The 144179-nt window shown below is 43.2% G+C and overlaps 2 protein-coding genes across 3 annotated transcripts in view; one reads left to right on the top strand and one right to left on the bottom strand.

Annotated features, from left to right (window-relative positions):
• The window catches only part of LOC307035735 (uncharacterized protein), a 13278-nt gene extending 10512 nt beyond the window's left edge, over window positions 1–2766 (bottom strand). The window contains exon 1 of one of the 2 annotated variants that reach the window (XM_079675395.1): window positions 2341–2766. In XM_079675395.1, the coding sequence (XP_079531521.1) occupies window positions 2341–2477 (137 nt within the window). In that variant the 5' untranslated portion in view covers window positions 2478–2766. The remainder of the gene's footprint in view (window positions 1–2340) is intronic. The other variant, XM_079675396.1, reaches the window with a different exon arrangement.
• Window positions 2767–58250: 55484 nt separating this feature from the next.
• Window positions 58251–135761, top strand: LOC307036677 (ski oncogene-like). The gene is made up of 7 exons (XM_079677205.1): window positions 58251–59626; window positions 124358–124474; window positions 125135–125250; window positions 126301–126605; window positions 127809–128131; window positions 129882–130112; window positions 132225–135761. Exons 1-7 carry the CDS (start codon window positions 58721–58723, stop codon window positions 132402–132404), a joined length of 2178 nt encoding a protein of 725 aa, XP_079533331.1. The 5' UTR covers window positions 58251–58720; the 3' UTR covers window positions 132405–135761.
• The last annotated feature ends 8418 nt before the right edge of the window (window positions 135762–144179 follow it).

The raw sequence follows: 144179 nt of genomic DNA, 5'->3' as shown, positions 1-144179 counted from the left end.
CCTGCGATGTGAATATCGCGCATGTGCATATCGCGATTATCGTCACGACGCGATATATCGTGCAGCCCTAGTATATAACCAACATGTCAATACGTTTCAGTTGTTGTAGTGTATTGGTCTTTTGTAGAGATTTTTCATTTATTCTTTATATTATCCTATTGCTTGGAGGGGGAGGGGGGGCTCCAAATCATAATCTCTCCTAGGGCACCAAAATGTCTAGGGCCGGCCCTGTACACAGGACATCTGTTCACTGTCTGTCCTGGGAGAGGGATGCTGCTCTCCTCGAGGTTTTTAAAATGTTTCCCTGTTAATTTTGGGTTACTTTGAGAGTTCTACCTTTTACACTGCGAGGGTCTTAGGTCAGAGTGTGTTGTATAAAGTACAGATTGTAAATCCCCCTGCGGCCAATTTGATCATTTTAAAATTGGGTCGATAAATACAAATGTAATGGGTTGATGGAATCTGTGTTTTCTCCTTTAGTGCAGATTCTGGGCTCCACATCTGACCTCTCAGTTATTTGAAATCTATATGTGCATTCTAAAAGCTGTCAAGGAATTCCTTCCATCTTGGATCAAGCCTTAAACGAATGTAGGACTTTTAGTTTCACCTTTGCAATATAATAACGAAATAGAACTGCACCTTCTTTGATACGCTTTATGTTCCTTTATTGTTGCCAAAGTCTCATAGAAGAAAATCATGTCTATGACTAGAGCTATTATTGTAATTAATAAATACTATTTCCAGCACAATTTAAGTAACTAACTACATAGTCATTGTATTATTGCAGGGGTGTCAAACTAAAATACACAGTGGGCCAAAATTAAGAAATGGGTACTAGTCGAGGGCCAGACTGGTTCAATGTTTATTGCAAAACTTATTGAAATGAACTTATTGCACATATTAAACCTGGAACTAACAAAGCTTAAATGATTGCCTATAAAAACAACATTAAATAATCAGTTGCATTAATACCTTATGGCTCTATCTGCAGCTTTTCCAGAGTCATTTCTTATGATTACATTTTTCCACAGGCCAACAACAGCTTAAAAAAAACTATTTCCCTCAAAGAAGAAACCAAACATGCCCTGTTGTCGTGAGAGAAAAAGTGCAGAAGGAAACATCCATTGAACTCAGTTTGCTGCTCTGTGATGCTAGTTCAAGCAGATACTTGGCATCTCATCTTGGGTGCAAGCTCATCAATGTTTGGGGCCAGGCGCTGAGCTGAGGAAACCTTCAGGATTGAGTGAAGGTGTGCGTGCAATATACCGGCGGGCCAGATCTAATAGTAATTAGAAATTATCCTGCGGGCCAAAATTAAATCCACCAAGGGCCTGATTTGGCCCCCGGGCCTTGAGTTTGACACATGTGTATTATTGTCTCATGAGGGGCTGATTTGATAAGTGTCCTCCCACCTTTTCCTATGACCATAAATATGGTCTCAGCTTTCCTTGACGTTTTGAGAGGGGAATTAAAGAGTATTTTTAAAACCAAAGTTTGTTGTTGTTTGACGACCAACATGCCACATTATTCAGGCTTGTATGTAGAAGGTCTTCAGTTAGGTCCTGTATGCAGTGGTCTAAACGTAATCAAGTACATGTACTCAAAGACACATTTGAGATACTTATACTTTACTTGAGTATTTACATTTTTGCTCCTTTGTACTTCTACTCTACACTACAATTCAGAGGTAAATGGTGTACTTTTACTCCACCACATGTATGTAATACCTTTAGTTACTTAGATCTGGATTCATTATGTGAAATATAATCAAGTGTTAAATCAGACTTTAGTTCCACCTGGAGTAAATTCACAAGCTACCCTGCAGTATACAAAGTCATTCAAACTAACTGCACCTTTACCAGCTTTGAGAACACTTTAATGATCATCCATTATAAAACATATCATATATGTTATTCTGAAATTGACCAATCTGCACAATGACTACTGTTACTTTTGGTAGGCTACTTTAAATATATTTGATGCTTGTACTTTTCTACATTTAGTTGACATTTTTGATTGCAGGACTTTAATTTACCAGTGTATGAGTAACAGATTGTTCCTACACTGGTACTTTTACTCAAGTACAGTACTTTTACTCAAGTACAAGATCTGAGTACTTCTTTCACCTCTGTCTGTTATCATGTTCTTCCGCTAATAACCAATACAAAATAACAGTTATGTTTGAATGGAGGTTCGTTCTCTAGTTTGGCGTTTCACTTTCCCCGCAGACAAATACGTTATTTAAATCCCTAGACAAAACTGTGGAACATGTATGAAAACAATATATATTCTAAACTTCTGCACTTTTTTAATGTGATGAACATGACGCTAAACACCCACCTTCCCGTCGGCGCAGTGCTGTCTCTGGGGAAGGCAGGACTCCTCCGCGCGGTCCCACTGGGACTTATTTCCGGCTGTAGCTCTTTGACTGACACTTTATTCCGTTTAAGTTTAGATTTGGAATATTTTTCAGCCATTTCTTTGAGTTATCTTTAATAACATGTTCGAACATTCCGCGCGAGTGTGAGGAACCCGGATGCAGATGGAACTTCCTCTTCTTCTCTTCGTCGAGCAGCTTGAATTTGAACACCGCTTTCTGCGAGAACGGTTCAGCGGTTCTGCGGCTGCTGCAGCCGCAGCAATACATGGAGCTTAAACATGTAGGAAGCTGTAGGAATTTGTACTTCCAAATATGGTCAGAAGAGAGTGCGCCCAAAACGTGAGACGCTGACGCAAGGATATTTAAAGAGACATGGGCCCTTTCTCATTTCTCTAACTCCCCTCCTCGACTCCTATCCTCGAGACTTAGTCCCGCCCACAGGAGATGCGAGCGGAGGAGCCGAGGAATATGGCGTTATATTTGTGCCTCTATCCTGAGCACGCAATGAAACATGTTGAGCCTAGAAAATGTGATTGAGCGCACACTTGAACATCCTTGAGCACAGAGAAATATATTTTCTTTCATAAAACTCCTGCTCCGTGCGCAAGCAGACCGCTGCACGCGCTCTCTCTCCCTCGCTCGCTCGACCTCTCCACCCTGTGCGCGCTCAGCTTTGCCTGCCTGCTCGCTCAAGTTTTCACAGCGTTACAAATGTGCCACAAAACCAACCAATCGGAGAACTCGAGAAGGTCAATTCTGATTGGCTGGTCCAGCACCATGTAGAGAGAAGAGTTGCGACAGCGGATGTCCAAAATGCTTGATTGTCACATGGTTCAGAGAGACTCAGAAAGTTCCCGGAAGTTTGTGGCGGGCCATTTGAATCACGATTTGAATGCATTAATAACAGAATAGAAATGCAATTGTTGGTAGTTATTGGTCAATAAAGGTTTTGATTTGCAATATGTATACAACATATCGATATGTGTATGTAGTTACATCAATGTGTTGTGAAAATGTGCTAATATTTGAGGATTAAGACCAAATAAGAAGTACTTTATTGATACCAATTGGGGAAATGTTTACGCTGCAGCAGCAAAAGACAAGGCATTGTACATTAGACAGTTAAAAGACTAGAATTAAACAATCGAAAATGTAAACATCTTAAATAGAAATAACATAGCATTACAAAAAGTAGAAAATATACATGGATAGTGTGAACAGCTATCTTACCTGTTAACATACATGTCAGGCTAACGTTGCCTTGGTTACAGAGCCTGTTGCTGTTGTTTATTGCTTTGAATTCTTTAAAACAAATATTATCTTCTTAAACTTGTACGAGTCAAGAACATCACATCCTTATTGATATATTTAGAGGGAGGAAAGAAGGAAGGTTTCAAAATTCTGATTAGTAATTTCTACAACTTTTTTAAATCAGTGATGCAAACACAGGTATGGTGAAAATAGAGAACTATTCGAAGCAGAAAAAAAACAGCGTAATATACCATCGGACAATGACAGATTTTTCTTTTGGGATATTTTACAAATCACTCCCCTTTCAAACTCTATTCTTGTTATTTTTAACAACTTTTTTTTGTTACTGTCATAGTATTTTATACCTGTTAATAATTGAGTCTCTAATGTCTCATTAATAACTATAATGATCATATCAAGGTGTGCCTTAACCTCACTGAGCTGAGGTTATTTGAGCCTCTCAGGAGAGAGCTCTCTTCCACCTGGTTGTAGAAAAGCTCTTTAAATTCGTTAGCATAGCTAGCTAACCAGATGCTTCTTCTTGTTCTTATCGTGTCCACAAGGCAGTCAGTTACAGGGCTTGGTTAGATGTGGTTCAGCCACAGCTGAACACATTGCTGTCCCTTCTCATTAAACTCTGCCAAGTCCGATGTTGTGCAGGGTTGCTCCAGCAGGGGGCATATCAGGAGGTGTTGCATGGTTTGTGGTTCAATGCCGCAGTCACACACAACGTCCCCGTCATTTAGGTATCCCCATTTGGCGAAAGTGGCTTTTGCACGTCCAACACCAGATCTTATTCTGTTTAGGCATTTCCACACTGCGTAGTTGGTGTCTGCTCCAGAAGGCAGTGCCTCGCTCGCCTTAAGCTCCATTGTTGTTGCTGATGGGAGGTTGTCAAGTCTTTCTTCCCACCGAGTGACTCTTTCACTGCTTGTGCTCAGTGTTCCGAGGGGTGGGACGCTCTTCAGGAAACTTTTCCTGGATTTAAGGCGGCTTTTGGCTGGCACATGGCCAAAGAGAGGATGTCTTTGGTCAGTAGACTGTTGTTGGCGGTCTTTCTTGCTTGCTGCATTTCGTCATATCTCTGGTGGGGCTATGCCTGCCAGGATGTACAGACGGTCTGTAGGTGTTGGTTTCAGGCAGCCTGTGATAATGCGGCAGCTAGCATTGAGGGCGGGATCCAGCTTCTTGGCATGGGCAGCTCGTTCCCATACTGGGCAGGCATACTCGGCAGCTGAGTAGCAGAGGGCTAGTGCGGTTGACTTCAGAGTCTGTGGGTTTGCACCCCAGGTCGTGCCGGTGAGCTTGCGGATGATGTTATTCCTCGCACTCACTTTGCACTTGGTCTTTTCAGTGTGGGTCTTAAAAGAGAGGCATCTGTCCAGATGCTAATAACAACAGATCGCCACTGTGCTTACAACGAAAGACACAGCCTCGCAAACACTGCGGCATGTGTACGGCTCCTTATGGGTACTGCAATATTTGAAGAGCTGGAGCGGCATTCCGATGCTCTCTGTTACTCCTTTCAGACGAGACATAACCACGTGAAGACCTATGGTGAAGACACGTTACGCTCGTGTTGTGTTCAATGAACCTCTCCTTGGCCAGGAAAAACAGGCACTCGCTTGTTTAATTATTTTGCGATCTCGATTTCTACTTCTTTTTTGAAGTGAGAAGTTGTCAGTCCGTCAGTTGGACGGACGGACGGACCCCCCCCCCCCCCCCCAAAACGAAAACTCTTCGGTTCTCCACGAATTACACAAGTCACCCAAATCAGCGTTAAAAAAGCGGGAGGCGCCGAAAAGCGACCAATTTGCATCACTGTTTAATTCATGGTGGTTTCAGTAATCCCCTGGTAATTGAGGACATAAGTAATCTAAATGAGTAATGTAATCTTTATGACTTTCAGAAAGGACAGGAGACCGACAGGTACCTATCAATGATTGTCAACTGACAGCACAATGAGTCAAAGCACAAGCAGCAACAGGATGATGATGTTAAATGTGTTGTTTTAGGAACATCCATGTAAATAAATGGAATTCAATAAACATTGAATAGCATATCATGCAGTTTGTGTGTGCCTTTTCCTCTGTGTTGTCCTGGCATATAGTCTCCCCCATGGTTTGCTGTGCTGCTGGGGGATGCTCCAATCGCTCAGAGAAAGGAGTACACATGTACGGCTTCCCCACTGACACAGAGAGGAGGAAAGAATGGCTGGCTCAAGTCAGCAGGAGCCTTTTAACTATCACAAAAGACAACAACAGCAACAAAATATGTGAGGTAATCATATTTTTCACAAAACGAACACCACACCATTAGGAAGCTTAATGTCTTTTTAATCAAAATAAGGAACATGGAGAGGCTTGCAAAACTCTGGGAGTTGAGACTCAGAAATAAATTACGGGCCAAAAGTTTCATTTACAAGTATTAAAAGTAAGCAGACGAGGACACGAAACCAACTGAGACCTGTCTGTCCGCTGCATATACGCACACACTGTAGGCTACCCACCAGTGTTGGGTGTAACGTGTTACAAAGTAACGTAACTACTTTTTCCGGGTAAAAAGTAGTGTAACGCGCTACTATGGAAAATTTGGTAACGTAACGTAGTTTCTTCTTCAATTCGCCGGAACGTTACTTTTCCCAGGGACGAGTGACAGTGTGAGACACTGCCTACTCAGCTGCGTGCTTACGCAGGCACGAGCTCTCATTCCACACTGTACGTGATAGAGGCTGGCCGCTGGTGGTGGCATGAAGACTGAAGAGCAGTGATGGCAAGCGAGAAACAGGCACAGCCAACGCTAACATTCGAGGGATGGAGGTATTCCCATTACTTCGAACTTGTTGAGACTAAGGGGGAAAATGTGAGTGTAAGGTGTACGTTGTGCCCTGGCCAGAAACTTTTGTCCACTGCCGTTAACTCAACTGCCAACCTCACCAAGCATTTGAAAGGAAAACATGCTAGCATGAAGCTAGTAGCTCAAGATCCCCGGGGAAATTATGATATTATCATACCGTGAAGAAGGGCCAGCATATTCAGTGAACATAGCCTTTTAATTTGGAGGCCAGTCCTGCTTTAAGTTGTTCTTGATTTTATTTTGGCTAAAATTTCTTTGCTTCCAAGCTGTATTATGCCATTTTATTTTATTTACAAAAGCCATTGATATCAAGACATTTTGAAGTTATTATTTTTCTGTTGGATTTACATGAGGCATGTTTTATTTTGAGACACATGAGCCATTTTGAGGTTTTCATCATGTTGTTCCTAAGGAGCCTATTGATATGATTTGCACTAGCTTTGCACCTATTTTGGGGCTAGCCTGTTTAATGATTATGATTTTATATTGATATTGTTTGATATTATTGTTTAGTGGTGGTGTTGACGCTTATAGCCCAATGTTTTGTTAAGTGCTCTGTGGCATTTTTTTTATAATAAAGAGCAAAAAAGAAATATCTGTTATGTCCTCCATAGTAGAACTTTATGTAAGCCTAAACATTTAGGAACAGAGATGGGGTTCTGCCCAAAGTCGAGCAACATAAAAGTAGCGTAGTTACTTTCCTTGGAGGGTAACTAAGTAAAGTAAGGGATTACTTTTTTAAAGAAGTAACGAGTAACGAGCAAACACTACCTTTTAAAAGTAACTTCCCCAACACTGGCTACCACACACACCTACACACTATACCACACACACGCACCTACAACTAACAGCCTACAGCCGTTGTGTATTTTATTATGTGAAGCACTAAATGGTTTTAGAAAAATATTGACTCTTTGTTTGTAGATATCTACTAAACTAAAGCAAATAAAGAGAGTAGGCCTGTTATACTGAGTGATATATATTATACACACTGCTCTGCTTTCTGCACAGACCTCACAGCTGTTCTCACTGTAAACATTGCCTCGCAATGAAAGCAGAATAAAATAATATCCAGGGGATGCATGCAGAGCTGTCATTGGCTGAGATAAGTCCGGCCGTGCGTCACGACTCTTTGAAACATCTCTGTTCGCGGAAATGCATCCACGAAGGAGCCGTGGAGGACCGTGGAGGACCCATCAGTGTATCCTCGGTTATAGCTCCTCCAGAGAGCCTCCTCGACGCTCGATCCTCGGTCCTCGAAGTGCATTTAAATGAGATGTCCTTCAACATGGTGCGCTGAAATTCATTTCCGGGTCACTACCAGAGGACCGAGGAGTCGAGGAGTCGAGGAGGGGGATTTACAGAGAACAGACAATATGGCGTACCGAGTACAGGTAATTAATGTCTTAGATATATTTACATACTATTTAGGTTCTCGGCTGTTTGTCGATTTGGCTGTTTAGCGCAGTGTAATTGTGTTTATTTAGCTAATTTGTATTTTAAATATGCAATGTAAAGGAATGGAATACACACACATATATATATGTGTATGCTAACTGAGCATGTTCAGTTAGAATATACGGTGGCCCTGAAGTGCAAGTCAAAACAACATTTCAGAAAACGCTACAGAATTTCAGAAAAAAGCCACAGCATTTCAGAAAGCACCACAGCATTTCAGAAAACACCACAGCATTTCAGAAAACACTACAGCATTTCAGAAAACGCTTCAACATTTCAGAAAACCCTACAGCATTTCACAAAATACTACAGCATTTCAGAAAACACTTCAACATTTCAGAAAACACTTCACCATTTCACAAAACACTACAGCATTTCACAAAACACCACAGTATTTCACAAAACACTTCAACATTTCAACTTTTACGGAAAGGGTATAGAGAGGCGAAGTCCCACCCTTCTACTTCCGCCCCATGGGACCTTATTTCGGAAAAAGTATACATGTATTGAAGTCAATGGAGAGAGAAAACGTATCTTTTGATCCCGTTTCATGGAGACTACAGTCGCAGCTTTATTTCTGTCGTTGTTGTGAGTGTGGACAGAGCAGCTACAGGTTAGTTGAGCCTGATCGATCCGATCTCCATTCAAAAAACACGCATTTTAAAAGGTTTTTCGCCTGCCGTCTTGTCTGCACACTTGTCAAAGCATTAATTCATGTTTTTTACTAACCGGTATCAGTATTTTTTTACTTCGGCATCGTTTTGAAACGTGTACTTCAGAGAGAAGTAAGTCTGTCCATCCAAACACAGACGGAAGTCGATCAGAGCGAGCGGAGCGCATTTTCTCATCCGCCTCACGGAGCGTGGAAAGTGAGGGGCAGGGCTGCCTCTCTTCTGTTGGCGTGGAGAGGAGGTTTACTGCTGTGGGGAGGTTTTTTTGCTGTCCTGGCAAGATTTTGCCCCGGAGACGGGGACGTAACAGAGAGACCGGAACAGCTTCGCGTTCGGGCTGCGGCCTGCTTTACACCTGCTGTAGCGGAGGCCTGTATCCACCTGCTCCACCTGCTCCACCTGTCGTGCTCTACGGTGCCGAGGAGGTCTTACCACGGGGATATCGCGGAGAGACCGGAGTGCCTCTACGCCTCGAGCTGGGCCTGCTTCGCCTATCCTGCTGTGAGGTTCTGCAGCGGGGATATTGCGGAGAGACTGGAGCGCCTCCACGTTTCGGGCCTGCTTGCGCGCCTATCCGGATGCTGTGCTGGTCTGGGAAAAAGGCCCCTATCGTGATTCTGCTATGCCTGTTAGCTATTTTGGACAATGAGAAGTTCTCTCGTCATCCTGAGAAGTCGAGTGAATTCAGGTCTGTTCTACCGCCCGCAGTGGACATCCCCTGTAAAGGTTCGGATGTGTTACACAAACAACTACTGGTTGCCTTGTCACAGACATTCAGTTCACTTGCCTGCTATGATGGTTCTTCAGGACTGCTTCTTGAGCTCTAATCTCACTTTCGCAGAGTTTACTGGTGACTTTAAAGCAGATGACAATATATGTGTGTCGGTTAAGAGGAAAAGGTGCTTGTTTTTTTTGCTATTATTACTATCAGGGAATGTACAACTAAGCCCTGGACCGCCCAGTAGCAGTAGTAGTCAGATAGCTACTCCTGCTGATTTTAATTCTAGATCTGGGTTGGGATTCATTCACTTAAATGTGCGCAGTCTATTACCTAAGTTAGATTTTGTCCGCATTTGGACGAGCTCGACTGATGCTGATGTCATTGTCTTATCAGAAACGTGGCTAGATAAATCTATTTTGGCCTCTGACATCTACTTAAATGGTTATAGTGGACTTCCGGTTATGGCGCAGTGCTGGTGAGACGCATCTCCATGAGGCTCCGAAGCTAATATATTGAATTAATTATTCAAAAGACCACAACTCGCTTTAAATACACATTATCTTAAACAATAGATTACCTGTCAACATTATGCCAGGAAGACCTCAGAAAACAGGTCCACAGACCGCTGCAGCATCGAAAACTTCAACGTTGCAAGCTAACGCTAGCCAAAACACAGAGGCAATGGCCGAGAAGGTGGAAATCCTCGGCGCCATACATGCTATGCAAAGCGACTTTTCAAAGAAACTTGACGATGTGCTTGAGGGAATAGGCGGACTCAAAGGTGAGCTGCAACACCAAGCTAACAGGATCACAGAAGCAGAGGAAAGAATTGGAAAAACAGAGGACGGCTTAAATTCCATGCACAGCGCTATCAAAAAGCAACAGGATAAATGCGCCACATTGGAAATGAAGGTGGAAGACCATGAAAATAGGGACCGCCGCAACAACCTGAGGCTCATCGGCTTGCCTGAAAAAGCTGAGGGTCAAGACGTGTGTGCGTTTTTGGAGCAATGGTTACCTAGAGCCCTGGGCACCGACACTTTTTCCACACCGCCCGTTATTGAGAGAGCACACCGAATAGGACGTCTAATCGCTGCTGGCCAGGACCCGAAACCAAGAGCGGTAATTTTGAGGTTCCTTAACTACAGAGACAAGGAAAACGCTATGCGAGCAGCCCGGAGACAAGGAACAGTGCGTTTTGAAAATCACAATGTCAGATTATATCCAGACCACTCAGCGGAGACTCACCGGCAACAGAAACTCTTCGAGGCAGTGAAAAAGCAGCTACAATCCATGGGGTTCCGCTACGGGATGTTCTACCCGGCTATCTTGATAGTAACACACAACGGACAGCGACACTCCTTCAACACGGTCCCCGACGCAGAGAAGTTTGTCCAAAAGCTACAGAAGGACGCCAGGCCCACGCCAGTGACAAACTAGAGCGTTTAGCTAAACAGAGGCTTTGACACCATGGACTTGCTACAACAAGGTTTGTCTGTTTGTGACGGGATCATAGTTGTTCGGTTAATTCTCTAACTACAGATGATCTTGTGTATGGATGTATATGTATATATATATATATATATATATATATATATATATATATATATATATATATATATATATATACGTGTATATGTGGATATATATGTATATATACTATTATTATTAATTACAACAAAAAAAAAAATGAAAGTTCATGGTTCTATCCAATAAGAGGCTATTTTATTTGTGTTCCTCTGCTCTCTTGTTCTGAAAGATTGGTAAGTGGTCTAAATGTTTAAGCTGGAGCCTACGGAAGTATGGGAGTCTCCACGTCTCTGCGCTACGCTGCTCCTCGCTATGAGGATCAAGCATGTAGAGTAACCAAAGTCTTTAGTTACCTAGGGGGTTTTAGGGAAGTTCAGAGGGGATTTTCATGGTGTCTTGCTTATTGTATATATGGTATAATTATTCTACTGTTGTTGGTATTACTTTCTTTTCCTTTTTGTTTCTCCATTTTGATAAAAGAGCAGTAGCTAATAGAGATATCCCTGTGGTGTTACACTATACAATTCACTCCACACTAAATGGCAGGTAAAACAGACATAAAGATCACATCCTGGAATGTGAGAGGATTGAATAAGCTTGTTAAGCTAAAACAGGTATTAGGCAGAATTAGACTTCTAAAATCACAGATCATTTTTTATTCAAGAGTCCCATTTAACTGATATTACTAAAGTTAAAAAAAGATGGCCTGGACAAGTCTTTGCAGCCCCATTTAACTCACAGGCCAGAGGGGTTATTATTTTGGTCCACAAATCAATCCCGTTCAGACTTAGCCATGAAATAATTGACCCGGCAGGAAGATACGTTATTTTGCAAGGAAAAATATTAGAGACTCAAATTACACTGGTCAATGTTTACGGACCTAACGAGGATAATCATGCATTTTGTAGGAATTTATTTCTTACTGTATCCTCTACTCCTGGACAATATATAATAGGCGGAGACTATAACTGTGTGCTGGACCCAGAGAAGGATCGCTCCTCAGGTATTGATGTTTCTCATCCGCAAGCTAGAAAGGTGCTGCTTCAATCCATAAACGATCTTAATTTAATTGAAGTCTGGAGAAAGCTACATCCTACAAAAAAACATTTCTCATGTTATTCAGGTACTTATAAGAAGTCATCACGTATTGACTACTTTCTGATCTCCATGGCCTTATTATCACATGTGAATGAATGCAGTTATGACAGCATAGTATTGTCCGATCATGCACCCATCTCATTAACCCTCCATATACCAAGGCTTGTTTGGTGTCCTTCTAGGTGGCGCCTCCAAACCAAATGGTTACAAGACCCAACATTTGTTGAATTTCTTGGTAATAATATTGATAATTATTTTTGTATGAACACAGATCAGACTAGTGCAGGCATAAGACGGGAAGCATTTAAAGCCTTCATTAGGGGCGTGATGATTAGCTATACAAGCTTTAAATCAAAAGCTCACTATAAAGAGTTAACCAACCTTGAGGCTCAAATTAAAACTCTGGAACTTGACCTATACCAAATTGATATACCAGAGAAACATAAAGAGCTTCTTCTGTTGAGAGCTAAGTATAAAGAGCTATCTGCTAGTAAAATTGCAGCAAACCTCCTTTGGTTAAAGCAATCTTACTATGACCAAGGTGACAAAGCTGGCAAGCTTCTTGCATGGAGAATAAAGAAAATGCAATCGGATAGAGCTATAAACTCAATCAAATTAGATAACGGAAACAATACAGTAGATCCAGCTGAAATAAACTCCTCCTTTAGAATATTCTACGAATCCCTTTATAGTTCAGAATACCCAGATAATACTCAGTTACAATCTGAATTCCTAGATCAGTTAGAAATCCCAACTATGACAGGGCAAGATAAGACTGAATTGGATACATATTTAACTGTTAAGGAAATGTCGGAAGCCTTGCGGAATAGGAGAAGCGGGAAGACACCAGGACCAGATGGGATCCCTATAGAGATTTATAAATTGTTTCCAGACAAACTACTCCCCCTTCTATTAGATATGTTTGAAGAGGCATATGAGTTGGGTACTCTGCCACCATCTCTACGGTCTGCAATTATCACCTTGGTCCCAAAGCCTGGTAAACCACCAACAGAAAGGGGGTCCTATCGTCCCATATCCTTAATGTGTTGTGACACAAAAATTCTGTGTAAAACTTTGGCAAGAAGGCTAGAATCATATGTACCATCCTTAATCTCCAATGACCAGAATGGCTTTGTTCAAGGGCGTCAAGCTTTTCATAATATTCGCAGAGTGCTTAATATACTTCATGAAAGGAGTGATGCTAAAGACACCGCAATCCTGTCGTTGGGTGCTGAAAAAGCCTTTGACAGGATTGAATGGAAATACCTGATGGAAGTCTTGAGGAGATTTGGGATGGGTGGAAAATATCTCAAATGGTTGAGACTTCTGTATTCAGATCCAACAGCTGAGGTACTAACAAATAATATGATATCCAAACCGTTTAGTCTACACAGAGGCACAAGACAAGGATGCCCCCTATCCCCTCTTTTTATTTCTGTTTGCTATTGAACCACTAGCTTTGGCTATCCGGCAACATCAGAGCATTTCGGGTGTGAGGATAGGTGAATCTGAGCATATGATTTCCTTATTTGCGGATGATATTATTATTTTTCTGTCCAAGTTGAGAACATCTATCCCAACACTTGTTAGCCTAATCAATTCATTTGGGGAATTCTCTGGATATAAGGTCAATAATTCTAAATCCACTATATTGTTTTTAAATAAAAAAGAGAGACAAAACTCAGGGATACCCACCCCCTTTTCAGCTACTCGGGAGGGTTTTATATACCTAGGAATAAAAATCGTCCCGGAAATTGAGAATATTGTCCCCTCCAATTATGACCCCATAATACAATCAGTAACAGAATCTCTGAATAGATGGATGCCAATGCCCGTCTCCATGTTAGGCCGTATTAATATTCTTAAAATGTCTATTCTTCCAAAATGTATTTACCTGTTTCAGTCTATTCCTCTCCCTCTTTCACAATCATTTTTTTGTAAGCTCAGGCAGCTCTTCTCAAAATTCATATGGAACAACAGGCGTGCAAGACTAAGGCTCTCCCTTTTACATCTGCCTTATGATAGAGGGGGACTTCAAGTACCTAATCTACAATTGTATTATTGGGCAGCGCAGCTGCGCACAGCCATCTTTTACTTCTCCTCCTCTGACCCTCCAGCATGGCTAGACATTGAACGCATTACAGCACCGGGCCTATCCCTCCAGTCATATATCTATTCTGCTCATGCTAAAAAACTAAAACAACAGACAAAAAACCCATTTGTTAAAAATACTGTTTCTGTTTGGCATGAAGCACATGTCTATATAGGAGATGCTCCCAAACTATCCCAGTTCTCCCCAATATGGGGTAATGACAACTTTGTCCCCGGAAGAGCGGATGGGGGATTCAAACAATGGGCTGCCAAGGGTCTGAGTAGAATAAAAGACTTGTATACAGAAGGAAAACTTATGTCCTTTGATCAGTTGGTTCATAGATATGCCATCCCTAGAAGTCACTTCTTTAAATTCCTGCAGTTAAGGAGCTTCATATCAGCGCAGACTAAATGCTTAGATGAGCCACCCTTGTCAGTTGTGGAGAGAGCCAATCTAAATTATATGGATGCTCGAGGCCAACTATCAGTCATTTATGTTCTGCTGCGGTCCAAATCAAAGGACAACTCACACTCAAGACTCAATGCTTGGAGAGATGATTTGAAAGTAGACATTACAGAGACTGAGTGGGAAAATGCTTGTTTAAAGGCACAAACCCAGACTATAAACACTGCAATGAAACTGATACAATATAAATGGCTGTTCGGAACCTATGTTACACCTGTTAAACTGAATCTGTATAATCCTAACATTCCTGATAACTGTTCCAAATATGACGATAATGTTGGTACTCTGCTGCACTGTATGTGGGAATGCCAAAAAATCCAATCATTCTGGAAAGATATAGTTAACCTGATTGTACGTGTAACTGCTATACCGATTCCTCTCAACATAAAGCTCTGTATATTAGGTATATATCCTGACCAATTTGTACCAAGCCGTAAAGCAGTGCCCTTGATTAATATTTGCCTACTTCAGGCTAGGAAAGTAATTGCACTGAGGTGGAAAAATACGGATGGTCCTACACCTGCATTGTGGCTGCGGGAAATGGCTTCCTGCCTCGCTTTGGAAAAATTAACCTATGTGATCAAAAAGAAAGTAAATAAGTTTAAGGAAATATGGGACACATTCATGCACTTCCTTGAAAGTGATCAAACTGAAATTGATGAGTGAAATTGATGGATATCGCTATCAAACACTGATAGATAATAAGGAATAATAACAATGCTGCTTATAATAATAACGATAATAATTATATCTAAATATAGAAACTAATTATTCTTTCATATACATGTTTTGTATTATTGTTTCACATCCTTTACTTATATCTGATTGTATTTACTCCTGTTTTATTTCAATCTGTGAGGTTTCCCTGAATGTCCAATGTTGAGGGTGGGGGAAGGGAAGGGTTATTTTTCCATGTGTCAATGTATGTATGTATGACTGTATGTTCTTCCTATGTTGAAAAACCCAATAAATATAATAAATAAAAAACCATAAAAAACCATTATTTTTTTTTTGTTATAGTGTATATCGTACCGACCGTCCTAAAAAAGGTGGTGGCGTTGCCATTTATGTGAAAAATAAGTTTTGTGTAACCAAGATGGTTTCCAAATCTATTAGTAAACAACTAGAATTTTTTGCCTTAAATATCGAAGTAGCAAAGGGTCAACAGGTCATGGTGGTGTGCTGCTACAGACCCCCCTCGGCTGTCAAGGACTCTTTATCTTCTTTGGCAAAACTTTTATCTGAACTTGACTACAAGGAAATAGTGCTGCTTGGTGATTTTAATTGGGACTGGTTAACTTCTGTGTCAGAGGATTTTAAAAACCTTTGTATCTCTCTGAATGTTACTCAGATTATAGACACTACTAGCCCTAACATTAAATCCTTGACATTAAGTCCCCAAATAAATCCTCCCTAATTGATCTCATTTTAACTAATGTTCCCCATAAATACTCATCTGTGGGAGTATTTGCAAATGATCTGAGTGATCACTGTGTTGTAGCCACAATTAGGGACACAAAAGTCCTAAAGGGTAAACCTCGCATTATCAGCAAGAGAGACAAAAGACATTTTGTGGAGCAGGGTTTTGTACATGATCTGTTTGATTTTGATTGAGGTAAAATCGATCTGTGTGCTGATGTAGAAACTGCATGGTCTTATTTTTATCTTGGTTTTATGGAAATTATAGATATACATGCACCCCTGCGTACATTTAGAGTGAAGGGACGAGAAAATCCTTGGTTTTCTGTTGAATTATCTAGTCTCCTGCATGAGAGAAACAAGGCCTGGGCAAAGGCTATGAAATCAGGCTCCGATGTAGAATGGCTGCGTTTTAGGCCGCTAAGAAATAGCTTCACATCACAAATAAAGTGCTAAGTCTAAGCAGTGGCGAACCGTCAGGGCCTTGGAGATATTCAGAGAATACCCTGGAAAACTCAGATAAAACAAACAAAAAATCGATTTAATTATATAAATAACATGTAATAAAATGAATAAATGAGAATCGTATCTGTGTTGTCGATCTGTAATATTACAGTAACGTTGATTTGTTTGTCCTTCTCGGACCATGCACTACGCATTTCAGTGGTTTTGTGTTTGAGCAACCAATTAGATATTTTTCTGGGTCTCTAGGTAGAATATCCTTCAACCAAGGTATTCTACATCCTTGATCGAATGCCCTGGCCGTTGCACTGAATGAGAGCGTACGTTTGGACTGACAGTTTGATCAACCAATCATATATTGATTTGTAGCCAATGGGCGTATTCTTTCAAAGTTTCCCTCGGTTCCAGGGTACTCTAGTCTAGAAGGCCCGCGAGTTAACTGTCTCGAGACAGAGGATCTAGATCAGTGCTTCTCAAATGGGGGTACGCGGACCCCTAGGGGTACGTTGGAGTACTGCAGGGGGTACGTGACATTTATTTTATGTTAATGAAAAAAACAAACATAATTAATGCATTGACACAAACTACTAATAGTAGATTAACTACTTTATTCAAAAGTTTACAGTCATTCTGGAAAATAAAGTGGGAAAAGTAAACGGGGTGCTCTCTTTTCCTCTCCCTCTCCTGACAGCCCATCAGTCTCGTGCAGCTCGCTGAACCTGTAATAAGTGACCCGACAGTAAAGAATAAATATATTTATAACTAGTTTAGCTAGTTCCAGAGTAGATACACTAGCTACGTGTGTTAGGTCTAACTCTTAGTGTATTTTGCTCGGCTCAACGATCCGTCACAGCGGCGGAGCTGTGATAATGCAGAGCTGCGTGTTCTCCATCAGCAGCAGCAGCTGATCTGATCTCTGATCTCTCTCTCGCGTCCGGTTATACTTCACTCGCGTCTATGTCCAAATCTATCAGATCTAGCTAGTTCGAGTTAATTATATAACTGCCTGCTTTTCAAAAGGACCTAAACAATAAGCGTTGCTTGACAACAGCGTGTGACCACAAAGTATAGCGCAGCATGTTTATATGAGGGGTCAAAATCCCATACTCATAAAATGCTCATATATTTTTTTCTTTTCATTCCCATAGCCCCAAAATAAATAAATATACAAATATACCAATTTTAGGAAAAGTAAGGAAGTTTGAGCAGTGTGGGTTTTATATTAACAGAGTTACACATATTTCAAAACGCGAAGTGTAATAACAGCAGTTTGCCTCCCTGTCAGAATGACAAAGATCCTCAGTGAAGCTCAAGCCCATGTTTCTCACTAAATTGTAAGTACAACTTATTAAAAAGATCATTCAATGCAACTAATGTCGTCTTAGTGTTATTGCATGATGTTAAAATTGGTTTGCCATGATTTTAGTGATGGATTGTAAACATTTGAAATGTAGCATTTAAGTGTTCCTCAGTTACAAGGTTGTTGTTTTAATAAATCAGACACTGATGGTGCAGCGCTGTATTGTACCTCTTTGGCATTTTTTCCTTAACAAATAGTATTTGCGCTGATCAGGGGGTAGTTGGCTGAATTTCTTTTCCAAAGGGGGTACATGATTGAAAAAAGTTTGAGAACCACTGATCTAGATGAATGCGACGAAGCAATTCATGCCGTTTTATTGTTTTTAACGTTGAAATGACAAGTGTAACAGGTGAAGATGAAGTTGTTGCGGAATGGTTGTGAGTACCCTTTTCCAGACGACAATTCAGTGAAAAGACGGACATTATAATGCCGCGGAGAGGGGGGGGTGTGTGTCTACAGAAGGTCCAGTTGTGATAGACACAGTTCGCCACTGAGTCTAAGTATTATCTGTCAGTTACCAAAAGGACCTGAATAATCCTGGAAAATGTTGGAAAGCCATAAAATGGATATCTACCAGTGATATCCGTAATGAGCTACCCCCGTGCATTACCACAGTATCTGGCACTATATAGGACAGGGCCACCATACTAAATTGTTTTAATGAGCATTTTGTGTCCTGTGGCTCTCTGTTTGATTCTGTCACTAACTCTACTTCTGTGAACACCACAGTCTGTGACTCTGAACAATGTGGTCTGGAAAACCCTTTCAGTTTTACTCCTTTTACTATTGATGTTGTTCGTGAAGCTTTAACTAAGTTAGATCCTAAGAAACCGGCTGGCCCGGACAACGTAGAACCATTCTTTTTAAAGACAGCTGCAGATTTTATTGCTCCACCTCTCACTACTCTTTTTAACCTCTCCCTCAGCACAAACACAATTCCAAAAGTATGGAAGTCAGCGTATGTCCTGCCTCTACTAAAAGGTGGGGAGGCCACTTTATTAAATAATTATAGGCCCATCTCTAAATGATCAGTTCTGGCTAAGGTTCTTGAACGCCTAGTGAGTGAACAGGTAAGGGTTTTTTATGTACAAATGACATCCTGTGTAAACATCAGTCAGGCTTCAGAAAGCAACATAGCACCATCACTGCCACAATGAAAGTGGTGAATGATGTGGCGAGTATTTTAGATAATAAGCAGAGTTGTGCAGCTCTGTTTATTGACCTGTAAAAAGCGTTTGATACCGTCGATCATCGCATCTTAAAGCCGAGGCTACTCAATATTGGCTTATCCAGCCATGCAGTGGGGTGGTTTGGGAACAACCTCTCTGAAAGGTCCCAATGTGTTCACTTTGATGGGCTCTCTTCTGAGTGGTTAAACATTACTAATGGTGTTCCTTAAGGTTCTGTTTTAGGTCCACTTTTATTCTCCATCTACATCAATAGTTTAGGTGAAAATGTCGATGGAGCAACCTTACATTTTTATGCGGACGATATACCGTGATGTATTGTGCAGGTCCCACCATTAAGGAGGCTGTTGTTGAATTGCAAGCTGTTTTTAACATTATCCAGACTCAGCCCTCTGAACTAAAGCTTATTTTAAATGTTGATACAACCAAGGTAATGCTCTTTTCAAAAGCTAAAAAGACACCAGAGCCTGTTGTAGATATTACTATTCAAGGAATAAAACTTGAAGTGATTACCTGTTACAAATACATCTGGTTTGATGTTTGTCTCACTTTTAAACGTCATGTCAATAACCTGCTTAAAAAGCTGAGGGTTAGGCTAGGTTTCTTCTACAGGAACAAGTCCTGTTTCTCGCTTGAGGCCAGGAAAAGGCTAGTCACTGTGACCTTTTTACCTGTGCTGGACTATGGTGATTTGATTTATATGAATGCACCTGCCAATTGCCTGGTCAAGATAGATGCTGTGTATCACAGCACACTGAGATTTGTGACAAACTGTAAAGCATTAACCCATCACTGTACCCTGTATGCAAGGGCTGGTTTGCCTTCGCTAACTGTACGGAGGCTCAGTCACTGGTACATTTTTATATACAAAGCCATGTTAGGGAAACTTCCATCCTACATCTGCTCCCTGATCTCACGGCGAATTGTAAGTGGCTACTGCCTGAGATCGCATGCTGTGTTTTTATTAAAAGTGCCAACTGCTAGGACTGTCTTAGGGAAGATGGCATTTAGATGCGCAGCTCCACTGTCTTGGCATAGTATGCAATTGAATTGGAAACTGAGCAATCTGGTGCCACTCAATGTTTTTAAAGCTCGGTTGGATGCTACTCAATCGGAAGCTGTTGGTACCTGTTCATGTGGATAGTTACAGTATGTAAATTGTAATCCCTGTAATGATGCTGTATGATGTCCTTTTTGTTGCTCTGTTTATATTTTTATGTTTCATGTGGAACCTACTTGAGCAGGTCTCCCTTGAAAAAGAGACCAATGATCTCAATGGGATACACCTGGATAAATAAAGGTTTGAAATGAAATGTAAGTATTACAATTAAATCACGGTAAAATATGTTCATTTTGTTGTAGTCTACCATAGTATTTACATGGAGATAAGCCCCGAATATTTGCATCGCTCTAATCGTTCGAGTTTCACCGCGGCTTTCAGCTGTGTTTACTCCTGTCATTCAAAAAAGACACGCTGGAGAGGGGGTGGGGCTTATATCCATGCAAATACTATGATAGATACCAACTACAAAAAAATGAACATATTTTACCGTGATTTAATTGTAATACACGTTTCAAAATGATGCCCAAGTAACTAAACCATGAATTAATGCTTTTGCAAATGTGCAGACAAGACGGCAGGCGAAAAAACTTTTAAAATGCGTGTTTTCTGAATGGAGATCTGATCGATCAGGCTAAACTACCCTGTAGCTGCTCCAACCAAACTCACAACAACGTCATACAGACAGAAATAAAGCAGCGACTGTATTCACCATGACACAGACAGTCTGTGTTTTGTTCATGTTTAACTTTTGTCCAGTTTCTGAACAGATATGAGGAGCTGTGAGCTCTGTGTGCGAACAGCTAACGGCAGATGTTTTTGTGAAAGGCGCCTTATAAAATAAATGCATTATTATTATTATTATTATTCTGACTTTTCTACATCCAACTCACCATTACTTTGAGAAAAAAGATTATTAATGTAACCCTTTTTAGAAGGAAAGATATGGTCATTTGTTCTGGGAATGTCATTTTCCGGTAGTGTACGCTGGCGCGACTAGCTGCCGCTGCTCTCCGGTTGCCTTTTTTATTGTTTTTACGATTCTCTGTATAGCTTGCAGCAGATCACCTATCTGTGGCGAACGGGATACTGGTGGTCTCTACTCTGGGCTACTGTCAAAACGATCTAGACTGTTCAAATTTAGCGTGTTGGCGTTCTACTCACCTGAGTTACCTGGCCACTGCTACTGCTGTTCGGTGAACGTACATCTGCCCGTGCATCATGTGGATCTACAAACTCGCTGTGAGCTCTGTGCTCCTGTGGACTATCCTGTCCATAGTGATTTATCCAGCGTCATCTCTGATCCAATATATGAGCACGGAGCTCCTCCAGTTTCGATTCCTCCGGCTTGATCCCCCGCCTGTACTGCACTACTTCCCGGACATCGCCCGCCGTCCTCATCGGAGGTACACCCATCGCGGAGCCGGACGAAGTGTCCATATCGATGACTCCACTGCTATCAACTCCATCTGGTCTTCCACCCGCCGTCGCCCTCGGAGAACCATCCGTAGGAAGGTGGATCACAGCTCGTTAACTCGCCTGGCTAGGTCGGTTAACGTTGGCTTCTCCAACCAGCAGTCCGACGTCAAATTTGGCTTATTTAACATCCGCTCCCTCACTGGCAAGGGATTACTTCTACAGGACCTCCTCCGTGACTGCAAGTATGACTTCCTTTGTCTAACGGAGACATGGCAACATCCTGATGATTATTCTCAGTTAAACGAGTCAATTCCCCCTGGGTTTGTTTACACCTGTCAACCCCGTCTCACCGGCAGAGGAGGCGGTCTCGCGATATTACACCGCGAGACTTGGAAGGTCTCAGCTGTCACCGTGCCAGTGTCTCGCTCATTCGAGTCCGTGGCTATACAACTAAATGGACCTACTCCAACTATTTTAGTCATTATATACCGCCCACCCAAACCTAACAAGGACTTCACTGATGAATTCACCACACTTCTCACTCACATTTGTTCACTCTCATCCAATATCATTCTGTTAGGTGATGCTAATATTCATTTGGACAAAATTAATCTTTCTCTCACTAAGGACTTCATCTCATGCCTGGACAGCTTTGGTCTTCAACAACATGTTGACTTCCCTACTCATTCGAAAGGTCATATTCTGGACATAGTCTGTTGTGCTGGTGTCACTCCCCTAAACTGTTCTGCTGTCTGTCTCCCCATCTCTGACCACATGCTCATTTCATTTAATTTAAGTCTGTCACTGTCCAAAATCAAACTGTCACGCACTATGTCCTTCCGTAATATCAAAAACATCAATGTAACCGACCTCACAACTGGTATTGACTGTTTTCCCACCATCACCCCCCCATGTACCCCGGAACAGCTGGTTCTCTTGTATAACAATGGTCTCCAGACTCTGTTAAATTCACTTGCCCCCCTCAAATCCCGGACTGTTTCATTCCCCCACTCTGCTCCCTGGTTCACCCCCCACCTACGTCAGCTGAAAGCCGAAGGTCGTCAGCTGAAGAGGCTTTTCAGCAAAACCGGACTCACCATACACAAACAAATGTACCATACCCACATCCTCATATACAAAGATGCCCTCTCCTCAGCCAAATCCCAATATTTTACAGCAAAAATTACTGCTGGTGCTGGAAACACCAGGGCCCTGCACTCAGTGGTCAACAAATCACTCCGCCCCCCTGATTCCCTCCCCCCACACTTTTACTCCACTGACCACTGCAACTCCCTGATGTCATTTTTTAACACAAAAATAGACACCATTCACCAGCAACTGATCCCTCACACGTCCAGTTGTCCACCTCCTATTGTCCCCCACCCCCCCCTCTCTCTACCTCTCTCCTGCTTCGAACTCCCCTCTGCTGCGGATTTATCCAAAATCATCCGGAATTCCAAGCCATCCACCTGCCAACTTGACCCCCTCCCATCCTCCCTGGTTATAGCCTCCCTCCCCTCACTGCTGCCCCTGATAACTGCCATTATTCACTCCTCCCTCACCTCTGGTTCTGTCCCCTCAGCCCTCAAAACTGCAGCTGTCACACCGTTATTAAAGAAACCTGGTCTAGATCCCAACATCTTCAACAACCTCCGCCCCATCTCCAACCTACCTTTTCTCGCTAAAATACTAGAAAAAGCAGTGGCATCACAGATTCAGACACACCTCACCAACAATAACCTTTATGAACAGTTCCAGTCCGGTTTTCGCCCCCGTCACAGTACAGAAACAGCCCTCATTAAAATCACAAACGACCTCCTGATAGCAGCTGACTCTGGACAATTATCCATCCTCATCCTCCTTGATTTAAGTGCAGCCTTTGACACCATTTCCCACTCCACCCTCCTTGACCGACTTACATCCATTGGCTTATCTGACACACCCCTAGACTGGTTTCACTCATATCTCTCCGGCCGTACTCAGTTCATTCAGTTAAAATAATTCACATCCCATCCCTCCCTCATCTCCTCCGGTGTCCCCCAGGGCTCTGTCCTTGGCCCCATCCTCTTCATCATCTACCTCCTCCCCCTTGGACAGATTTTCCGTAAACATAACATCAATTTCCACTGCTATGCGGACGACACCCAGCTATACGTCTCCTCCAAACCCTCTTCCACCTTCCCACCCCCCTCCCTCTGTACCTGTTTACAGGAAATCAAATCCTGGTTCACCTCAAATTTCCTAAAACTCAACAGTGATAAAACTGAGGTAGTCCTCATTGGTTCAAAACTCACACTCACCAAGCAACCCAGTTTTACTCTCACCATCGACAACTCCCCGGTTTCCCCCTCCCCTCAGGTCAAGAGTCTGGGTGTCGTCCTCGACAGCACCCTCTCCTTCCACACCCATATCAACAACACCATCCGGTCTGCCTATTTTCATCTCAGAAACATCAACCGCCTCCGCCCCTCACTCACTCCCCACAGTGCCGCTATCCTGGTCCACTCTCTCGTCACCTCCCGCTTGGACTATTGCAATTCCCTTCTCTATGGTCTCCCCCACAAACACCTACACAAACTCCAACTGGTCCAAAACGCTGCTGCCCGTATCATCACCAGAACCCCTGTCATCAGTCACATCACCCCTGTACTACACCAACTCCACTGGCTTCCCATTAAACACCGCATTGACTACAAGATCCTCTTTCATACTTTCAAAGCCATTCATAACCTCGCCCCCCCATACCTGTCTGACCTTGTCCATGTCAACATTCCCACCCGGTCTCTTAGGTCTGCCTCCTCCATCACTCTCAAAGTTTTCCCAGCCCGTCTCTCCACCATGGGGTCAAGAGCCTTCAGCCGCTCTGCCCCTCACCTCTGGAACTCCCTCCCCCCTGATATTAGAAACATGGACACTATCACCACTTTCCAAACTCACCTCAAAACCCACCTGTTCAGGCAAGCGTATGGCTGACCTGTGCTGCAAGCTGTATGTTTTTAGTAGTTATGTTTTTAAACTGTGTTTTGCTTTTAACTATGTTTGTAAAAATTGTTTTTAACCTTGTTGTACGGCGACCTTGAGTGCCTTGAAAGGCGCCTTATAAAATAAATGCATTATTATTATTATTATTATTCTGACTTTTCTACATCCAACTCACCATTACTTTGAGAAAAAAGATTATTAATGTAACCCTTTTTAGAAGGAAAGATATGGTCATTTGTTCTGGGAATGTCATTTTCGAACCTGAGACCTGAAAAACAGTGTCAGGGTTTAACAGGTTAAGATGCCCTCACACATGGCCCGATGTTGTTACGATCAGAGCCAAATTTGAACATTTCCTTTATCGTGTGTCCATCTGGTGTCAATTTCGAGACAGTGTGACAGGGGCTTAAAGGAATATCCTTTCCGTAAAAGTTGAAATGTTGAAGTGTTTTGTGAAATGCTGTGTTTTTTTGTGAAATGCTGTAGTGTTTTGTGAAATGCTGTAGTGTTTTCTGAAATGTTGAAGTGTTTTCTGAAATGCTGTAGTGTTTTCTGAAATGCTGTGTTTTCTGAAATGTTGAAGTGTTTTCTGAAATGCTGTGGTGTTTTCTGAAATGCTGTGGCATTTTCTGAAATGCTGTAGCGTTTTCTGAAATGTTGTTTTGACTTGCACTTCAAGTTGCAGTGCCGCCGTTTGGACACTACGAATTGTGGGAACGGAGTCCGGAGCACTTCCTGTGGGCTTGGATTGCAGCTGGGTGATCTTAGAAGGTTTCTCATTCCTCTAATTTCCCCTGCTCGAACTCCTCGAATCCTCGGTCCTCCGGTAGTGACCCGGAAATGGATTTCAGCGCACCATGTTGAAGGACATCTAATTTCTCTAAATGCACATCGAGGACCGAGGATCTAACGTTGACGAGTTAAGTTAAAGTTAAAGCCTTTTATTGTCATTATACACAGAGTATAACGAGATTCAGAGTGCAACTCTGTCCCGGTGTGCAAAAAATACAAACAAATACATAACACTAAAACACACGGCAATAGGACAGACAACATACAATCATACGGGGGAATAAATAGTTAAAAATATTGATATAAAAATAGTATATAAAGTGCATTAAAAGTGTGTGTATGTGTGAGAATGGTTACGGTTATTGCATTATGTGTGGTGGTTGAGCAGCCTGACGGCCCAGGGGTAGAAACTGTTTTTGAGTCTGTTTGTCTGTGACTTGAAGCTCCTGTATCTCCTCCCAGAAGGCAGGAGAGAGAACAGTCTGTGACCTGGGTGAGAGCTGTCCTTTATGATTTTGTTAGCTCTGTTGCGGCAGCGGGAGGTGGAGATGTGTTCCAGAGAGGGCAGCGGGCAGCCGATGGTTTTCTCTGCCATCCGTATCACTCTCTACAGGGCTTTCTTGTCCGCAGCTGAGCATCCTGCATACCACCCCAAGATGGAGTATGACAGCACGCTCTCGATGGTCGCCCGGTAGAAGGACACCAGCAGCTTCTTGTTCAGTCGGTTCCTGGCTGTCTGGAGGAGCTATAACTGAGGATACATTGATGGTTCCTCCGCGGGTCCTCCGCGGATGTATTTCTGACAACAGTGATGTTTCAAAGAGTCGTGAAGCACGGCCGGACTTATCTCAGCCAATGACAGCTCTGCATGCATCCCCTGGATATTATTTTATTAACTGCTTTCATCGCAACGCTGTGAGGTCCGTGCAGAAAGCAGTGTGTCAGTATAATATATATCATTCAGTATAACAGGCCTAAATTACTCTCTTTATTTGTATGCTTTAGTTTAGTAGATATCTACAAACAAAGAGTCGATATTTTTCTAAGACCATTTAGTGCTTCACATAATAAAATACACACTAATACTTGTAAATAAGACTTTTGGCCCGTAATTTCAATTTCCCATTTCAGTGACCAGAGAGGGGGGGGGGGATATATCCAGTCTCTGATGGTGTTACATTATTATGAGAGTGCTCTCATACTTGTTTGATTCTGAAATTGTATATATATATACAAATATATGTGTGTGTATATTAAGGGTTTCACAACTACCAATATTTACTAGTCGACACGTTTTTCAAAATAGCAGTCGACTAGTCGTAACGTCATAATAAAGACACGCAAAGAGAGGTGTACAACTGTATTTTATATTGGAACTCATACAGTAACATTAAACACTGCATTTTAAATTTGTGTTACATGGCTGAGTAAATAACAAACAGTAACTGGACTCACCAAAATCGACAGCAAAAAACTCTTGTTTACATAAATGCCACGTAAATCCAGTGCGCAACAGCGCAACACTTTATTCGCTGTCCTCCACGATAACGTCCACCTTTCCATATTTTTGGTTTGGTTTGAACACCAACGCATCGACATGTGAGGGAAGGAGGCTTGACCGCTTTCGGGTGACAGTGTTGCCTACCAGGGAAAAAACCCTCTCACTCGGGGTGCTTGGCTGGAATAGCCAGGTAGCTCTTCGAAAGCGGGGGAAGCGGTGCACGTTTTCAGCCCACCACTCCAGTGGATTATCAATTGTGGGGATATGCGGTGTCCGCTGGCAGTAATCCCGTAGCTCATCATCCGCATCACTGTTGACCCGTGTTTTCTTGCTGTTCGTTTGCCTCTGTTCAGTGCTGACGCCGGTCCGTTGCTCACTGGTGCTAGCATTACTGCTAGTGCTAGCTGTCGGCAGCGGGTGTTTCGTCTTCAGATGGTTGCGCATAGCAGATGCATTTGTATTATACTTCAGTAGAGCTGTACACAACTGACACTTCACTGTGGAGTTGGTTACATCTTCGTTGAAGTACTGCCATACATAAGAATGTCGGACGTGTTTTGGAGCATTTTGCAGCACCTCGTTTACCTCCATTTTCTTCACGACTAGTTGACTAGGGCCTACAGCGCCGACTAGTGGTAAAGGTAGTCGACTAGTCGACTAGTCGATTAGTTGGTGAAACCCCTAGTGTATATGTCCGTATCTGTAGCCGGTTATTGTCTCATTATACCGAACTGTGAATGAATTAAAAGTAAATATAGGTCGTCGTGAACATAGTTATGTCCATCAGACAGAGTGCTGCTGTGCCTCCTGTCTTCATTAATGGACTTCTCTTTAAAATGACCGCTCAGAGGAGAAGAGTTCTAATTTCTCTAACCGCCTGCTGCTTCCACTCCTCTCCTCCTCCCCTCCTCTCCTCCTCCCCTCCTCTCCTCGGTTCCCCTCCTCGACTCATCCGCTCGCATCTCCTGTGGGTGGGACTAAGACACGAGGATATGAGTCGAGGGGGGGAATTAGAGAAATGAGAAACCTTCTTAGGCTTGTTTGAGATGAGCTGCGGCTCGCTTCGACAGTAGACGAGAATAGCCGATTACAGCTTGGGGAGGTCTCAAAAGGCTTGCCTGAAGTCGGACAGCTCGGAGTCGGCTTGATTCGGTTTGCATTTATAAAGAATGCACATATGTGTTTAATCGTTAATGTCAGATATGTGCTAAGTAAATACATTTGTTCCTGCTCAAGATTAGATTCAACTTTATTGTTATTCCACATATTACAGGTACTGAGACAACGAAATGCAGTTTAGCTTCCAACCATTACATTACATTGCATTTAGCTGACGCTTTTATCCAAAGCGACTTACAATAAGTGCATTCGACCAGGAAGATACAACCTTGAAGAAAACAGAATCATATAAGTACATCAGGTTTCATAGAGCCAAACATTTCAAGTGCCACTCAACTGGCTTTGGAAAGCCAGCCCTTTATTAGTATATAAGTGCTTTGTTAGTAATTCAATCGCTCGAAGTGGAGTCTAAAGAGATGAGTTTTCAGTTTGCGCCGGAAGATGTGTAAGCTTTCTGCTGTCCTGATTTCAATGGGGAGCTCATTCCACCATTTTGGAGCCAGGATAGCAAACCTACGTGTTTTTGCTGACGGGAACTTGGGTCCCCCTCGCAGTGCGGGTGCAGCGAGCTGTTTGGCCGATGCAGAGCGGCGTGCACGTGCTGGGGTGTACGGTTTAACCATGTCCTGGATGTAGGAAGGGCCAGATCCATTCGCAGCATGGTACGCAAGTACCAGTGTCTTGAAGTGGATTCTAGCAGTTACTGGAAGCCAGTGAAGGGAGCGGAGGAGTGGTGTGGTGTGGGAGAATTTAGGAAGGTTGAAGACCAGACGAGCCGCTGCATTCTGGATGAGCTGTAGAGGTCGGATGGCACATGCAGGTAGACCAGCCAGGAGGGAGTTGCAGTAGTCTAGGCGTGAGATGACGAGGGCCTGGACCAGAACCTGCGCTGATGTCTGGGTCAGCTGGGGACGTATCCTCCTGATGTTGTAAAGCGTGTATCTGCAGCAGCGAGTTGTTGCAGCAATGTTTGCAGTGAAGGACAGTTTGTTATCTAGGACCACACCCAGATTCCTTGCAGTCTGAGTCGGGGAAACAACAGAGGTGCCAATGTTGATTGTTAGGTCAAGAGTGGGACAATCTTTTCCCGGAAGGAAAAGCAGTTCAGTCTTGTCAAGGTTGAGCTTGAGGTGATGAGCAGACATCCACCGAGAGATGTCTGCTAGGCAAGCAGAGATGCGTGCGACGACCTGGGTCTCTGAGCGGGGAAAGGACAGAATTAGTTGGGTGTCGTCAGCGTAGCAGTGGTATGAAAAACCATGCGGGCTAATGACAGACCCGAGCGAGTTTGTGTACAAGGAGAAGAGGAGGGGACCAAGAACAGAGCCCTGAGGGACCCCTGTAGTTAATTGCCAGGAGTGCAAAAAGCAGTAAAGTGAAAAGTAATGTACACAACCTACAGAATACAATATACACAGTAGCCTATGAGCAGTATGAACAGTATTAACAGTGTGTATGAATATGCTAAGATATAAAGTATGAAAACGGTAAGCAGTGCAAGTATATATAGATATTAATTTCATGATGATTGTGGAACAATGATGAAAAATGTGAATGGAAGTGGCGACGTAAAACTGACGCAAAACAACAAAAAACTTTTACAGAACCAATTAGAGAGTTTCATCACCAGCACAGGGTAAAAACCACCAATGAGCGCTCAGCTAGATATACCAGCGAGTCGTTTCCCATCAAGCATTTCGCTTCAGTAGCTTGTGGAGAGAAACTGCTCCGCCTCGCTCTCAAGGCTGCCGGCGTCTCTGTCCCGAGAGATTTCAACGTCTCATGCAGTCGAGCCTCCAGAGCAAGTCGGCCAAAATTATTAACCATCATGCAACGCACTAGCAAGACGGCGGTAGCAATTGCGCAGGTCTGCGTTGGGGTGTTTCTCAATGTTGAGGACGCTTCCTTGGTAGGACATGTCTTACGAGTCACTTCCTTCAGAAGGCAAGAATCCTTGGCATTCGGAAAACGAAGAGTGGAACAGGCGAGCAAGTGTGCAGATGTGCGTCATATGAGAGGCCCCGCCTTCAATTTTCCGCCATAGATTTTGGGAAATTGGTACGTGCGCAAAGCATTGTGGGGATTTTAAGACCGCGGAGGATACACATGTGCAGCCTCGAAATTCCTCGCAACAAAGGACGCCGGGCTCGGTAGAATTCCAAGGAGCCTGGACATTGGAACAGTCTTTCGGCGAGACTCGATGACGTAGCATCCTTGAAATAGTGGCTCTGGAGCATCCTTCCTTGACATTGAGAAACACCCTCGGTCTCGCTCATCTCAAACGAGCCTTATTGCTTCCTGCTGTCAGGAGGGCGGAATATCCCATAATATCAGCCTCTCACTTCACCATGAAAGCTGAATGAAAGCAAGGACAAGTACTTGAAGTGGTTACCTGTTATAAATACCTAGGTATCTGGCTTGATGATTGTCTTACTTTTAAACTTCATGTCAATAACCTGCTTAAAAAGCTGAGGGTTAGACTAGGTTTCTTTTTCAGAAACAAGTCCTGTTTCTCACTTGAGGCCAGGAAAAGGCTAGTCACTGTGATCTTTTTACCTGTGCTGGACTATGGTGATTTGTTGTATATGAATGCACCTGCCCATTGCCTGAACAAGTTAGATGCCGCCTATCAAAGCGCACTGAGATGTGTCACAAATTGTAAAGCACTTACACATCACTATACCCTGTATGCCAAGGCAGGTTTGCCATCACTTACTGTAAAGAGGCTCACTCATTGGTACACGTTTATTTATAAAGCTTTGTTGGGTAAACTCCCGTATTATATCTGATCTCTGATAACACAGAGAGTTGCAAGCAGCTATTGTCTGACATCGCATGATGTAGTATTGTTAGATGTGCCAAGAGCAAGGACTGTCTTAGGTAAGACAGCTTTTATGTGCGCAGCTCCACTTGCTTGGAACAATCTTCAGCAAGAATTGAAACTGAGCAATCTCATTCCTCTGCATGTTTTTAAAGCTAGGCTAAATAAAATGCTCGTTTATACTATGGGCACTTGTAAATGTCTATAACTATGTAAATGTATCCTGTAAATATAATGTATGATATCCTTTATTGTTTTATGTTTCATGTGGAACCTATATGCTGCAGGTCTCCGTTGAAAAAGAGATATATGATATCAATGGGACCAATCTGGTTAAATAAAGGTTTGAAATGAAAATTAACTTTTTTTATTTTAATTTTCAGGCAAGGTTAAACATAAATGTGGTAAAAAAAAAACCTGCAAGTTGCTCTTTAAGCAGAGTTTGGAAACAAGTTGTTCTAAAAACACAGCAGGCTCAGATCACAGTCGTGCAGATGAGTAAACATGCTGAATAACCTTCATAATGTGCAGAACATTTCAAGTAGGGATGCTCCGATCGCTGGAATCAGTATCGGCCGATACCGATCGCCGATCCGATCGAGTGTGCGGGACCTATGGGGATCTTCCATTTAAAGTGATGTTTACAACTCAGTTAATGGGGCTCATTCACTGCAATAGTATGAAGCTGCAGCGTCTGAGACTGCAGTTTCAGGACCGCTGTCCTGGGACCGCACTCCTAGGACCCTGGTTGTTTTGCAACATCGCCACCTAGGGAATTGGATGCCCGCAAAAGTACAACCAGCGAGTATTGAGTCTCATACACAGCGAGTCTCTTTAGACATTGTAATGCTTGCTATTAACGATCTAAAAATGCATGAAAATATGTTTTTCTTACATAAATTAAATTATTTTTATTCACAACCATTTGTTTGTCTTATCAAATTTGAGACATACAACGTAAATATATATATATATATATATATATATATATATATATATATATTGTAGTAATAATGATATAATCTATTTATAATTGCAAATGTATATTGCATGTAGACATACATTTAGATGTATATTTTGTTAAAAGAAAACATAAATGTTAATTTCGTTTTTGGGAGACGGGGTGGGATTAAATACGTGCAAACTCCTTCCCACGCCTTTTCGGATGTGTAATTAGGTAGATCATTTGTTTATATATAATTTGTAAAATCAATAATAAGTAGTTTATCAATTTGATACTGCTTACGTTCTACACTATCATAATTCTCTTGTTTCATTTAATTATTATTATAAAAAAATGTTTTACTGTATTACACGTTCAAAATAAATCAAATCAAATGTGTCTTTGAAGAGGTGCTAGATTACTCAAAAAGAAAAATAACTGTTAGTGTGTTTATGCACCAGGCTGCCAAAGATAAACATGCAGTTTGGTTTGACCGAGATGCATTTCAGTGCATAATCAATTTGTATTTATTTGGAAGACGGGCACAATTTCCTTAACACGGACAGGGGCAGCGGGGACTGTAGGCTAGGGAAATATATAGGGCACACATATTTGTGTCACTGCTTCCTGGTAAAATAAAAATATAATGTATAATGTTTGTGTCTTTGACATTAGCGCTGCTATGCAGCCACCTGTGCCCTGTACTACGAAGCCAGTTCAACAGACCCTGGATATGTTTGTTGTTAGGGTTAGTGAAGATAACTCAAACAGTTTGAGTTATCTTAACTAACCCTAACAAACGCGCTCTCGCTAAGCGGTCCTACGACGCTGGTTATCAACTCGGTAAATCAAGGCAGGGTTTCTCTCTCCAGCTGAGAGCGCGTTCACGTGAAAGGGGCAGGGTTAGCAACATTTGACCAATCACAAACAGGGACAAGTGTACTGACAGCGCAGCATCATACTTCAATAATGAAAAGTAAACTAATATTAGACAAATATGAACTTTAAACATCCATGACTTAAACATTATAATCCAGGATACAAGCCACATAGTTTCACCTGCAAGGTGAATATATCACAACTGGTTATTAAATAAATAAACAAAGCGTGAAAGCGTACAACAGTTTTATGATATCACTCAGCAACACGTTCTCACTCCCAACCCGTCACATATTGACGGACGGTCAGGGCTCCTCCCTGTCACTCTATTACGTTTCAACGGGCAGGGCTTCCCATTGACTTGCATAGAGCTCCCTGAACGTTGGTAATAGAGGAGTTGCGATCGCGCCGAAATGCTCTCCGCAAATCCATTCTCACAGCGTTTATCAACCCTTGTTTTTACTTCTTTATTTTAATTGAATAATGTACGACTTTTGTTGCCGTCAGTTATGGGGAGCTCAGAATACTGAAATCTGTATTGTTTCATCGTTTTTTCATTCTAATTTTGTATTCTTTTCTAAACCACACACTGTTATTTACTCAACAATAGCACATAATTATCCTTGTGTTTATTTATTTGTTTGATTAATAAAAAACACAAGTTGGAGTCCGTCAGGACCGAGGGTCGGAGCAGCTCATATAGTAGAATTTGCTTTAGAGAATTTTACACCCGGAAGTAAGCTCTGTGTTTGGATGTTTGAGTGTGCGCCGATGGTTACGCCGAGCGTCGAACAACACTTTGAAATGGGATGGAACCACGGCAGACTGTCCAAAACTGGATTTGAACGGGTCCACCCCGCCCCGTCCCCAGAACTACACATGCTGGCTATTGTGTGTTTTGCAACATGCTCTATGGCACGTCTCTACTGGGAATTGTAGTTTTAAAAGACTTTTTCGTATTTCCCATAATAAGAAGTTGCCAGTATTAAACCTCCCTGGAGGTTTAGGGGATAGGAAACACTCACATTTAAAACATATAATTAATAAATGGGTGAAAATAGCTTGTGCCCATAATGGGCAGCATTAATATATACCCACATGACAGCTAAGGTCAGAAGAGCTTTATTTAACAGCTGGTCTTATGTCTGTGACCCCTCCTGTTGTTAATTGATAAGCCTGAAACATACACGTGTCAAGGTTCAGAGGCAAATATGGCATAGCCATCGATCATCTTACATTGCATTTAGCTGACACTTTTATCCTAAGCGACTTACAATAAGTGCGTTCGACCAACAAGATACAAACTTGAAGAAAACAGAATCATATAAGTACATCAGGTTTCATAGAGCTAAAACATTTCAAGTGCTACTCAACTGGCTTTAGATAAGCCAGTCCTTTATTAGTATATAAGTGCTTTGTTAGTAATTATATCGCTCAAAGTAGAGTCGAAAGAGATAAGATATACTTTATTGATCCTATGTTGGAAACATTTGCGTTACATCAACATGTGTAACAGTTGTAAATATGCAGTGGTGTTTATTTGTAAATCATTTAGTAGAATCACACAAATTCTGTGTTTTATATTTAATAATTCTGTCGGAGATGAAAAACCTGGGTCGCAGGTTCCTCAACAGTGCATTACAAGACATCTATCAATATGTTATACCTCCACCATTAAACTGTCATATTCTGCACATTTCTTATACTATATACATACATCTTATAAGAGTATAATACATATGTATAATATCAGTTAAAATAAGTGCTTAAACATACAGTAGTTAACATTGCAGGAAAGCAATATATTAGTACTTTGTAAGGCTTAATATTTATACCCCCAAAGCTTTTTCTTTTTCAAAATAAGACCTTAACCTAAAGTATTCTTTAATGTTTAAATAAAGCCTTATTAGTTTGTCTGTCTGTGTCTCCTATTAATATCTAATAATAAAATAATAATTTTCAATAACGTGCTTTAACCACCAGTGTCCCTTTCTATCAGCTGTGCACCATTATGGTGTACATATATATATACCAATATACCGATTGGATCAAATATAAAATTCAGCTGAATTAGTATTGATACTGCGAGGAGACGTATTGTGTGAAGAGAAATTGAAGATTTAGTTTGATTGCTGATATACAGTATTTATCATCCACGTCACATATTCAGTTTCAGCGGCAGTTATTCCTTTTTGTCTAGAAGTCTTCTCACCAGGGGCCTCATTTATAAAGGGATATTTGCTCAAAAAATGGCGTACGGCAGTTTCTACGCAATGTTTGCGATTTATAAAATACTAACTTGACGGGAAAATGTGCGGTCCTCCACGCAAACTTTAACCCATGCGTACGCACTAAGCACAACAACGGGAGAGACGAGAAACTGCGACACCGTTGGCAGAAGGAGGAATGGAGAGAAATATGTGGAAATAATACCATCAATAAAATGTTACCTCTCATTTATCATATTTGAAGAATTCATTTTCAAACATTGATTAAAGCCAATCTTAAAATGATTTAACAAACGCTTGTTTGCGACTCCTCAGTGCACACAAAAACATAACTGGGAGAAATAAATAAATACGGATATTTTATTTAAAACCACCTCGAATATGTTGTGTTAATGTTATGAAATGTTTTCTCATTAATGACGCGGTAAGCAGGAGGACAGAATTACATCTAAACTGACGCCGTTTTGCATTTCTATAGGTTGTAGATACGAGCATGGTTGTATATATGTTTAATACATGTTTAATCGTGTTTTATGCCGTTTGACAAGACTTGATAAGTCGCTCGTAAAACACAGGAGGTATGGAAACTAAGAGCACCATATGTGGTCAATTGTACAGCTAATATAACACAACACATTAGTTGTATGTCCTTTAACTGGTGGATATAGAGTTGCTGCGGAGGGGGGTTGAGATGCACAGACTGCAGTGGAGACGCTGCGCACAGCTGATCGACTTTCAGATTCAATTCAGATCCAGTCGTCATGACTCCACTCCGGAGGGATTCCCCGATCATTTCTTACAGTTTCTCATCAAGGGGGTGTCTCCTGTCCCGGGTACAAACACACTGCCTGAGGAAGGATATGTGTATTTTTGTTGTCATTTACCTTTTTCGGACCACTTATTTATTTATTTTGGTGACGATCCGACCTCCATGCTGGTACTCTCAAACTGCATCCACCAAACAATATGATTTATCTCGACCCCCCCCAAATAACCAAAATCTGACACAGTGTGAGATGTTTTTTTTAGCTGTTCTGTCGTCATTTCCTGCGATCTTCTCCATGCAGTCAGTCAAAATGAATGAATGAAAGGGCGTTTCTTTGACTATTTATAGGCAAACATGGGCGTTACGTGAAGCCCGCAAAAACTGCACCGCATTTCGAGTCGGTTGTGATTTATAAAGGGAAACAGGCGTAGGAAGTGCCGTACGCACTTTCCTCGCCGGTACGCAATGTTTGGTGAATCGGAAAGTGGCGGAAAATTGATGGACTTATTTTTTGGATTTCTACTACGTAAGCAACCTTCCCACGTCAATCCTACGCACGGCGTTATACATGAGCCACCCTGGCTCTATAAATAGTGAACTACGGCAGATATGTAATATTTAATGCAGCCGAACCGTGTATTACAATGCCGTTATGTGATGACCTTCAAAGACAAAAGCAAGCACACTTGGAATAAAGTATTATTTAATTTTTTTTCAATGTTTTCGGTCTGTTTCCGGTATTTGTTAATGACGATGTGATGTGAGATGTGAGACTGGAATTGCACTGGGGAAAATAATGTATCTATGCCACCATTTTAGATGCAGATTTTGTTAAACTAATACTTTTGCGCTGTGGACCAACACTATACATTGACGGGGAAGGGGGTAGCAATAAAGATAACACCATTAAACAGTTACACAACATAAGAGAAATAATATCGATAGCAGTGTCCCTAGCAACCACCTTGGTAACAATGAAAACGTTGTGTGGACATCATGTACATCCACTGCACACATAATCTGAAATAACAACTCATATTTCTCGCATCAAATGACATCAAAACGCATTTTAATGGCCAAACTAAATTTAAAATAGGCATTTTCCACCGAGAATAAAACGAAGTTCGGCCATGTTTTTTTTTTCTGCAGGGAGAAATTTGAAGATTACGTGACATAGAAGCCAGCCATTGGAATGAATGGAATGCAGTTGGAGGTAAACCAATCACAGAGCTTGAGAACTAATCACGGGGCTTGTCAAACAGAGCACATGGTGTAGTCCTAAACGATAGCTGGGGATTCTGGGTAGTGTAGTTCTGCCATCCTTTACTCCGAAAAAATATTTGTTTCTCCGAATCGAAGGGGAAAAATACAAAAGCATTGCACACAATTTAAACCAATCAATGTTGTGGAATTAACAAAGATATCTAGTGTTTTTTAGTCGATGAGTAGTGCAGATATCACTGTAAAATCAATAGACAGTCAGGGGAATACTTACTTCCGGGTGTACAATTCTCCGTTATCCAATGGGAATGGACGCTCACATTGTCTTTAAGGGCAGCCGACACAAACGAATGCCGTGCTTCCATGAGCGTCAAATCCCGCCGCAGATGGGAATACATTGCAATCAGTTGAAAGCTATTTGCGTCCCTTTATGAAGCTGAAGGACCCTAGGAGCGTCACAACTGCACGCCACAGGACCCTGACCACGCGTCGCTACTGGACGATTATGGAGTGAGAGTGTGTTGCCTGTGAGTCTCTCAGTCTGAGAGGAGAGGACTCTCCTCCAGCTTGTTGTAGAAACAGTTCCTTATGTCCGTTAGTGCAGCTAGCTAACCAGATGCTAACAACACGGTCTCTGCTATTTTATTGTCATTTTCGGACACCTTAAAATACTGCCAGACTGGTGAAGCCATTTTTGGGAACTTGTTTTGCCGTGCACAGAGAAAAGTGTCATGTATTTTACGTCATCATTTTACGTCATCATTTTACATCATGCGATCGGCTCTCGCGATCGACATTTTTAGAGAGCATCGATCGATCGGCAGAGAGTGAGTATCGGCCGATATCAATCGGCGGCCGATCGATAGGAGCATTCCTAATTTCAAGTCATTAAATAAAATCACTTCAAAGAAAAACAATACATTAACAATAGCCATGGGCGCGGGAAGGGGGGTGCTGAGGGCGCTGCAGCACCCCCTAGCGGCAGGCAGGGGGTGCGGAGCTCCCCTTTCTGAATTATTATTTGACGGTTATTGCTGCTCCCGCTGTGCATAATCTGTGTAATATGTAGCCAATAAATTCCACATTATTGGTAAAATAATATTTTGGCCTTCCCCGAATGTTTTTTCTGTAGCCCCGGACAATTCTACCTCAATAATATAAAACATTATCCGTGCCGAACCTCATCAAGACACTAAGACGGCAGGACTGTACTTTCCCGTGTTCAGTGAATGCAACAGAGGCAAGACACCAGACCAATCAGAGAGTTGCATGGAAATAAAAGTGTGTTTGTGTCATGCAAGCTCGGCTCTGTGTGTGTGTGTGTGTGTGTGTGTGTGTGTGTGTGTGTTTGTGTGTGTTTGTGTGTGTGGAAATAGCGCATTTAGTGTGTGTGAGAGGGAGAGAGAGGGAGAGAAAGAGAGAGGGACCGGTGCCAGCAGAAGGGACCGTGTTGTTAGCATCTGGTTAGCTAAGCTGGAGGAGAGCTCTCCTTTCAGACTGAGAGGCTCAGGTGAGCTAAAGGACTCTCTGACGGAGCGTCCACACAGCAGCGTGCGTTGACGCTTGGCGGTGGGCGTGTCTGAAGCTTGGGGAGTCAACGCGACCAACGCGACCAACAACCAATCACATGAATCTCCCGCCCCCGACATACAAAGCAAAATGCTAGCATTCCATGCTATATACTGTCTATGCCTGCTAGCTGTCCATTCAATGTTTAAACGAGGTACACTGGATATAAACTCCCCAAACAGGCGAAAACCTACCAGTTTCATCCACTATCTCTGCCACCTCCCTCCGTGCCTGGCTCCTCCGGTTTGTATCCCGGTAGATGAACAGAGCCTGATCATACAGCACCGGGTGATTCACTACTCGCAGTATACACGCGGTTTGATTGGCTAGCAGTTGTACTGGCAGATTTTCATAAACGGGATTTGATTGGCTGACGCTTCCGTCGAAGCTTCAAAAGTTGAACATGCTGAACATGCTTCAGCTGAAGTGATATGTTGTTAAAGTGTTTTATATTATTGCATAATATCATGTTATCGTATAGAACCATTTCAAAGTAATTTTATTATAGATTGAGTTGCTGTTAAAGTAGCGATTTAGATTAGCCTAAAACCCCCAAAAAATATACAAGAAAGAAGAAGAAAGACATCTTAAATATTTAATTAAATGTATTGTTTTAAAGACGTTGCTGTGGAAACAAACATCTGGATTATCTTGCTAACTCTGCTGCCTCCTCCACCCAGTCCTGAACAAGTGGTGCATATTGGAAAGAGCTCATCAAAGTGTATGATGTATGACATTCAGGATGAAACAACATGATGAAGAGCCAATAATACAAGATGCAAAAATATATGTCACTCGATGCCCCGAGATTTATACTCATTGCACACTCAAGGAGGATCATACTAGCACACTAACTGTAACGATCATACTTTCTCTGCAAGGACGCACATAAAGTGGAAAGTGAAGTCATAGTAATGTTGGGATTTTCTGAGTCTTTAACGCTTTTGGCCAGAAGAGAGGGACCAACGGAGAGTGGCTACAATTATGCAATGGAAAAAGACAAGGGAAAGCTGGACTGAGCGGAAGGAAAGCAGAGAGCATTATTTATAAGAATGGAAAACACCACTATGGGAAAACCTGCCACTTTGAAATAAGGTGAGAGCATTTTCTGGAAGCAGTGCCACAAGATGAGTATTCCAGAAGGACTGCTGCTGAACTGCTGACATCGGCCAATCAGGTTTTTTTTACCTCGACCACAGAGGGGAAGAAACACAAAAGCAGAGTAGCGGGCCAGGCCTGTGGTACACAGTGCTACTCTGGGAAAAAGCAGTCCGGCGCCTGGAAAGAAACCTTATGTCATCCGTTTCACGTGATGCTGTGTTGTGCTCCGCTGCCATGGTGACAGCGAAAATGATGAGGGGAATAAAAGTGAGGCAGCAGCCTTGACTGTTTAAGTTAAAGAAATACACGTGTGAGTGTTTGGGAGGTTACAACAACAGCAACTTCTCCATGGAATAAGAAGAACACAAAACCATGCACGACGTGCATAAGCAACATATTGAAAAAGTTTCTATATATGACTCAAACTAGTTATTTATTTACTGACTTTATTTTCTCTGCCCCTTTTGGGACATAAGACCCCAATTAATTCCCTCCATCGTTCCCTATCCTGACTGAGTCTCCTTCCAAGTTAAGTTGATCTTCTTAGTTCTGTCCCTGGTCAATTTATGTCTTCTGGCTTCTGGGTTGAGAGCCACCTTTGAGACGAAATGCGCCTCATTTTAAAGCACATGGCCCAGCAATAGCAGTCACCTCTGCCTTCTTTCACTGATGACTTTTTGTTTTTTTACTCTAGAGAAAATAAAAGCCCAATCTTTAAATGATTTCAAATAGCCTATCAGTTGTCCATAGAGAACCGCAGTGACGCGTCCTAAAACCCGGAAGTAAACTTCTTCCGGTTCCTTCGACAAAAAAAATCTAATCGATAGATTTATGATTCGAAAATTATAAAAGATGGGTAGACATGTGGAGATTATCCGACTAAACAAAACGTGATCCGTCTCTTAAATGTGTGTCAACCACAGACCTTATTTCAAACTATTTTCCAAAATCCTATGGAGAAATTGCATTGCATTTTTGTCGAAGGAACCGGAAGAAGTTTACTTCCGGGTTTTAGGACACGTCACTGTGGTTCTCTATTGTGGTATGCCTCAATCCTTTCATTTCAGCTGTGGCTTCCTGACAATTCAGGATAGGCTTGATGTTGCTGTTATATATGTTTGGAGGATGTAGTGCAGACTCACAGTTAGGGAAACACCCCCTGGGTTTTGGGAGATGAGGACAATCTATGGCTGCAGTCGAATAGTCAGCTTAGCTTAGGAACCTTCCTAACGGAGTGAAATGACCCGGAAGTCCCTCAGTGTCAGCCATGATAAGAGCCGCTCAAATTCTCTAGATGATAGGGAAGGAGGTTTGAAACTTCCTTCCTTTAGCTTAGGAAACACTGGATCTTCCTTTACGAAAAGAAAGGAGAAAATGCTGCCCCACAATGCCTTGCGGCCGCAGCATTTCCCATCACACAACATTCGGCCGTTCACGGAAACAACCGATTATGAAAATAACGTATCTATGCCACAATTTTAGATGCGGATTTTGTTAAACTAATACGTTTGCGCTGTGGACCAACACTATACATTGACGGGGAAGGGGGTAGCAATAAAGATAACACCATTAAACAGTTACACAACATAAGAGAAATAATATCGATAGCAGCGTCCCTAGCAACCACCTTGGTAACAATGAAAACGTTGTGTGGACACAATTTCCTGAAGTAATCTTCGTAATAACTAGCAAACTAAAGATCATGTACATCCACTGCGCACATAATCTGAAATAACAACTCATATTTCTCGCATCAAATGACATCAAAACGCATTTTAATGGCCAAACTAACTTTAAAATAGGCATTTTCCACCGAGAATAAAACGAAGTTCGGCCATGTTTTTTTTTTCTGCAGGGAGAAATTTGAAGATCACGTGACATAGACGCCAGCCATTGGAATGAATGGAATGCAGTTGGAGGTCAACCAATCACAGAGCTTGAGAACTAATCACGGCTTGTCAAACAGAGCACGTGGTGTAGTCCTAAACGATAGCTGGGGATTCTGGGTAGTGTAGTGTGCCATCCTTTACTCCGAAAAAATATTTGTTTCTCCGAATCGAAGGGGGAAAAAACAAAAGCATTGCACACAATTTAAACCAATTAATGTTGTGTAATTAGGATAATCTGGTGTTTTTTTGTCGATGAGTAGTGCAGATATCACTGTAAAATCAATAGACAGTCAGGGGAATACTTACTTCCGGGTGTACAATTCTCCGTTATCCAATGGGAATGGATGCTCACATTGCCTTTGAGGGCAGCCGACACAAACGAATGACGTGCTTCCATGAGCGTCAAATCCTGCCGCAGATGGGAATACATTGCAATCAGTTGAAAGCTATTTGTGTCCCTTTATGAAGCTGAAGGAGCCTAGGAGCGTCACAACTGCACGCCACGGGACCCTGACCAAGCGTAGCTCCTGGACGATTATGGAGTGAAAGTGTGTTTGTTTACAGTAGTCCGTCGTTCTTATTATACATCCATGTTGTAGTCTGCTATATAGAAAACTGTAGTTTCCATAGTTTCGCCACAGCAGCAGACGCACATTGAGGACGTCCGCTGGCGCATCATAAATACGTCGGATAGTGAAAGTGCAGTCGGATTCTCTAAAGTACCGCATTCTCTTTTCCTAAGTCCTTTTGAATTATCCTATCCACTATCCCTTAACCCTGTGGCGTTTCACACAGAGGTCAAGGGATAGACGATAGGGTTAGAACTTAGGAGCTGATTTTTGGACTATTCGACTGCAACCTAAGCCTATAGCAGCATAACTAAGGGCTGGCTGGTTCAAGGTGATCCCGAGCAAGCCTTAACTATAAGATTTATTAAAAAGGAAATGATTAAGCCCATGGCCTCCTCTCCTTACATGCAGATCACGCAGACTGTGTGGGGCCTCAACTCTTGCGGAGGGGGCGTCATCTTATGTGCAAATAACAGTTCACGAGCGTGCTCCACTAGCATGCACGCTCCCCCCCCCCCCCCCCCCCCCGTCAAACTCTCGCGAAACATAAGGGGGCCCTCATGAAACACCTTTGCGTGGGGCCACAAGCCCTGATTAAGCCTGCTCTTAAATGTGGAGAGGGTTTCTGCCCCCCGAAGACAAACTGGAGGCTGGTTCCACAGAAGCAGTGGCGTTTTTATATACAAAAGTGGTGGGGCACGAACAACTTAGATGTGTATATATAAGCTTTTGTTGCTTTTTTAAACACGTAAACAAATAGCTGTAGGCCATCCATGGTTCCGATAGAGAAAGGGGGGGGGGATATAAGGGAAACACAGACACTCATCACCGAGATCATAATATCAATCGATGCAGCAGAGCAATAGCCTATAGGAAAAACACAGAAGATCATATGACATAAAATGAACTTACCAAAGCTGAAGTAGATGGTCAACTTCATTCATTTTCTTTCCGTTTTGCTGATTTTAATCGCTATAAGTTGCTCTCTCTCGTCTCCTCTTCACAACCTACACTTTTCGCGGCACACGTACTTACAGCCAATCAGCTCTCTGAATTATGAGATGACGTTTGGTAGGTATGTCCGCACAGTGCCCCTACGGTGATTATTCTTTTGCCGCACACATTGAATAGAAAAATACTCTGAGCATGCGCAGTGTAGTTTTTGCAGCACACGTTCATTTTGACAGCAGACAGAGAGAGGGGCTTGCCCCACATCGCTCAATTGGCACACTGTGGCAGGGGCGGACTGGGGGGAAAAAGTGGCTCGGGGATTAATTGACAGATAGGCCCACTTAATGCGCTGCATGTATCGGCCGACCGGTGACAAAAGTATGTTACTTAACAAAAAGTGGGGGTGTTATTTTGGACAATTATTCATATAGTAATCACATTATCTGAGCCCTTGAGTTGCCTAGAGCAAAATAGTTACAGCATATATTTAGTGATTTTAATGTTATTAGATCATTGATGCAATAACATTTGGACCCAATTTGCCTGACTTGACACATGGAATAAAACATGGGCGTAGGAAGCATCCTCAATGTGGGTGAGACAATTTAACAGGGGTTGTGGGCAGGTGGTGGACCTCACCTCCTCTAGGGGTGCAGGGGCAAGCTCCTTTTTTTTAAAATGTTGAAGTTAAATGCATCAATCTGGTGCACTTTGAGAGCAAAATTAGACTAAATCTATGGCAGTCAGTAGGGGCTTGGACTGTGAACCATAGGGTCGCCGGTTCAAGTCCCCGACCAGACCTACATTTGGAGTGTGGACTTCTACTTGGAGAGGTCCTAGTTCACCTCCTGCCCTGCAGAGAACACATTTCACTCTGTGTGCTGTGTGCTCTGCATGTGTGACCATTAAAGAGGGTTTCATCCCTCCCAATTCTTCTTCAACACCCATATAAAACAGAACTGTAAACAGATTGACTTTTTCTTTCAACATTTACTTGAACAGCAAGTGGAGTCAAAAGTGACTGCACCCAAAACTATAAACCTGCTAGCTAACTAGCCTAAACTCAGTAACAGAATGTGGGCAACACGTTCTTCTCCACAGCTGCGCGACCTCTGAGTCAGACGTCACTTCCTCCTTTTCTATCCTACGGGGTACAGCCGTACAGCCACTCTCCCTGAACCCCGTTTCCCTGCCAACCCCCCAATCGGTTTTACTATGCAAGCCCCTCCCTCTGAACCCAGGGCTCGCTACAATACTGTATACTGTATACACAAACTATACAAAAATGCCTTTACACTTTGGAGCTTGTTTATCCATCTGTAAGCAACTGCCAGCGAGGTCTCTCAGTCACTCACTCCTGATCGTTCACTGCGCAGTGACAGCTGCTACGGGTCTGATGTGTGAAATTGAAACTGATAGATAGAACAAAGGTAGCCTACCAAAACGGCCCAGCCCAGCCCAGTGGGCTACACCCCACTGGGCAGGGCTGGGCTGGGCTGGGCTGGGCTGGGCCGGAACACCTACAAATGTGGGCCGGTAGGATTTGGTTTAGATTTTTTTTTTTTGGCCCTCCGGCCCGCACACAGCACCGGCCCACCGGGAAAACTCCCAGTATTCCCAATGGCCAGTCCGCCCCTGCACTGTGGACACTAATTGGGAGAACGCAGACTAAAACAGCAATATACAGACAAATCAGATGACTAAACATTATCTTAAAATATATAATTTTTGCATATTTTTGGAATTATTATTTGCATTACTTTCTGCTGACACTAGGTGGGGCTGTACGGAAGAGGAGCTGGATAAGCTTTCACTAATAACAGCATTGTGAAAACACAATGCCCTGAGCTCTTTAAGATAGGAGGCTGTCTAACCATTAAAGGCCCAGTGAAGTGCATGTTTTTGCACCAAAATGAAATGGCAGTTTCATTCCTTACATATCATTGTGCCTGTTCATGGCTAAAATAATTTTTAATAATTCATAATTAATGAATTAATGAATTATTAATTTTGCCGTCTGAGCCTAACGGAAGTTGCAGACGATAGTGGCTGTGACGTCACAAGATGTACCCAGTTGCGATTGTAAACATGGCGGAGACTCTGGAAAGTGATACTAGTGTGAGAGAAATGATTGATTTGGACAGCTTTTCGGACAGGATAGATGAGGAAAGTGATCAATCTGGTGCACTTTGAGGGCAACATTAAGAGATTTATGGATACAGCTCTCAACACTCATATGAAACATATATTTCAATAATCAAAAAACATTGGAATGATTTCTTAACCTATTTTATACAACTAATATTACATAGATGGAAATATTTGTTTACATAGATGACCAAACCCACTGAGATAACTTAGGCTACAGTTTACCTCCCTGAGCTGACGTTATCTCTCTCAGTCCCACAGGAGAGCACTCTCCCTCTCCTTATTGTTGAAACAGCTAATCTCCGTTAGCTCCGAGCTAGCACCAGATGCTAACAACAACCCTGTAACTCTGTCAGTCTCTCTTTCTCTCTCTCTCGAATCGACCACTGGCCTTTATTTATCATGATCAATCAAATAATCTACGAAACAATGACCCCAGCCAGGCTCACCTTCATCTTTTGGGAACAGAAACATCGCCACTTCGGCAGACTTGACATTACTACAGCCAGCGGCAATGCATCGTTTCCCCTGTGTTTTTCATCCCTCTTTCTTCACTGTCGCCTCCATTGTCAGGTTTTCTCGATTGGAAATCACTTCCAGTCGACTCCGACACACTTTCCAGGAAAATACTAGCTCAAAAACGTTGAGAAATTCGACTTTGAAAAAGAGAAAAAACGAACGGTGATGAATGTAAACAGTGCAGCGGCGTCCATCTCGTGACGTCACGCAGTAGATCGCAAGCCACGGCCACGAAGGCGAAGGTCGACTGCAGATTTCCCCGGAAAATTCAAAACTCGTCAAATTTGTTGCTATTCCAACATTTTTTGATATGGGTTCCAATGGACAATTTTGGTCATTACTATACGTATTAGCATAACAGATCATGCACAGGTGCACACTTCACTGGGCCTTTAAGGGTTTTAATGGCAAGAAGAATACTTTAAAATTATATTCTGTACTTTGTGTCATCTGTGTCCCAATGTCCTTTCGTATCTATAGAACCATAGGATTCTGCCAATTTGACATCCATCCATCAGCTGGCCACTTCTCCTTTTTAAGGGTTGCAGGGCTTTAGCCGAACCAAGAGCACATTAGGTAAGAGGCATTAGTTATTTAAAAAAAACGAAAATTATTATTCGAATACTTAGTTATGGCTGTAATTAAATTAGGGAAGACAAATGACTCACAACTTTAGAAGTTTCTTCACTGTGAGATGAGAGGATCTCAAGTCTGTGTGAGTCAAGATGTGGTTAGTTTAGTTTAGCATAAAGGCATCCCAGAATTTGAGTAACTCTCCAAAACAGAAAAGTTGACAATCCCGCCCACTTTAAACAGCGATGAGCCGGGTGTGTGGAGGTGTGGAAGCAGGCAGCAGGCTTGAATAACAGCCCATGTGACTGTGACTGTGACTGTTGTCAGAGCGTCCCCGAAAACAGCAACAGGAGTTTGCCAAACAATTCATACTTGCAAATTCATTGCTATGCAATAACAAAGTAACTCTGTTAAAAACATTATACAACGCAGCTTTTGCTTGGATGAAAAACAAGAGAAGACCTGGAGTCATGGTCATCACATCCAGCAAGACCCTCATGTTCGCAGATAATGTGCAAGGAAAGGGAAGGGCAGCAGATAAAAGTGTGCGGGTAAATGATGCGCAAAGATGAAAAAAGGAGAGCAAGAGGACAAGCACTGCATGCTGGCAGCGTTATGAATCATTGAAAACGGCTTGGCACACACTCGATACTGTCTAGCAGCTCTGGCCTCGATAGAGTGAGAAGGCTGATGGAAGCACAAGCTTTGTATCCATTACCACTTAATGTACACACACATATAATGATGCAGTACTGCTGGAGGAATGGCTTCATGCCTGCACTGATCAGCCTGTCCTGAGACCTGCAGCCATCTGACCCCTCACAGCACACTGCTTACTGAGTCACTATCAGTGCACTGTGGGTAATATGCTGCACAGATATCAGAGAAATCTCATATTTTCTGTGTCTTTCACCAAACATAAAGACGACTGTTGACTATCCTGGCTCCAACATGGTTGGCTGATATTAGGACTAATGAAAGTCTACACACTTTCCGTCGCAGACTGAAAACCCAGCTGATTCTGCTGCACCTTGGCCAATAAACCTAAAATTGTAGTTATTAAAACATTCAGGTCAACTGAGATTAGTGCACCAGCACTTACTGTACACTGGTTTGTTTTATTTGAAGCAAATGTACTTGCTGTTCTGAGTTTGTATCTTCTTGGTTGAATGCACTTATTGTAAGTCACTTTGTGTCACGGTTTGAGAAACAAGCAGGACCCAAATGCAGATATAAACTGAAACTTCCTTTATTTCAAGGCTATGGTATATATATATACAATGACAAAACAGAACACTCACCGCAGAACTAGTCAGGGAACAAGACAAACCGACCAAGACAGACAGACAACCCAGAACTTAAATACACACAAGACTCAATCACACAACAAGACACAGGTGAGGAGGGAGGAGAAAACACAGGGGCCCAGGTGAACATAATCAGACAATTAGACACACCAGGGAAACTAATGACAAGAGGAAAACACAGGGAAAAGGACCAGACAATAACCCAAAGGAAAACATGACATGGAAAACAGCAAAAACACCCAAACCTACAAAACTATAAACGTGACATAACATGAGAATCGTGACATAACCCTCCCCTCAAGGGACGGATTCCAGACGTCTCAAAAAAACAAAAATCCAGCAGGGTGGGTGGAGGGGGTCTGGAGGACGGGTCTCGGGCGAACGGCCCGGGGGCAAGGCAGAGTTCAAAAAAGGGGAATTCGGGCGGACGGCCCGGGGGCAAGGCAGAGTTCAAAAAGGGGGATTCGGGCGGACGGCCCGGGGGCAAGGCAGAGTCCATGGAGGGAATCTCGGGCGGACGGCCCGGGGGCAAGGCAGAGTCCGAGGAGGGGTGAAGACCAGACAGCTCCGGAGGCCGGTCAGGAGCCGGTGTCGGCAAGATCCCCCATGGAAGAAGACACAGGACCGCCAGGACTCCCGGCAGGAGAGCAGTCGGCGGAATCCCCAACGCGACAGCACATGGAGTTGGCAGGAACCCCCGCGGAAGAGTAGTCGGCGGGACCTCCAACGTGGCAAGACATGGAGTTGGCAGGACCCCCGGCAGAAGAGCAGTCTGCGGGACCTCCAACGGCTCAGGACATGAGGTTGGCAGGCCCCCCGGCAGAAGAGTCTGCGGGACCTCCAACGGCACAGGACCTTGGGTTGGCAGGACCCCCGGCAGAAGAGCAGTATGCGGGACCTCCAACGGGACCAGACATGGAGTTGGCAGGACCCCCGGCGGAAGAGTAGTCGGCGGGACCTCCAACGTGGCAAGACATGGAGTTGGCAGGACCCCCGGCAGAAGAGCAGTCTGCGGGACCTCCAACGGCTCAGGACATGAGGTTGGCAGGACCCCCGGCAGAAGAGTAGTCTGCGGGACCTCCAACGGGACACGACATGGAGTTGGCAGGCCCCCCTGCAGAAGAGTCTGCGGGACCTCCAACGGCACAGGACCTGGGGTTGGCAGGACCCCCGGCAGAAGAGCAGTCTGCGGGACCTCCAACGGGACCAGACATGGAGTTGGCAGGACCCCCGGCAGAAGAGTAGTCTGCGGGACCTCCAACGTGACAAGACATGGAGTTGGCAGGACCCCCGGCAGAAGAGTAGTCTGCGGGACCTCCAACGGCACAGGACATGGGGTTGGCAGGACCCTCGGCAGAAGAGCAGTCTGCGGGACCTCCAACGTGACAAAACATGGAGTTGGCAGGACCCTCGGCAGAAGCGCAGTCTGCGGGACCTCCAACGGCTCAGGACATGGGGTTGGCAGGACCCCCGGCAGAAGGGCAGTCTGCGGGACCTCCAACGACACTTGAGTGGGTTGGTTCGCCAACAGAACCCGGGGAGCTGGCGTCGGACGGACAGCCATCAGGACACGGGGAGCTGGCGTCGGACGGACAGCCAACAGGAGACGAGGTGCTGGAGTCGGCCGGTATGCCGACAAGACACGGGGAGCTGGCGTCGGACGGACAGCCATCAGGACACGGGGAGCTGGCGTCGGACGGACAGCCAACCGGAGACGAGGTGCTGGAGTCGGCCGGTATGCTGACAGCACATGGGGAGCTGGCGTCGGACGGACAGCCAACAGGAGACGAGGTGCTGGAGTCGGCCGGTACGCCGACAGGACTCGAGGAGCTGGTGTCGGCCGATGAGTCAGCAGGTGACGAGGAGCCGGAAACATGGCTGTGTGGGCCGGCACTGGAGCCGGAAACATGGCTGTAAGGTCCGGTTCTGGAGCCGGAAACATGGCTGTAAGGTCCGGTTCTGGAGCCGGAAACATGGCTCTAAGGTCCGGTTCTGGAGCCGGAACCATGGCTCTTGGGGCTTGAGCTGCTAGCTTGGCCTTGCGACTCCTCTTCTTAGCAGCCGCCTGAATGCTCCGTGGACCTCCATAAGCCAGACGAGTTCCAGAATATGAATCCTGGACAGGAGCAGGAACTGGGGCAGAAGCATGGGTTGACTGCAGACGGAACCCACCGAGGCGTATGGTGCCAGGTTGGGAATTGGGAGGCCGGGAGCTAGCATGCCTGGGGCTAGCAGGCCGGGAATCACACACAGGGAGGATCTTTGAAATCCAGCCAGGTAAGAACTTCACCATACCTGGTTTCTCTCTAACCATCTGGCGCGCCTCCGACAATACAGCCTCCCACTGCTGAACTCCGGGTGCTCTCTTCCATCTATCCGAGCAGTTAGCCAAAAAAAAGGAAACATTTAATAATTCCGACTCGAACGGATCTGCTGGGCCCATTTCTTGGTCGGTTCGTACTGTCACGGTTTGAGAAACAAGCAGGACCCAAATGCAGATATAAACTGAAACTTCCTTTATTTCAAGGCTATGGTATATATATATACAATGACAAAACAGAACACTCACCGCAGAACTAGTCAGGGAACAAGACAAACCGACCAAGACAGACAGACAACCCAGAACTTAAATACACACAAGACTCAATCACACAACAAGACACAGGTGAGGAGGGAGGAGAAAACACAGGGGCCCAGGTGAACATAATCAGACAATTAGACACACCAGGGAAACTAATGACAAGAGGAAAACACAGGGAAAAGGACCAGACAATAACCCAAAGGAAAACATGACATGGAAAACAGCAAAAACACCCAAACCTACAAAACTATAAACGTGACATAACATGAGAATCGTGACACTTTGGATAAAAGCATCAGCTTTCAGGAAATGAAATGTAATGTGATGCAGCTTATTAAGCAGGCTACACTGTTAGAGTTAGCAGTCTTTTTTTATACCACAAAATGAACAAATAAAACACTACAAACATCTTTACAGATAGTTACTATAATTTGCCCAGCATAATGGGTATAGTGCATTGACTGTATAATTTAGAGCAAACGTTATATGTCAAGAATTATTATTCATAATTGACTGTCAACAAAGCATTTGTTCTGCTGTAGTCAGGCCCTGTATGGGGCCAATATTCCATCATGTCAAGGATTTTGTTAGAATAGTCCATCATGGGCTGTTCATATCATTTCTAAAATGTTTTCTTTATTTCAGTGGTTGGTGTCACTTAATACTATCTTATAATGACAAATCAGTATTTATTTACTTGTTTTTTTAAAGCAAGTAATGAACACGAATGAGGAAAAATGTGGGCATTTTTAAGTGGTAAAGAACTATTTAGTTCTCCAATACATGTTGTTCTCTATACTTTTCATCCTTGTTGTGTTTGGGCCGATGATGGTTCTGTCGTCACTAAACTTTATTTTGGGGTTGTACCATGGGTGGCCTGAGGACGTGTGGGAACATGGAACAGGAGAGGGCTGAGCACGCTGCCCTGAGGGACTCCGGTGCAGAATAGTTCAACATTTCTGACAGTGAGTTGAGAAGATTAATGTCCGTTTCAGATCACTGTGTACATGGTAGGAGCAGAACGTGGTTAGCCTGGCCCTGTCAAAATAAAAGATACATAAACCTAGTTTACATCTCTGGAGCCATGAAATAACTTTGAAGTTATATTAATATGTTTATATTTCTGTATTGGATATGTGTTTCAAAGTATTTGAATTTTCAAACATATTTTTGGGTAGTGACTTTGTTTTGTTTGTTTCCTAAAGCTGCTACCATCTCTAATCTCTTAAATCTTGTTTTATTACATTTGTGGGGGGAAAAGGAGTACGGTGTTTTTTTGTTTTAATAGTTTATCCATCTGCTGTGCCAAGTACTTCTATGCATCTTCCACGGCTTAATGGTCAGAGAGTGTCATTGAGCTCAGTTTTAGTGTCTTTTTTGACACCAAGGTATCATGATGACCTCACTGTGACACTTCAGGCGGCTGCACACAGTCACAGCACCTGACTGTTGTTCACCAACAACTTCCAGCATGTTACTCCCCAAACCCACAAATTGTCACTGTTACACATACAGTATTAGATAAAATGTGAAAAGCTAAAATTAGGCTAGCCACATCCAGACGCTAGCATTTTTATTGGGAATACATTTATTTGGTTAGAACAATAAGGCTTAGACCTTTTGGTGAATGGGCTTATAATTATATTGTAAACTAGAGTAAATCTTGTTGAGTCCAAGGGCAGAAGTGTGACATTCCAAGAGTGCTGCCATGGCAACAAAATACTAAAAAATGATTTTAAATCATTGAAAAGAGCATTACATTACACTCCTAAATGAACAACTAATTACAGCTGTAGCTAGAAAATGAACATTTTTGATTCTGTAGAAGTCTTTAAGTCTTAAAAAAAAGTATATTTTTTAATTACATCATAAATAGACTTCACTTTCATGTAGTTGGTAGGCCCTGTGGTCTAAATCAGCGGTTCTCAACTGGTCAGGCCTCGGGACCTACTTTTCTCCTTTTTCAATAAATCGCGACCCGAAATTTTGAACCACTCAAATCTATTCAACAAAAAATTGTGCTGTAATATATACGCTTTTGAGCACACAATATTAATTAAAGTGAAGTACAGTGCATATATCCCTTCACAGAATTAAAGTATGCTTTTAAAAAAGGTTTAAAGTTTCTTGAATCAAAGCTGAACTGTATAACATAAAAAGGCACACTTGTATTGTACTCAATAAAAAGGCAGACTTGGTGCCAATCCTGCAAATTCACCACACGTGAAAAATGTGACATGTTGAAAATCCAACCCCAGAAGGGGGGTCTGGGGGGATTCTCCCCCACGAGATTCTTAGAAATACTAACATATAAACTACGCATTCTGGTACACTCTGAGAAGAAAATAAAGAAATCTATTACTACCCGACATATTCATAATATTTGATGCCATTGTTTGTGTTTCACTTTATTCTGAAGCTGAACTTGCTGCTCCACACGGAGAGAACAGCAAAGAGGAGATAGTCTGTGTGACTTACTTTAAATTGTGGGTAAGGACAGATAGTTCTGTGACCTGTCAATCATCAAACCGGGGGTCATATTTCATTACGTGTTCATTTTTATGAACCGTTTATGGTCTCCGGTACTTCCAGTCCAACGCCTACTGCATGCACAGCGTTAGAAAATCGGGCCTTCAAAATAAAAGTTTGACTTTTATTCACTCACACATCTGCGACCCACTCGAAACGGGTCCGCGACCCACCAGTTGAGAACCACTGGTCTAAATGATTTAAACCTGGTCCTAAAATGAAAATAATCAATCAATCAAACTATTTTTATGTCATTCTCCTGTCTTTGTGGATGATGTGCTTCAGTTTTGCTTCGTGTGGGAAAGTGTTGCCTGTCCTCTTCAAGGTCACATGGTGGAGAGGAGGTTGTTTGGCGACAGAAGGAAGCTGCTGAATTAGTCATATGACTTGTTTATGTTGTATTTTGTATTATCATGGTACAACATACTTGCATGTATATCCAACCTGGGAAAGGGATCCCTTTCTGGTTTTCTTATTGTTTGTTTGTTTGTTTGTTTGTTTGTTTGTTTAACCAGGTGAAAGCCCCTTGAGATCAAAATATCTCTTTTTCAAGGGTGACCTGCAGGACATTAGTTACACATGTAACATAAAAACAAAAGAACAACAATAAAGATGACATACAATGTACAGGGTACAGTTTACAAACTCTATTTACAGTGACAGGTACCATGAGTATCAAACAGCATGTCACCCAGCCGAGTTTTAAAATGATGCAGGGGAACCAAAGTGCTCAGTTTTAAACATGTTTGGAGACTGTTCCAATTTAGTGGAGCTGCACAACTAAAAGCTTTCTTCCCTAAGACAGTCCTAGCACTTGGCACATTTAATAAAACAACATCATGAGATCTCAGGCAATAAGTACTTTCAATTAGTCGAGAGATCAGAGAGCAGATATAAAAAGGTAGTTTACCCAACATGGCTTTGTAAATGAACATGTACCAATGACTGAGCCTCCGTAAAGTTAGTGAAGGCAGACCTTCCCTGGCATACAGGGTACAGTGATGAGTAAGTGCTTTACAGTTAGTAACAAATCTCAGAGCACTGTGATAGGCGGCATCTAACTTTTCCAGGCAATGGGCAGGTGCATTCATATAGATCAAATCACCATAGTCCAGCACAGGTAAAAAGGTCACAGTGACTAGCCTTTTCCTGGCCTCAAGTGAGAAACAGGACTTGTTTCTAAAAAAGAAGCCTAGTCTAACCCTCAGATTTTTAAGCAGGTTAATGACCTGAAGTTTAAAAGTAAGACAATCATAAAGCCAGATACCTAGGTATTTATAACAGGTAACCACTTTGAGTACTTGTCCTTGCATAGTAACAATATCCAAAGCAGTGTCTGTAGTCTTTTTAGCTTTAGAAAAGAGCATTACCTTGGTTTTATCAACATTTAAAAGAAGCTTTAGTTCAGAGAGCTGAGTCTGAATAATGTTAAAAACAGCCTGTAATTTAACAACAGCCTCCTGAATGGAGGTACATCACGGTATCATCCGCATACAAATGTAAAGTAGCTTCATCCACATTTTCACCTAAACTGTTGATATATAGAGAATAAAAGTGGACCTAAAACAGAACCTTGAGGAACACCATTTGCAATGTTCAACCACTCAGAAGACAGCCCATCAAAGTGAACACATTGGGACCTTTCAGAGAGGTTGTTCACAAACCACCCCACTGCATGGCTGGATATGCCAATACTGACCAGCCTCTGCTTCAAGATGCGATGATCGACGGTATCAAACGCTTTGGAAAGATCAATAAACAGAGCTGCACAACTCTGCTTATTGTCTAAGATACTCGTAATGTCATTCACCACTTTCATTGTGGCAGTGATGGTGCTATGTTGCTTTCTGAAGCCTGACTGATGTTTAGACAGGATATCATTTTTACATAAAAACTCCTTTACTTGTTCACTCACTAGGCGTTCGAGCACCTTCGCCAGAACTGACAATTTAGAGATGGGCCTATAATGATTTAATAAAGTGGCCTCCCCACCTTTTAGTAGAGGCAGGACATAAGCTGACTTCCATACTTTTGGAATTGCATTTGTGCTGAGGGAGAGGTTAAAAAGAGTAGTGAGAGGTGGAGCAATAAAATCTGCAGCTATCTTTAAAAAGAAAGGTTCTACGTTGTCCGGGCCAGCCGGTTTCTTAGGATCTAACTTAGATAATGCATCATGAACAACATTAACAGTAAAAGGAGTAAAACTGAAAGGGTTTTCCAGACCACATTGTTCAGAGTCATGGATTGGCGTGTTCATAGAAGCAGAGTTTTAAACAGAATCAAACAGAGAACCACAGGACACAAAATGCTCATTAAAGCAATATGGCATAGTGGCCCTGTCCGATATAGTGCCAGATGCTGTGGTAATGCACGGAGGTAGCTCATTTCGGATATCACTGGTGCATACCGATTTTATGGCTTTCCAAATTGTCCTAGGATTATTTAGGTTTTCTGTGGTAACTGACAAATAGTACTTCGACTTAGCACTTTTGATATGTGAAGTGAAGCTATTCCTTAGCTGCCTAAAACGCAGCCATTCTACCTCTGAGCCTGATTTCCTTGTCTTTGCCCAGGCCTTGTTTCTCTCATGCATGGGACTAGACAGTTCAGCAGAAAACCAAGGATTGTCACGTCCCTTTACTCTTTTTTTCCCCAATCAAAATGATTGATTTTTTTCCTGAATTTTTTCAACTGAACAACACATTCAAGGACTAATCCTCTATAACTCTACAATTCAAGAAGCAACAGTGGCAAACTATTGCACAATTGACTCTCAAACGCCCCCTACAGGACAACGAACTGGTGACATGGTTAAGATTCCCCCCTTACTGGTGACGGTGTTACATCAGTGTTAACCACAAAACTTTAAGATATGACAAACTGCAGTGTGTTATGGTGGAGGCCAGTGCAGAACTGTGCAAAATCTTATAAGGAGTACAACAAATTCCAAATGTACTTCAAAACATGCAACCGCCCCCCCGCCCCCCCCCCCCCCCCCCGCCCCCCACATCATGTTGCAGTATCAGCGATGTTTGGCTAGGGGATGCCACAGGAACACCAAACTGCTCCATCAGGGCTGGAGATAAACTACTGCGGATGACACATGACCTCCTGATGTTCTAAGCATTCATTCTTAATACATTACTTCTCATTCACTGTAGTCTACCCCCTCCACGTCCTGTGACATGATTTAGAGGTATGGTGCCCTAAAATACAATGTAAGAAAGAAACAAGTCCTCAGGATAATTAAAAAATAAATGTTATTTTATACATAATGTGCCCTCCAAAACCCAAAGCACCTACTTATCCTTGCAAATGAATACTCAAGAAGCATATTGGTGTTTGTATAAATCTAATCCAATGCTAACTGAACATGTGTTGTATAGATGTGAAACTATGTTAAATATTGTGATTAAACGAGAAGAGAATGTCATTTCTAAGGGTAAAAGTACAAATAAATGGAATGTAAAGAATAGTGTGAATGTGGTTATGTTTTGACTGCAACTGAACGGTTTCTATTAGCTAATCTGTGAAAAATATAAAAAATCTTCCCTTCATTCAAAAGATTGTCTCTCACAGTTGCCAACACATGAAAAGTGTTTATTTTGCGCTTCTTGCCAAACGGTTCTCACACATTCAGGAAGAAGTGGTGCAGTTTGTATTTCCCCTTCCAAAGCTAAAAGCGTCCTGTCTCACAGAGCAGCCCCCCCCCCCCCCCCCCCCCACACCCCTCCCCATCCTCTGCAGGCTCCTCTCTGCAGCCCTCAACCGACTGATTCAAAGAAACACTCTATTCTTCTGCTACATTCAGGGCCCATGGGAAAAAATTGTAAATATGAGCTTCTTGCATGCAAATCCTGCTCACCTCAGGATTGTATGAGCTGGTGAATGGACTGGTGCAGTTTTTTTTAGGTGGATCCTAAGGTAAGCATCTCAAGGGCTCCCTCAACATGTTTGATCTATAAATGTATATAAATGTGCATGCAATAAGATATTTGGCAAACTAATGTTTATGTTACCTTCACGTTTTGTTCAGCAGGATAATCTCTATTTATTAAAGCCACGTCTATGAATTAAACATCCATGAAATAAACAAATAACATCAGTAAACACTGAAAAAACTGAAGCGTTGACTTAAATTAAATTAATTATTTCCGCAAATTTCAAATAACTGTATTAGGTTAGTTGAAAGCAACAATACAGTTGTGTGAAATCTGTCAACATAATACATTTAATCAAAGCCAACGGTTCATTTTTTTCAGTGAAGGCAGTTTGATGTTCAGTATAGTCTCATTTATTCACTTTTTATGACGCATTGAACCTTCAGACATTCACCAGTGGTGTATTTAATTACGTATTTTATGTCGTAGGCCAAAACGTGAACATCTCTTCAGCTTGTGTTAAACAGGCATCTATAAAGTGTTTGACTTCAAGACGAGGGAACCGGAATTGGTGAAATGCTAACTCATTCCCACGTTTACGGACTCATTCCTGCCCCACTCTATGGCCACACTAACGTTGAGGCCAAAAAGTCGGCACTCATAAAACGGAATGTTAAATCCAAACACAGTCAACAACTGGTAAAATAGTAGGCTATATTACAAGACTGCAAGACATGACTGAAACCAACATATGATATGAAAGCAGCATTAGTCAAAGCTTTATTGATTTTAATTGAGATAGTCTTCTGTTTCAACACCGGACACTCTCTTTCTCAAGACTTCAGTGATGGAAAAACTACAAAATGCATATATTCATGTAGTAAAAGAGAAAATAGAACAACTAGAATGTAAAACATTTTTAACAAGAGTGCAAATCAAAGTCATGTAGGGCTTTTTGAGAACAAAACCTGACAGTAATACATTTTATGTAGACACAGCCTTCAGAACTCTATGGCTAATTTATTTAAAATAGTTAAACTGTCTTCTTGTATGCTATTATTATTATTATTATTATTATTATTATTATTATTATTATTATTATTATTATATGATTAAGTCGCCTACTGTGTTATTATTATTGATGCATTAACCTTTAAGTTTAGCACCTTGGTTCTTGGCCCATTTTTTATCTGCCACTAGCTGTCAAATTAAACATGGTAGATAAAAGCAGCGTACACTGTATCCATCTTAAACATGGTCGAATAAGGTATAGCAAATGGATCACTGAAGTACGGAAACATTTAGCAAATATTTGCTCGTTTATTTACACAAAATCAAAAGTAACACAAATATTCCTAAAATGAAATATAGGTACATTTAAGAAGTAGCTTTATTTGTCAAAAAGAATTGCATCCCAATGTGCAACTTTACTGTGCAATATGTGCAAAAGTAGCTTATTGTGTTATTAACATTAATGCATTAACATTAAGTGTAGCATCTTGGTTTTATCCACAATTTAAATCTGCAACTAGTTGTCAAAGTAAACATGATAGAATAAAGGTATCCTTATATAGAAGAAGAAGTAGGGTGAAATTGTACACTAAGAAACATTAAGCATATGTTCTGGCTTACTTTTACCGTAGTTTAAAGTTTACGTTTTCTACTTTTCCCACATTACATGAACGCAGCACTGTCTTCCCTTCTTCCTCTTCTCATCCACTCTGCAGGGCATTGTGGGGGGGGGGGGGGACTGCTAAGAGCCGAGCCTGCCTGCAGAGTCACTCACATTCCTGGCTGGGATTCAATGACTGAGCCAGACACACAAACACAGAGGGAGGGGGTGCGCGTGAGAGAGAGAGAGAGAGAGAGAGAGAGAGAGAGAGAGAGAGAGAGAGAGAGAGAGAGAGAGAGAGAGAGAGAGAGAGAGAGAGAGAGAGAGCGAGGGAGCGAGAGCGAGGGAGCGCGAGCAGGCTGCCTCGCAGACTTCTCTCAATACAGTCAGAGTGAACTGCGGGGGCACGCGGAGTGGATTTCTGCAGTCACCGACAGCGGAAAGAGCCTCAAATAACGATTTTTTAATTGAGCTGTTTCGACTCAAAGACCCGCTTTTGTGTTATTTTTCGCTTGTTTGTTTTGGAACTCGAAAAACAGAACTTCTCTTGAGTTTGGAGAGCCTTTTTTCAGATATGGACAGTCGGCGACCCGCTGCAGGGAGCGACTGGCCGGTGTACCCTCAGTAGACTTGGGAATTACACTGTGAACTCGCCTTCTGGCTTTTTTTTACTGGATGTTTCATGAAGCGCTTTGCATTTTTGGTCAGTTCTGGGACACCGTGGATTTACCAGGTTCGGAAACGGATAGATACTCGTGACTCACTGTCGACGACCAGAAGGATTTACGCTTCTAAAGTTGAAGGGAAAACATGGAGACTGTAAATCGGCAGAGCTTCCAGCCTCACCCGGGACTGCAACAAACTCTCAAGCAGTTTCACCTCAGCTCTATGATCTCTCTGGGCGGACCGGCGGCTTTCTCTGCCCGGTGGCAACATGAGCTCCTGTTCAAGAAGGACGGAAAGGAGCCCGAGCCGGCTCTGCAGCATCTGCCGCCCCCGGTGATGCCGGGCCCGCTGTTTATTCCGTCGGACCGCTCCACTGAGAGGTGCGAGACTGTGCTGGAGAGCGAGACCATCTCCTGCTTCGTGGTCGGCGGGGAGAAGCGACTGTGTCTACCGCAGATCCTCAACACGGTGCTGCGGGACTTCACCCTGCAGCAGATCAACTCAGTTTGCGATGATCTGCACATCTACTGCTCCCGGTGCACGGCGGACCAGCTGGAGATCCTCAAAGTCATGGGGATCCTGCCCTTCTCTGCACCGTCCTGCGGTCTCATCACCAAGACGGACTCCGAGCGGCTCTGCAACGCCCTGATCTACGGAGGCGCCTACCCTCCGCGCTGCAAGAAGGAGCTGAGCGGAGGCTCCCTGGAGCTGGAGCTCACCGAGAGGAGCTTCAAAGTCTATCACGAGTGTTTCGGCAAGTGCAAGGGGTTGTTCGTGCCGGAGCTGTACACCAACCCTAACGCAGCGTGCATCCAGTGCATGGACTGCAGACTCATGTACCCTACCCATAAGTTCGTGGTGCACAGTCACAAGGCACAGGAGAACAGGACTTGCCACTGGGGCTTCGACTCGGCCAACTGGAGGGCGTACATTCTCCTGGGCCAGGATTACTCGGGGAAAGAGGAGAAGGCCCGTATGGAGCAGCTCCTGGACGAGATCAAGGAGAAATTTGACTTCGCCAACAAGTACAAGAGGAAAGCATCGTCCAGGGTGAGTTGGTCCTCATACCACACTACTCCCCCACGGGCTCTAAATTCTGTGTTTTCTGTGTTGCACTGTGGGTTTTGGTTTGCTCTTTCTGATCCGAGTTTATGCAGTAGTTGTTTTTTCTTAAATGTTCCTGCACAGTACCGAGTTTACAGTTTGATACACACCCTATAATGCATTAATATCTAACAGCTTGGCAACTTGTAACTTTTAATAACGGGATGGAGGGTCCCCTCAAATGTCCCTGCACCCAATTGGATAATGCTGTATTGGTTCATAATTGTGCTCGTGGGAATCCCTTGAGAGGGTTCCCTTGAAACTTGTCCCTCTCAAATAATGCATGAACACAGTTATTCTGAGCCATTTACACCCCTACAAAAATAACTTGGGATCGTATTGATGTCCTGCTGTGTAATATGTGTCAACCTATTTGGCCATCTTTGACATATTGTGACTAATTGGGCCTCATCCAGCAATGACAACAAAACGCCTCTGGTGGCAATAAAGCCATTATTTGCCTGAGAAACACCTCTCAGGATCACTTTTATTGGCCTGCACTGTAAATACAATCTCATTTACTAACAAATGGCTCAATGGAAAATGGTAAACAACAGTTAGGGGCAGTGTGTCGATTAAACATGGATCCAAGTGAGGAAATAATTATTCTTTTATCCAGTGGGATATCCTTCCACAGTGAATATTTCTTTCACTGCACGTGTGCTCCCATGGGGAGAGATACACTGCCAAAGCATTGGGATTACTCTTCTTACAACAAGGTGTGCTTGTGCGAGAGCCTTGTGTGTCACATGAAATGTACTATATTTCTGGTTGTCATGTGCCTGGCTTCCTGTGGATCAGCAATATTTTGAGATAGTTCTAAAATGTTTGAATAATCTAAATTAGCGCATATATGCAGGTTTTGGCTCTGCATGTTTCCTTTGGTCTAGGTGATCAGATACGAGGCTTCCAACCAATGAAGTAGTTGAGACATCTGAATATTTTTTCCATGTTCCTGCTGCTCTGCTCTTTGGGCTGATTGACTGTAGAGGTGTGTGAAGGGATCATAATCTGTTTTTTGGTGTGCCGGCAGGAGTTTTCAGAGAGAGAGAGAGAGAGAGTAGTTGGGTGGTAGACTGATAAAAGGAATCCCACCCCCAACCCACCACTAGAAAAAAGGCTAGGGCAGCCATTTGCATGAGCTGTTACACATGAATGGAGTTGATGGAGCAGGGTTTAGAAGTATTGTGGTGGAAACATAATATGATCCCAACAAAGGAGAGCATTCAGCAAACATCGGACCCTCCTCCCAAACATCCACCTACCCCAGGCCAGCCACCCACCTCTGACATACATGCACCCATACTCCCCTCCCCCTCTTACCTACTTTTTACTTCAATCTGATTGAAACCAGAGTGGACTTCTGTGCTGCAGACTTGTTGATGAGGCACAGAAAGCAAAAGTGTTTACAAGAAGCTCCCATCCAGTTCTCCACTGAGGCTTCTTTCAGAGGAATCTGCCAAAGAAAGAGAAATCAGGGAGACCATTGAAGTCCTAGAGAGTGCCAAAGCCCTGCCATGCATGGTGAATACCCACTCTTGGCACACACTTTCATTCAGACTCAAGTGGGCACACCTTAAGGAGCCCCACTTTTAGGGGCCTCTTCTATTTTTATAAGTGCCGACGGGGCACCCAAGTGTTAAGCCCAAGGCTCATTTGAGCCTCTACCCCGCTTTTTAAATTGTAGCCTCCTATTTCTCTCGCAAGTACCTTGCTTTAAGAAATTCTAATGAGGGAATACATGCTGGGTAGGAGTTGAGGAATATTGCTTAACTTATGACTACAGAGCTCCCCTTTGTCAGCACATTTCAGCACAGCCAAGGCACTTTGAAAACGCTCTTGCAGGATGTGAGGCAGAGTGCTAGACTGTGTCGTGCTGCCTGCTACCTAGCGCACGAGAAAATGCCATCATCTGCGTGCTGTCAGCGGAGTAACCGGGCAGCTCTGTGAATATTAATGAGGCTGTTTCAAAAGTGTTAGCAGCAGTCTCGCATGCAGACAGACACAGGAAGTTATATTGTGGCACTTCCCTCCTTGCAGATGCTCTTTTCAGAGGTTCCTTCTGAGACATGCATATCTCTGAATCACACCGTTTGAGTGTAACAGCTTTTCACTTTTTGTAACGTACTTGCATTTGTGGAAGTGAAGGAAGGAGCTTGGGTTCGCAGTAAGAGTGCATTCTCTGTTCCAGTCTTAGAGGATATGAGCCGCGACTCTGATTGTAAACAGCTAATGCAGCAAACTATTGAGTTGTTGAAATGAGTTTATAAGCTGGGTGTGGAGCTGTTCTCTGGGTGGTTGATGCCAGCCCCTGGCTGCGAGTCCTTTGGTTTCTGGCTGGTACACATGTGGGTGGCACACATAATCAGTGGCTTTCCGCATCAGGATGTTTAGATAAGGGTTGTGGCTTCAGATTTAGTATGTTGTGAACTTTATAATTTGCCCTCAAGATGATGTGATTCCTACAAAATCCGTCTGTTTAAGCGAGATATGAGCAAGAGAATTGAGGGGCTAGGGGGTTGTTTGCTGTCGAGCCAGCTCAAGCTTGACTCACGCTTGGTTCAAAACCAGCAAGTATATGTCAGAGATTTCATTTTTGTGAGGATCCTGTTCCGGCAGTCAGTGGGTATAATTCCAGAGCCGCTACTCCTTCGGTGAGGCACCTGATGTGATCTGAAAACACTCTTTACTTGGCTTTCATTAAACATATTAACCCTGACCTGGATGCTTCAATTCAGATTTCCTCCTAATCCAGCGACCCATTTGGATTCTGTAGCGATGTGTTTAGAGACAAAGGAGTAGTCAGAATCTGTCCAATGATTCTGTGCTGCTCCATTAAGTAACTGTAATGACACCAAACTCATACCTGCAGGCTGTTTCCAAGCTTTATCCTGTGGCTCGTTGTAATAAAAGCTAACTGAACCGACTGTTCTGTAGCACAGAGCTATAAAGGCCTGAAAACGGCAAAAGGAAACAAAACGTTTGTGAGCTTTGAATATTTGCCTCTAAGGCAGGCCTATTCAACTGGCGGCCTGCGGGCCAGATGCGGCCCAGAACCAACTCCCGAGTGGCCCAGCCTCCCGTAGCCAAATTCCTACACTAGTACAGACCATGAACGCAACACTCCGCATTGCATAAAAAACACCAAACCACAACGCAGCACGTTTTTTGAAAGTGCAACTCTAAAACATGTCTCTCTCAACTCTGAAGCGTAAACAGAGACAAAACGGTCATTTATCTAGTGGAGCAGATCCAAGTCAAGCTGGACCTTTTCGCTACCGACTTGAGCACGGGTCGGATGCTGCATTTTCCGACACTCCCCAAACACATCACATCTCCGGCTCAAATCACGGATGTGATGACAGATTTCATTGCGAGGTTGAAAGAGAACTTTGCCGGTCGATTGGATGGACTTGCTCTGCCCACAGAGGTGATGGGCTTTGCCAGAGACCCCTTCACTGTTGCCATAGAGGGGGACGTATCAACCAGAGCAAAGGAAGTGGTCCCCTCCCCTGCATCGACAAGGGGAAATATACACTGGAACTTATTGACATGCAGCGCATTAACGGGCCAGCGAAGTTTTGGAGTGATGTCAAAAAACAGCAGTTCCCTAATGTTCAGAAAGTAGCGATCTGTGTGCTCAGTATGTTTGGATCAACATACACATGTGAATCAAGCTTTTCACACATGAACTCAATCAAAAGTAGCACTCGCTGCTCCCTGACTGACAGCACTCTTCACCAATGTCTTAGGATTGCATTGACATCCTATGAGCCAAAAATCACTGCTCTTCTTCAAAACAAAAAAATTCCCTTCTCCCATTGAGAAAGTCAGCGATTACAAATCACAAATGAGGTGATAGTAAGCACCTAGTTTACTATAGTAGACGTGTAGTGTAGTATTCATTCATATAGTTACCCGTATCCCTTGTTATGGGTTTGTGGACTGAAGGGTTTGACAGTTCTTTCTGTATTCATTTAAATGCACTTTGTAATGTGTCTGGGTCAAATGTGACCAAAACGTATGATTTTTTTGTTATTACTTGAAAGTGATTAAATAGTATTGCTTTGTGTTGCATTGGAGCTCTTTAGCTGTTTTTTTTGTAAGTGAGGACATTTATTAAGACTGCTATTATTTTATTCAGTAAATGCACTTTTTGATGTGCCTGGTTCAAAAAACATAACCTGAATATTTGACTTCTAAAGCAAACAAATGTAATGCTACAACTATGCACTTTTTTTCAGATTCTGTTAAATGAATGCTAATTTGTTGTGTTTTTATGCACTTTTTGACCTACCTTTGTTAGATGAACAATGAATAAAAATTGCATGTTTTTCATCGCAGTAATATGTGTTGGTTTAAAATGTGTCACTACCCGCTTTTTACAGGCCGCTGAATGTCTGGCCCAGCTCAATTTTGTAGTTATAAAATCTGGCCCAACTGAATGTGTAGTTGAAAAGCCCTGCTCTAAGGCATTGCATTCCAATATCTGACTGCCATTCTCTAATGTGCAGGACCTAAAACTTCCCCTTTTACTTCCAACAACCCCCAACCCTGAGAAGCCCCCACTGCTGCTTGGGATATCTGGCCTCCAGCTGAAGGGGCCGCTTGTTTCAGGAGGGAGGTTGGGCGGTGGTGGTGGTGGGGGCCCAGAGGAAGTGAACTCCCCAAGGGGATATAGGCCCATGTCCTGTTTCATATGCAAGGCGCAGTGTTGGCTTAGCCTGCTGACAGCCAGCCATGTCCACACGGTGGACAGGACAACAGCTGGGAGCTGCACATTTCAATGGCTGCTCAGGGAACATTTCCATTCTCATTTGATGGCTGTTTGGCAAAACGTGGCAGATGCAAAAGTCTAAAGACAATTTGTCGTGGTCGTTGTGTTGGTGGGGAAAAGTGTTTTTAAGATATTCAATGCTGCATTTTCTGTTATTTTGTTCTCTTTTTCTGCCTGTTAAATAGCATCATTTAAAATGGGTGCACTGTGCTTGGAAAAGGAGGAAACTACCAATTCAATTAGGCATTTATAATGAGTTCTGTTGCCGGGCCAGGCTGCCAGGCTGCCAGGCTGGGTTTCTAATGGGAGACAGTCAGTCCATGCTGTGAGGCATGACTGAGGATCACAGAGATCAATGCCAAATTGACATTCAAGTTGTCTCCGTGTCAAGTGTGATTGAAAACTCCATCACTTCTCCAGCTCAATGAAACCAAACCAACACAGAAGGAGAGTTCACCGGTGAGATCAAAAAAGGCTTCTTTTAAATGATTTGGACAGCAATTGCTCATTGCCTGAATGTTATGCAAATTAAGTCAATTAAAAAGAGGGTGTTTAATTAGTCATTTAGTTTGTTTGCTCGTTTTTGTTGTTGTATTCATTTCCACATATGCCGTGGCTTTCTCAAAGCCTTTCCATTTACACAGTAACATTCTAAAGCACACTTATTGTGCTTATTTAGACTCCTCGACACAAACTTTAAGTAACATGTATGTCGAAAGATGACAGGTCTGCACGATGATTTTGATGTGCATTAAAACGTTCGGTCAGTGTTTCCAGTTGTGTGAGGAAGTGGGAGAGGGTGGCAGAGCATCACAGGTTATATAGCATGTTGTGTTGTCTGGAAACATTGTCAAAAGGCTGCCATAGGAGTATGAGCGGAAAATGAGCTATGCAGGGATTCTTTTCATATGCCATGTCTCCCTGCCAGACGCTGTTTTAGTGGTTTGATGTCTGCCAACAAAAGGAATTTCCCAGTAGCTGCTCGATTGTGCACAAGTATCTTAAACAGTATGTGTTAGGGGGGGGGGGGGTTGTTGTAGGATTCAGACGACTGTCACTTGACTCACATGACCACCTTGTGTGTGTTTATCTTAGCATGATAACTCTGATTTTTCTATTCCAACCAATGACGCCAGACTTTTTAAACAATGCAAAGAGATGAATGGTTGGACCCCATAATTAGGGCTCAGTATCAAACCTTTGGTTAACAATTACTTCTTTAGTAAGAAATGTAATTATAGCATAAGTGTTGGCATTCTTATAAGATACGTCCTTATTATGTAAAGCTGGTTCTCGTTTTAAGACGTTTGAGCAGCATTTCTAGTTCTGCGTGTTCGTAGGCCTGTCACGATAATTAATTTTGTTGGACGATACATCTTTCTGGAAATTATTGCGATAAACGATAATATTGTCGGCACCGTTTTAAGACATAATGATAGTATATAATAATAATTCAAGTACATCCTTTCAAACATAACTTTGTATTGAACATTCAACATTGCAAATGAAATGTGAAATAATATTAAAATATATAAATTATATATAATAAATAAAACAAATTAATTAAATTATAATAAATTAATTAAATCACACAACCAAAACAATAAATTAAATAGTCAGGCTGGAAAACAGAGCTCTCTCTCTCATATATATATATAAATATATATATATATATATATATATATATATATATATATAAATAAATAAATAAATATGAGCACACATTATCTCACAAGCAAAAAAAACCTCCTTAAAACAACAGTCAAGTATCCAGTCCACTGTCAAAGACCCAGATGCCTCAACAGGCCATATCCAAATCTGTTTTTCTAAGTTTTCGAGCAAGGAACACCAACATGTTTGCATTGTCGGGCGGGGGCTCTCCATCTCCAGCTGCCGTGTTTGCTCCCAGCTGGGAAAACGGAATGGGGTGGTTGTGTTTTAGGTGGTTTAAAATGCGTGGTATTGCCTGCTTTTGTCGCTACCTTTTTTAAACCAATGCGACACACCGCCCGGCTCATTCAAGTCCGTAGGTTCGCCTCGTTGATTTGGTTTGAATCCAAAATACTGCCACACCGGAGAATCGAGATGTGTAGTTAGGTTTTGTAACCAATTCCATTTCACTTTAAATTCCCCGCGAGTAAGTCACACGTTGTCTCCCGCTTGTCGCTATATTATTAATTTGGCTGCCACGCTGCTGCACGTGCACGCGGAGTGTCCTGACCCGGCTGTGTGTCAGCCCCGCCCCTCACAGCGCGCCTGGCAGCCACAACGCTCCAGGCTAAAATGCTGGTCACATCTTTATGTAAACGGCAATTTATCGAGCTCAGAAAAGTTATCGAGTCCATTTTTATTTATCGTACGATAAGTCAATTTATCGATTATCGCGACAGGCCTACGTGTTCGTTTCAATCATTCATGACTTTTTGAAAGAAAAAAAATGATTGGGTATTTCTGAAATTAAGAGATAGATAATTCTTGTGTTACCAAATCTCAGGTATCATATTGGCACAATGCCTAGCGATACAAAGAGTTTGATCCCCTGATTGTATTTTGAAGTTGCACATGTTGAAAGCATGTAGAACAAATTCTACTTCCAAAGCATTATTTAGGTGGTACTACATTTATGTAGTGCTCTCGAGTCATCCACTACATATATGAAAATGTTTCCGTTTGCTAAGTTAGTTCAAAAACCTTGATATTGTAGCTATCTTTGACAAATAGCAAAAGTCTTGTTCAGAAAGAGACAGTGACTAAGAAAAGGAGAAGTTCAAGCCCTTATTGAACACTCAGCTTGCAGTGGCTATACTTAATTCTCCGAAGAACCTTAAGAGCGTCCCATTATCTTAAGTGTGGCACTGAAGAAAGAACCTGGTGACCTCCTCTAGGTGTTGCGTGGTAAAGAAGCTCTTCCTCAGTCAGATGGTGCTATGCGTTGTGTTAAATATTCATCAACATACATGGCACTGTAAGCCCAACTATTGTCCTGACTACACATCCCTAAGCAGCACCATCGGCTAACCTTTCGCCTCCTTACCTGCCCCGGGCTGCTGCAGCGGGGAGCATCAGGCAGGCAGCATCAGCATTTCTGCATCTGCCAAGTGGCAAAAAGCTTCAAGCTACACACACTTTCCCTGACAGACACAACAAAGTTCTCACAGTTTACAGGTTGAAAAATTGAAATGTTAAAGGTCCCATGTCATGGCCATTTCTACTGATCATATTTCCATTGTTGAGGTCTACTAGAATACATTTATATTGTGCAATTTTCCAAACTCACATTGGTTTCTCATACAGCATCTCTGTATAGTATGTGTATTCACTCTCTGTCCTAATTGGCTTGTTGGAGCTCCTGCCCCCCCTCCTTGTGAGCCCAGTTGGCTCTGATTGGTGGAGGCTCGTTGCTGCTCGCCGTTGCTGCGAGGAGTGGACAGGTTTCCGGGTCAGCGATACAGCGAGAACAAGCAAAGCTCATCCTGAGCACAAACACTCACAGCCGAAGTAAAAACAATAAGTGTGGCTTGATATTGAGTAAGAAAAAGGTTTATAACGCTGTGAGAATGAGGCTGCGGAGAGCATTTCTCCACCATCCCAACTCGTCTATTACCAGCGTTCAAGGAGCTCTATGCAAGTCAAAGGGGACTCCCTGTTAGTTAGCCAAGGGATCCTGGTGTGTGAGGTGCTCCGCGGATTGGTCTATTTGGGCCAATCCGGTCATTTGTTGTTGATTTGGGTATTCACATGTCACAGAACCCAGGAAGCAAACAATGGAGAATGAGAAATCTCCAACAAGGCGTTCTGGGGCAGCATAGACACGTCTTCTCTGTGTTAGAGTTTTACTCGCTACAGGGTGTACTTTGAGGGTTTTTGACTCTGCAGACCGTTTACATGCAGAAAAACCTTCATAACACACAAGGGGACGGGTAATAACCGAAAAAGCATGACATGGGCCCTTTAAGGCAATTTCATTTGCAGTTTTATTCAAAATGCTACTCATACAAGGTTTTGGTTATAAAACTCCTAAACCAACGAATGTCTGTTCACCTGCAAGCCGTGAGGTTCTGGGTGGGCTGCTCCTCCACCTCTTGTATATGGATCCCACACATGATAAACAAGTCATATCTGAGTTAGGATTAGTGTTTGTGTTTATAGTATTGCCTGCCTCAAGGCGCTAAATGTGTGATTCCAGATGTATTTCCCACACCTTGTGTGTGGGCTACAGCGTCCAGCTGTGGTGATGCTTGAGAGGCATCACATCTGATATCCATACAGGACATGCTTTGCTTAGGAAAGTCTTCCTATCATCTAACTGTATTTCTTTTAAATCTACCATCAACACCTTATCATTCAAAAGACATGCAGGTTTGGGGACAGCAGAAGGATGTGAGGATTCAAACACCGCTGGGCAGCTTTCATTGCTTGAAATAATGGTGGGGTGGGGGTTTACTTTGTGCTGCGTCAGCCTAGGAGCACTCTTTGTATGTGACAGCAGTGCTGGCCTCTGGAGTCGCACCACCCCCCATCCATTTCCCCCCTGTGCACCCATATGTTTGGAGGAGCAGCCAGCACCACGCGACCTTTCCCTCCCCAAATAAAGAGGTGACCCACCTCACCCCTCGCCTGCTTGGAACGCAACTGGCCAATTGCGTGCTGCTGAGAAACTCCCACGGGGCAGATGGGTGTCTGGCGGAAGCAGCTAGACTCACACACACACGACTATCCAACAAATGAACACTCACCGGTACCACGATGTAATGAAATTCATGTTTACGTGATGAGAGGTGCACTCAAATGTGTTTCAGATCTCCTTAAAAGATGTTGGGCTTGCACAAAACATGTTAGACACATGATAACATTCAAATAGCAGAGGCATCCTCTGCCTCATTTGGTGTGTGATCGTGCATGGGGCTGGTTGAGAACAGGAGTTGCAATAGTTCGTGTGTGTGTGTGTGTGTGTGTGTGTGTGTGTGTGTGTGTGTCTGCATCAGCTGTAGGAGGAGATTAGCATGAGCTCACTGCCTACTCATTTCCATCCCCATCTGCCTGTCTCCCACAGTGATGCTTCCCCTCACCCCCAACCACACACACACGCACGCACGCACGCACGCACGCACGCACGCACGCGCACACACACACACACACACACACACACACACACACACACACACACACAGGCATGGCCTGGAATATCCTCTCATAGTGTCATGTCAGAAGCCAGTGGCCTGTCTTATACTGTTAGTTCAACAATTGACTGTCGGCCTGTTCTTTCTGCAAAGCTTCTCCCTAATCCTCTCAAAGTCTGGAGAGGACAGGTAGAGACAGAGTAGACCCATACAGGGAGATTTTCAGGCTAATAATAAGCGGTGCTAATCTTGCTTCTGATTAAACTGGCACGATTCCTCTGAGAAGGAAGCTGCAAAGTCAACTCAGCAGCCTTGAAAGATCTCTGTCAAGTGGATAGGCTGGCAGTACTAGGGACATATCTTTTTATTTAAAAAAAGCAGAGCAGCATTTGATCTGCCGGTGCTGAATACAAAAAGCTTTTTTCGTTATATATCCTTTTGCTAATCATCCCAACAATCCCATTGGAATTCTGCTTTGGGAAACCCATGTCGGGGAAATATTGGAATCTATGATCCGTCCATTCTGCTCAGAGTAATAGGGGTTTTGTCAAGAATGTAGAGCACAGACCATCCAATGTTATTCCCAGTGTACACACTACAATTCAGCACATTAACAGCTATGTAGTGTTTCATCTACAAGGCTACAAAGAAAGAGGATTGACTTTAGCCAACATTGTCCTACAGTGGTTTGACCATCTGGCTTGCCTTTGCCGTCACGGTACAGCAGAAATCAAGGGAATTCAGTGACCAACTTTACACTCCACATCTGGATCAACTCCTTTTTGCTTGAGCACAATATTGAACAAGTTCTCGGGTGCATGCAGGTTTATGTCCATCCACATTGAAGTGAGCACAAAACATGATCACAGATCTTTTTCTTCTGAGCCTGAATGTTGTGGCGAGGGGGGCTTTGAATATTCCACACCCCCTTTTGAAAAAATCAGCTCCCGGAACAAACATTTGGCGGCCAGTCCAAAGGCAGACCCTGAGAGGAGCCTGAAAGGACTCTAGGTATATGTCCTGTGAAACCTCTTTGTTGTGCTTTTCTGTTTTTGCTTTGACACTGCAAGGTGGGGGGGGGTCACGATGGCTTGGCCTTAACCATGTGGAAGGGCAGCTCCCAGGAGCTCTGTGAGGTGACATTGTAATAGGAGGGGTTGGGGGTGGGGGGTCGCTGTGCGCTGGCTAGCCATTGTCCCCTCCTTTGTGGTTGGTTTCAGCTGTGGATCTTTGATTGTGGGACTGATAGAGGTGATAACCCACCCCCACTCCCTCCTCTATTGGATGATCAGTGCTCCCAAAGCGCCTGAGTCATGGACCAGTGCTCATTGTTTGCCTCCCCCTCCTCCATCCTCCCCCCTTGCGTCTGTTTGCTCATCTTTACTGAAAGCATCATGGCTGCTGCTGTCCAGCACAAACAAGAGGTGAGGTGGACATGTAGCACAAGTCTCCATTTTATTTACGTGTATTAACCACCAACTTTTTTAATCAAACCATCAGAATCCAGACTTAATGGATTGGTGTGTGAAGAGGAGAAATGAGCCAACAATCGTATTTCTCTCCAAAGCTGTAGTTCTTCGTCCTCAAACAGCTTCTTGGGCTATCTTTTGTTTAACTATCAATTTTCTATTAGATACATTGTTTGAGATTGATCTTCTAGTTTCCATTTTCTACAGAGAAAATACCGCTTCCTATTTGAGAATGACCATTTGAAACGGATTGGAAGTTGTGTTCAAAAAAGTACACCCTCCTGGCAGTACAGTGGACACACCTCTGATCTCTACCTTTGTTTAGTCTGCTCTGACTCACGTCTAGCCGCTCTTGGTTACGTTGAGGCGGCCGTATGGGTTCATCTTATACAGGATTAATCAGGGAGTGGACCAACCTGCCCCATTGTTCCAACAAAGCACATTTGTCTTGAACTTTGACAGACCATTACAGTCTTTCTCACAACAGTTTTTTTAAGGCCGGGATTGCCACAACGAAAAGACACAACTGAAAGTAGATGTTAGAACAAGAGACTTTGAGCGAGTGAGATCACCAGGTTTGAAGAGAAGCAGTGAAGGACAGGTTTAGACTGGTTCCTGTCGCTGAGGGTTAAACCCGGCCAGGGGAGAACAGTTTAGACTGGCAGAGCTTTCATTTAGGCTGTCTGGGCAGAAACAGAAACAAAGTCGTAGCCACGCCTCAGCTGCAGCTTGTCAGGAAATCAAGGTGGAAGGTGTGTGTGTGTGGGTTTGGGCAAGCTAGGGCCTCTTGGTTGAAGCGTTCAGTAGGCTCAGTTAACTCCTCTGGATTAAAGTGTTGCAAACAAAGGCGTATGATGTGGTTAACATCTTTCCCCAGACTGGCCAACCATTCCTCCCCTGCAAGTCACCATCAACGTCTTGAATTAATCCATCCCAGCCGCACTCTGGCAAATGAGGCGACCATGCAGATGCTAAATAAAACAATATGCTGAAAGGAGATCCCTCCTCCTGGCATGGATGCCTGCTTCTCAGGTTCAGGAAGCCTCCACCAGGCCCAGACTCGCTCCTCTGCTTTAACCAACCCCCCCCCCCATTCAACTCAAACCATTGATTTCACGTCCCACGCCCTTCCCCCATCGCCCACACCATTCATTTCTTATTGTTAAGCACACACACACACACACACACACACACACACACACACGCACACACACACACACACAAACACACACACACACACACACACACACACACACACACACACACACACACACACACACACACACACACACACACACACACACACACACACACACACACACACACACACACACACACACACACACACACACACACACGAAGACATACAAAAATATCTAAACAAATTCCTGCACATACACTTGGCTTTCCAGGCATCTCTACACACACACACACACACACACACATACACACACAAACACACACACACACACACACACACACACACACACACACACACACACACACACACATACACACACACACACACACGCACACACACACGCACGCACGCACACACGCACGCACGCACGCACACACACACACACACACACCTTATTACACTGGCACAGAGCAGACAATAGACCTCTTGAAGGCCTTGGCTTATAATGAATGTAATTGTAGATCTCTAGGACAGTGTAATGTATGGTGTGTGTAACCGCCTCTGACCCACAGTGAGCTCAAAGACATTATTCAGACAGTGTTCCTTTAGAGAAACAGCGCCAAGGCTATCTTGAGCGGTAGGACATCTGTTTGTATAAAACCCACTGCCATTTATATATGTCTGCGCTGTGTGTGCGTCTGTGTGTGCGTCTGTGTGTGACAGCTCTTGTGGTTTGCAAAGCTGTCACACTTGTCTCACCAGCGCTATCGCAACAACAATGCACGTCTCCCACTTTCTGGGGCTGGGACTGCCTCAAGGTATAAACCATAAGACGTCTCCAATAATATACATTTGATTATGATTAACACCAAGACAGTTGTTTTTACTGAGTGTTTCACCTAGTCAAACACAAATGCATCCTCATTGCAATGATATTCAACATTGTAGCATACACATAAAGGACATTCTGAGCTTTGGCATTATGGCAAAAACCAAAAATCTTCCCATGTTTTCCCATGAACAATGCAAAAGCACTAACACATTTTGGAAAGCTCCATGCAACAATGGACTTTCACTATTGTATGTTTCTAAGTATAGTGCACACCTAATGTTTGTTTATTAAACCATTTCATTCAATTTGACTGCACTGTCAGGACCAAAACAGCTACTGTACTTAGCTCCATAACATTGAACTGAAAATAATGTTTGTTCACACAGCATGGCCACAGGTAAAACTGTATTTCCGCCCTTCAGAAGTGGTTTCATTTCTCATAGATATAATCAAACGCAAGCAAGGAGGTTAGATCCGATCACCAGTGGTTGGCCCAGATGCATTTGTTGTTCTAAGATCAGGTTGAGGTGTGTACTGCGGTCCCTCTTATCTAGATCTAGACACTATCTGGACGTATCCTGATACAAGACACCAGGCCTGAGACAGAGGACACGCAGAGGCTTTGCTTGATTTTCCAGAGTCGGTGTTTGCTCTGAGAAGCAGCCGAGACAGGAGGCAGTGTTTAGTCTCGGCCAAAGGACAGAGCCAGAGGTGTTATTTTCTCTCTCGCCATGTTTCTTGAACTGGTAACTTCCCCTGTGTCAAACCCCTTCCTCCATCCTGCCAGAACCCTCCTTCCCCCCACACTCTCACCGTCCGTGGTGAAGCCATCAAGCTCGGGAAGTGCTGTGAAACATCAGATTCCACTTCCTGCAGCAATCGATACATCTCAGGTCCTGCAGACACATACCCAGGGCTAAGAACGCAGACCAAAATGTACTTTAACACACACACACACACACACCCACACACACACACACACACACACACACACACACACACACACACACACACACACACACACACACACACACACACACACACACACACACACACACACACACACACACACACACACACACACACACACACACACACACACACACACACATACACATACACATACACATACACACACACACACTCAAACACCTGGTGTGATGTTGCACTGTGTGCATCTAAAAAGGGTTTTTATTCACAACATACAACAAGAACATTATATTCTAATAAGCAGTCAACCATACCTAACTCATTCTACGAGCGAGGAAGCGCACAGGAAACGGTTTGGATTGAGTGGCGGCAGGACCAGTCGCCTCTGAGTTGCAGAGTACAGGGAACACAGAGATGTATAGATGGACGGATGCCTCAGCCATTCCTCCTCCTCCTCCCCAACTGCAGTAATGAAATGATAGATCCCTGATGTGGATGGGAGTAGAAGTGAAGGGATGACCTCACAGCCACATAATCGCCGCAGAGGGACAAGCCGGCGGGTAATGTGTCCATTAGTCTTCCCGTCCGCCAGAGGAGGAACCAGCCTGCATGGCTGGGAGAGGGATGAGATGGAGGACAGGAAATGACACAAGTTCTACCCTTTCTCCTCTCGACCCACTGCTCTGACACAACTCCATTTAATGGTCATTTTGTCTGAGATCAACTTCTTTTAAGATCTTAATTAATCAGAAATTATATATATTTTTTATAATCAAGAGACTATTTTTGATAATTTGATAATAAAATAGTAGGCATACGTTATTAATAATATATATAAGGTAAAAACAAATAACAGATAAGTACACCAGCAGAATATACTCATATAAAAAAGTGGCTGTTACTGTTTTCAGATTGTAAGCTCAAAGAAAAATAAAGCGTAACTTTAACGAGGGTATATTGCTCAACGTTATATATTTACAGGCATAGTTATTGCACATTTGTGGTGTTAAAGTCTATGTGGTGGTCTACCAGGGGCTGTGGTTGTTATACAGTCTGAAAACAACATAACAGCTTTGTGACAGCTTTTGAATTCAAAGCCCTTCTTATAGAATGTTTTAAAGGTCCCCTATCATACTCTTTTTCATCAATATATTATAGGTCTCAGATATATACAAAACATGTCTCTGAAGTGTTTGGCTCCAAATACCAAACAGATCATTGTAACGTCCCATAATCCCCTCTTTTTCAGCCCTGTTTCAAAAGTGCTGATTCTCTGTATGTTACTTTAGATGAAAATAAGGAGCCCCTCCCCACGCCCCTCTTACCTCATTCACACCAACGGTGTTTCAGGGCCGGTTCGGAGCTTGAAAAGCACCGGGTTTTCCTGTTCACACCGCAGCGGAGCAGCCTCTTAGCTCCGGAATCCGGTTTGTTTCAAGCACCAAAAAATTGTCCAGCTAGAGCAAAAGTACCGGATACGTCATGCTAACGTCGAAGCGGGGGCAGGGGCAGATCAACTCCTGAACAACAACAAAAAGCCCGCGTTTTATCCAGTTTGTACACAACGATGGAGAAACTTAACAAGCAGCAGTGGTCCACGTGTCGAGACCAGCTACCTACTGGGAATCTGGTCTTCCGAAGAGGTACAGAGGAAGCTGGAGCACAATCTGCCATTTTTGTTGTTGTCGGTGTCAGCTGTGAGGGGTTTCCGCGCGGTTTGGCTTTATGAAGCAGGCACGCAAACAGTTACATCATGACGCAAACGATGACGCAGCACAAGTCGGACTCTGGGCAGTGTGAAAAGAGCCGGAGCTAAACCGAAGAACCGGTTCCGGGGTGGGGGTGGGGGGGTTACCTTGGTTGGTGATTGGCTAATGGTTACACAAGCCAAAAAATCGTTATGATATCATAAAGTGGCCAAGATCTGATCAGCTCATTTTCAGACAGGTTTTTATATAAAAAAGTTTTATATAAAACTTTCAGAATCTTTTTACACAGAGGGGACACATGTTTATGTATAAAAGACATACAAAAGTGCATTTTGCATGATAGGTCCCCTTTAATAAAACCCTCCACTCATATATTGGTCAAACTCTTGCAGAACCATCTCCCTCTGTAAGGGCTGATCTCTGTAGAAGTGTAAATGTTTTTCACTGAGGGGATCCGAATCTCCTCCTAGAGCACCATTGTGTTGGCCCACAGTTCATCCCTGGGATCAGGGAGGTCACTGATACCAGAGCTTACTCCAATGGAAGCCCCCTCCCCCATCATCATCATCTGACCTGTATGGGGTGACTGTCAGTGGACAACAGCCAGAAGCATAGGGATGGGCCTTTTTGTACAAAATGAAAACACAGCATTTAGGACAAAACTGAACAAGTGAACCCGTCCAGTGTCACATGGTAACCTGCTGCACTGCATCCCTCCCACTTCCTTTTTTCTGAGTATGCAACGTGTCGGCTGTCAGCCACAACAACCCTGCAGACTGACTCAGTCTGAACCCGCACCGCAGAGCAGCAACTTAGACTTCTGGTTTTGACACCACACCAACTTCCTGTGGCGCCTCCGCCCTGCAGTCGGAAGTGTCTTCAGCGCTCATTACGCAACCGTCCCAATTGTCTATTTTTTCTTGACCAAGACAGTCTGTCACAATGTCAGTCTGTGTCTACTAAGACCTCAGACTATTTGGTTGACATTCGTCCTCAAACTTGTAATTGCTCTGGGAAAGCTTAAAGGACAGTCAGACGTTACTTGTTTGCTTTTAAAGGATAGATCTAGTGTCATACAACTTGTCCAAGATTTGGCAATCATTCCTATTGTGGAGTCTCTAGACTGCTACAAAAGGCCAGATGGGCTACAATTAGATTAGTTCAACTTATTTAAAGGAAACAAAGGCCAGCAGTGCGTGGAGTACATTGTTAGCATAACTGACAAACATGGGAAACAACTACAAAACTAAACCCCAGTCTAAATAGAAATATATCAAATATTATATAATACTGGCCAAAGGAATCTTCTGCCTTCCAAAACCTAAATGTGTCAAACCAAACTTCAGACCCTCCCGCCTCACTGCTGGAACGCATGTGTTTTGGCTCCAGAGTGAAGCCTCTCACTCTCTCTTTCTCCCTACTTCTCTCTTTCACTGGTTCAGTCTCTCCCAGAATCCAACAGTGGAACAAAATGTCCGGCTCCTGAGTGGAAAGTGCCAGTATGTGCTGGCTAGCCGGCTCAACTTTGAGGCTGCCCAGCGCCCTGCAGGGAACCAAAGGGCCTCTTTGTGCTCTGCGCTCACAAAGATGTACCCCGAGCAGCAAAAAACTACACCCTAAAACAAAAACCAACAACAGTGTCCCGGCCAGGGGGGCCGGCCTGCAGCCCGACGCAGGGTCCAAGTGGAGGAGCTGCCAAAATCGGAGGTTTCAAATAAAACCTGGTGGAAAAGACAGAGGGATTCAGAGGAAGGAAGTTTTCCTTTGAAGCTGAAAATGTTCCGTCAGTTCAGATTCCTCATGTGCTAAGACATCTTGGCTGTACAAATGTTCCTCCTTGTAAGTAAGAGTATCAAGCCACAAGTAACGGGATTTGGGTTGAAAAATAGATTTTGTTTCTATTCTGAGAGAGTGTGTAGTGAAATTCACATGGGGTAATTGTACTCAAGAGCAAATAAGGTTTAAAGACCAGACGGTGACAAACAGGGATAGCATTTAAAAATAAATAACAAACTCATGACTATCAGCGGCTCTGACAGCCATAAACAGATAGCCAGACGCAATCTGCAGGCTGCTACATCTCCATTAACCCCGCTTTGACAGGGCGTTATTTGCGCAGCGTGAGTGTGTTTCCATACAGTAGTGCTAATGACCTTTGAGCCTGATAGTAGAAACCCAGCCGGCAGCCGCATGAATGTTGTTTTCTGCCCTTGATAATGCGGCCAACCACTGCGGGGACCTGAGTATTCCACCTTCATAGCTTTACGGCATCAGATATACCTGCCACACACACGGTGATTGTTGACTGCTGGCTGCGTGCAGGGTGCGTCGTACAAAGTCCCATTCAGAGTGTTAATTAGGCTAACCTGCAGTTCAGCGACCCGCAGTTCATTACAGAAATAGCTCTGAAGTCCTAGAGTGGATGGCTTAAAATGTGTCCTGTGTGTGTGTGTGTGTGTGTGTGTGTGTGTGTGTGTGTGTGTGTGTGTGTGTGTGTGTGTGTGTGTGTGTGTGTGTGTGTGTGTGTGTGTGTGTGTGTGTGTGTGTGTGTGTGTGTGTGTGTGTGTGTGTTGCGTGTGTCGGTCGCTGATGCAGGGCAGAGCAGCACCAGCTAACACGGAAATGTCTATTTCAGTCTATTAGTTCGATGGGGCCGCAGACTGTCAGACACCTCTTTCGAGTAGAGAGAGGGAGGGGAAAGGCAATAATGGATTTACTTTAGTGTGTGTTTCAAGGTGCCAGACAGTGCCCCCCCCTCTCTCTCTCTCTCTCTCTCTCTCTCTCTCTCTCTCTCTCTCTCTCTCTCTCTCTCTCACTCTCAGAGTGGGCTGAGTGATAAAAAAACATCCTCTCCCTCTTCCTCTCATGCTTGGAGAGAGCTACAGCATTAAGTGAGGGAGGCATCAGACTAGGGTGTGTGTGTTTCTGATGCACCGCCTCCACACACACAGCACAGCGCTCTGGCTCTACATTATCCCGAATGCTGCTGCTATGATTGGAGCGGTAATGTGGTTGCTAAGCAAATGCAGTTTTCTTGGACTAAATCGGACTGGGCAAGACTGCTTCCTGACTGGCTGCTGGTGGGCCGGGCCTGGGTGCTGTGCTTACATGACTCACTCACAGAGACATACACGCACATGGCAGCGTGTGTTCAACTGCAGCACCAGGCGCACCTTAGAAAGTAGCTTTGATTAGTCCACCTGTGCTTGTCCTCTGGATCAAAATCAAATCATGATCCGACTACTCGTTAATTTCTCAGAGCTGTAATCATTTTTTATCACACCTTATAAACTGAGTCATTGGCTTTTGTCTTTTCGCTTGATAAAAAGCAGTCAGTGAAATTCCACCCAGTGAAAGATGGACTTTCCAACAGTCTGTGGTATTAGTGGCTCAGGGTGATACAATGATGACTAATTATGAGTAACACATATCAGAGAATAGTGGTGGGCCACTACAAAGGGCTTCACATGATGCAACAAAAGACACTTGTGCGTGTATTTGAAGGCCACTAGTGACGTTTCTGTAGCCGAAAGTAAGCAGTGGGAGTTACTTTAACACATCTTACTCAAGCAAGATATAGCACGATTTTTGATTTACAGCGTAAATACTTATTATGATTAGTCCAGCTTTACTGTCTTGACAACTATTTAAAAAAGTTAAAAAAAGTAAAGAAACTTCCGATTACATAACTACTTACCAATTTAAGAAGCACATGTTCATTAGCGCATGGTGGATGTCATCAATACTCAGATATTAAAATACTGAATTATCTATAACTCATTTAATAGATTCACTGTTTTTACCAATACTTGCAGGCCACTGTAACTTCAGGAAGAAAACTAATCTTACTTACACTACATTTCAACGAATATCAACCAAAATACAAAATACAAAAAGTTGAGATATTGTTAATATGCAACCTGCTTTACTAATTGTTTAAGCTGTGTTTTATCATTCTGAAAATATTTTCTACACAGTACAAAGTCAGATAGTGTTGTGCTGAGGAGTCTGGTCTAAACCGCTCTCTGGTTGCTTGTCAGCCCGCCGGCTAACAGCTCGTGTTTCCGGTAAGGTGAGAAGGAAGATCGGGGTCAACCATCCGTCAAAGAAAGAGATGAAGGTGCTTCTCTGGGAGGGGCTGTGTGGGTCATTACTTGAAGGCGGCTTCAATTAAAGCAGTAGCCAGTTCGATTAGCGGCCACCACAACACATTCTTGTCAGTCGAGCTAAGAGCGGGGATCGGCAATTAGCCCGTCCACAAGTCAGGAGGTGGTTATGTGGAGCGTCTCAAGGTACGCGCAGGGTTCCACTTTCAAACATCATGGGGTAGTAGTACTGTCTATATATGTGTATGGGTTTGTGCGAGAGAGCAGGATGTCATCTACTTTTAGCTTCACACTCACAGTGTCACATTTCCTCACCTTACGTCAAAGCTACTCCACTGACTGCTGATGAGTATGACTTACTCTAATTCATGGAGCGCACTTTCTGTGTAAACACCCCAAAACAATGGACACTGTGGATAATGTGTATTTTCAATAGAAATAAAGTACTTTTTATTCCATTTTCCTATTCAGCTTAGACACAACGGAGTCAGTTCTGGAGGATATGGCTGATCGGTGTGTATTCTATATAAAGCTGATATGTAAACTTTGAGGCAAGTGAACAGTGCAGCACCACATTGTGGACAACAATGAGAAAAATAATGGATGAAATGTCTTGAAAAATGGCAAAAATAACTTGAATTTTATTATTTAACCAAGTATTATGATCTATAACAATATAAAACATAGAAAATAAGAATGTTCATGATGAATTGGGACACTTATCAATTATTAATATATATTCTTTGGGACACATACCTTAGCCAAGTAGTGCCGAACAGATAAAAAACTTATAATATTATTTTAATCATAAGTATTTTGTGTAATGTTGTCAAGTGCTTATCAAGATAAAATGCTAAACATTTGTCATGCTCAGCTTTTGAAACATATTGATTAGCTGTTTTTGTAAAATGTTTTGCTGTCATCTTTGAAGTCTGATTCCATCCCTATTCCAGCATCATCCTATCTGACAATGTTCTGAAATGCTGGGCTGTTCTTCTATCCAGCAGAATAGAATGTGGAACAGCTACTACAAGTGTTCCCTGCTGCTGTGTGGAAGCCTTTCTGTCGAGTGTGTTAGCGTGGAAGGCCTCATGTGGGCCTGACCTGATTCCAGCCAAGCATCGCGTGCCTGACCAGAGCGTCTCTCTGTTCTCTTTCTCTTTCCCATCCATCCATCCATCCATCCATCCATCCTTCGCTCGCCCCCTTACCCACTGCCACTCTCTCTCTATCTCTCTCATCCATTCTTCTCTTGCTCTCTTTTTCGCTCTCCTTCCACCCCCGCATTACAGTGTGCCTCACCGCCCATGCTGCACAGTTCACTTGAACACTCTTTCATACACACACTGGGTCCCACAAGCTCCCAGAATGCTTACCTCAGTGGAGCTGAACTGAACAATTTCACAGTGGCTTTACTGCAGACACTGTCTGCCTCCATGCTGGCAGGAACAGAAACTGGGGCAGTATTTAGGATTTATTTATTTTATTTTGGATGTTATATTATTGGCTTTTTAAGAAATGAACTTTCTAGGAAGGAGAATGTGCATGGCTGGATGCAAAACCATATGAGTGTGGTCGTGAGAGTTGAGATGGCCATCCTGCTGCTGGGTGTGTGCCAGGGCGAGCAGAGGGCATCTCTGCTACATTTGATGTTTCACTGGGCAGGTGGGAAGACAGCGTTAATGCGCACACATACACTCTCAACAAGACCACAGAAGTGTTATATGATGAAGCGATGGCATGTTAAATGCATGCTTGTGCTTTAGTTCATACATTTTGTCTTTACTTGCCGCCATTTTTTGCAAGTGACCAATTAGTACTGTGCATGTGCAACTCTCATTAGAGAAGTGAGATGATTCACTCCTTAACTACTTAATTTTTTATTTTGAGTACTATATTTATTAGCTCAGCGCATCATTTGACTTGCACCTGGTTACGAGACAACCCTTCTTGTTGAGCCCTGTAACCCCAGCCTCTCTTTTTTGGCCCTTTATTTCATTTTATCTTCACATGCTCATAACGTGACTTGTTGACAAAAGGGTCCAAATATCACAAGTCCTGCAAGACGATTTAAAGCACATCAAAACATCTGAACCGTCCTGTAGCTGCTATTGTAACGTGCTGCCACTACACTGTGACTCATTATATACTCCATAGGGTTCGGGCAACCCCCACACACCCCTCCATGTTTCAGAGGTTCTGTTGTCGGGGGGGTGATCCAAGGCCTGTCAACCCCAATTACCCAGATGTGGGCCTCTGCCTCCAGCCCTCCTACTAATCCCCCCTTTCTCTTTTCTCTTTTTTCCTGCCTATTCTTTGAGTTAGTACACAAAAGCATGTCAGGGCAAGCAACACCATTGTCTGAGAGCCTTATGTAAGATTATTAAGGCATATACAGTATGTGTGCAGTATAATGCTGCTGGCTTTTTGGTAGCCAACATAAATAGACGTATAAGAGGGATATTTAACTTTTAGGTCCTTCAAATGAACATCCAAAAGGCGTGGGATTGAAATAAGTTCTTTTTTAAAAATTGAAATGATAGGTTAGTTCTCCTTGGCAGCTTAACTAGAGTCCAGTATCATTTTCCACGCTGTACCCAAGACAAAGGTCAGCAGCCTCCAAAATAGAGCAGCGCTGCTCTTTCTCCGAGTCAGAATAGTGATTTGGTGCTGTCTGCACGGTTAGAATCAAGTTCATTATATTATATCTGTTTCCCTTTACTTCACTTTTTACAGAGTGAGTGAATACCACTGATGCCCTTTTAGTGATTACGCCATTTACTTAAGTAAAAGTACAAATACTTGGGTCCTAAAATGCTCCACTACAAGTAAAAGTCGTGATCTCAAAATTCAACTTAAGTAAACGTACCATAGTCAAAGGATCAAAATGTACTTAGGTACAAGTACAAAAGGTAAAAGTATTCGTTCTGCACAATGGCCTATTTAAAAATAATATATATATATAACAGAAGTATTAGCAACTCCAAGTGAACAGTGAAAGTACTCAGTATTCCATTATTATGGTTATTATTTCATCCTGTTTTTATAAATGTAAGAGCATTGTAGTTTTGTTGCTTGTCAATGTGGAGCATATTTGGATACTTAGTAGACATTTTGGTGTACTAAGTAGCTGTGAGTGTTCAAATAAATGTAGTGGTTTAAGAAGTATAATATTCACCTCTGAAATGTAGCGAAGTATAAAGTATAGCTTTGAATGGAAATACTTAAGTAAAGCCAAAATCTGTCAAAAAGTACTATCCATCCCTGACAAACGTGTTTTGAGGCCGGCCCATGCGGGTGAGGGGGGGAGAGGACAGGCTGCCACCACTGCTGCGTCTTTAAAACTCTCCCCAAGCTGCTTTTCAGCTTACCAGCGCTGCAAACTAGGTAATCGCCCCTCAGCACGAAAGGGCTTATATACCAACTGCAAAGTACGCACAAGTCACTTCCAGCGCCACCTCAGCCCTGCTCATGACTTTAATCGGATTCTTGTTTTCGCTGTTTTGTTCTCAGTATTATGCGAGTCGGTGTTGTTGTTTACCACTCCTTGTTTGGATGCAAAGCACTTATGGTTGCTCTATCTAAGAGTGTGTGCTAGGCAGTGTGTGTTTGCGTGACTGATCAATTCAAGCCTTCTCAGCTTTTTCCTGGTGACAGTTGGCACCAATATGACAGGTGGCTGAGCGTCAACTAAACATAGCAGAGCAAACTTCTGAATAGTTCACTTTTGTCATGGTGCATTTCTATAATACTGTCTTTTTCATCAGCAAAAAACAATATATGAGTTCCAATGGGATCTGACTAAATATCTAGATAGTTCCAGAAATGATGGATAGGAGATAACATCTTAGAAGTCAAATCGTTTTTAGTGGCAACAGGATAATAAACAATCCAATAAAAGATCTGATGCAGCTCCTTCTATCCACATTTAGTGTTGCAAGTAGGGGGGGGGGGGGGGGGTTTGTTTTGGCTCAGAGATTGGTGCAGCCATGGAAAGAGTTAGCCAATGAATAGCAACAATTACTCTGCCAGAGCCAAGAAGAGTTCTCCAACATCCCTCTGCACTGTTTTGCAAGAGTGCAGAACAGTCCTGGTCTGAAAAGTCCACATGTTCCGCATTGTTCCTAAATGCTATAGTCCATAAACTACAATTATTGTCACCTACCGCTGTGTAGAAACACTTGCATGTACCTTGTTTAGAGACTGGAATTACATCGTAATCAGCAACAGAATCATCTAATGTCCGGCGGTCTTAAAGCAGCAGCCTTGTGTGATTAAGAAATAAGTCTTGGAAAAACTGAGTTTCAGTAGAGCTCTGGCAGATAACTTGTGTGTTCTGGGGACAGCAACCCCTCCCCCCCACCTCCAATGTTCCCTTCTCAGCTCATATGCTTCCCATCAGGCAGAGCGATACATGACGTCAGTTTGTGTGTGTGCGTGTGTGCGTGTGCGTGTGCGTGTGCGTGTGCGTGTGCGTGTGCGTGTGTGTGTGTGTGTGTGTGTGTGTGTGTGTGTGTGTGTGTGTGTGTGTGTGTGTGTGTGTGTGTACATGCATGCATCAGGAATGGCAGAGAAACCAGTCCTGCTTTCCAGATGTGAGAGAAAAGGGGGGAAATGAGGAGTACAGGAGGGACAAGCACAAACGGACTTAGAGAATCGTCCCGCTTACAGTTTCAGTTTGTGGCAGTAGCTTTTCCCAGATTGAAGGTGTCACCCTTCTTGAATCCAAACCCAATGTAGCCAGAACATCTCTTACCCAACAGCAGGGCTTGACACAACCCTCTCACCACAATTTCCTCATTTGCTCACTCTTCAATGGAGTCCATTTTGTACACAGTGCTATTAGTTGTTTCTCTTGATGTACCCTTGGCCTTGAATATTGTAGCCTCCACACCTCCTCTCCCCAGAAGCCACAACAGCTTCTTTCTAAGGTCCTCAGATTCCACCTCCCAGCCCTATTCAAGTGGGCAGTACCGCTGCTAGTCGCTGTGGATGCATCCCAAACTTTCTGTTGGCCTGTTATTCAACCTGACCCCTCCCTGACCTCTCCCGGGCTCTCTGGCGGTTAAAAGTGAGGACGTAAAGAAGGGCTGTGACTTCTGGTCATTAAAGGACATTTGGCGCAATTAAGCCTTTAAGTGTCCCTCCCTTGATTACTTCTCAAGATAGTGTTTGTAGAGTGAGCCTGCATTTCTAAAGGCCAGACGCAATCACCCCCAGCACCACCCCCTTTCCTTTTTGTTCTATTTTTACAGTGGGCCAGACCATAAAGTCAGTCAAGAGGTGGCTTTGGCTGCTCCGTGGTGAGGTCAGGAAGGGTCGTGAACCTTCTGTGACACCTCGAACTGAGCCTTCAGAGGCAAGTCTGTGTCAAATACACATTTGTATCAGTTGGTGTGATTAGAACCCTTAGTTAGGTGCAAACCCCACTTTATTGTTCAATATAACTACAGGGTGATATAGGCTACTTGACAATAGAGTAGAAAGTTATGCAGCGATGCTAAAATCAGATATTGGGCCAAAACTGATATCTGGATTCAGTATCGGTGACAATTGGGCTGATCTATTTAATTAAATTCTATGGTTACGTCTGATTTCACGTGTCTTTCGCCAGCAGTACCTCAAGAAACGCATAGCTGTGGAAGCTAAAAACAAACATGTCCACTGTTTGGAAATATTTCACACATGCTACACCAACAAATTCTAAGAGTACCTGATTATTTATTAATAATGTAATGTTTAGCCTGGTTTGTTCTTATGAATAGATGAGCAGCCTCTTTCACCCACATAATATGACCTCTGTAGAGAGGTGGGGGGCAAGTTTAAACAACAGTCCGGCCTCCTCAGGTGACTTGACCGGAGTGACGCGTCTCGTTGGTTGGAGCCTTGTTGTCTTAGACGCCAGGTTTATATGGCTCCAGGGTCAACTGGTCACTGTTTTACAGGGGTGGAGGCTAGTTCACCGGCAGCAAAGGCCCCTCTCATGCCATCTGGTAGCCATAAAGTCAGCCCAGTAAGCCTGACTTTTGTACTGTTTAATGGGGCTCTCTGGGGGTGAGGTTAGGTGGGTTTTCTGTTTTGCCCATTGCTCCTCACTTTAAGACTGCACTCTAATCCGTCATTAGAGCAGGATAAGGTCAGACGATTTGCTGTTGGGTTTGTCTCAATTGCACATTTTTCTTTCTGTTCATATGATGGGGGTTATGGTATTGCAGCAAGGAGCTTTAAGAACTGTAACAACTGTCAGTGGGTTGTCATCATGACAAATCTAGTAACCTGCCAAATGGCCAGCACTTCTTCATCCTTTATTTATTACTTGCAGCTTGCTGAAGGTTACATGGAGGATGTTGCTGCAGTATTCAATACGCATCCAGTTTCAAAACAGCTGACTACAGTGAAGCTTTATGGGACTTAAAATAGATAACAAGCAGAAACAGTTGCTAACTCGCATCTCCTGCTTTTCTGACGCTTCCACAGCCTTCTACTACACTCTCAGTGACATCACTCTGCTCGGCGGCGAGGCCCCGCAGACATTTCAGATAAGAGAGTGAGAAAGGAAACATGTGAGCATTCTCAGCGCCACCAGAACTAGACAAGGCAGAACAAAACAGCCGGGAGTGGAAAGGTTACAGATCATTGAAATGCTTCCACAGTCCAGCATGTATTCTTAACCTCAAAACCCAGTCTCTTAATACGAGCTTCTTGGAGATCATCTTTGTTTTGCAACTGAAATTCTTAAGTGGTCCCGGCAGAACAAATGTGACGATCAGAACTGATAAATGCGGGCAGAGGCGCTGACAGTAGTTAGCTGCTAAAGAGGGGGGCCCAGGGAGAAAAAAAAGCTTAAGGACACTACTTTTTATCCCAATTACAGCTAATCCCTTTAGTTGGAGAGAAAGTGGGGACCCCCTGCTAGCTCGCTCTGACTACCCAGTGTGTAGAGGAAAGCTAAGTAAATGAGGGGGAGGCCAAACCCTGCAGCCCCCCATCGAGAGAGGAGAAAGTCAAGAACTATCATCTGTCTTTTGTCTTTGCGAGTCATCTGCCTTTTCAGAAGAAAACATGGCGCTTTTAGCTGCGGCTTGAAATGTGTTAAGTAGAGAGACATTAGCCAGACCAATCCTGTTATGAGCATCAGCTCTGGGGACGGGAGTGTGTGTGTGTGTGTGGGGGGGGGGGGAATCTTCTTAAGTGATTAATCACCATGTGAAAGTGAAACTGTGGGATTTTTTTCACCTCAAAATTTGAGCGACCCTCAGTGTGCTATTGTTTGTTTCTGTAAACACATTCAATCAAAGTTGATGAAATGCAGTCTTCACTCAGCCTTCACCGTGGTACACACTCAGGTCATTGCATTGACTTAAAATCACTATTTTTCCCTACTGAATGAGGGGTTTGAATACACTACATTCTTAACAAATGTCATCAAATTTCACTTCCTCCCTCGAAATTGATCAATTAAAATAAAATGAGCATACATAAAATATATATATGAGAAAATGGTAAATACATTAATTTAAGAACAATTATGTTGATGAACAATGGTTGTCATCAAATAATATTGCATCCACACTCCTCAAGAAAAGCAAACAAACCCCCCCCCACCGGCTACCCACATAACTCTTTTCACACACACACACACACACACACACACACACACACACACACACACACACACACACACACACACACACACACACACACACACACACACACACACACACACACACACACACACACACACACACACACACACACACACACACACACACACACACACACACACACACACACACACACACACACACACACACACACACAACTTAACAAGACTTATATAACTTCAAGAGGAAAATAGGATTTGCTGACAAAACTTTGACATGGCCTGGTCGTTAGCATAGGAGGAGCATCATTATGCAAACTGTGGGGTTGCAGGAGGAGACATTCAGCAGGGCCCGTGTGTGAAAAACTAACACATTTGGTGAAGCTTCACCCTTATTACCTCATTAGGTGGTGCAATGAAGGAGAAGACTTCTCTCTGCCTACAGGCCTCTGGCTATGTGCTGAGAGAGCGATGTCAGCGGGGCTCTGCCAGACAGAATCCAGAAAATGTGTGTGTGTGTGTGTGTGTGTGTGTGTGTGTGTGTGTGTGTGTGTGTGTGTGTGTGTGTGTGTGTGTGTGTGTGTGTGTGTGTGTGTGTGTGTGTGTGTGTGTGTGTGTGTGTGTGTGTGTGTGTGTGTGTGTGTGTGTGTGTGAGCGTGCGTGCGTGCGTGCATGCGTGCGTGCGTGCGTGCGTGCGTGCGTGTATGTGTTAGCAGCTAATCTGTTTGGACGCCTGCATGGTGTATGCATGAATAATCATTAGTGTGGGTATATGTGTGTTAAGAAAGGTTGGGAGGGTTACGTCCAAAAACGTATTCCGTTACAATTACTAGTTACCTGTAAACAAAGTGTCATCAGTAACCTAATCTAAGTATCACAATTTAACAGTGACGTAACCTCATTACTTTCTTTACCTTTGGATTACCTTAATATGAAATGCAATGCAAATACATAATATGTATTATTTAAGACAACAGAACAATGTAACCTTAGAAAAAACTAAACAAACATTATGTAGGATAAAATATGTGTCCTCTTAAATTATAGTACATGCCTACAGAATAGTAAAGTTTGAAATTGCTGTTTTAGTTTAACACATGCATTAAAAACCAACAAATACTTTTTTTTAAATCAGCGAATGAAAGTTCCAAAATGAAAATGCAGGCTACATGTTGTATCTAAATTTATTTTAAATGTGTTGTTACATTGTAATCCTGCTAGTAATCTCGTTTTAAAAAATATCCCAGTAATCTAATTACACATTTTATTTTGTGTAAAGGAGGGAACACGGTAACCTTTTTGTTGGTTTCCTGATGACCTAATCTCGTTACATGTAACCCGTTACTCCCCAAGCGTTGTGACACGGAACCCCATTCTGATATTTCTTTAACACAAGGGCCTCCCAAACATGACACGTGATTGATCGGACCGGCCATAATGATCAAACGATGAATGGCTCACACCTCAGCATGTTGTGGCATTAAAAGACGGAGGGAAGGTCATTTGAGGCATCATTGCCTGAAACACACACCCCCATCCCCTCCACCAACACATCCACAGTTGGGGTCCCCCCTTGTGCTGCACCTCTATACCCCTCTACCTCCTTGCCTTTTATAGGAAGAGATGGGGCAGTGGGGCCTTTTTATGAGCTGCTGTTCTCAAAGCAATTACTGCGCTTTAATGAGGCTGTCTGGAATTTCACTGGCCCCCTCTGCCGTGTCACTTAAGCCAAGTGCAGGGAAAATATAAAACCTGGATGGTGGAATACAATAGAGGAATGAGAGAAAGTGTGTTCACATTGTGCACCGATCAACAGGAACTCAAATAAAGCAGCTCCGTCACCAGAACAAAGAAAACCCATAACATAGTACATTATGGTATTATGGTTTTCCATGCCCTGAATGTCTTAGCAGTCACACATTGGGGCCCCAGCCCTGAAGAGGCCCAATATGTTACGAGTCTCGACTTTCTGTGGGGAAATACAAATGATGAGAGTGAAGCTAATGGTATGAGCAGTACGCCTTACACATGCTCTAACGAGGAGCATTTCAATTAAAGTAAAATGAAGCTATTCCTCATGTTGCTGGAGCCCCTTTAATGACCAATTTGTGAAGCTAGGTTTTATTGTGCAATTAGTTTTCTATGATTTTGTGCTGAATGCCTGAAGGTGATTTGCCTAACTTTTCTCTTTCTTTCTTCTCTTACATGTCTGCGGTTGCCTCCTGCTCCTGTTTCATCTATAGGTAAGTGTCTGTTCTTCTTCCTACGTTTTGTTAGGGCCCTGCTCTCTTTTGTTTCCATAGCTGCAGTCACAACACCATGTCAGATGTAGCAGCGGCTGTCTATTTTCACCTTGATAACACACTGCACAAGGCCTGCAGAAACACTGCTGCCTTTCACATGATATCCTCCACTGGAGCTGCCGTAAAGCATAGTCAGTCCGGGTTAGTCATGTGACACCATCTGCAGAACTGTACATTCATGGCGGCCACAGGAGCTACGCTCGCCCACATGCGCCCTGCGTTCAGATGTTGTAAACTCTCTGGTAGCTGTAGGGAGGAGGAGTTGCCGCTTGGGGAGGAAGGGTGCGGTACTGAAACCCCCAGCACAGACCAACTTGGGTCTAACCAAAATGGCCGCCCACCACAGGCCTCAGTGAGATGGAGTAGGTTGTAACCACATGCTTGTGCTATCTTCCACGTCGCAGCAGTGCATGCTACTGCTTTTAACTGTGTGCACAGCGAAACCCCATGTCTTGCAACTTTTTTTTACAACTTTCAGTTTGAATCCACTTGCTGTTCAAAGCCACGGAGCCTTGCAGAGTTCTGTAAACACTGTACACAATGCTTTCCAACTATTCAAATCCCACAAGTAGCCAGCTAACAGGCTCAGTTAAAGCTGATACATAAGCACAATTCTCTTCCAACAATTTTTATATTCAATAATTGGTTCAGCCCCTTTACAGGGAGTGTTTACATGCAGTAAACTAAAGCCTGCTCAGACCTGATTGGTCAATATTACTTTGATAACAACTGAAACCAGAAGGCTTGCCGGATTCAAACCTTGTGCCGTTGCCTTCATGTGATGCATATGAATTAAGAATCTGTTAACTCAACTGTAATTATTTAAATCCAGCAGACATTAGGATGGCTCATGACTGATCTTGAAGTTCAGAATCAGTGAAGTGTCTTGTATAAGTGTACAGTGGATGTGTTAATGTTTGGTTGACTTAAATTCAGATACTTACAATGAGAGGAAAAACTATGGCTGCTCTTCTATTGCAGTGGACTTTCTGATCTGTGGGAGGAGGTTGCTGAAGTCACCTCCTCTGTGTGTTATTTTGACAGAGCAAGAATGTTGTACCGACTTCTTTAAGCTAAAATCCTGCACCAAAAATAGGTGGATGTCCACCTCCTCTGAGAACAAAGGCCAGCCGTCCACCTCTGGGGAATAATGCCTCAACTCCTCTGTGGGGCATGGGAGGCGTCGGGGTGAGGGGGGGAGGTCAAGGGTCAGGGTGGCTCTATGTGTGTGTGTGTGGCATGGTGTGGTCTACATTCTCCTCTGCAAATGCTATGCAAATGTGCTCTGATAGCTGCACCCTGAGGGCTTCCAGCGTGTGTGTTTGGATGACGGGGGGTGGGGTGTCACAGGACAGAGGTTAAAGGTCATGTCCTTCGCTGACGCCTAACAAGACGAGAGAGAGGGACCCATTTCCGTTGAGAGTTAAGTGACAACCAGCTCAGCACTATTGATGTTCATGTCATCTTTGAGCATCCCAACGAACAAGTATTGAACAGCAACCCTGTCATAGAACAGTGAAACTCTGAAGCAGGAATGGCTTGTTAGTAACAAACAGTTACTAAAGTTGACACGACTACAGTATAACGTCATAAACAAAAACCCTAACAAATATCTTAAGATCAATTAAGTTGCTATTTGAGGGACTAAACTGACACACTTAATTGTATTTACTGCAGGAAATGGATGATGGAAAAGGATGATGCCTTAACATTCAATTACACTTCTTGGGTTGGCATGATTTGTTTCCTGCAATCTCAATGCCTTCTACAGAACTATAGGCAAATCAGCTCTCTGGGTCTGAGGCTAGTATATTGGTGCCTTCTCATGAAACATACGGTAAAGTTAAGACGATATTCAAATGAAGTCCAATTTTCTATTTTGTGCTGTGTGTAATTTCCAGCATACTCACTGTCATTTCAAATATTGCGTCGGTACCAGATGAAGCCTGTACGTTGCTGTGGGTCCAGAAGTATTTGTTGACTATATAGAAACACACCCAATGACATGCTAAAAGGCAGCCAATCCTAAGAAACTGTGCAGCAGCTGCAGGCCAACTGGGCAGCGTTGTGTTTTAAGGAGCGGTTCATGTTCAAGGTTCAAGTCGGCAATCCACGATCCAAACCAGATGCAACACAAAGTTTTGACTGCAAACCCACCATTTTGTTTGTAGCAGCGCAGTTGATTTTGTTTTGTCTACACATTAAGATTAGTGCAAAAAAAATACTTTCAAAACACAAACCAAAAGCTGGCCACATGTGTCAGGGCAAAATCAGACAGTATATGAAACTTATTGTCACTTTTTTTTATCAAATTCTTTAAAGAATGTATACTGCATTCTCCTTCAGACAGTGTGTGTCCGGGTTTGGCCTCAGCTGTGTTCCTGCTCCCATCTCACCCCGCCACGGCTAACGGGTTTCACTGAGAGAGGTGAAAAGGAACCGAGGAAGAGAGAGACTGAGAGCACAGGAAAAGAGGACAGAATCTTTGTCCGTGTGTGTGTGTGTGTGTGTCCGTGTGTGTGTGTGTCCGTGTGTGTGTGTGTGTGTGTGTGTGTGTGTGTGTGTGTGTGTGTGTGTGTGTGTGTGTGTGTGTGTGTGTGTGTGTGTGTGTGTGTGTGTGTGTGTGTGTGTGTGTGTGTGTGTGTGTGTGTGTGTGTGTGTGTGTGTGTGTGTGTGTGTGTGTGTGTGTGTGTGGCGGGCGGCACGCCCTTGCAGGTTTCTCTATCACTCAGCTTCCATACATTTTTAATTGCTTCCTCCGCCTGGCACACAGCTCCACTTTTCACTCAGTGAGCAGAAAGGAGGAGGAAGGACTCCCAAGCAGAGGAGAGGGGAAGGAGAGATGGAGTGGGGGAGGAGAAGGGAAAGAGTAAGAGTGAGGGATGGGGGAGAAGGAGGACAGATAAATGATAGAGGGGAAACCAGAGGAAGAAAGGACAAGAGAGGACACGGTTGAGAAAACGGGTTCAATTCTCCACCACAACTTCCTTCAAGAACCTCTATTCACTTTCTTCCTGCTCTTCCTCTCATGCTCCTCTCCTCTTTCCTCATTACAGCCCCTTGCCTTTTCTCTCCACTGCTGTATTCCAGCACGTACTCCCTTTAGCATTGTTGGCGAATACATGAAGAGGAGAGGAAACCCAGAGCCTTTGATGGAAAACAGTGGCGTTTCAGCACACTACCACCATCTCTCCCTCCATCCCCTCCCCATCCTTTCAGCCTCCCCCTCCCTCTCCTCTCTCTAAATTAAACATCAAAGGGACAGCCTTCAACTAGGTGCTCTCGCTCGCCCACTCTGCCAGCGATGCCACAGAGCTTTTTCCTTGTTGTCACACCTAATCTAACCCTCTTCTGCTCTGCGGCTGCCTGCTCCTGATGGAGTGCTCTCTTGAGTTTTTCGAGTGTGTGAGTTGGGGCGAGTAGGGATGGATGCTGCTGGGGCTGGAGGCACAAGGGAAAGAACACATCAGGGTGTAAGTTAAACTGTGGATTAATACTTGTATCAATATTCAACGTGACAACTTTAAATGGTCTGTTCGTCCAGATTTGATTATACAATGCATTTCATTTGGAAGCGAGTCAGAAACAAGGTTGATCTGGTTGAGTGGGTGTATAGACAGGGGCCCAGGGTTCTTGCGTCTATTTATTGTTGGCTGTTTTGCTTGGACCTTTATTTGTGCAATTGATTTTGAACAAGCTTTCCATAGGTTACTATTGGATCAAGGCCAACAACGATTTCCGATTGATCTTTAACGATGAGTTAGTTGAAGTGATCCAGTCAGGGTTTTCTACCTGTTATATGGTGAATTTGATATTGTATGTTTAGATGTTATGTGTGGTGGTGGCTTCTTATTTATTATTTTTTTTCATACCACTCCAATAGCTCTTCAATTGTTCTTCAAATCTTTCTAATTTAGAGGTTCCTCAAGGCTCCATTTGTGGGCCATTGTTGTTTTCTTCATGCTTCCTATCAGCCAGATCCTTCAAAAAGTATAGTGTCTCCCACCACTGTAATGCATATTACCCACAGCTATAAGTTCATCTCCAGTCCAGTACCTCCAGAAGCCTAGATAACTGTATTAACGTCCTCTATTATGTCAAATGCAGAGTGTAACTAAACTTTAGAAATGTAACATAAATGAATTCTGAGCCAACAAACTCTACCAACTTGGCTGACAAAGACCTTTTCCCCTGATTACAAATAAGGAGCAGGTTGCTGGATATATTGGTGTGATACTATTGTAGATCTGTGTTTTGATGCTCACAATATGAACGCATGAGTTCAATGATGGTTGTTCCTTGATCTCGGCCTGTAATGCTGTTTGAGCCCCCAGACTGTAACACATCCTGCTGATTGAGATCAAACAGCCAACATCATTAGTGTCTTTAAATCCCCTTAAACATTCCTTTATAGGAAAGTGTTATGAATATTTAATACGTTGCTAGGTTTTATAATGCTCTCTTGCTATTTTCTATATTTTTACTTTTATTATTTCCCCTGGGTTTTTTAATTGTAATATTTTGTTTTTGTACCTTGTTGACGAAAGTATAGGTATATCTAGAATATCAACTTGTGCTGTTCCAATTAAAATGTTTTTTATTTATTACTTGAATTAATTATGCTGCGCAATATCAATTTATTCAGGTTCGATCCCAAAATAAAAGTGACAATTTGAATATTGCAACAGTTACAAGAGGAGAAGCAGAGTAGAGAGGATACAAAAGAGAAATGGGAGGGAGGAGGAGAAGTAGAGAGACGGCTGGCTCCTTGCCATGCCCTCTCAGTGTGACCTTCCTCGTAAATAGCTCATACGACTTTTTTCCCCCCTCTCGTTCCGATGGGAGGAAGATAGAGAAAGCTGAGACGGATTTAAGCACCGCAACAAGCCCTCATTTTATTTCTGCCAGTCTCCCCTTTTTATAATTAAAAAGCCAGGTGTAGCAGACCCTCATAAACATGAGCCTCCAGCAGATTGTAGACATCTTGACCCCTTATTGATCCTGTTTGATGCAGAAGCTGTGAAGCTGCAGAAGTGGGCGCGCAGAAAAAAATAGGTTTATCCAAACTCGACACAAAATACAGCTCTATCCAACAGGACAGTGCACACAGTAGACTATAGCTCTGATTAAAATATGACATTTCTAAGGTCACAAGACCGAGGACATCTTCCAGAGCTCATTTGACTGTTAAATAGAGCAGTGTTGCAATTAACTATTCCATAAATTGGTTTGCCAAATGAAATTGCCAGAGTGTGACATCAAGTCTCTATGGAGACCAATCCCTCTTCTTAACCCCATGCTGCAACACGGATGTAGGACATACAGATGTAGGTTTGTGTAGGTTGAAACTCAAGTCAAGCGTTATGTTCACCATTGATACAGGCCATTCTGGCACCAGTATAACCATACTGTGGGAACTGTAGCCTAGACTGTCAGAGGGGTTTGTGCAGTAAGAACAAGGTGGAGGAGGATGGTGGTGAAAATGAGCAAACAATCTGTAGGTTTCTAACATGGCAGTTCAGTGTTCTTCCTCCAGCTCTCTGCTTCCTATTCGTCACTGGGTCGCTGTCACTGCCGGTTGAGGCAGATGGCTTGTGGATCAGGAAAAGGGCAGCGCCCACCCACCCTCTCCCACCAACCCGGCAGCACCCACCTCAGTGCCACCTGCTACTCTGTCTGTTTGACCCTCTTGCCAGCCACACACATACAGGACCACATAGCTAAGAACTGTATACAAAAAGAAAATAAATAGATTTAACACTCATTTTCTATCTCCAAGCTCCTGATTCTCTTTTCTCCTTCTGTTGTTTTAATTTAAAAGTTCAAATTTATACACTCAAGACAAAACATATTTATAGACCCACATTGTTGCAAAGTAAGACACATTTAACAACCACATTTCCTGTCTTTACTACTGTCTGGATTAGCCCCCATTCATGCCCAGTGGTTGCTGCAGCTGTCTTCACTGCATGCTCCACACATGCTCTGTACAGCCATAGGAGACTTTAAGGTCGACCTATATACAGTAGCTAGCTATATGTGCCTGTTGTCTCTGACTCACCCACTGTCTCCCTCCAAGGCCTTGTCATACAGGCTTGGTACTCTAGTGAAAGCTGGGTTATTTTATATACTCATACAGTGAACGTAAAATCAGCTTTCTACACAAAGTATCTATAGGTTGAAAGGTTTGTTTTTTCTGAAGTTGAGTGAGCCTACAGTCCAATCATCCTACCTCCTCAAAGTAAACAGGAAGTCATTCCACACTCACTCTTTATTAATAATAAGAAGTGTAAATGCCAGTCAAGCAGATTTAAAACATCATTCAAACATCATGCAGGGCACTACATGAGTTTCAGGTCCTGTCCAGTGCTTTACCAAGTTTGATTTTACAAGGGGGTGTGTATTACCTCAGTGTGGGCCCTGAATAAGACTGCTTGTTCCAAAACAGATGTGGTGTGTTGCGCGGCGCTAGCAGAGAGAATGAGCTCATTGTTTACAGTTGAACCTGGTGCTAATTTTTTCTGAAACGCTAACAGCTGCCTAACTGCACCTCCAGCCAGCCTTGATATCACCCCCCCACGGCCTTTGTGTGTGAGCGTGTTAGCGTTGGCTCCAGCAGACTCCAGAAGACCAACTAGGCGCCTGATGATTGCCCCCCCCTCCACTCAAATCACCATCAGCTCCATCCTAGTGCACTCCCCAAATCTAATCTACGCAGTGAAATCGATCGGAGTCCCTGCTCACTACGGACAGTACAGACTCTACAGTGTTGGGTTGCATACTTAAGCCCCCCCAAGTGCCTGGGAGGGATCGTGTCAGACCACATTGGGGGACTTTGTCACACACACACCAATTCTCTTTTGCAGCTTACTGTAGTTGCACAAACCTATGTTCAGTGCATGTGGTTATATGCGAACACAGTGGCACATATGGAATGATTGCATTGTGATGGCAGCTTTAGTGATACGATCACACACTCATTCCATTCTTTATCGCTGAAACTAAGTTCTACACACTGTGCATTCTTGATGACTAATCTAGTTAAATAACTAAGAGCTATTGGCTTTGCATGGGCTGAACATAAAACAAATGGAGGGATTGAGCCAGTTGAGGGATGATACTCACACTAATTGACTTAAGTGCCCTTATTAGTCCTGGGTCATTAGCACCTCAGCTTCCTTCTAATTCACTACATCTATTTGCAGTCCAATGGGCTTATCTGCTGTCGTGAGCATGCTTACCGCTTACATTTTTTGCTGCTCCATGCAGGTCAACTTGTATTTATGTAGTCTTTGTGATGTTCAAACCGTAATGTAAATGTACATTTATATTATTAAAGGTCGTAGAGAAGATGGGGAGAGTGTGGCCCTTGTTTGTGGCAGTAGAAGTCGAGCTGAAGACAGTTGTGATTTACCCGCTCTTAGGCCCAAAGGCTGCTTCTTGCCTGCCTCAGCTCTTGATACATTTTTTATTCTCCTTGTGCATTTATTTTCCCTTCGCCCTTTTTCATTTGCGTTGTGATATTTTCTGCCTTTGTTTTTACTTATCCTCGTACTTTTCTACTTACTCTAATGGAACTGTTGTCTCATGTCCCCTTGACAGGAAAATAAATAAGGAAAGGGGAAGTGGAGGAAATGGCCATTTCCTTTCTTTTTGTTTCATCATACACATCAGCTTCATAAAACCCTTTGTTTTTCCCCTCTCTCAATATTTTGTTTTGGTCAGTGTATTTGTCAAGCTTTTTCATGTGTTGTCTTGGGAAAGACACAGGGATGAGACTGTACTGTGAAGAGAAAAGAGAGTTTGGGAGAGTGGTAGAGAGGAAATAGGGAGACCTCTCAGGGAAGCACAGCTTGTGGAAAATCTCCAGGTCTGCCAGTTCCAAATGGTACATTGTGAACACTTTGATTTCCCTTGTCCTCTAAGAGAAAGACAGATGTTTTGTCTTTCTGCTCTCCAACTTTTCTCTCTTTTCGGGACCTTTCGAGATTTCCCACTGGAGAATTAGCCCCCTTAGCTTGAGTTTTTGGCGCCACTGTTAAAAAAAAGTATGTTGAACTAAACAAAAGGCGTTTGGAACAGCTTTTAAGAAAGGCCTAAAAAACAGTTTGACTGAGGTTACAGTTGTAGTAATAGAGCCAAGAGTGGCTGTATCGGACATGTAGGGAGGATGTGGCTCAGTGGGATAGTGCGGGGATCTCTGGATCAGTGGAGCACAGGTTCAATCCCCGCTGCAGTCAGCATGTCGTTGTGTCCCTGGGCAAGACACTTCTCCCCACTTTGCTCGTGTTGGGATTGTCCACAATACTGAATGTATGTAAGTCTCTGGATAAAAGCGTCTAACAAGGGACCTGTAATATAATGTCTATACCGACCAACTTAAATCCACTGCCTAGGGGCTAAAGTTGACTAATGATTGGTCACTCAAAAGCTATTATGCCATTGGCCTGCGCTAATGCTGCACATTGCAAGTGTCGAAAAATGTACATGAATAACAACCCTTCCCGCAGCGCAACAATGGAATGTAAAGTCTAAACTAAGCTAGCCGTCCCCCCAATAGCTTTTAGATTCTGGCCCTCAAGAAAACTGTATTGTATCTTATTGAATCCACCCGGTCTTCAAGTGGGACATCTTGGTTGGTGAGGTGCTTCTATCCAATGATGCAAAGTCACGGACATAGGCATTAGCGTTTGTACCCACAGCCGAAGGCCAGCCGAGTCCCAAGCCGAAAACAACAAGCTTCACACAAATACACATACACGCAGTTCAAGTCATTGTGCACTATTGTGCTTAACTGGAGATTACAGCCAGGCCACTTTATCTGGAGTTTCTCAGCATTCAAGCAAAAGTCTTTCCAGGGAATCTCGTCTCCTCTGCCTCAGACAGAACGATGAGTGTGATGTGAGATTGGAGGGAGTCTTGCGGAGGGAGGGAAGGGGGAAGGTGTCACATAGTTTACCAAATGCAATTATGTAACAGTGTCACGGTTGCAAAGGACAGCAATAAGAGGAGGAAGGCAGCGTCTTTACAAGAGAGAAAACCTTGGATTATTTAGGAGCATTTGATGTATGCTTGAATCAGAGGTTGCGCTAGACTTTTTCGCTGCCCGTCATTTTGACGGACAGGATCGTAACATTTCCGTCAAAATCAAGTATTACCTGTGGGCCTTTACACAACTCTGACGCTCGTCAAGCGTTATGCATGCCCACTGCACCTCGCGGGAGGGTGCACAGCGTAAAGCCAAAACTCACAGACATTTCAATGATTTGTTCGGCAAAGTTAGGTTTGGAAACGGTATCATTTCCTTTTTGGGGGGAATGCATAACACTGGAGCCTCGCTGCGGGGAAACTTTGGCGCTGTTCTGAGTTTGTTCTAATATGTCAAAATGACGGACTGCTTTCAGATTTTTCCTTCATTGTTAAAAACAATCCGTCATAGATGGAAAATATTCGATTAACGATACCTCTGGCTTAAATGGAATATAATAATAATATATTAAACTAATATTAGCTGCAAGGTCTTTGTCACAGTTTGGGGTTTAAATCGACAGGGACAGACAGGACAAATGGCACTTCAGCAACAGAGGTTAAAGGATATGTAAAGGCAGAGAGAAAGACTGACAGCTGACAGAGTCCAGAGACAGCTGATACAGAGTCTGGGACTTCTTTTGGCAGAGTCTGTCTTTCTGGCTCTTGTCCGTGTGTCACGTACACTTTTCTTACAGCCACCATCGGCGCTCGCCCTCCCTCCCTTTCCCTTCCTCAGCTCCCTCTCTCACAGTCCAGATATCCCAGAGGGCCGTGGGGTTGACTAAGGGCAGCGGGCTGATTGTCCAAAGCAGCAGACGGCTGGCCGATTGGGGCGGCGCTGGCCAGTGTCAGTTGACAGTGACTGTGTCTGTGTACATCTTTTATGCCCCCCCCCTGAGGAATATATGTGCATTTGGTAGAAAGAAAAGCACAATACTCATGGACAGCATTGCCAGAGCATCCCAAAGCCCTGAAAGTTGCAGTAAATACTTCTGTATCTGTAAAGTATTCAGGGTTCCAAACTGGTAAATGGTTATTTTCTGCATGTAATGATTGTTTCTTTGTACACACTTCTTAGTGACCAGCAGCTACTCGTTCTGTTGGTTTGGAAATACATTTGTCAATGCCAGAAAGTATTTCTTCCAACTATTTCAGAAATTGGTCTTAAATTCTATCCCATGTAGCATTAATGGGGTCTTTTAAAGTCTTACAGTTGGCTTTGGGAAACCTGCAGCTACAAAGCTTATGGCTGTTTACAATAATCTGCAGTAATTTGATGGTTACACTGCCATTATGACATGTGCTTCCCCTCTTACAGTGAGGAAGAGAAGGAAGAGCCTCTTTTATCTGCTGTTGTTTTCCACAGAATCTCTCTGATTTGTGTGGGTTTCATTGAACAGTTTGCGTCTTAGGAAGCGACTTGGAAGCCCGCCCCCCTGCTTCTCTGGCCAGGAAACGCCAAATGTCTGAGATTCGTCATTTGTTCCATCTGGCAGACCCAGTGGAGGGGCCGAGGGCTTACATAACTAAAACAAATATCCGACATTTTGGGGGATTACATCATAGAATAGGATCAAATTCTTAGGTTTTAGTGGTGTTTATGTACATTGGGGTTGCAGCCCTGCAGATTAAAAGCGAGTTTGCATTTAATGTTCATTTGACAATGAGTACAATCATTAAATGTGAAAGAACACGATTTAATGTCCTACCAGTTGGCCATTAATAACAAAATTAAAAAACAATTTATTACAGAATTATCAGAATCTGTTATTGTGTTGTCTGGCATTACATTAGCAGGGTTTGCAATGTTTTGGAAGTATTTATATGGTTTCTTTGTGGGTTTTGGATTATTACTCTTGCACGTTGAAATGCTTATTGCCTTCAGCAGGCCACTTTGCTGAATGACGTCTATGTTCAAAACGTTGTTGGAGCCCCCCCACCCTCCCCATCCTGCTGGAACTACTCTAAAATAAGGCGTGAATGCCTGGAGGAGAGAGGGGAAGAGAAAAAAGGCTTTCGCACACACCGACCGAATGATGGATTTTATTTGGTCTCTGTTTGCTGAGCTTGAGTTTGGCTGGGTCGGTCTGTTATGTTGGTTTCTATGGTGAATAACACAGACTATGCCAGACTTGACTAGTACAAGGAATAAAAAAAATAAAAAAAACATGTGCAGAGACGGGGAAGGGGGGCGAACAAGGGAGACTCAATTCCAAGAATTTGGAGGGTGTGGAATCACAGAGCAAGACACGGTAGAAAGGAAAGATATGTGCAGTAGAGCGAAACACTGAAGCAAAGACAGAGCAGCATCTTTCAGCACTCACTGAATAAACTGAGCCGATAGAACGTCCTGTCTCTCAAGTTGAACATTTTCTAAAACAACAAAAGAAAAAGGGTTTAAAATAGAAGCGTTACAAAAGGCCCACAAATAAAATTGCTGCCAATATCTGGTATCAGAACAAACAGCAATAGAAATAGAATCACTTCAAGTTTGATTGCTATATTATAATTATTCACCTTATGGAGTGGGTAAACTAGATGCTTATAATTCTGATCAACATTTAGATTAAACGATTGAAATTAAAATGTTAAAAAAAAGTAAACAAATCTGTTTCTTTTTCAGTCAGGGACCTTCACTGACTCCTAACCCCTCCCATAAACACAAAATAGCGTTTAAAATATTTCGATGTTATTATTATTTATTCTTTTTTTTAAAATTGTGTTTATGTATGCAGCATGAGACGCAAAGGAACATTCCTTGTGTTAACCTATCTGGCAATGAACCTGATTCTGAATCCAAAACCCAACTTTTACATTTTCAAACAACACACACTTGACATTTTTGATTATAAAATATTGATCATGAAAATAGTATTCTGTCTTTGTTCTAATTGTTCTTGCTCTACCTTTAACCAACTTAAGTTTAGACTTTATTTAAAAGTTCAATAACTCTGGGGAACCAAGGGAAAAGAGTAGCAGAAGAAGCACAGAGAGTTAACACACGCTGAGTGAATCCATTCCGATGCAGCGCAAGGTTCACTTCAGTTAACAGTGCTAATCCCACACTTCTGCATGGAACCAAATGTAGCATTCATTCATGCCGTTTCCACCCGATGAATGAAAGATGAGGTGCATTAGCACATGCTGACATGTGATGGATAGTGTGCGTCTGTCTATGTGTGTTTGTGTGTGAGTGTGAGTGTGTGTGTGTGTGTGTGTGCGCACGTGTGTGTGTGTGTGTGCGTGTGCGTGTGCGTGTGTGCATGAGAGATGAGGTATGTTCTCAGTGTCAAAGCCGGATTGATGGGGTGCATTTTATCTAACAGATTTAAGTGAGTATAAGGTCAGCTGTGAGTGTGTGCCATTTCCTTGATTGGTGTGTGTGTGTGTGTGTGTGTGGGGGGGGGGTCTGCAGGTGTGTGGAAACGAATGTTTAGACTAAATCAAAGCGCTCTTGTTTTTTGTTTCACTCTGCTGTATATGCAGCTGCATCGAATGGCTCTTTGTTCATCATTCCACATCTGTGTGTGTGTGTGTGTGTGCGTGTGTGTGTGTGTGTGTGTGTGTGTCTGTGTGTCATGCCCGTACCGGCTTGTCTGTTATCAGTCCATCTATATAAAGCTTAACTTGTGGTATGCAGCTCACCTGCAGTAAAACTCCCACACACAAACTGTGCCAACACACGTGTGTGTGTGTGTGTGTGTGTGTGTGTGTGTGTGTGTGTGTGTGTGTGTGTGTGTGTGTGTGTGTGTGTGTGTGTGTGTGTGTGTGTGTGTGTGTGTGTGTGTGTGTGTGTGTGTGTGTGTGTGTGTGTGTGTGTGTGTGTGTGTTGGCACAGTGGAGACACAGCTACTGAGTCCAGAAATAAGGTAGTCAGCACATATTGGCACATAGAGACAGAACTGTATGTTGGCTCACACACACACACACTCACACACACACACACACACACACACACCCACCCACCCACACACACACACACACACACACACACACACACACACACACACACACACACACACACACACACACACACACACACACACACACACACACACACACACACACACACACACATATACACGCTTCTCATGGCTAGTGGTGTCTGTCTGCAAACAGGCGAGTTGGGTCACTGGCAGTCTGTTTGCCCTTCTACTCGTGCTATTGGTGTGTGTGTGTGTGTGTGTGTGTGTGTGTGTGTGTGTGTGTGTGTGTGTGTGTGTGTGTGTGTGTGTGTGTGTGTGTGACTGCACATCTTGCAAGATCCACGGGCAACCAGATGTCATTCTGACCGAAAAAAACAACAACAGTGTACAGCTTGATTCTGGCAGGTCACAGTGATCGCTGTGTGTGTGTGTGTGTGTGTGTGTGTGTGTGTGTGTGTGTGTGTGTGTGTGTGTGTGTGTGTGTGTGTGTGTGTGTGTGTGTGTGTGTGTGTGTGTGTGTGTGTGTGTGTGTGTGTGTGTGTGTGTGTGTGTGTGTGTGTGTGTGTGTGTGTGAGGACTTGTTACAGAGAATCAGTCACACCTGGGTCTGCTTTGACTATGTACCTGATTGGCCGATCCCATCATTCGTCAGACACTCCAGCCCTCTTAGACAGAAGGTGGAGGCAGGCCCACACACACATGCACACGCACGCACACACACACACACACACACACACACACACACACACACACACACACACACACACACACACACACACACACACACACACACACACACACACACACACACACACACACACACACACACACACACACACACACACACACACACACACACACACACACACACACACACACACACACACACACACACTGCTTCAGTCAGCAGTCACTCTGTGCAGATGCAAATCATCGACATTAGGAATTCTCCAGATTCATGATGATGGTCCAATGTGGATCCCTGGCCCTGCTCCACTGCACCATTTACAGGTTCTGCCATTACCCACTCTTAAAGAAACCTTCTTGCAGTACTTTTTGTGAGTTAGGGAAAGAGTAGTACTCCAAAGCAGACCAAAGTGTGTTTGAGTGGTGTGTATGTGTGGTTGGAGACAAAATTAAACACTGTAACAGATTGAAGAGAGTTATACGCTGCCACATGAAAAAACCAAAGTGAAAAACTGAAAACTGAGATAACAGCATTTCTGAGTATTTTTCTTTTTGGGTAAGAGTGACTTAGCTTGTTTTCCAAGGAGGAGAGCAACTAAAACTCTTTCCTAACTGCAAGATTTCAAAGAAAATCAGCATTGGAGCAACTACATCTGTTATTGTCGCTAACTTCACTTGCCTACTACACCTGGCATAAGAAAGCTGTAATCAGTGCATCCTATGCCTTTTTAACGGCACATATCCCTCACCTTTTGACTACTGTGGAAAGGAAGGACCTCCAGTACAAAAGCCTCAGGTGAGCTTATGGAAAGTCTTGGTTATGGCTTGTAAAGTTCCTGCAGTGGAAAGAGCCATTAGTCAGCTGGCTTCACCGTAATCTGCCCCCCATTTTATGACCACCGCGACAATAAAGCAAAGCTAAAGCAGGTTTTGGCCTTGCCACCCACACTCTGAGCAAACAAGATACCCAGCTTATTACTGTCTTCCCTGGCTCCGTCATAACACCCATATCTTATCCAATTATGCTGATTCATAAGGTTTGACCTCAGCGGTGACCCATGGTTTTAATATTGCTTTTAAAACCTCTGCCATTGATTAGGAGTGGGTTTAGGGTGTCTGTGATTCCTCAAGAGCCAAACAGAAGCATCCAAACATCATCTCTGTCTTCTTCTCCTTCCCCCTTGGCTCTGATGTAAATGGTGCTGTATTGTCTGAGCTCCTCTTACTTACTTAAATTGTGTCTGTTTGGGTTGGAGCGAGATTTTAATCTGCTCAGCGAGCCATCTGCCGCTGTCTTTGGGCTGCATATCTCGGGGATTATATCAGAGGCTGTGTAGCACGGGAGATGTTCCTCGTGCAAACACGCACGCACGTACGTACGCACGCACGCACGCACGCACGCACGCACGCACGCACGCACGCACGCACGCACGCACGCACGCACACACACACACACACACACACACACACACACACACACACACACACACACACACACACACACACACACACACACACACACACACAGTGAGACGCACACGCACTAATCCGGCCACAACAACAACACATCGACAAAGGCAGGCTCTATCGAGCAAACACTGCCGATGTACACACATGAATAAGTGCACACATGTTCAGCAATGCATGAGTGGAGAATGTGGTCCACTGCCACTTCCCCTGCAGCTCAGATTGCCAAGCGACTCTTCAACGCCGGCAGCCAAAGGCCCTGATTACCATTTTATTACGCATGTCATTATTCTGATGCTATCAATGGAAATGAATTGGCAGACAATTGATTTACAATAACCCTCCGCTGCTCCACGCTGGCCCTTAGGGAGCCTCTGGTGCTCATTGATTGGTTCATTCTTTCTGCTCTCTCCGACTGGCTGTAACTATAGGCTTTCACCTATCACGGGCTACTATACTTCTAAATGACAGGGATTTGATTTACTGCTGGATTTTCGAGGAGTCATCTGCTTAAGGACTGCCACCTGAACAGATAGATTTTGATTTAATACCTGTGTGTGGTAGGCCTTTCTCAGTAAAGATGCACCATTGAAGGTAGTCCTGGGTACGTCCAGCAATGGCCAGTGTAAGCAACATCCACACAGTCCCAAACATCATCACCAGTAATGCTACGTTCCATTTACAATGGTAGTTGGCGGTCAGAACTGGGAGTGACGTCACATCCGAGTTGACAGCGTTCCAGTAGCACAAGTCGGAAAAAGACAGACGCCCTCATGAAAGTAGTTCTTCTTGTTTGTAGCTTTAGCAATACCGGTTGATAACGGCGCTTTTTTTTAAACTTTTTGAGAAAAATGATTCAACTCACTGATTTGATGGAGAAAAAAACTCCTAGCTGGTCATGCAGAACATCATTAGTGCCAAGTGTCTGAAAGCTGTCAAAAACATTCCCATCACAGCGCAACTGGAGTGCTCGCTAACAACCCAGACCATTATTCCCTCCACTCAGAGGGAACCGGCAGACAGAGGCGTGCAGACACTGATATGTGACTCTGGTACATGCTCAACATGTGCAGTGGCACCCATTTTCTCTCACCTCAATGGAGAGTCTCTCACCCCAGGAAATGTATGTGACAGTTTGGGACTCTGCCTGGACAATTGTTCTCTTCAAATACCTTTATGGAAGCAGAGGAGGGGGCTGCTCTCTGCTCTGTCCCCCCAGGGATTCCTATTTCAAGTGTTAGCCTGAATTCCAGTTTGCTGGTTAATGACCTGTAATTTTCCAGCTGCAGCGTTACAGGAACATGTCTCTTTTCGTAAAGGTCCCGGGACACACCACTTAGCCTGAGGAGGACATGACCTCATCTCTGGCTGGAACACTTCTCTTTGTCAGTTTGGGATTGCTAACTTCCTGTCCGACAGACTACCTTCTACACATTTAGCCTCTTTTCTTTTTTAATATTGTTTTTCATGAGTACTGAACATGTTCTGGAAAACATAGCATCCATGCAGCCATAGTAGCCCTGGTTAATGTTCTACATTATGCTAGTTCAAATCGAGGTTCATTCTCAAGAAAAAGTTCAAACAAGCTTGAAAACAAGCCATGACCTAAATTCAAAACAATATGGTTCATTCTAGTGAAAGTCAACTGTGACTTGCTACATAACTTACGACAGTTTTAAATGGTGTCTAAACGTACTATCATTTGCTTATGATTCCAACTCTGAGAAGAGCCATCTGTATTAAACCGAGACACGTTTAACATGTTCTCTGGCTGGAACATTTCTCTTTGTCAATTTGGGATTGGTAACTTCTTGTCGGACAGACTACCATTTACACATTCAGTCTCTCTGTTTTTGTATTGGTTTGGAGATGTGAAATGCTGTTTAAACAACACAGCTTAATGCAAATGTGAGTGGACCAGCCGGAACGTGAAAAGCAAACACCTCTCATCTCCATACCATCAGACTGTCTGAGTGAAAGGCAGGCTCAGGTGAGTTCACTTGACAGATAGCTACTGTAATTGCGAAGCTGACAGAAAAACGTGCTATTGCTAATCCTGATGCTTCTGCTCTCTGAGGTCCTGCCCTGCTCTGATGATACTGCAGTGTTTACTGTGGGAGAGATGCTTATCACAGGCAGTAGTGGGGATTGGCTGCTCAGGCATCTGGTTGACTGTGTTGTGCTCTAAATGGGAAGTTAAGTGGAAGGCTGTCTGTGTGGGAGTATCACTGCTGCCACTGTCAGCAGGGGTCTTCAACCCTAATATACTTTACTTTCACAGCGTTTTGTGCTGCGGATGGAATTTCCGTGTGATTATAATCACACAGAAATTCCATCCGATTGCTTTCTTATATTCCCCATAAAATATATATATTTTATGGGGAATATAAGAATATTTTTAGATGTTGTTTACCCGGCATAGAAGGTCTACTTCAGTGTGTTGTAAAAAGCAAGAAATACATTAGAGCTATGTTAAGGGTTCTCTATCAAACTGAATTATTAGCCTCCACTGTTCCTGGGAGACATTTTCTGAAGCCTGCATTATATATGTAGCTACCATAAAATCAGTACAACACATTTTACACAGCACACCTCATTAATTTGACCCCCCTTCCACTTGTTTTCCCGTGCTTCCCCGCACATAAAAACACTTGAAGACCACAGCTTGCATCTCAGCAGCCCTCATGTGTAAGAGATTGTTCCTCCATTTTGGATGATGGGCTCAGCGTGGAGCTCTAATTGACCCACCATGTCTGCAAAATGCATTAGTGCGGCTGTGCTTGGCCCACTTAATGCCCAACTACAACAAACATGGCCACCAATAGATACAGCTGCATTTTTATGCAGCACAGAAGGACCCAGTGTGTTGAGTGGTTTGTCTAAAAGCAGCCAGACGAGGGTTGGTCAGGAGAGAGGCAGTGGCTGGTCACGGTGTCTGAAACAGCTGACCTAATCCCGCCCCGCAGACAGGAAAGAGCAGGAGTGAAGCCTCTGGCCATGTGAGCTGCTCTTTCAACCTTTTGACTCGTAGGTTTGTGTCAAGCGAGGGGTTAGACATTTACTCAGAAACAGCATGGCTTAAGGGGAGCTTGTAAGCTTATCTCACATTTGACTCATAGTATCTGTTATTTTTTAATAAAAGCTTGCTAGAAGATATATTTTGGACAGATTTCTTTTTCTAAGAGAAACCTGAATTCCCCCCTCAATGTTAGATTTTTAAGGTTGAAGCCAGGATAAAGATAAAGACTACAGTGCATGACATTAAGGATTTTGGCCCTGTGGGCCATCTAAGCTAATTTACAGATGGCCCTGAGCCCAATAGAGATTGCCCTGAAAAATGCGCGCGGACTAAATGACGCACGAAGGGTTTGGGGGGCCTCCCCCTAGAACATTTAGATTTTTGCAGGTCTTAGAAACTGTCTGGTGCATTCTCTAGACTAAATTATAAGATGAACCATCAAAATATTATATTGTAGAATTTCAATTTTATTCTTCATTTCACTTGTTTGTTTGTTCTTGTTTGTGTTTGCTCGCTTGCATGCCCTGCATAGCTATAAGAAATACTTCAGTTGTTGGTCAAGACACTTTCCATCTGATGAAGGCAAATGCCTTCCCAGATGTAAAAAAGTAGAAAATATTACATTCAGTTATAACTGCCAAAACAAACATTATTTACACTATTATGGCCCCTGTTAAAAATGTTTGAAATGTTATCTACTGTAAATTGGTCGAACGAATGCCTCCTCATCCGGAAGCTGACCGAGCAGACCCGAGCAGCAGTCGAGAGGAGCCGAGAGGAGCCGAGCGCATCCGTGAAGCACACAAAATGGCGACGTCAGAGTTCCCATTATCCGGCAAAACTAAATCTCTTCGATCAAAATAATTTCCCTTTAGCGCAATACCGCTTCAGTTGCGCCACTTATGTGACAGACAAGAAGAGTATGTGACAGACAAGAATAGTCAATTATAATGTCTAACACTTAATGTGGAGAAAGAGATGTCCTGTATAGGTTGATTGTGCGTTGATCTGTTGGTAATGCCTCGGGGTTCCGGTGGGCATGTAAACAAATGCATAATGCTGCGCTATACTTTGTGGCCTCACCCAGTTGCATAGCGACGGTTATTGTTTAGGGGTCTTTTAATAAGCAGGTAGTCCTATCATTAGCTAGAACTAGCTGGATCTGATCGATATCGACATAAATGGGAGTGAAGTCTAATCTGCCGGGAGAGAGAGATCAGCTGCTGCTGACGAGTCGACACGCAGCTCTGCATGATCACATGCAGCGGTTAGCGGACAAAACCCACGCTTCAGGTTAGAATATCACACGTAGCTATTTTAATTAGCTCTCAAACCTCCTAAACTAGTTATAGATGTGTTTAGTTTTACTGTCGGGTCACTCATTACTGGATCCGCGAGCTGCATGATACTGGCATAATAGATTGCCCGATCGGGCAACCAGCAGGTGAGGCTTCATGGCCCGAGCTAAATACTAGATGGCCCCGGGCCATCGGGCAGTCCTTAATGTCGAGCCCTATTTGGACATTTAAACTCTTGATTCATTTCAGAAAAACTAATCAAATGCAGAGACCAACGCTCAAAACTACATTACATTTGTCCGAAGCTTGAACCCCACACATGTCGAGATCACTAGTTTCTCACTCTGATGCGTCAGATTCTTGTCTGCTATTAGGGGGGATCCTGGGATTTGAATCAAGGGGATTGAGCAGACAGCGGCTGGAGGATTTAACCATCATTGCTGACCCCCTCTGGTGTCAATTCTTCAAACAGTCCTAATCCAATCTCATCCTTCCCCAACCGCTGGATCCCACGCGTCTCACTGGATCATGCTCTGGGCATAATGCGCCCTGTGCAAATACGTGAAGGGAAAGAAGTGGATTCTCTTTCTGTAGCTGGTGCTCGACTGTCAGTCCAGCAGTCATGCAGAGGTTTGTTTAAGCAACAGTGCTAAAACAATTCGTCTTCCTAAATTAGAAATACTAGGTCATTTTCTCTTGAATTCTGTCCTACACCCATTCACTGTTTACAGTTAACACAGGCACATAGTTGAGCTGGGTAATCAAAATACATATTTATTCATTCACGCTGAGCCAATGACCTACCTTGTTTACTATGGCTCATTACTCCTCCAGGTGCTGCTGTGAGGGGGGTGGGATGTGGCAACAAGAGGAACACTACAGTCTCACACATTGTTAGATTCACACCTTCCTCTATCCTCTAATACCTCATTCAGGGCCGGTTCGGAGCTGGAGCTTGAAAAGCACCAGGTTTTCCTCTTCACACCACAGCGGAGCAGCCTCTTAGCTCCGGAATCCGGTTCATTTCGAGCACCAAAAATTGTCCGGCCAGAGCAAAAGCACCACATACGTCACGCTTACGTCGAGGCGGGGGCAGGGGCAGGGGCGGGCTCAACTTCTGAACAACAATAAAAATCCCACATTTTATCCAGTTTGTACACAACAATGGAGAAACTTAACAAGCAGCAGTGGTCCACTGAAGAGACCAGCTACCTATTGGGAATCTGGTCCTCTGAAGAGGTACAGAGGAAGCTGGAGCACAATCGGCCATTGTTGTTGTTGTTGGTGTCAGCTGCGAGCGGTTTCCGCGCTGTTTGGCTTTATGAAGCAGGCACGCAAACGGTTACGTCATGACGCAAATGATGACGCAATGACGCAACACCAGTCGGACTCTGGGCTGTGTGAAAAGAGCCCGAGCTAAACCGAAGAACCGGTTCTGAACCTGAAAAGCTCTAGCACGGAGCTTGAACCGGAGTTGCGTTGGTGTGAATGAGGTACCAGCCTTCATATCACCTTCGCTTCCACTGCTGCAGGCTTGTTTATGTTATCAACCATTCACCCCTCCATCTGCCAAATAGCATCCCATGAGCCTTTTCTCTGTACACTGCAACGCTAACTGAACTGGAAGTCAAGCCTTACAAATCCAATGCATATTATTCCGTTAGATGTGAGCTTATTGCGTTTGCTTTCTCCTTCACAAGGTTCTTTATTTATATACTCAATATTATATAATTCAGTTGATATTACAGCCCTAGATACCTGTTGGCCCCTGATAATTGAGGGTCTTTGGGTTTTAAAGTGGACTATTCAGGCATTCCATAAAGGGTTTTTGAATACTGAGGACTAACATGTTCTGGATCAAATAGCATCCTGAGCGGCTGCTTAAGCTCTTGTTCATTTTCTATGCCATGCTAGTTCAAATGGGGGATGATTCTAGGAAAAGAACAAGGTCGAACAAGCTTAAGAACAAGTCATGACCTAAAAGTAGAAAACAGTGCCCTTTCATTATTGTTCATACTGAGTGAGAGTGTGATATTCTATGTATCACTCAGTACAGTTTTAAATGTTACAGTCTTAACGTACTATCTTTGGCTCAGGATTATAATTCTAAGAAGAGCAATCTGTTCTGAACCAAGACATGTTTGAATAAAAACAGTTCTACAAAGGCCTGTCACCACAACAACTTTTCTTGCATGATTTATTGTGCCAAAAATAATTGCGATAATCTATATTATTGTCACTTTTTATGCTGCTGATAAAATGATAATATGATAGCATAATAATACAAGTACACCCTTTTTAAAGAGCAAAACACTTAAAATTCTTGAAAATATGCACTTGGATACGATGAAAAATAAAACCTCACGACCAAATCAGTAGATAAATCTGACTTTCTGGCTTTATTAACAAAATATTATTATGATAATATATAGTACAAAAGGCCCTTGATGATACAACAGCAACAACATTTTGTCAAGTGTGTTATATCTTGTTCAATATATGTTGTTTCTTTGGTTATGCGTCACTTAATACAGCTTCATATTACATTACATTACATTGCATTTAGCTGACACTTTTATCCAAAGCGACTTACAATAAGTGCGTTCGAGCAACAAAGTACAAACTTGAAGAAAACAGAATCATATAAGTACATCAGGTTTCATAGAGCTAAAACATTTCAAGTGCTACTCAACTGTCTTTAGATAAGCCAGTCCTTTGTTAGTAAGTGCTTTGTTAGTAATTCTATCGCTCAAAGTGGAGTCGAAAGATATGAGTTTTATTAAAAGTTTAAGACAACATAATAGAATGTGCATTATTTATGATGCATTGTAGCCATAGTCAAACTGTGTTGGTGAACCACAGGCGGCTCTATGCAGTGGAAACATTCTCTCACTCCAACCCACCAGTGTCTGTAACGGTGGCAGCTCCCAGTGTCTCATGAGGAGGCATCTCTCTAAAGCTGCTCCAGCTGGAGGTGTCAGTGAGAGAGGGACAGGGACGCAGGATTGGAGGTTAAGACTGTAATTGGTGGTCCATCCCTGCCCCAGGTAGTGGAGGGCTCCAGGGATGAGGCTTTAGCAGGCGTAATGATGTCTGTAAGATGAGAGGGGATTTGAGTGAAAGCCCCCACCCTCACTTAAATCCCCCTCTTCCTGCTCTCTTACAGGAGGATCCATGCAGCAAACTGAAAGTGCAAGGACACTCTCAGTAAGGCAAACCATTATTAGCCACTCCAGGCCCATTTTAGAAAGTCTAGCAGACCTTTTAGCCTATTAAATGCAATAAATAAGAATGGGTAATAGTTACGAACACAATTCCTTTAATATTTCAAATGTTCCATATTATATTCTGATACTCGATCAGTGAAAACTTCCTGTCTGAAGCAGGGAGGGGGTTTATTTTATGCTGCCAATCTAAGTGTAGTTAAGAAGGATACTGTGACTTAGGTGGTAATGATGGGCGTCTTCCAATCAGATGGTCAGTGCTTTGATACCCAGCCTCTGCTGTCAACATGTTGAAGTGTCCTTGGGCCAGATACTTCACCACAGTTACCGCTGTAGTCTGCAGTACTGAAGTGTCTCTAAATGACATGTCATGTACAAGGAGGGTTAAGAGTTTGTTAGGCATTGGGATGATATTCACAATTATGGCATGTTTATGTTGCAAACATGTGTGTGTGTGTGTGTGTGTGTGTGTGTGTGTGTGTGTGTGTGTGTGTGTGTGTGTGTGTGTGTGTGTGTGTGTGTGTGTGTGTGTGTGTGTGTGTGTGTGTGTGTGTGTGTGTGTGTGTGTGTGTGTGTGTGTGTGTGTGTGTGTGTGTGTGTGTGTGAGAGAGTTTGCACAGCCCTATCGGGCATGTTGCCACATGTTAACTCATGTGCATCAGTCTGGGGTTGGGGTACTCGAAATCAAGGCCAGCAGCACCCCCCCCCTCCTCCCAGTTCTATTTATGTATTTGCTCAGCCATGCAACTTAACCCCTTCACAAGCAACCTCAACCTTAGGGCACGTTACACGCCATGTAGAAGTATGCCCCAGGCCCTGCATTTCCCCATCCTGCACACAGACACACTCCTCCCCTCTCCACCCGTGATTCACATCTGGCCTCCTTTGAAACATAGCAGCTTTTTGCACCAGTGCAAGGAAAAGAGCCATCAGCAGATTCCTCTGCAATCAAGCCGACAAGCTTCTTCCAACCAGAACTAGGGAAATAAGAAGTGTTTCAACTGAACTCCAGGCCCTTAATCAGAAATACTGTATAACATTTTAAAGGGTGTCATCTACTATTATGTTCTAGTAAGCATTAACTCTTTATACATGACACACAATCAGAAGTAGTTGCACACACACACAGCCAGATCAATTGGTGAATCCAGTAGTGTGCATGCAGGGATAAGAACAACTTTAAAAAGTGAGCAAATTCAATTATCCAGCTTTTAGATGGCTCTTAAACATTTGCTGCCTAAGATCATAAAAGGGACATTAAATTAATGTTCTGGCTTTCTTCGGCTATCTAATAGTAAAGCAGCAGACATGAACTCCATAACCAGGGTTTGTTTATGTCTTCCCATCAGTGTCATCCACCGTCAGAATGATGAATGTAATTAGGACTGATTGATATTCAATCTACTGTAATGATGAAAGCACACTGTTTCATTCTATTTTTGTATAACATTTTAAAAGGGTGCTTTTCTTAAGCTAAAGTTGTGATTTAGCTGGCTGACTGTTTTTTTGGCACTGTACATTGGAAATGTAAATTGCCAATACATTTACAAGCCCATATTAGCATTTTAACTGCTATTTCTTAATAGATAAACACACATAAATATATTTGTTGGGAATAATTGAATCATATTTCTAGCGGGCAGGTCAATATTCTTCTGTGATTACAGTTTATCTGCTACGTTTACAATGTAATGTACACATCTTAGTCACAATGTGCAAGAAACTATGATTTCTTATCCAAAATAATATTATAAAATATATTAAAATATAATCAGATTTTCAACCCCTAAACATTTGCCTCAATACCCAGTATTGGCTGCAAAAAATGGTCGATGTTGCACATTGGGGACCAAGTATTAGAGGTCAGATATCAAATGAATAATGACATTTGTCTTCAACACTAACTTCACAAGGTTAATGACACTCACTGTACACATCCAGCCTATCTGTCTAGCATGTTAATGTTAGCATTTGATCCTTTTAAAAACAGCATCAGCCAAGCAAGGGATGGAAAAGGAAAGCCATGGAAAAGTCCAGCTGTATTTACTTAGCCACCCACCCCCCGTCTCCATGTTACGCTTCTGAGCTTTCCGTCTCCTCGGTGGGCCGATCCCTGGCTCTCTCCGGCTGAGAAGAGCCAGTCTCTAACCATTCCCACGGAAAGAGTTGCCAAAGCAAATTTGGCGAGAGGAAATGAAGACCCTGCTGCCTTCCCAAACCTCCCAATCTCTTCCCTTTCCTTCCCCTTTTTCCGTGTTCATTCAGAGCTGTCCTGCATGGCCTTCGTGGAGCAGAGGGCGGGCTCTCTGTTGCCTTCCCTCTTATTATTCTTTCTCTGTTCTTTTCCATGCATATCACTGTTGTCATTTGCAACTGGTAATGTTGGTGACCTCCATGCTCTAGGTTCAGTTGGAGATTCTACACAGTCCATCAGGGAGTGTGGGCTGTTACAGAGAGCTTTGGTGGTCTAGCACGTTATGAGTCTGATTGTTTTTATGGCTTTTTGGATTAGCTGAGTTTTATCCTGGAAATCATCTGTTGTTGCTCTCTGCTCAGACTTGATCCCTTGCCACACACTGTTTACGCTTCTCTTTCTTTTCCAACCCTTGTTTGTTTCTTCCATTCTTTGCCATACTGTACTCCCTCCTGTTTTTTCTGATGTGATTGGACATGTCAGCCCTTTTTCCCCTTCGGAATAGTAACTGGTTGAGCCTCTGTGAAGAAACACTTTATTCATTTCCCTGCATATTTAAAGGGTTCCTTTATCCAGAAGTTGTTTTAAATGGTTGCTACAAGTATTGAACCGTAGGCCTAGCTACAGCAGGAGCTTTGGGAGGTTTCTCTTGCCCCTTTCACACCAACCGTACCAGGGCCGGTTTGGAGCTAGAGCCTGATAAAGAAAACGGCTTATGCCACAATAGGATAGCAACAAGTAGTCAAGATAGTCAGTTTAGCTTTGGTTGCTATGCTAACATCACCCATTTTATACCAGAGAAACTTTCATAACAGCGTTGTGATGCCAAACAGCGGGCAGCACTGCAGCGGTCGGTAAATGCCGCTGAAACACATTAATAAACAATGAACCACGGCACTCTGGAGAAAAGTACAAGGGTTGAGAAGTAGTTATTTAATTTAATCTGGCTTCGATGATTAAAAGCAACACGATCATCGACCCGATGGCGTTAGGGAGAAAATCAACGATGTAAACGGTGACGTCATGACGCAGCCGCGGCAGCACCAGTTGGGCTCTGGGCGGTGTGAACAAAACGGGGCTGAAATGAAAAAAAAAAGATCTGTTTTGTCTACGAGCCTCTCTGGACTCTTCCTGAAGTATAGAATGCATTGTAATTCATTCCACTACATTTTCTGGGGGGATTCTCAAATATAAATTGTGCAATAAGTAGGAATTGAAATGTCAGATTTCTAGCTGTCCCTCCAGGAAAACGCTGGGAGGCGACAGGAGAGCTAGCAGATTTGACTCTGAGGCAGTATCAGTACAAGCTGTTTTTGGCGAGGACTGTGGAAACAAAGTGTCTTTTTGTTTTTCTTTCAAGTAGCAGGGGAAAGTAGGAGAAGCTTCCCTGCTAATAAGATACATGATGGCTTATGTGGGGAGCCGTGGTACAGGCAGGTACTGCTGGGGCCTCCGCTCTATATACAGCTACCTGATAGTCTGAACATCTGCTATTTGTCTGTACACACACATGCACGTGCACACAGTCCTGTGTTTCTTCCCCTGGCAGGTGTCTTTCCTTTCAAGTCCTCACACGGTTCTCCAACTATCTAAACAAGTTGGAACTCGCTCTTTATAACTTAAATAAACACAGTTACTTATGTGCTGAGCGCAGGGGAAATGACTCCGCGCTGTATCAAAGTGAATAATAGATGAGGTAATATCAAGTGTAGTCAGCAAACCAGTTCATCTTGAAGTCGGAACTGCGCCTCATCAGAGTCCGGGGTAATGAGATTAATGTGATCCTTCGCAGAGCAGCGCTGCAATAGTTTGACTGTAACTATGTAAAGTGTTTTTGCTATTTACTTCACTGAAGACAGAGACCCTATTGTTCTCTGTGACTCCTCAGCCAAGGAGACGACGGTGGGATGAACTAGTTGCCAAAATTGGAGTTCTGCGTGTGTGTGTAACCCACAAACATACAGTCGAGGAATCTCACTCGGCTGAGCAGCCACGGCGCTCGCTGTATTTTTATCCTGCATGTTGTTCTGGGTGTTGAACTGCACACACTGAGGAATTAGCACAGAGAGGTGGGGAATCACAATCCCTTTATTCGTCCTACAGAGGGGACATTTAAATCGTAACAGAAAAAGTGAAGATAGAGACACAAAAATTAAGCACTATTAGATAAAGGGCAAGCACATAATATTTAAGATAACAATTAAAGGTTATTACAATTTACAAAGTACACATTCGGGTAAAAAAGTAGCAGCAGCATTCATGAAATAAATTAAGTGTAACATGAAGAAATTAAGTAATAATTTAACTATTGTACATAATTGTTATTGCACAACAGCGGTGTCACAGTCTTTGTTTGTTTTGTTATTGTTTGTTTTTTTACATTATTGCTCTTTGGAAAGAGTCCTGCATACAGCTTGTTTGTTTCCTCAACAGTTAATGAATTCATACTGGAACCTGAGAGCTGCAGGTCAGCCCTTTTCCTGCATACATTCTGGAACCACATGTTGTCCAACACCTGTTTGTTACCCGCCATATGTGGGATTTGCGTTGCCTGTTCTGTACGAGGTGAGCCAAGCTCTGCCTCCGGGGGGGGGGGGGGGGGGCCTCCCTTCACACTACTGTGGGCCCCTCAGCGAGACATGCAGGGAGGCCAAAGTCAGGTCACAGGCAGGGTGCGGCTCGCTCGCCCTTCTGAGTGAAGAAAGAGCAAAGAAAACATTGTTTGGCCTTTCATCTGAGCAGAGTCTCGGGGAAGTTGAATAGGAAACCTGTTAGGCACCATGTCACTACACGCTGTGTGTCTCAGCTATGCAGGCCTGACACTGGCTCACATTATGCAGGTAAAGCAAGAATGGGCTCTCACAAAGGTAATGGCCACAGTGATCAGTGGTATGTTGCAAAGAAAATATAACTACAGTGGTATGTTGCAAAGAAAATATAACTAAAGGTGCACTTTATAAAACGTTCAACCACATTACATTATCTTCCTCAGCTGTTGGAGTTTGGTTGGTTTTCATGGAGATTTTCCATGCATCTAGAAGTACAAATTCGAAAAGAAAACGGCATCTGTTAAGGCAGTCCATGAAAATCCAATAGAAACTACACAAATAGCAAGTAAGATAGGACTTTTTGCAAATTCATCACTCATTACTGAGCAATTATATACTTTTTATTTGAAGGAATTAGTAAAATCATTCTAAAAGTTGATATTTTACTAACCTGATAGCTCCTTCATGGAGTTCTAGTATGCCAAATCTACACATGAAAGATAGTTACCTTCTTTTATGTAGTAATGTATTTACTATCAATTGACAGATTTTGCAGTTATATCATTAGGGGTAGTTGGGGTTTAGTTTATGTCCTCCAGACCGCACTGGAAGCTTTTTTAACCCCGGGTACTTCATTTAGCTGTGCTTTTGCAAATTATTCAGCTTGCTTTCTTTCTCTGCGACTGGAATCTTGCTTGTTTGTAGAGGACATCCTGTAATCTATGACACAGGAAACGCTCTCAGACAGATAGATGAACAGGGCGGGGTGGGGGTTCTGAGGGGATGGAGAGCGAGAGGAGGGAGTTGCAGAAAAATGAAACAAGGACACGGGTAAAGATAGAATTACAGACTTTCTGAAAAAATAGTTGTGGCTCAAGAGAGGCGTTATTCCAAAGCGCTTTCATTTGGTGGTCCTGTTTTTTAGCTCACAGGGCAGGTTTCACATCAGCTGGGATCCCAGGGAGATGGAGTTTTCAGAGGGCGGTCATTACAGAAGTCTCTGCGCTCCCCTGAAGGCCCCTTCTGGCTTCTTTCCAGCAGTCCAACAAGAATAGCCTTTCCTCCAAATGTGTAGCTTTCTTCACTGCGGCTAACTCTAATTCCAACTTGAAACAGAAAAGATATATGGACACGTTGGTCAGAGAACTTATTCGTGGGAGTTGTCAGGAAGCTACATCTAGGATTTCTATTTCCACCAACTCCCTCAATACAGTCTGATCAGCTGATCAAAACTCTCAAAAGTCTGACTTTGCAGTTAACCTGCTGACAAACAACCATTTTGATTCATTAAAGAAGCAACAACAGGGTAAAGATCCCAGGAACATTTCATGTATCTATTTAAGGATCTCTCAGAGCTTTATAAAGATGTCTGCAGCTTAGTGAAAGTATAACAAGTTTCACTTCCACAGTTATGTTTCTACTGTTATGTATTTATTTCTCTAAACTGCATATATCTGCAGGTCCCCCAAGATGGGATCTCTACATTTGGGCTGCAGTCGAAAAGTCCAAAAATCAGCTCCTATCGTCTATCCCTTGACCTCTGAGTGAAACTGCATAGGGTTAAGGGATAGTGGATAGGAGAATTCAAAAGGATTTAGGAGAAGAGACTGCGGTGCTTTAGAGAATCCGACTGCACTTTCACTATCCAACGTGTTTATGATGCGCCAGCGGACGTCATTTTGTGCGTCTGCTGCTGTGGGGAAACTATGGAAACTACAGTGTTCTATACAGCGGACTACAACATGGATGTTTAATAAGAACGAGGGACTACTGTAAACTCATCTAGAGACTCTGCACCGTGCTCTGATGCTGTTGCTTTATGCTTTATGAACGTGGACAACAGAGAAACATTCTTCATGACCAAAGTTGGAATTGAAATAAAAAAGGAAAGTGAAACTTATGCTCGTCACCCTCTCCCTCCGGTCCACATTAATACAAATGATCCCAATACGTATGATTGTATGAACTATGAAAATATCTTAAAATCAATACAAATGTATTTATTATAAACGTTAGTCCTTAACATCTATCACTGTGTATATCACCCTTCAAACATCTTTTAAAAGTTGAACAAACCCCACACAGCTCAGTGAAATGTTGACTTTATTTGATCATTTCAGTCAAAACTAACGTTCATATTTCTCTTTTTGTTTATAATACTGATGAACGTTCAAAACAAAGCACTTTGGCAACTTACCACATACGTTTTAAAAAGCTTAATAACCGTAACTTTCATGATATAATTTCTCGGTCATAATCGGTTGTTTCCGTGAACGGCCGACTGTTGTGTGATGGCAAATGCTGCGGCTGCAATGCATTGTGGGGCAGCCTTTTCTCCTCTCCTTTTGTAAAGGGAGGTACAGTAGTTCCTAAGCTAAAGGAGGCTATAAAGGAAGTTTGCAACCTCCTTTCCTATCATCTAGAGAATTTGAGCGGCTCTTATCATGGCTGCCACAGAGGTACTTCCGGGATAAATGGACTATTCGACTGCAGCCCTGGTCTCTGATCCATCCATTAAACGTCCCTCGCATGTGTAAATGAAAAATGTAAACATCAAGTTATTTACTGCATAATTGTGTACTGCAGAGGCATTAGAGTAACAACACACATAGAACCTTTCAGAAATATCAACACAAGCAGAAATGGTTTCGCTAGGTACATTTTTTAAAGATATTGTTTACTATAATATTTTCAAAAAATGCTCTTCATGTGTTTAGACAAACATCACTAGTCTGCAGACAGAGGAAGTGTTCTGAAGCAGAGTTTCAAAAGAGCGTCTCAACCGAGAAGTCTGTTATCACCCCACCCATCCTGTCTCTGCCACACACACACACACACGCACACACACACGCACGCACGCACGCACGCACGCACACACACACACACACACACAGCCATACTAAGAGACATGTACACCCACATCCACTCGCCCAGACACGTGCTCACACATGAGCCCCTCTGTGGCCCCCCCTGTGGCCCCCCTCTGGCAGCTGAGACGGGGCTGCCACTCTCACTATTTCCACACATGCTTCCCCATGACTTGAGGCTTTGTGAGTTTCTCATGCAGTGGCTATTCCAAGCTACCATGTGTAAAGTAAGGGACTGTAAATTAGCATTTCACAGATATGTGCTTCAAACATCCAATATTGACATTTTGTGTCATTTCTTGGCCAATATCCTTCCTAAAAAACTAGCTTTTAGAGCACAAAGCACTGGGACTCCTTGGAATCATGAATGATGATAATGAAGTGATATCTAACTTTTAATAAAAGGCTAACGTCATCGCCCTGATACCAGGGTAATGCTCCATATTACGAGGTGTCATACTCTCACTGTGAGGTGTGTGAGCTGCTGTCTGAGCAAGTCTAACACACACCTCTGCTAATCTGAAAGCCTTATTTTAGAAGTGTGACATCCTGTCTATGCTGTTTAATCCACACCGGATCATAAAGGGGATGGGTTGCAAAGTGCACGGGTATATGCACACACTCACATTATTGTGTGTGTCTCTGAAGGTTAGCCCTGCGCTATCATTTGCAGCTGTAAATCGCACGCTTATCAGCAGAGCAGTGTAAAGGTTCTCATTCACCTCCAGTCAGGGTCTGAGTGTGTGTGTCTGAACGTGTGTGTATCAGCGCAGGGTTTCTCATGTTTTCTTCTCACACACCCTCCGCCACAGAGCCCCATTTGTTAATTTGTTATCCGAGGGACCCTCTTAGGAATATATCACTAATGGTATCATTTCACATGAATCAAATTAAATGTAAATGACTCCTCACTTTTGCTCTGGAAACAGCCCAAAGCCTCTGACATCACCAAGCCGCCTTCTGAAACAGGAACTCCCACCCGGCTGTCTGTGCTCCGTGCCGCACAGTCCCACTGTTCAGTAATCTAGACATGCAGATTTCTCCCTCCACTCCCCCCCCACCGGTGGCCCCATAAGCTCCGCTGCCAATTGTTGACCCCCGACGCTCTCCTCCGTCCAAGATTACCGGGCCGGATCTCGCCCTGATGGAAAGCTGTTGGCAACCGGTAATCCACGAGACGAGGACTGGCACGTGGCACAGAGACTTTGCCCAGAGGCTGTGTGTGTGTGTGTGTGCGTGTGTGTGTGTGTGTGTGTGCGTGTGTGCGTGTGTGCGTGTGTGTGTGTGTGTGCGTGTGCGCGCGTGTGTGTGTGTGCGCGCGTGTGTGTGTATGTGTGTGTGTGTGTGTGTGTGTGTGTGTGTGTGTGTGTGTGTGTGTGTGTGTGTGTGTGTGTGTGTGTGTGTGTGTGTGTGTGTGTGTGTGTGTGTGTGTGTGTGTGTGTGTGTGTGTGTGTGTGTGTGTGTGTGTGAGAGAGTGTGAGAGTCCAATGAACTGCAGGCACTAGCCTCTTGCCTTGATTTCCCGCCCTGATTTATAGGACATATCTCTTCATATCTTGATAACACACAAACCTCAGTAAGGACTCCTCTGTATTATGTAGTGTCTTTTTACTAGAAACAAATCTTCTTTAGATCAAGAAAGGCTTTTGACCCGGTAAATACTACACTTTACGATGATACTTTATTTTAGGATCAAGTCTGCATAGTTTTTCTCGCAAACCAGCAGCTCTATTTCCAACATCAAAAAGGACAAGAAAGATACAAGAAAACAAACATATAACATACTTTTACAATGAATGAAGAACCGCCTCCATTGGACTCCTTTGTTTACTTCAGTAACATGATGACATCACTATGTGACACTCGGCCTCCTATTGGCTAGCACTCCGACACATTGAACGTGATAGGCTAAGGGGCGGGACATCTCTAAGTGGTTGACCAATCACAACAGAGCAGACCAGCTAACCAATCAGAGCAGACTGGGCTCTGGTTTCAGACAGAGGGTGAAAAGAGGTGCTGCAGCACAGGCAGTATGAGAAAAGAGCTTTTTGAACATTAAAGCATGGAGACATGTCCCAGGAGAGACACTACATACTGATATACACCTGAACATCAGCACATTATGCCCTCTTTAACAAATATGTACTGCAGAAAAGAGCGTTGTTGGTCAGGGAAACCGATGGCGTTATGGAAAGTCATTGAAAGTCATGGAGCTGCACGTCAATGGACAGCTGTCCCATCGGCAGACCTTGTCTAGCCACGCTACTTTCCTGTGAGAGCAGCTCTGATTACACAGACATGTGGCACAGCATGACACACTGCCAGAGAGAGAGAGTATCTAACCCCATTACAAATGACCACCTGTGGACACCACGCAGGAGGGGTGTGTGTGTGTGTGTGTGTGTGTGTGTGTGTGTGTGTGTGTGTGTGTGTGTGTGTGTGTGTGTGTGTGTGTGTGTGTGTGTGTGTGTGTGTGTGTGTGTGTGTGTGTGTGTGTGTGTGTGTGTGTGTGTGTGTGTGTGTGTGTGTGTGTGTGTGTGTGTGTGCTCACTGATGTTGGCCGCACTACTCAAAATAAGAGTGAGGGCACCAGAGAGAGTGTATGATGAGGGAAAACATCCCCTCTATAAATATTGTTGGTTTGACAGAGCCGGCATTACATGTGTGACCTCCACTTTCACACACAACCTTTAAACAGTGGGTCAGAACAAAACGCTTGTCGAAGGTAATTCCACAACAACACACTGACAGCTGAAATACTTTCATTTCAGCTGTCAGGAAGAATCATGGAGATTTAACAGTCTAAAAAAGATTTGTTTTTGCACGCAAGTTCAATGCTATTATAATACACTTCACAATATTTCATATTTGTGGAATAGTTCGATCATAATGTTTGAATCCACTTAATTGTTTTAAAACTACATATAAGTGGTACATTTCTTAAGTTATTTCATATTATTTGTATTACATTGCGCTCACAATTTTGTTTAGGGATTTGGATTATTCATTTCCTGCAGCACACTGTGTTCAATCAATTATGCATTGCTGTTTGTGTGTGTGTGTGTGTGTGTGTGTGTGTGTGTGTGTGTGTGTGTGTGTGTGTGTGTGTGTGTGTGTGTGTGTGTGTGTGTGTGTGTGTGTGTGTGTGTGTGTGTGTGTGTGTGTGTGTGTGTGTGTGTGTGTGTGTGTGTGTGGCAGCTAGTGACCGCCACAGCTTGGAGAGACTGAGGTCATAGCCACGAAGCCTAACAGAGGAAGAGAAACAAACCCCTGCTTGTTTTTTTTCTGTATGGGTGTATCTGTGTGTGACAGACACACACACACACACACACACACACACACACACACACACACACACACACACACACACACACACACACACACACACACACACACACACACACACACACACACACACACACACACACACACACACACACACACACACACACACACACACACACACACTGCCCCAGTTACCTCTAGCCTCCTCTCTTGGCTGCCCATGAGCAAACACACCAAGCTGTATTGGATTGTGTGTGACAGAGTCAACACCACACCTACATTTAAACACACTTCCAGCTATCAGACACCTCCACTGGCACTCGCGCATACACACCCACACACACACACTCTTATTTGTCTGTCTGACACTATTGGGTGCACTCTCAGTTCACTGACATTATAGTGTGACAGCTCTTAGCCAGCTGCCAACCTGTGCAGTCACATCACAAGGGAGCAGCAATCCACCCAGCGCACATGTGTGAGTCCTTTTCAAGCAGCACGGATCCTGTTTATATCTTGAAATGTGTCTGTTCATAGGTATATACATATTTGTATATATCTTTGTTATTGTATTCGGGATTGTGGAAATGGTATTTTTTTATGTGACCAAACGTTTTTTCTTTTTATTCTCAGAATTCAAAATGTTATATCAGATTTATTTTCATTCTGATAAGAAAATAATGTTTCTCTCTTTCTCTTTTTTGTTGAAAATCTCAGAATTCTGACTTTAATCTCAGAAAAGTAACAACTCCAATTTTGGTTGTACTTTTGGTCACGTCCCAAAGATCTTTCCTCATGTAGCCCCTAATCCTCTTCCATATTACACGAGCCCATTATGTCTTTGTAAAAAATACTGCCTAAGTGAAATACAGCTAGATCAAATTATTTAAAACTTAAATCAAATGTCTTTCTGTTCCTCCAGGCATCTGACCCCGTCCCTATCAAACGGTCCAAACATGAAGATTTCCCCTCGCCGGCCCTGCAGTCGGACAAAGAGAAGCAGCACGACTGGCTCCAGTCCCTGTCCGCCGCCAATAAGGTCCGTGTTGCTGAGCTCAGGGGGGAGATGTTGGTGGTGACGCATGAGATGAGATGTGGTGTAATATTATAGGCTACAGAAGTTTTCGGATGAGGGTAGCGCTTAAATTTAGATTTGGCACACGGTGCTCACAGAGGGGGTAACTGTAGCCGCCATGAGCCCCCCAGATTCACTTACTGAGAGGCAGCGCAGTGTAACACAATACAACCACAAAAATAATGATGAATGTCCCCTGTGAAGATCAATATTCCCAAAAAATCCACTGTGAGGATACAGTTAGAATGTCTTCAACAATTCATTGGTTGCACAATTTCTTACAATTACACATTCACATTCAAAGGACTGAGTACAGCTGATCACATTGACTGCAAGCTATAGCACTGATAAATATATCACACAGAGAAATAATACAGTCTAAAGTTGCAGAGAATTGGATTCCTAAAACCAGTGTATTCCGTCCTCAAACTTGTTGTCAGGCCAGCTACAATAAGCCTGTGTATCAAACATAAATGCTATGTTTCCGTAAGTGTGTCCTTAGCATATCAAAATGTCTAGCACTGCTCGTCAGCATTGAAAAAATGTCCTCCAAATGCAACAGTATTTTTTGGTAGTCACTTTTGTTACTTGTAGAATAATGGGTTTATGTTTGTCTTTTTTCAGGGGCTTAACTGCATCCAGCCCAGACAGAGACCCTCAGCTTTCAGACCCTGGTCCCCCCACATCTCTGCTGGAGAGAAGGAGCCCTCCAGTCACCCCCTGGCCCTGCTGAGAGACAGGTGAGGCAGCACAGCACCAACACACCTCACTCACATGACAGAAGAACATGACAGCAATAGGGTGCTTCAGAGAGGAAATACTTTTGAAGTTAGCATTGCGCTGGTTCCCTCGACAAGAAGCCAATGTGTTTTTTGTATTGGATTCCTGCAGAAGATACACACCGTGGACACAAGCGCCAGAATCAGAGGCTAACTTTTGGCTAAAACAAACTAAACCATTGTTTACTGTAACGTCATCACCACTAGGCTTTATGTGGCAGAACACAATCTGTTTACCACAGACCTTTAGAAATATAATCCATTAAAACTCATCCCTGCAGAACTAATATCTAGACTTTAAGGAGCTCTTACTGCAGCAGAGTTCGGCCATTTTGTTGGGTTGGTTCTGATGAGCTGCTCTCGCTTGTCTGGGTGGGCTGGTGTCAGAGGGTCAAGTCTGACTCCACCACAGCCTCCCACACTCCTCCACTTACACACATTTGACACACACTCACACTTTGGCTACCCACTTGGCATGGCGCTGCCAGAGCAGGCTGCACCATATCACAGAGCCCAGTTTCTCCTAAAGTGGGAGGAGAGAGCTGCAGGCACTTAGCTGAACGCTTCAATCTGTATGCTACTGTGTTTGCATGCATGCACAACTCAGCTCCTGGTTATGAAGAAACCTTTAACGCTTTGTACATACATTTGAGCTGCACAATTACTGTAATCACAATCTTATTGAAATTGCATTTTGGACTTGTGCAATATTCAAATCTCAGGAGGCGCAATAGTTGGAAAATATAATTTTTAAATAAATATTGTTGATTTGCAGAGATGTCCCAGCCTTCAAATGAATACTTAATAGAACATATTTGTTGAATACAGATCCTCTTATATAATCCCACTCTGATCATTTACTATATTTTTCAATGGTAATGAAATGTATGATTCAATCATTTTCAAAACCTCCAATCATATCACAATTTCTAAATATTGCAATTGTTTACTTTTTCCTAATGGTGCAGCCCTAAATTAAATCTAAATTGTCTTTTTTATCTTTTCTCAAAGCTTCTACAACTACAAGAGTATAGAGAAAGCGGTGGCCCCCAATGTGGCCCTCACACCGCTGCCCCTGGGGAAGGTAGGTCCAATGTCCCTGTCGGTACCCAGCACCTCCCACCCGAGCGGAGGTGAGCCCCCGGGCGAGGGCGCCAGCTCCAGGCCCCGCAAGAGAAGAGCCACAGAGGAGCTCCAGCCCCCAGAGCCGGAGCCCCCCTGCCCCCCGCCCGCAGCCGCCAGCAAGCCGCCGCTGCCCCCCCCTCAGGACGACAAGGAATCTGAGATGGAGATCGAAGTGGAGAGCCGCGATGAATGTAAGCAAACAACTTAAGAAACTAGAAATGTTCAGGTTCAAATAATTTACTGTCATATGCACAGCTGCAGTGTAAATATGCAATGACCATCCCAGGATTCCGCAACAATGCAACATCAATATACTGTATAAGACATAAACCAATACAAATAGTGCAAGAAGAAACTGAAGAGAAATAAAATAGTGCAAGAGAATGTTGCAAGACTAATTAGCAAGTAATGCAGGAGAATTTCACTACATACAAGTCAAATAAGATGAGCTTTAAATAGAATGTAAACTGTAATGCTGTACGGTGAAATAATAGTGCTTATTGTTATAATAGATAAATACGTGAGATGCAAAAAGATGATTGATATGATGTGAAGGTGCAGACTCGCAGGGTTTCCGCGAGGATCTTTTCTCGTCGGTCAAACGTCCGAACGGAATTTATTTTACCGGACACATTTGAAACTTACCGGTCATGTTTCAATAATAATAATAATAACAATTGTGTAGCAGAGTTTCCGTTAGCAGGTAATTACCGGACTAGGACCGGATATGCTGATGTTTAAAACTCAGATAATGGGAGTCATTTTTATATTGCTTCAGTTATAATCGGAACAGATCGAAAAATTCAGATTCATTTTTCAATAAATGATTCCACAAACAACAAACAACATAATTATTACATTCAAAGAAACTATTTGTAGTAGATGAAGTACATTATTCAAAAGTTTAAATTAACTTTGAATAATAACACGGGAGAAACGGATCCTCTCTTTTCCTCTCTGCCTCTCTCTCCTGACAGCCCGTCAGTTTCTCATGCAGCGCGCCAAACAGTGGGCGGGGCTTCAGGTGATTATGCAGCAGCTAATCTGATCTCTCTCTCGTCCGGTTACACTTCACTCGCGTTTATGTCCATATCGATCAGATCCAGCTCTCCTGATCGGCCTTTATAGAGAGCACAGCTCAAACTATTAAGAGTGAATATCGGCCGATAATGATCGGCGGCCAATCCATCGGGGCATCGGACATTTTGACCGGCAGGTTTTGAATTTACCGGTTTTTATTAAATTTTACCAGCTAAAAACCGGTAATTACCGGCTAACTAAAACCCTGGCGCAGAGGTAGAATGTGTTATACGGGGCTGATACACCTGTAAACTTAGTTTCCACCAGAGTATTTTTCACAAACCTCACCCCCGTGTCCTGGTCTCCCCCCACAGTCACATCCTCCCTGTCCTCCCTGTCGTCGCCATCCTTCACCTCGTCCAGCAGCTCAACCAAGGACCTGAGCTCGCCGGGGGCCCTGGGGCCCGTCTGCACCGTCACGTCGGCTGAGGGCCCCCCTCCCACACCCGCTGCAGCCCCTGTGGCCCCCTCAGAGGGGGGGCTAGAGTCGGAGCTGGAGAGTCTGAGGCAGGCGCTGGACAGCGGACTGGACTCCAAAGAGTCCAAGGAGAAGTTCCTGCACGAGATCGTGAAGATGAGGGTGAAACAGGAGGAGAAGCTGGGGTCCGCCCTGCAGGCCAAACGCAGCCTCCAGCAGGTGGGGACCGTTTGTGTTATCAACAGTAACCCATTCGTAATGTACTTTCCCTTCCCGATGAGAACATTGATACACGTTGCATATATGTGCGTTGTTTACACGATTAGGTCCGAGGTGTGTTTAGGATAGCATTTAGCAGTTAGCAGTTAGCACACGGACAGGAGGCAGAGGGAAACTGTGAGCTCAGCTCCATTCAGAGTGACTTATATACACACATCACAAACTCTGAGAGACTTGACTACGTTACAACATGGCACTACTTGAGATTTGAATTAAAACATTTCTTACTTGTTATTGTATTCAGAGACATCCGTGCATCAACAAAAATAAGCAAAACTATATTTATTCAGTTTTCATTGATCAAAATGTAAAAGTGTGTCACTTAATAGCACCTACATCTCACCTCATAAATGTGTGACTTTACCTGGACAATTCTTCATTGAATGAGACTTTGCTTGGATTCAAGACTAGCTTCAACCCTTCCAGCTTCAACTTGAACTTGCCGCAGATGTTTTTAATACAGCTCTGCCAAAGTTGTTTGCAATGTATATTAATCTCCGTACCACACGTATGAGCAAAGGGCTTTACCTAAACTAACCTCTGTGCCATTCAAGTCCACCAACCAGTCAAAAAGGTCACTGTTACGAAATCAAATGTGGAGAAACCTACACACCATGACAAACGGCCTGATATAACAAGATCAGCCGTAATTATTGAAATGTGCAACCCTGTTTATTAAGTGTCTATTCTAACACGGATATGCTATATATACAAGGAATATGAAGTCATGTTAGTGATTGCAGCATGGTGTGTTCGACTGTTGGCTGAGAGAATGCCATTTCCAAGCCCTAGCGGCTCACATTAAGCCTCTCTGTATGTTCTTGAAATCAGAGCAGACAGAAAGTTTTCAAAGTTGGCTCACTGAGGAAATGACTTGAGCTCAGGCATCAAAATGTAGAAGTGGATTAGAATCCATGATGACTGTCAGCAAAGCTTAGCATGAGTTGGCAAGTAATAACAATGAGAGCGGATATTGCAGCGAAGGGAAAGGCCAGACTTCCATCTTTATTTTTGGCCTTGGACTGAGAACAAGAAAATGCAGACGAAGGAGTCTGAGTGGGAGAGCAGCACTGAACACATCCTGAGTGAGAAAAGCTAGTCCAGCCTGACAGCATTCCACTGTCACTCTCCATCAGAGTTCACAGGAGCTGTGGAAGGCAACATCAATCCAACCAACCGACAACTTAATGAAATGTGGCCTGACTTAAAAACAGCCGCCGGTTCATTCCTGCTGTGTTTAGCGACGGTGGGGAAAGATTGATGGGGATTTCACTGTTCTGTAGGAGCCAACAAAGCTTGACATGTTTGTCTTAACTGCTGCACACACACACACGCACATGCACACACACACGCACATGCACACACACACACACACGCACATGCACACACACACATGCACACACACACGCGCGCACACACACGCGCATGGACATGCACACACATGCACACACACTTCCAGTAAATGAGAGGAAGGAAAGCTAAATGCTGTGAACCTGGGCTGGATGTAAACACTAACATGGACACGGTAACAGGCTCTGCTCTCAGGTGTCAACGCCTCAGAAACATAGCAAAACAGCCATGTGACAGATACATCCCCGACATTAACAAAAGTTACATAAGCACCTCGAGACACAATCCCTCTATGAGAAACTCCCTCTTTTTGACTAAGTTCTACATGTCTTTTTTCCAGGAGTTGGAGTTCTTGCGGGTGGCGAAAAAGGAAAAGCTGCGGGAGGCGACCGAGGCGAAGCGAAACCTGAGGAAGGAAATCGAGCGCCTGCGAGCCGAGAGCGAGAAGAAGATGAAGGAAGCCAACGAGTCGCGGATCCGTCTGAAGCGGGAGTTGGAGCAGGCGCGGCAGCTGAGAGTGTGTGACAAAGGCTGCGAGGCCGGGAGGCTCCGCGCCAAGTACTCTGCACAGGTGAGTTAACCTGCACGCTAACGTAGCTTTCAATCGCTTAGGGTTAGGGCAGGGGTCTGCAACCTTTTTGACCAAAAGAGCAATTTTTCCCCCTTTTCCACACATTTGTTTTGTCTGGAGCCGCAAAACATATTTGATAGCTTGATAGCTTATGAAGTTGTATTTATTGTTATATCATAGACAAAAACTACATTTTTTTTTTGCATTTATTATGTATTACATTATAGAAAACAGTTTACCTCTAATAATAATAAACAAAGAACTCTTATAAGGAGAATCAAAAACGACATACACAGGCCTACTTTAAAATAAATCCTCTGCACATTTGAAGAAAATTAATATAATTAAAATGTGCCCAAATAAATAAAACATATAGCTGCACCCTAAAACTAGTTAACTGACTGAATTATGACTGAAGATCGTCAGCTGTCTTCCTCTTCCGTTTTTCTCCTCGATACGTAAAGGCTGCAGCACCTTTGACAACTTCTCTCTATATATCAAACATACCGGTAAACCAGCATCTTTTGCTGTGAAAGCATATAACTCTGTCCACACAGAATTAAATCCTGTGTTCCTCCGGTACTTTTCTTTGATTTATCCATAGTTCGCTCATCGAGCCGGGGGTCAGGTTATTCACCTCCAAGAAAAGGCATTGGCGCAGGACCGTAGCAGGATGTGACGCATATTTTAGCTGACCTAATTAAAACCACTTTTTAAATTTTCTTGTGTCACAGTATCACCTCAAAATACAAGATACGAAACATTTTCAACTGTGCAACAAAATATAAATAGTCCTACAAATATTTGTATTTCATTTCCTTCTTATTTTTGTCTAAGCTCAAGGGAGCCAGAGCAGAGGGCTTAAAGAGCCGCATGCGGCTCGAGGGCCGCGGTTGCCGACCCCTGGGTTAGGGTTATAGTGTGTACCAGCTCTCATTGTTTGCCTGCAAATGTTGAGTACCCCAAAGTTGTATGTTATAAATGTATAGTACGGGTCTCCAGCTCTTAGAAACTGCTGGATGCTAACTTGCATATGTTGGGCAATTTGCACAATTGGCATAAGTTGCGTTATTAAGCATTAAATATGCGGACACACACGACTTGGAACATGTTGGTGTGGTTTTGGAGGTTAATGAGGATGTTAAATAAATTCCTGATATTTACAAGAGGAATTATTGCATTTTTTGTTAATTGGTTCTCACGTCGGGCTGATTTTGATACATTTTGTTCAATGTTTTAGTTTAAGGGGACTCAAAAATATTTTTTCCCCCCTTAAAATGTATTCAACATTGGGGTTGGGGTACACAACCTTTCCGGTTTCCCATTGCTGGCAAGTAGACTATAAAGGTTGGTTGTGTCCATGAAACGTTTCTTAATCTCTCAGTGATACTTGAGTAACATGGGGAGCGTTTAAATTAAGCCAAGTGTGGCCCGGCATGCAGACAGACACTAACAGTGCAATGTGTACAAATGTGATGGCAGAGAGTCTAGACCATAATGTCAACACTCTCTCAGTAATTGCAGAGTTTCACTGTCTCAAATACACTCAAGGTCAGCAGAGGAGAAGGCAAGTAAAAAAAGCCACATTTCCTCTTCCACAGTCAAAAATAAATGGGTGTAGCCCAGAGTGCACAGACGTGGGATAAGTCCTGCTCCAAAGGGAAACAGGAAGAGACGTTGGCTTCCTTCAGGCACCATGGGAAATGCAGATTAGACAAAACAAGAGGGAGGTTATGCTCTCAAGCTGGGTCTGTGAATCCCCCCTCAGAGACTGCAGCCGCTCTAGAAGGCTGTCATTAACAGAGATCTATGAACTGATAGTGGAACACACAACAAAGGGAACTTTTTACTAAAACTCCCACATTGCATTGAGACTGTCTCTTCAAATATATGCTCAGATCTAGAAACTTTTCTATGACCTTGTGTCTGTAAGAACTTATATTGACATAAATCAGTTATGTAAATCACAAGTTGTTGAAATTTTGAAGCCAATCTGCCAGTCAAGCAAGAGTGTATGAAAATATCCTTTGAGTTAACATGAATAGGAATAACTCTGTGTACACAGCTCAGCCGTCCTTTAGTCACATCTGCTTCCTGCCATGTGTTCCGCAGATCGAGGACCTCCAGATGAAGCTGCAGCACGCCGAGGCCGACCGCGAGCAGCTCCGAGCCGACCTGCTGCTGGAGCGGGAGGCCCGGGAGCACCTGGAGAGGGTGGTGAAGGAGCTGCAGCAGCAACTCTGGCCCAGCGACAAGGAGGGGGCGCCTAAGGACACACTCGCTGAAAACTAACCCAGCAGCCAACCCCCCCCACCCCCCCCCCCACCCCCACCCCCCAATCGCCTGCCATGATCCCCATCTTCTGGCCCCCACCACTCACAAATGAAAGACTCTCCGAGCAGACACAGAGAGAAGAAACACCCATGAAAAATCAAGTGAGTGCTTTCATGGAGAAAGACTGGAAACACTGCAACATGGAAACAGGTGTTGCTAAATCAAACACTGACTTCCAAACTCACAGAACTAAAAACCAGGATCACAAGAATAAAAAGCAGATTTGAGGGGAGATCCAGGGACAGGCGTCTGTGATGCTAGTGCTGAGAGACGATCATGTTATATTAGAGTAATGCAGCTGTGGAGAGGAGGGGGTCACACTTAACAGACCGGAATAATCTCCTCCAAACGTCCCCTCGCCATGACGAAGATGGAGGGCATTCTGAGCTATTTAAGAGACTACATAGCAAAATGTAAAGAAAACATGAGATGGTTTCTGTTTTTCTCTGTGCTATTGAAGTTTAAAAATATAAAAAAGATACAAATAAATCAGAAGATGAACATAACAAGCAAATGAACTTCCCACAGTGCCACCGGGGTTTTGTCGGTTTTTCAGGAAGCCATCGCAGTCCACTGAGGGGAAAAGCATCCAGTTCAAAGTTCTTTTCCTCCCATTGTTGCTTTATAAAATCATGTATTTCTAATTTCTCCAAGTGGTGAGTGGGCTTGCATTTGGCTAGATCCTCCTCTCTGTGGATCACACCCTGGATTGGGAGTTGGGAATAAAAACATGCCGTGTTAAAGGCACCTTTTAGTGAGCACTTTCTGGATGGTCAATAACAACATCCAACATCTCAGTGTTGCTGCCAATAAGCCACACTCTGTCGCCTTCTGTTATTTTAACAAAACCCTGAAGTGTGTATCTTGTAAAGATAAATCCTCCAGATGTGAGTGTGGTTTTATTGTCTTGTTACACTCGAGTGATGAGAGCCGGTATGTTTTTACTCCAAAGGATATCAGAAGCATCACCTATGACATCATGGTGGGCTGGATATGGTGACAAGAACCACCAAATGTTCATTTTAATTAAATTAAGGTATGTAAATATAAATGTATGTTTTTTTTTTTTTTTACTTTAGAATAATGAATCGCACTTTGTCATAACAAAATACTGTTATAATGCATTGTACTCCCACTATTGTCTTCAATCTTACTTTGAAAAACACCATCGTATACATGACTGCTACCATATAAATCCAGTAAGCATTATCTTGATTATATGCATCTCCAATAAATACTGTTGTTCTGTTTTCTAAAGGCAAAGTCTTGTAAATAAATGGAAAGAAAGAACCTCTTGCTTGCTGATGCAGTCTGGGATTGTTGGACAATTTTGGGCTAAGCACTCTCCCGCTTTTGTAAAATAATTGACACAAATATCGCACCCGGTTACAACTCTGACAAACATCATTAACAGCATGTGAGGTGATTGTTATTGGAGCGTGAACTAAATTCTCATGTTGGAGGAATAAAATGTAATTTTATTCAAAAGGCAGCATCCGTCACACAGTGGGTACAATGCAATCAGAATGTACATTGTGTTAATGCTATTTTTCCTTTGGTTGTTGTTGTTTTAAACATGGAGATATTTTATTATTGCTTGTCTGTTATGTTCACTTTCTTCAATTGAAAACTCATATTTTCTTTATGCATGAAATTTGAGTTTGCCATACATATAGTCAGTTATTGGGCATTGATACTGTACATGTCAAGGTTTTATTGTGTTATGCAATATAAAGCAAATTGTCTTATTTAGAAGAGGAAAAGGTAATACAAAAACAACACAGTATATTGTTCTTAAGGAAACAAAACTCCACTCTTGCAAAAAAAACTAAAGACAAAAAAAAAAAATGCAATGCTGGACAACCTCAAGTGCCTGGACGCGGGCGAAGGGTTTCCAGAGAAGGAAAACTGATGATGACGCTGCTGGGGGTGTGGCCTCTCATCACCTTCCTGTTTGCAGGTTTCAAATCAAAAGCCCCTCCCTCGTTTAGCAGCTCTTCTTAACAGTATTCTTAAGACTAACCAGTTTACAAACTTTGTTCCTTTTTCAGTGCTGAGAGTAGTTGAACAAATGCTAGACGCTTCAAGCTTTTTTTCTAAATGAGTGCTTTTTCCTTCTTTAGAAATCAATGATATGCATGTTCAACATTTTTTATAGAAGATCTTGAAAAGCCACTTGCTTCGATGAAATGTTACTTTGGGTTGTATATAAAGACTGTTTATTCCCAGCTTGTTGAGGATAACACAGAGGGCATTATGTTAGAAGCCCTTTTCTTATCTAACATTACTGATGTTGCTCAGAGAACATTGCGGCGTCTGCTACTTTGGCAGACCTAAAATTGGTACATTTTGTAGTTGTTTTTACACTCAAAGAGTTGATAACCTATGCGTAGTTTACTTTACTCATGGTTTTCTACAAAAGAAGGGAGAAAATAACGACATTGGCTCTTCACTTTCCCGCGCAAAAAGAAAAAGCCGTTCAACAGCGTATTGTTTTCTAAAGGAGAATCATTTTGCTAAATAATGGACAATAACGCAGCAATAACAGTCCATATTAATAGACAAATACTAGCCAGTGTGAGGATTTGAATAAGAATTTACAAATGTAAATATTTTTTCATTTACGATATTGTATAATATATGTACATGGTGTTTCCTTTTTCAAAAAGAAATCTTTTCTTACAATAGCTGTCTTTTTTTTGAATTTGTGTTTTAACTGAAATGTTTAAAAAAAGGCAGTGCGTAAGAGAATATTCCCTACATAAACATTTAATCAATTTCTTCTCATTTTTTTTTTACTGTAGAGTCTTTATATTGAATGACTTTTTTCACCAGTTCATATATATTTTTAACAGTATGTTCAGTATCAGATAGCAGACCTAGCGTATGGGTGACACACATACACACACACGCACACACACATGCACATAACTACGCCACCTTGCAGATTGTTTCCCCTCATCCTCATGTATCCTTTTAGCCCTGTGCTGCTGCTAATTCTATATAAACCTTACAATTCTAGAAATATTTTTATGTAAGAGGTAAATGTAAGCTTTCCCATCATTAATGCCACATATACAGTGTGAAAAAAAGCTTGGCTTATTCATCTATCTTCCTTGTTTCCCAAATTTTTTCACGCCTTTTTCCTCATTCCTCCTCCAACGACCCTTCCCTTCTCTCACGACACGGACTATATTGTAAAGTAAAGGACTTTATGAGATTATGTTTGAAAATAGCTATGCTTATATACTACAGTGGCTGAATGTACAGTGTATAGATGCATTACCAGAAATAAAGTTGTTTGTCCAGATTGAATGACCCAGTTTTCATATTTTTTTGCTGCATGTTGCATAAACAATGTAAAACCTATTTTATCTGTGCTTTTTTTCATTTGAATTAATTTCACTGATGAATTTAGTAGCAGAGGAACACAATTTAGACCTTAAAACAATTTACTTTATTCTATCTAATGCAACTTAACCTATATTAAACCCTTTTTTAAACTCCATGCCTTCAATATGTCAGACATTATCATCACCCAGGTTATTTTCTTTCAAAAAGAGCAAATGTTGGTGTTTGGTGTGGATTCCGGAAAGCCCGCGTCACACTGTCCCGAAATTGACACCCGATGGACACACGATAAAGGAAATGTTCAAATGTGGCTCTGATCGTAACAACATCGGGCCATTCGTGAAGTCATCTTAAGCCATCGTATGACCGCCGTTGGAGTTTCTCAGGCTCCGGCAGCAACTTCGTGAGCGGCAACTTCGTAAAGGCACTCGTGAGGGCATCTTGTCAAATCGTGTCATCTTCGTGTTATCATCGGTGCCATCGGGCATTCGCCCTCACTGATCGGGGCGAATGCCCGATGGCACCGATGATAACAAGATGCCCTCACGATGGCCTTACGAAGGACAAAATTGACACACGAAAATGAACCTTCGCAAGGTCCTTCGGCAATTTGTTGGCATGCCAAAGATTTTGCTACCGCTCACGAAGTTGCTGCCGGAGCCTAAACTCCACCGGCGGTCATACGATGGCTTTATCGTGTGTCGACCTGGTTGTTTTATTGCACAACAAAATCGTCTAAACATATTATGTAAATAACCCAATTTGTGTTCTGTGAAACTGATAAGAATATAATATATTATTTTGAAGGCGAGTTGACAATAAGTTGTTGTTGCTATGGAAACAACATTACGGAGAAAACTTAATATCTTCTACATATAAAGACGGATAAAGTAAAGAATAAAGTCTGAAAATATTAGTACAGTATCATAGTACTTTAACATAATTGTTTTTGTTACTTTTGTTGCAGTTGTATGTCTTAAATGTAATGTAAATGTTGCCTTTGTGTGTTTTTCGGGGCAATCTTCGTGCGAAATTCACAATTCCATATTCGTGTGTCCCACGGGTGTCAATTTCGGGACAGTGTGACAGGGGCATTAGAGCTAGGAACTCTAAGAGAATAACATATTCATGATCAGAAAATTCAGGATATATTATTAAAACAAGTCACTCTATTTTTATTTGAGGGGATTTTGAAAATACAAATATGAGTATTCATGGTGAAAAAGACAACAGAAACACATCTCAAACAAGTTGGTTTCCGCCTGACAGGATGAAATCTCTAATTACAAATCTGAGAGAAGAAAAAAAAAAGGAAAGGAAAACAGGATGAAAAGATACATTACATGTGAACATAAAGATCATAACAGAAAGATTTACGACCCCTTTCAGCTGAAATAAAGTGGAGTTGTTTCTTTGCAGAGGCCACTTTTCAGCATACCAAAACAACACTAAACATTCTTCTTGTTCCACCCTCTCATCCACTTTATGTACACAGATATGGTTTGACGGCAGCCGCTGGAGAAACCTCCATAATTACTGTGAAAACCTTTAAAAGGAAAAGACGAGCTGCAAACACTTAACTAGAGAGGAATGTGCAGCAGGTAAACGCCCACTCAGAGACAGAATCTGATGAAAACATTCATTAACGTGCACAAACAGTCAGTTTACACAGTTGTGATTGTGAATGCACATTAGCTTAGTTGTTAGCTCCTCAGATCCAGCGCTGGGAGAGAAACAAGTTAAGTTGTTTTTTGGTATGGTTATGAAATTTGGTGTTAGAAGCTGAAATGGACTGTGCTTTTAAGGATTTGTAAGCTATAAATAAATAAAACTATTGTCTGTTATTCACCAGTCTAGGCTACCTCAATACAAGAGAGAGGCTATACCTTCAGAAAACACTGTGGTGCTACGAGCTAAATGCTAACATGCTCACAATAAAAATGCTAACATGTGATGTTTACCAGACCCGCCTTGTTCCCTATCTTAGTTTAGTTCAGTGGTTCCCAAACTTTTTCTATCAGGCCCCCCATTCGGAGAAAAAAAAAAAGTCGGGCCCCCCCAACACAAGTCAGGCTCAGTGGTGGAGCCAGAGATTTATTTTGGGGGTGCTGTGGGGTAGCTTGACGTTTCATAGAGGGTGCTCAAACATTTAGGGTTTCCCATTAATGTACAGGTCGCTACAGTGGAATTTTCTACTGCAACAATCCCCCAAAGCCCCTTCCCCCTCCTCCCTTCTGTCAAGTGACTTTGTTAACTACTTTGAAAAAAAGGTTGATGATATTCGCTCTTCTTTTTCTGACTCACCTTTACTCACCGCTGGGTCACCAGACCCCCCTTTCACCCACACACTAACCTCCTTCTCCCCTCTCTCTCCAAGTGAGGTTCTTACCCTCATTGCCTCTGCCCGTCCTACCACCTGTCCTCTGGACCCTATCCCTTCAAACCTCCTTCAAACTATCGCTCCTGATATTCTACCGTTTCTCACCCATTTCATCAACACTTCTCTAACTTCTGGTCACTTTCCAAACAGTCTCAAGGAGGCAAGAGTAAACCCTCTCCTAAAGAAACCCACTCTCAACTCATCTGGTGTTATAAACTACAGGCCTGTCTCTCTCCTCCTGTTCCTGTCTAAAACACTTGAACGCGCTGTCTTTAAACAACTCTCCTGTTATCTCCATCAGAACAACCTTCTGGATCCGCATCAGTCTGGTTTCAAGGCAGGTCACTCCACAGAAACTGCTCTCCTTGCTGTCTCTGAGGAACCGCACACGGCTAAAGCAGCCTCCCTCTCCTCTGTCATCATCCTTCGGGACCTGTCTGCTGCATTCGACACGGTGAACCATCAGATCCTCCTTCGCACTCTCCAAGAACTTTGAGTTTCAGGCTCTACAGTTTCCCTCCTCACCTCATACCTCAAAGACCGTACCTACAGGGTAACTTGGAGAGGGTCCGAGTCTGACCCTTGTCAATTAACTACAGGGGTCCCTCAGGGCTCTGTTCTTGGTCCCCTCCTCTTCCCCTTTTACACAAGCTCGCTCGGATCTGTCATTAGCCCGCATGGTTTTTCATACCACTGCTGATGACACCCAATTAATTCTGTCCTTTCCCCGCTCAGAGACCCAGGTCGTCGCACCATCTCTGCTTGTCTAGCGGACATCTCGGATGTCTGCTCACCACCTGAAGCTCAACCTTGACAAGACTGAACTGCTTTTCCTTCCGGGAAAAGATTGTCCAACTCTTGACCTAACAATCAACATCGGCACCTCTATTGTTTCCCCGACTCAGACTGCAAGGAATCTGGGTGTGACCCTAGATAACAAACTGTCCTTCACTGCAAACATCGTTGCTACAACCCGCTGCTGCAGATACACGCTTTACAACATCAGGAGGATACGTCCCCTCCTGACCCAGAAAGCGACGCAGGTTCTGGCCCAGGCTCTCGTCATCTCACGCCTAGACTACTGCAACTCCCTCCTGGCTGGTCTACCTGCATGTGCCATCCGACCTCTGCAGCTCATCCAGAATGCAGCGGCTCGTCTGGTCTTCAACCTTCCTACATTTCCCCCACACCACGCCGCTCCTCCGCTCCCTTCACTGGCTTCCGGTAACTGCTAGAATCCACTTCAAGACAATGGTACTTGCGTACCATGCTGCGAATGGATCTGGCCCTTCCTACATCCAGGACATAGTTAAACTGTACACCCCAGCACGTGAACTCCGCTCTGCATCAGCCAAACAGCTCGTTGCACCCGCACTGCGAGGGGGACCCAAGTTCCCATCAGCAAAAACACGTGGGTTTGCTATCCTGGCTCCAAAATGGTAGAATGAGCTCCCCATTGAAATCAGGACAGCAGATAGCTTGCACATCTTCCGGTGCAGACTGAAAACTCATCTCTTTTGACTCCACTTCGAGCGATAGAATTACTAACAAAGAAACTGCTAACAGAGCACTTATATACTAATAAAGGACTGGCTTATCTAAAGCCAGTTGAGTAGCACTTGAAATGTTTTAGCTCTATGAAACCTGATGTACTTATATGATTCTGTTTTCTTCAAGTTTGTTTCTTGTTGGTCGAACGCACTTATTGTAAGTCGCTTAGGATAAAAGCGTCAGCTAAATGCAATGTAATGTAATATAATATAAACGTGTGCCTCGGAAATAATTGTTTACATTAATGGTGACCAAAACGTTTGAGACCCACTGAGATAACACTGAGAGAGTCCTTTAGCTCACTGAGCCTCTCAGTCTGACAGGAGAGGACTCTCCTCCACTTTGTTGTTGAAAAAATTCCTTATATCTGTTAGCGTAGCTCGCTAGCACCAGAAGCTAACAACAACGATCTCCGGTACCGGTGTGTTCTCTCTCTCTCGTGCACGCAAACAAAATGGCTAGTTTCACACACACACAGAGCCGAGCTTTAATGAAACACAGAGACCCAGACGTAATAGTACTGTACTGTATAATATTATTTTCGAATCAATCATTTTTCAAATTATGAATTTTTATTTTCTTCTTTTAATAACCATTTTTACTCCTGGTATCTCGCGCCCCCCCCTGTCATGACGGGGGGGGGGGGGGGGGGGGGCCCACTTTGGGAACCACTGGTTTAGCATGTTTAGCATTTGCTATTTAGCAATAAACAGAGTAGGCTACAGGCGAGGCTGATGGAAATTAGTTTAGCACGTTTTTGGTCATGAACTGAATTATGCAACAATTTCAAGTTATGTCTTGATGTAATTTTCCAGCTAACAGGAAATATTCAGTTTGGTTAATTTGAGGGATGACACCTGGTTAGAGCCTTGACCAGAACGATATGCTTTTTGCAACAAATTGACGGGCTGGTTGGCAGACTGCTACAGTATGTAGCTGCTAGCTAGCTAGCAAAGTACCCACCAACACAGCCTTCATAATTTCCGTTCTGCAGGCAGAGACGACCGAAAGATAGTTTTTTGGTAACCTCATTAAAAGATAACTGTGTCAAATAAAGTCCCCGAATACATCATAGAGACAGATTAGATAGCTTTGCCAACAAAATGTTTAAAATAAGTGCTACCACGTCCACGAGCATTTCATGTACTGATCTTGAGATGTAGTGTTATTATGGGTGGTAACTGGTAGACAGTGGCTGGTTGAGGCGGCTATCTGGCTGCTGCTGTGGCCCACATCGGCAGCGCTGTGTGGGCTGTGATGTCAGATGATGGCTCTGGGCTCCTCTCCACCAGCAGCAGCACCACGCAGGGCTATTGACTGACCCAATTACAGCAGTCACATGAGGAAGAACACCCCACAGTTAGCTCATTAGTCTCTGGAGTCTCTCTGCCGCTCTCTCAGTCTCACTCTGCCTCCTGTCTCCTGCTGTTTCATAATGTACAGTCAATTAACAAGTCATGTTTAATTAATTTAGAACATTTTCCAGATTTGTTTATGAACGGTGGGAAAGGGTATTCATACGCTGGCATGTCGTTCAGACCAGCATGTTTGGAAGCTAGAAATATACATGTTAATTATGTGTGAATGATGGACCAAAAAGAAGATGCCCTCAGTATAATGTGATCAAACAACAACATTACAAATGGCTGCAATGTTATACATTGGCTAAACCAAAATAGCATTGATCTATTACTATCAAACTATCTTACTTCACTAAAAGGAAAGCACCCTCTGACGGAAAGGGAAAGTGGTGACATTTTGCTGACACTTTACCAAATATTGATTGTTTTTTAGATATCTCAAATAGGTGTTGATGCTGCCCCTGTCTATAGCTGTACATCACTTAGCATCCTGCTGGTACACCTTTACTTCTTGGCGATGACATTGGTGCTTCAAAAGTCATATAGTGGTGTTAATATGTGGAGATTATCCCGCTGCACATTATATGCGAAGTATTATAAACATGTGTTGGCCACAGAGCTTATTTTGTGCAATATTCTGAAATCCAATGGAAAAATACAATCGGCTTTTTGTCAAGGGAGCCGCTGCTAAAATATGTCACCTTCTGTTTCTCCAAATTGGGTGGGTGTTTGACAGGTGGGTGTGTGATGGCCATCGAACATACTTGATAAACTAACTTAGTATAAACCACCAATTCAAATAATCTCTTTAAAGACAACGTGGTACATTTAATGTAACAGTGTGGGAAAAACAAGAGGTCCAAAAGGGACCAACAGTTATATTATAATCTAATCCCTGAATTCTTTTATCAGCTTTTTACTGAAGCTGAAACAGTGAGTTCTTGAAAAAGTGACGGTAAATCTGCCTAAAACGAGATTTATATTTGTTTAATTGTCACTCAGGGGCCAATAAACCCGTTAGCTAATGTAACAACTGGGGAGGAGGAGCTGTCAGTCTTCACTCTGTCATAACACACACACAATGTTTATTCACACAGCCACGTAAAACTATTATGCGTGTATTACAGACACTTCAGGAAACACTCCAAGCTGTTCTCGGTTGCAGGTAATATCACATGCGCTCAGGGAGAAAATTCTAGTGAATGTATATTAACGTATGCTAAAATAACTTACACCTTTTGTGTATATGCCGCCGTTGCAGTAAAAGCCACTTCACCCCTTCACCATCAAACCATCAGCAGTGAGAAGCCCTTTCTATTACTCCCTGGGGAGGGTCTCCATAATCTATAGGCTTTCATCCTATGAATAGATTTTATTGGCAGCTAGCACCTAGAATTTTTGAACTATTAAAAATGACATGTTTAAACTGTAGTTAAAATTCAAACTCCATGATACACTCCATGATGCACACTTACAATTAAGTGTCTGTAGTGTAGCATATTTTTTGTAATGCTTTTTGTTATGGCAATGTGAAGCAATGCTGTTTGCCATTACATATTTCCACCTAGAAAACAAACACAAAACACTTGAACTTTGCCCCCTTTCTCCTCTAGATGGACACTTCCCTGCAGCCTAATGGACTCCCTCTTTAACATTCAAACACACACACACACACACACACACACACACACACACACACACACACACACACACACACACACACACACACACACACACACACACACACACACACACACACACACACACACACACACACACACACACACACACACACACACACACACACACACACACACACACACACACACACACACACACACAATCATCCACATCCTTCCACCTTGCCAGAAAGGCCACTCTCAGCCGGTACAGGTCATTGGCCTCTGGGCAGGTTCAATATTTATGGGTCGCTGCAGCATTTTACTGTCTCAGCTTGACAAAAATGATCAGCATCTCAGGCACTCTTCCTGTCAATCTATCCGCTGTCAGTCCGCTCGGCAGGATGTCACTGTGATGAGCCACCAGGGTGTCACTGAGAGAGGGCCAATAAACTGCGCTTCCCCAGCCAAGGGTAAATCAGTCTTGATCTAGAACCAAATCTGCTCCAGCCTGACATCAGCAGGGGGGATAAATAGAACCAATGTAAAGCTCTATTACAGTTTTTGCTAGTTTGACCACAAGTTGAATATGTAATTGAAAAACACTGACAGTCTGATTAGTGGTGCAGGAATGAGTCCTAAAACTGTTATTATGTGATCACTTCCTGTTCCCTCATCTTGAAGTCAATGATTTTTAAACGTGTTATTGATTAGATACCAGAAACATAATCTGTGGTTAACATAAATTTAAGATTTTAGCATTTATTTCTACAATATAAGATTCAAGTCAGCAAATATCTCGAATGTCTGAATCTTCCATAACAGCAGTTGCTAACAAGTGTATAAATAAGACTATTAAACGCTATCACGCCAAATATTAGCCGCCTTTTGTCGAGGGAGCCCCGATGCTAACAACAAAAATACGTCATGACTGCATCACTCTTTATGGGATCTATTGAGCTGTTATTTATTTGTTTTTTAAAGCAAGGTGTATCATCAGCCATTTCGGACATTTAACAGAATGAGCTGAAGAAGGCTTTGCCTCATTTCAGATGGGAAGAACAGAGTTGGTAGCACTTCCAACTACCAGGAAGCTACCCATGGTGTAGTGCAGGTGTCAAGGGGTGAACTCTGAGGCATGAACTCGAATGCACAACTCAGACTCAGACTCGGGTGGTATTCAAAAATAAAGACTTTACTGGAATTTACACAGTAACAAAAACAAGAAACACAAAATCCCTCTTCCGAGGAAAAACTAAATGCAATAATCGTGAGCATGAGAAAACGGGATACGACCATGGAGCAGGCTTGAACGTGGTCATGAATAAGATACGAACTGGCACTGGACAGGTGGGGACTAACACAATGTATACACAAGGTGAGGGGAACAGGTGGAAACAATCAGGGCGGGGAAACCAATCACGAACACAGGAGACACATAAGGAGCTGACAAAACTAATATAAAGAATAA

This window comes from Notothenia rossii (genome assembly GCF_949606895.1).
Source record: "Notothenia rossii genome assembly, chromosome: 4".
NCBI lineage: Eukaryota > Metazoa > Chordata > Actinopteri > Perciformes > Nototheniidae > Notothenia > Notothenia rossii.
Note: the sequence above shows the minus strand (reverse complement) of the source record. Positions and strands in the feature narration are given on the sequence as shown.

Bases quoted from the DNA above. Each gene is read 5' to 3' on its own strand.
- LOC307036677 (XM_079677205.1), top strand. From the start codon at position 58,721: ATGGAGACTGTAAATCGGCAGAGCTTCCAGCCTCACCCGGGACTGCAA. The intron at 124,475-125,134 runs GTCCGTGTTGCT...GTCTTTTTTCAG, and splicing joins CCCTGTCCGCCGCCAATAAG to GGGCTTAACTGCATCCAGCC. The intron at 125,251-126,300 runs GTGAGGCAGCAC...CTTTTCTCAAAG, and splicing joins CTGGCCCTGCTGAGAGACAG to CTTCTACAACTACAAGAGTA.